Consider the following 104,818-nt stretch of genomic DNA (forward strand, 5'->3'; position numbering starts at 1 on the left):
CAGGACCTGGTTAGAGTCGAACTTAGCTGGACTGAAGCCAACTGAGAAAGGAAGCAGTGGTCTGGTGGCTTCCCATGTAATGAAAGCAAGTGCTAGTTAGTATTTCTTTATAATTTCCCATTTTGATAATCCTTTAAATTTTCCTGCCCAAGAGCAAAGTGTTGGTCACCACATCCTAGTTATAGTTCTAAAAATCTATGAATCTATGAGAAATTAAGAAAGACATTTCTATTTTAAAAATTAAAATTAAAAAAAACTAATTTACCCCACAGTCCTTCCATTTTACTTTAAGGATTCTTAAACCAAAGGGTAAAGGAAGGGATGAGAAATACTTATCAGTTAAAGGGAAATTATGAATGAACCCAGTAGGTTTCAGGTACCAAAGGAAGGACCCTGGTTCTCTTCATGCCCAGGAGCCAGAGGTTTCTTATCATTTTCCTCATCTCTAAAGCAAAAGAATTGAATTTGACTTTCTCTGTGGGCCTCTGGTACTCTCAAATGTTTTGGTCTTAGGGTAGGTTAAGTGTAGTCACTTTTGGTTTTCTCTTTATCTCCTATGGTCATGAAGTTACTAATAATGCTCCAAATGGAGCATTCTTGTTGAAAAACATCCGTTCTTAGCAGCTGCCATTTTCTTTCTTCTTTCTTTTTTTTTTTTCTTCCAATTGTTAAACATGTTTATTTAGAATTTTGAGTCCCCCTTTCCCCCTTCCCTGAGACAGCAAGCAATCAAATACAGGTTATAGTTGTGCAATTATGTTAAACATTTCCATAGTAGTCATTTTGTACAAGAAAACTAGAATAGGAAAAAATAAGAGAAAAATAGCATGTTTCAGTCTGTAGTCAATCAATCTCAGTTCTTTCTGTGGAGGCAGATAATATGCATCATCACAAGTCCTTTGGGATAGGGTTGGATCACTGTATTGCTGAGAACAGCTAAGTCCTTCACAATTCTTTATCAAACAATATCGATGCTACTGTATACAATGCTGGTTCTGTTCACTTCGCTGTGCATCAGTTCATGGAAGTCTTTCCAGGTTTTTCTGAAATCATCCTCCTAGTCATTTCTCATAGCACAGTAATACTCCTTTACAAACACACACCCCAGTTTGTCCAGCCCTTCCCCAATTGATGGAGAATTGATTTCCAATTCTTAGCCAACACAAAAAGAAGCTGCCATTTTCTTGAGCAGGTCAAGTTTCCTAAGCTTACTTTGATGTTTCCAGCATAAAAACATGGCCTCCTCAAGGGCAGATTCGTTGTTTTTCCCTTTCTTTGTGTCCTGGATACTTAGCACCCTATTAAATAAATACAATTAAATTATACTGGACAGCTGCGGTCTCTCCCCACGGGGTGCACCTCATGATAATGGGAAAGAAACCAAGGGGAAGAGGTTTAAAGAGTTCTAGAAAAACTGCCAGTCTCAGAAAAGGTGGAGAGCCTCCCGGAGGGAGTCAAGGGCAGCCCTACCCCCAACAGAGGGGCTTTAAATCTCGTTTTAGGTTTTAGCCAAACCCCAGTTTGGGACTTGCCCAATCCTCAAGGCCGAATCTGTGGACTGTAGCCGGCCTCTCCAGGCTCTCGGATATCAGGGGATACCCAGAGTATGAGGCCTGAGACCCAGACCAGCTTTGGCCAGAAGTTCTAGGGAGCATGTAGGGCTACCGCAGCAGGACGGCGGGATCACGGTCCGGCACTCAGCCTCTATGGGGAGAGGAATCAGAGTAGGGCTCTGGGTTCAAGTCTTGAACACCAGGAAGCCGCCCAGAGCCGTCCCACTGGGATTCTTCCTGGCCAGGGAGCCTTTGGTGAGCTCGAACCAAACCCTTTCCCCCTTCTGCAGCTCGGTCACCGCGAAGGTGGCCGCGGTGGTTGTTCCGGCGGCCGTGGGCTCCTCTGAGCCGCTAGAGACCGACGTCCTGAGTCGGCCCCCGAGCACCAGCTGACCCTCGCCCAGCCCCGGGCCGAACTCGGCGCTCACGGCAATCAGGTAGACTCCGCGCTCCGGCACTCGGAAGAAGCCGTGCTCCGGGACGTAGCAGTCCCCGAGGTTCAGTTGAGTGACGTTGAACTTCACTGGCTGTCGAAGGTCGTGGGTCCCTTGGGGAAAGGCGGCGTAAAAGGCCACGGAGGGTCCTGGAAAGCAGACAGGAAGAACAGGGACGCATGAGAGGATGAGAGGGAGCTGAATTCGAAATCTCACATTACTTGTGTCCCTTCACTTGCCTCAGTTTCCTCATCTGAAATTTAAGAGGTGGGGAGGAACTGGTCGGGGAGGAACTGGATGAACCTCTAAAGGTCTCTGAGCCTGTTTTAGGTCAAAATGGCTTTTGTCAGCCCCCCCCCCCCCCCGAGGGAGAGAATTGCAAGGATTATGCCAGTTTTACAGATGAGGAAACTGAGGCAGGCAGGTTAAGTGACTTGCGCAGAGACACACAACTAGTGAGTGTCTGAGGCCAGATTTTTACTCAGGTCTGCCTAATTCTAGACCCATCTCGTCATCACCCACTCAGTGTGGGTGATATCCAGAGTGTGATGCTGGGTTCCATTCCTTTCTATTCCACTTCAATTTTAGCAAATATTTGGGCAGGTGGACAGCTAGACATTAAAAAATAATTTTCTCCCGAAGCATGCGCTAAGCAGCACAAAACTGGGCTGGGAGTGATGCTGTTTGCTCTGTCCACTTACGGTGCAATTATTATTCTATGAAGAGAAGATACTTTATGCTTTTATCCTTTCCATTGACAAAAGTAATTTATTCAGAGCAAAAATAAATCCGCAAGACGTTTTTATTTTTTATTATTATTTTTTAAAGCATCTGTCATACGTCCCAGTTAGGGGCACAGTGGACAGAGCTCTGGGCTGGAGTCAGGAAGACAAGGTTCAAACCCTGCCTCAGATACTAGCTGTAGCACCTGGGCAAGTCACTCCACCGTGTTTGCCTCAGTTTCCTTATCTGTAAAATAAACCGGAGAAGGAACTGACCGACCACTCCACCATCTTGGCCCCCAAAAAACCTCAAATGAGGTCCCAGAGAATGGGATGTGGCTGAAGATGCCTGAACAACGTCCGCCCAATTGGGATGCTCCGGGTATACAGAGGAGACTCCTCGCAGATGGAACCCAAACTCCTCCTTCTACAAATGCAGGAAGAAGAAACTTGCCCCGGAGATCCCAAAGGGGGCAAATAGCAAAGCTGAGATTTGAATCCAGCTCCTCCCTCTCCACAGCCCCCCCGCCCCCGCCCCGTATTATTTTAATGTGGTGATCGCCTGCAATTTGAGAGGTTCTTGGGGTGGTAAGATGAGAATGAACTCTAAAACTATTGTTCTTGCTCCTGCTCCGGAGAACTCAGTAGGGGAGGGAGGTGTAGACGAGCCGATCCAGTGTCTCCCCGCCTGGAGTTTCCGGCCTCCTTCCTCCCCACTGGAGTTCCCAGAGCTCTTCGAAATTCACCTAACCGGCTGATCTGATCCTCCCCCCCCCCCCCCATCAGCCTTTAACAGAACTCCATTCGCTCCCAAGCCCTCCTTTGATCTCCTTCCTTATCTGTTTTTAGCACTTTGTTTCTGAAGGAAGCGGAAAACACCTCTGAGATTAACTGCGGCAACAGTTCACACCTCGAGCTTTTTCCAAGTTTACCGAGGGCCCCCCCGCCCCCCGCGCAGCCCTGGGCCCCCAGCGTTACCCTCATTCCTCCCTTGAGGAAACTTCCTCTCCCCCAGGCCGAGCCCCTTGTCCGGGCGCCAGGGCCGCACAGTGCGAGGCAATGAGCTCCTTGTTACATTCTTTATCCAAGTTCTAAGGAAAATCTGCTCCTCCCGCTCCCCTCCCCCAATGCCAGGGCACTGGAAAGAGGTTTGAGACCCAAGGTCCTGCTGCGTCCCATCCCCGCTCCGCCACCGACGGTGACTGTGCATAAGTCACCGGGGCCTGCTTCCCTCATCGGCACAGTTCGGAGGAGTCTGGCCAGATGAGCTTCTGGGTGTCACCCAGATCTAAATCTTCGCTTTCCTATCCACAGGGGTGGAACCTGCCACCTTTCCTCTCCCCAGTGTTCTAGTGGGTGAGAAATGGGTCCTAGAGCTTGAGGGGCAGCGAGGGCCCTTGTGGACCGATCTCTGGCCCTGGGCTTTGTTCCCCCCTCAGACATTTCTGGCGAGGTTTTGCCTCAGCCCGGATTCGGTCCCTGCAAAATGGGGCTAATCCAAGCACCTCCCCAAAGGACTGTTGGGAGATGCTACTGAAGGCTAGTGATAAGTATTCACTTGGCCCCTCTCCTGGTTTCCCTCGGCGCCTTAAAAATCTAGAGCGGGAAGTGGATTTCTGGAGCACTTAATCCAGTCCCTTCATTTTATAGATGAGGAAATTGTGTGTGCGTGTGTGTGTGTGATTGTGAATGTGTGCGTGTGTGAGTGTGTGTGTGAGTGTGTGTGTGTGTGTGAGTGTGTGTGTGTATGGGTGTGATTGTGAATGTGTGTGTGTGTGTGTGATTGTGAATGTGTGTGTGTATGGGTGTGTGTGTGTGTGATTGTGAATGTGTGCGTGTGAGTGTGTGTGTGTGTGAGTGAATGTGTCTGTGTGAGTGTGTATGGGTGTGATTGTGAATGTGTGCGTGTGAGTGTGTGTGTGTGTGAGTGAATGTGTCTGTGTGAGTGTGTATGGGTGTGATTGTGAATGTGTGTGTGTGAGTGTGTGTGTGTGTGATTGTGAATGTGTGTGTATGGGTGTGTGTGTGTGTGTGATTGTGAATGTGTGTCTGTGTGTGTATGGGTGTGATTGTGAATGTGTGTGTGTGTGAGTGTGTGAATGTGTGTGATTGTGAATATGTGTGTGAGTGTGTGTGTGTGTGATTGTGAATGTGTGTGTGTATGGGTGTGTGTGTGATTGTGAATGTGTGTGAGAATGTGTGAATGTGTGTGTGCCGCCACGTCTGATTCATGACCCCGTTTGGGGTTCTCTTGGGAAAGATACTGGGAGATTTGCCGCTTCCTTCCAAGCACGTTTTACAGATGGGGAAACTGAGGCAAAGACAGACGAGGGTTTTTCCCACCATCCCCAGCCAGTGAGCGTCCCCGGCCACCTTTGAGTCTAGCGCTGCATCGTGCGCACTTTGGCGCCACCGCGTGGCCACGCGAGAGTAGATAACCTGCCCAGGTAGGCTTTCAGTCCGGAGCCCCCGGTGATCCCGGCAACGAGCGGGCGCAGCAAGGGCACGAGACGTTATCGTGGTTCCGAGCAAAGGAAGCGGAAGCGCGTGATGGGCGAACTGTCCCAGGGCAGTTGTACCAACGTGGGAATCTCGCCTGCCACCCCCCATCACCGCCCCCATCAGCGAGCCCCTTGAAGGCTTTTTTAGCGCTGCTTGGTGGTTAGCGCTGGGCTGGGTATACATTAAGTGCTTAATAAAAGCTGTTTCCTGTGATGGAAGCCTGCTGACTGGGAGGGAGTAAACGTTAGGCTCTAAGGATGGCGGAGGGACGAGGACACACAGACACACACACACTCACACACTCACACTCACACAACACACACTCACATACACACACACTCACACACACACAGACACATACACACACACTCACACAACACACACACACTCACATACACACACACACTCACACACTCACATACACACACACTCACACTCACATACACACACACACTCACACACTCACATACACACACACTCACACACACACACTCACACTCACACAACACACACTCATACACACACACACACACTCACACACAGACACATACACACACACTCACACAACACACACACTCACACACTCACATACACACACACTCACATACACACACACACTCACATACACACACACACACTCACACACTCACATACACACACACACTCACACACACACATACACTCACACTCACACAACACACACTCACATACACACACACTCACATACACACACACACACTCACACACTCACACTCACACAACACACACTCATACACACACACACTCACATACACACACACAGACACATACACACACACACACAACACACACACTCACACACACACACACTCACACTCACACAACACACTCACATACACACACACATACACACACACACAGACACATACACACACACTCACACAACACACACACACTCACACACTCACATACACACATACACTCACACTCACATACACACACACACTCACATACACACACACTCACACACACACACTCACACTCACACAACACACACTCACATACACACACACACTCACACACACAGACACACACACACACACACTCACACAACACACACACACTCACACACTCACATACACACACACACACACTCACATACACACACACTCACACACTCACATACACACACACACTCACACACTCACATACACACACACACACTCACACACACTCACACACTCACACTCACACAACACACACTCACACACACTCACACACTCACACACTCACACTCACACAACACACACTCACATACACACACACACTCACATACACACACTCACACACACACACACTCACACTCACACAACACACACTCACATACACACACACTCACATACACACACACACTCACACACAGACACATACACACACACTCACACAACACACACACACTCACACACACACACACACTCACATACACACACACACTCACATACACACACACACTCACACACACACAGACACATACACACACACTCACACAACACACACACACTCACACACACACACTCACACACACACTCACATACACACACACACTCACACACACTCACACACTCACACTCACACAACACACACTCACACACACACATACACACACACACAGACACATACACACACACACTCACACAACACACACACACTCACATACACACACACTCACATACACACACACACTCACACACACAGACACATACACACACACACTCACACAACACACACACTCACACACACACACTCACACACTCACATACACACACACACTCACATACACACACACACAGACACATACACACACACACTCACACACACACACACACACTCACACACTCACATACACACACACACTCACACACACACTCACACACTCACATACACACACACTCACACACACAGAACATCTGGCTCCAGCTCCGGCCCGCCGGGATCCGGAGCAAGCACTTAGCTCTCGGAGGCCCGAGATTCCAGCTGTAGGGAAGTGGATGGGGCTGGGTCTCCAAAGATGAAATCCTGCTCAGACCTAGGAGAGTGACCCCCCCCCCCCCTTGCATTCCTTAGAAACCCAACGGCAGTCACGCACTCTCCACTATGGGGATGGCCTTCTCTCCTCCGCCCGCACGGCCTCTTACTGAAGGGCCGCAGTGATAACCCCACCTGCGAACTTTACAAACATCTCATGTGCTCCTCACAACCCCCCTGGGGGAGGCGCTCTTATTATGCTCCCGTTGTACAGATGGACAAACCGAGGCACCAGAGTTGAAATGAGCTGCTCGGAGCACTCGGCGAGTAAAGGAGCTGGGTTTGGACACTGGTCTTCAGAGCTCCGTGGAACCAGCCGGCGGCCCGCGGCCACTCGGGAGGCGAGTGGGAGCCTTGGTGGGCGGGGCGGCCAGCCCTCTCCTTCCTTTCCTGCTCAGAGACACCTTCAGCAGCCCCCGAGGGTGCCTTTGGCCAGGCTGCCATTCCACTTGCTGCCAGGAGGTGGGGGTGTCACACAGCAGATCTGGGACCAGGCTTTGATGTGGTCCTCCCAGGCCCTGAATCTCAGGATTGCCCAGATCTGCACAGGAAGGAGGCCCTCACTCCGCTGGCCCAAGTCTTCTCTGGGGACCAGGGCTCCCGCCTCCGTAAAGGAGGAAGCCCACGCCAGTGTCCCCCGTGGAAAGGAACTGGCGGGGGCCAGCGGGCCGGAGCCCACAAGTAGTCATTGCTGCCGGCCCAGGGATCGGTGGGGGTGGGATAGGTACCTGCATCTGCGGGACACGGCGCTGTATTATAATCTGTAAAATGGGATTAATAACAGAACCTAACTGTAAGCCTTGAAGTGCTTGATAAATGTGGGCTCCCGTTGTTGGAAGGAAAAGGAGAATGCTTAAGCAGCAGCAGCCTCTGAACCCCCAAATGGAGCAGTGGCGGGAAGTGCGGCCCACCCTGATTCAGGAGGACAAGAAGCCGTGGCAGCAAGAGCCTCCTGGAGGGGCAGCCCCTCCATGATCCTTTCCCTTGCTGGGCTGTCAGGGTCATAGGGAACTAGCCTATCAGACACCCAGAGGAGCGGTTCCAAGCCTTTCCTTCCTCCTCCAGCCTTGCAAACCCCTTCCTCTCAGAAGAGGCCATCGCCTCCTACTTTGGGCAGAAGCTCCTCCTCTCCCGGTTCTGCTTCTCCCTTAACTTTCGCCCCATTCTCGGCTCCTTTTCTCTAGTTTCTGATAAGGGGTGGGGGGACTTTCCCATCAGGCCATAAAGGATGGCCAGGTGGTAACTAGACACCCAGGCAGCACAGTGGGGAGACCGCTGGAGTCAAGAAAATGCGAGTTCAAAGCTGAGCTTAGTAGCTATGGAACTCTGGGTAAGTCACTTCTGCCTGCCTCCATTTCCTCAACTGTAAAACGAGAAGAATAATAGTACTTCCTTCCAGGGCTGTTGGGAGGATCAGATGAAAAGTTTGTAAAGTGCTCTCCCGATTTTAAAAAGCTATATAATAATTATTATCATCATTATCATCATCATGTTAATTATTATTGTGATTATTACCATAATCATGGCCATTATTATTATCATTAACCACACTACAGAGGGATAGTCAGTTTGTCTAGGTGTTTTCTGATCTCATAGTCCTTTCCCCGGGCAGTTCTCTGTCTCTGTCTCTATCTCTCTGTGCGTCTCTGTTTCTCTTTCTCTCTCTGTCTCTCCCTGTGACTTTTTCTAAGTTTCTCTGTCTCAGTAATAATGACAAAGAGGGCCCCCTCAGCAATAACAGGGAAGCCAGGCAGAAGAGAGGTTGCAAGGGGAAAGATGGTGCATTGAGTTCAAGATGACCGTGAGACATTCCGCTTCAGATGTCTAAAAGGCAGTTGGAGATGAGAGACTAAGATGGGGAGAAAGGTTAGGGCTGAACAAGCAAATCTGAGAGTTCTCTGCAGAGACATGTTAGGTAGTTGAAACCATGAGAGCTGATGAGATCACCAAGTGAAATAATAGAGAGGGAGAAGAGAAGGGGGCTCCTTGGGGAGCCCCACTGTGGGTGGATGTAGCCTGGACAAAGATCTAGTGGAGGAGACAGAAACATCGACGCAGACAGCGATACCATAGAAACCAGACAGCAGAATATTTGAGGAGGAAGAGTGATCCACAGTGGCAAAGGAGAGAGAGAGATCAGGGAGGATGAGCCATTCAAAGATCATTGGTGACTGGAGAGCACAGGTTTGGTTAAATAATAAGCCTGGAAGCCAAGACGATAGAGTTAAGAAAAAAGTGAGAAAGAAGCAGCAGAAACATCTCTTGTAGATGGTCTTCTCAAAAAGTGTAGCCACAAAAGGGAGAAGAAACAGGGGATGATATCTCAGGAATGGGCAGATGCAGAGTGTGTACAAGAGCATGCAGCTCAAGGCTCTGGGATGGGATTTTTTCCATATTTTCTCTCAGTGACCTATCTCATCCATTCCCACTGGTTCAATGATCATCCCAATACAGAAGGCTCCCAGATCAATATATCCAGCACAGTCTTTCCTGAACTCTAGCCCTATATTACCAGCTGTCTTTTGGCATTTCTAACCCCGTGTCCCATGGCCATCTCAAACTCTTCTTATCCAAAACTTGTGATGACTTTGCATGCCCCTTCTCCACCCTCCAATATCCTTTCTTCTTGATACCCCTATTTCTGTCAAGGCCATGGCCATCCTTCCCGTCATCCAGGTTCTCAACTTCAGTCATTTCCCATTCTTTCCTTTCCTCAACCTCCATTTCCAAGTGACGACAAGTCTTGTTGCTTCTGCCTCTACAATGTCTATTCTAATTCTCTCTGCTCAAACAACCACTCCCTCATCCAGTCACAAATGTCTCCTAATTGGTTTCCCTTCCTTTAATATCTCTATTCTTTACACAACTGCTATAATGATGATCCTAAAACAAAGATCTGGCCTCCTCTCTCAGCTCCTCCACCGGAAAAGTTGCTAGGATTCCCTTCTAGCTTGAGGATAAAATGCAAATTCCTCATTTGGACTTTTAAGGCCTTCCACAGATTGTCCCCAGATGACATTTCCAGGATAATTAAACCACTCTCATTCACTCTATGTGTTAGCCAGACCAGCCTGCAATTGTTCCCAGAATATGACACGATATCCCCTCTCTCTGTGTATTTGTTTACATCGTCATTCCAGCCTTGAAAGTGTTTCTGCTCCACTTCTCACTCTTAAAATCTGCATTTTCTCCAGGTCATCGTCTCTATGAGACCTATCTCTAAGCCCCACCAGGTGTCACCTACATTCGTGAATTAATTTCTCGGCTTTCGTGTCTTGTCTCTTCCCATTTAGAAGGTAAGTCCCTTGAGTGCTGCTGGGCAAGTTTCAGTTTTGTGTTTGCATCCCAAGTGCCTGGCACGCAATAGGCATTAAACAATTAAACAAAGGCTTATTGACTGAATGAATGATGCTTTGTGGGACAGCTCGGAGGTCTGAACCCTGAGTGACATTCTTGGCAGAAACAGGGAAGCTCCAGAGAGGGAGAGATTTAGGGACAGCATTTCAGACACACTGTATTTGAGATGCCTGGCAGATCTAAGACTGGTGATCTATCTAAGATCTATCTGGGATTGGAGCTTAGGAGTGACTAGACCTGGATAAATAGATTTGGGAATTATCTCCTTGGAAGTGGTAATGAATTGGACAGAAAAGGGGCCTGGTGCAGAGAGACGGGTGACACTTATGTGTGGGGGACAGAACGTGAATGACGGATGAACCAGCAATGGAGAATTCTAAGGAAAAGTCTGACAGGTTACGTGCAGCTCAGGGGTGGAGTGGATAGAGCACCAGGTGCCTGGAATCAGGATCCAGCTTCAGATGGTTACTAGCTGTGTAATAATGCTGAGCAAATCACTTAATCCCTGTTTGCCATAGTTTCCTCATCTGCAAAATGGAGGTAATAATAGTTCCTTCCTTCTAGGATTGTTGTGATGATCAAATTAGAGAGTTTCTGTAAAGGTTAGCCCATAGTAAGTGCAATGTCAGCTAGTAGTAATAATAATAGCAGCAGTAGAAGCAACAGCAGCAGTAGCAAGAGAAAAATCAGGAGAGAGAAGTGTCGTAGAATCCAGTAAGAAGAGCATCTTTAGGAGGGGACCATCCAGCTCAGGAACTAGATCATTGCTTTTTTCATTTTAGATATTTTCAGTTGAGTGGATTTCTGCCTAGCCCCCATCAAAGGAAGAATCTCAGCAGATATCCTTTTCATGTGGCTGCCTCATATTTACCTTCCCAAAGTTATCCAAATATCTGACAGAAATGATGTTTATTCTAGGGAAGCGATTTACTTGATTGAATGATGTCAGGCAAAATCCCCTTCACTCTGAGTGTGTTTTGAAGTGTGTTTTGAAGTGTTGGGCAGTAAAAAGACTGTGGTTAAAAGCAAACCTGTCAGACATCCTTTGGAACTGAAAAATGCTAATGAGTTCAACCTCCTCATGACTCAAGTAGGTACTTGTTCTCTTGAAGTGAACGCCTGGTGTTAACCATTGAATCTGAGTTATTTCCAGTTATTTCACTGAATTAAAGGAAATGGTAGGTCATTCCATATGTAGCTAATCAGTAATTACTGATTAAGGAATTGTGAATGTGAGTGTTGTGAGTGTTGGCTAATTTGGGGAATAACTTTGTTTGTGATCCTATTGCATTAGGTTTGGATTCAATCAAGAATCCAAAGGGCTCAAGTAGTTCTTGCTACTGAATAAAATTACATTCCTATTTTTCATTTAGTATTTAAATCAAGTGGCCTTGTATGAATGTTTGTTCACATAAACTAAAGTTGGAGAAATGTTTAGTCAAGTATAATAGACCATGGAAAGTGTTCGGGTCTGAGCACGTCCCTCCCTTCTTCAGGAAAAAATCACTGACTCCCTATGACCTCCAGGACCAAAGAAAACTCTTTACAGCTTGACTCCTTCTTCGCTTTCCAGTTTTCTTGCTGCTTTGTCTACACTGTTCTTCTTCCTTGTACACAAAACTCTTTCATTTCTGTATCTTTGCAGCAAACTGCCCTCTACTCTTAGAAGCTCTCCATCCTTACTTTTGTTTCCTGCTTTCTCTGGCTTTTTTCAAGACTCGAATTAAGTCCTACCTTTTACTGGGGGCCTTTCCCAGTGGACTCCCAACCCAGTCAATGTCTTCCCTCTGAGGTTACCATAGGTATCCTGTGTGTGTGTGTGTGTGTGTGTGTGTGTGTGTGTGTCTGTGTGTGATTTTTTTTTGCAAGTTGTCTCCCCCATTAGAATAGGAGCTCTTTGAGGTAATGGATGGGATTTTTGCCCTTCTTTGTATTCCTAGTGCTTGCCACATCATAAGTGCCTAATAAATGCTTGTGGATTGACTACCACCACAACTAAAATGACACAATTCCAGTTGTATCTGACCCTTTGTGATCCTATTTGGGATTTTCTTGGCAGAGACACTATTGGTCATTTTCTACTCTACTTACTTTACAGATGAGAAAACTGAGACAAACAGGGTGAGGTGACCTGCCCAGGGTCCCACGGCTAATGAGTGTCTGAGGCTGGATTTGAACTCAAAAGACGAGCCTTCCTGACTGCACTGTACCACCTAGCTGCCCCCCAAATGACCATTACTGCACCTAAGTCTATCTTTGGTGAATGTATTGTGGTGTGTTCACTCTCGTCTTAAAATTATGCTGTTATTTTAGACTCATGTATTTTATGGAAACATCATCGTTATTTGGAAAATAGGAGTGCATGTATATAGTAGAAATGAGATAATATATTTAAAATTCTTCAAACATCTAAAAGTGTTATGTAAATGTTAGCTATTGTTATTATTTTTACAATTAGGGATCCCAGGATCATTGAACTAGGGGGAGAAGGACCTCAGTTGTCATCTAACACACCTCAATTCACACAGATAGTAAATAGAATTCAGGTCCAAATTCACTGCTCTTTGCAAAGTATTTCATTTAAAATGAATTTTTTAAAACTTCAATTAATCAGGACCTCCTCACTTAAATTTCCCAGTTAGGCAAACAACTTCTCTTAGTTACTCTAGGCCCCAGTTTCCCCATCTGTCAAATGAGGGGTTTGGACTTGACTTGTGGGATCCTCTTTCCGAGCAGTCAAAAAGGATTAAAAACTTGAGAGAAAGAACCACTGGCTTTAGCAGTTGAGACATCCTTGGTGACCTGGGAGGAGACAAACTGTGGGGTTGGAAACTAGATTGTAAGGGGCTAAACGTGAGTGAAGGGTGAAAGCACCTGGTGTAGTACCATAGGTAAATTAATTAATGACTTTTTGGGGCTCAGTCACCCATCTTTTGTGCTATAGTAGAAATACCACTAAGTTTGGATTCAATCAAGAAATATTGACAAAGCCTACCTACTATGTGCCCGGAGGTTTTGGTTCAAATTCTGGCTACTAATGTGAGACTTCTCTTCAATGTGTAAATATTATGTAAACACAGGGTGTTAAAATGGATTAAAAAGCCCTCTCAGGCTACCTTTATGTAGAAACTAAACTTCCACTTTCTACAGGGAGCTTTTCTCACCCACTCTTAATTCCAGTGCATTTGGGCATAGAGGAAGCACTGCGCCAGGAGTCAGGAAAACTTGAGTTCAAAATTGTCCTCAAACACTTCCTAGCTGTATGATTCTGGCCAAGTCACCTCACCCTGTTTGCCTCAGTTTCCTCATTTGTACAATGGGCTGGAGAAGGAAATGGCAAACCAGTCCGGTTTCTTTGCCAGATTATCTGCAAGTTATCTCCCATACTAGAGGAATGGAAGCTCCTTGAGGGCAGGAACTGTCTTTTGCCTGGCACATAGTAGGTACTTAATAAATATTGATTGATGCATGAATTGGCTACCTCTGAATTTAGACCCATTCCTTAACTTTTTTGGCCCTTACTTCATCTGTAAATTTGACCTCTAAGGATCCACTTTGTGGAGACTTCCCCCATCCCAGCATGAACACTTTCCAATTCTTACCTTCCCTAAGGAGCTTGGGGGCCTGGTCACTCCTCCCGTTCTCGGGGAATGGCTGCTCTCCCCATTTCTCTACCTGCTTCTTGTCCCTCTTTCGATGGGACCCCTCCTCTCTCCGTTGCTTCTTTCCCTTTTTGTCAAGGATGGTCAGAAGCTTTGCCAGGTCCACGCTGATGTTTGTGGCTACCAGCTCTCCGTAGTTGCCAAACAGGCCCTGGAACAGCTGGAGATGCTGGCCCAGGTCCTGCTTCACAGCCCTGACGTCCCTCTGGAGGCTCTCCAGGGATGGATGGAGGGGTGGTGCCCCGGCAGGATGGCAGCACCCTTGGCTATGGCTCATCTGGGACTCCAGCTTCTCTATCTGAGTGCCCAGGAGTGTGATCTCGCTCTTCATGTTGGCCAGGTCATTTTCCTGAAGGCCGGCTCCATCGGAGGCTTCCTGGTTGGGTTCCGGGTGTTCCTCCCTGCTCCGGACTTCTGCCTCAGGCTGCCCAGAGTCCTGGGGCTCAGCTTGGCCAGCACTCTCCAGTAAGTCCACTCTCTCCCCGAGGGCCTTCAGGTCCCTGGTGTGTTCTCTCAGCTTGCTCGATGTATAATCCAGGGCATCCTCCACCTGAAGGTAGGTCAAAGACAGCCTGGCGTCCTCCTCGGTCATCTCCTCCAGCATCTCCTCTCCAAACAGAGTGACCAGCACGAGCTGGTGCCTCAGGGCGTCTTCCAGAAGGGAGCTGAAGGAGTTGTTGAGGTAGCGGATCTCCCTGAAGACGTGTCTGTCCACCCGCCTCAGCACGTCCACCTCCCCCGCCAGGGCCTGGACCTGCCCCTTGAGCAGGGCCATGCTCCCCTTGGCCCGGGCCAGCTCCTCCTTCTGGGCGTCCACGGACAGGGCGAGGTCCTCGGCGGCGTTGCGCAGGGCCTTGATGGAAGAGCTCTCCAGCATCTTCTGGTCCTCCAGGGTCAAGTGGGTCTCTTCCAGAAACCGAGTGGCATTCCTCTGATCCTCGCGCAGGAGGCTCAGGTCAAAGGAGAGTTTCTGACAATTGCAGTCCTTCACATATTTCATGAGGTCCGACTGGCTCCCTTGCAGGTGGTGGAGCGTGTAGTTCAGGTCAAGGATCTGCCTCTCAAAGTCTTCCTTCATCTCCTCCATGATGAGGGACTTCTCCATCAGGATGACCCTGAGCTCCTCCATCATGGCTTTGCTGCTCCTCTCGGTGCTCATCATCTGCCCCTCCAGCCTGGTGCCCAGCTCAAAGTTCTCATCGGAATCGATGAAGAGCTCCTTGATGTCTTCCTCCTGCTTGGCCAAGGTCTCGTTGAGCTGCCGGAGGGCACTCAGGAGCTCCTCCTCTCTCCGGCCTGAGGCCCCCCACAGCTTGGACAGGTTGCTCTGCAGCAGCCCCAGCTTCACCTGGACGTCCTCCTGTTCCTCCTTTGATTCTGCCGTGCTGGCGTTGCTCAGGAGCAGTTGAACTTCTTGGGCCTTCTGGATCTTCTTCACCTTCAGATCAGTGTCTGCCCTGACCGCGGACAGGTTGTGGGTGAGGGCGAGCTGCTGGTCGCGCAGCCGGCCCTCCACGTCCTGCCGCAGCTGGCTGACTCTGGCGGCGTTTTCCTGGACTTTGGATTCAAACTTGGTGCCCAGCTCCTGGAGGTCCGCCTTGGGCACAGCGGTCTCCCGGAGTTTCTCGATGTCTCGGCGATTGGTCTCCACGGCCAGCGACAGGTTCGTCACCGTCTGAGAGAGCCTGAGGAGGCTGTCGTTGAAGCTTCTCCAGACGGGGCTGAAGTGACTTTTCAGGAAGGTCTCCAGCTGGGATGGGAGGACCTGCTGAAGGGATGGATCTGCAGACCCTGTAAGCAACAGAAGGGAGGCTTTCACATTGGGCCCAGCTCCCCTTCTCCGAAATGGAAAGCCAGGCCTTGATGGCATACTCAGGCCCAAAGAGAGAAGATCCTTCCTCCTCCCACCACGGCTTGTCAGCCTACATGGGGTCACTGAGGACCGTCTGGATAGCAACCATCCTCTCCCTGGTCCCTGGCGTGAGAAGCCAGGCCTCCAGACCGTGAGAAGGGACATCAGTGCATTCTGCCCTGGAGCCTAGGGAGCGTCCAGCCTGTAGCCACATTCTGGGGAGTCTTTTACCAGCTGGAAGTGCTTTATGGGATGCCCCGAGAGGATGGAGTAAAGTGGGTTTGTATTATATATAATTATAGGGCCCAGCTCTATAATTCTGTGGTTCTGCCACCTTTCCCCACACTTCTCACCCAAATACGTGCTCAGTTATGATCTAGCACTCAGTTCTCTTCATATCAAGTTATCGGAGCATCTTCCTTATCGATCAATCAAACAATCAACATTAAATGCCTGCTATACGACAAGCAATGTGCTGAGGCCTAGACCTCGGACAAATTTACACCAGTGACTACGGTTTCCTTGACTTGGAATTAAAACTCACTTACCGAGCTCGGTTAGATTTGCCTCCATCTCTTCAGCTGTATAGTTACTTTCCAGGGACTTCTGCAGGTCTAGAAGGTTGCCGGTTGCCTGGTGGATGTCATTCTGAAGGTCTTCCAATAGACCCTCCTGTTGTTCAATTGCTCTCCGGAACTCCATGGGCTCACTGGGAGGAGGGACTGATCACAAGACAGAGACTGATTAATATACTGGTGCTTGGGGGGGGGGGGAGAAACATATCCCTCTTTCTTACCCAGAACTTCTTTTATGAGGGATCATTAGAATAGAGGACTTGGGCATTGCAGTGGCTAATTCAAGGTCCTCCTCTAGCATTCTGGGAGGTACCAAGAAATACCTTCTTGTCTCCTACCAGGTCTGGGTCACTTTTTGAAAGGGAACCAAATTTTTCCATTCTATAAGAATGTGTCCGGAGAAGAGAACAGACATAGCTTTTTATCTCGTACTTGATGAGAAATGGTAACCACAAGGAAAGGCAGAAAAGATTGTTTCTGAACTATGGCCTCAGCTTTCAGTGGTTGGAAGTCTCCATCGGGCAGCTAAGAGAAATGATTATTAATAACCAATGACTTGGGGAGATCCGGAATCTCCCCTTTTTGTAAAGTCCTCATGTTGCTGATAATGAGATTGGATTCATTTTTTTTTTTTAACAATCTTATTCAGATCCCACTCAAGTGGGGAAGCCATTAGGCTTTTTTCAGGTGGGGGAGAGAGGCGATAAACTCTTTGAATAGATTACCAGAGGCTGGACATAGGGTATAGTTGTCTAGATATAGGGATGGTCTTTCTATGACATGATGTCACTCTCAGCCCTCATTGTAATACTCATTCTATTATTATTATTATTATTATTACTATTATCCAATCAGAGTTGATCAACACCTTCAGAAATACCCTTTCCCAAGGGCATAAAAGCCTGAATGCAGACCTCCTTTTATTAAAATGCTGGCATTTAGGGCATTTAGTGTTATGATTAATTACCTAGAAATTATGTCCCTTGGACCTTTTAAAAGTCACAAAGCCAAGGGATTATTTGGATTAGATCTTGGGGTGAGCGGATGTGAAATCTCTCATAAAAATGCATAACATATGTATATGTACCCCCACATATATGTGTCTTCTTGTACATAGTTATTGATGCGTAGTTTCTTCTATTGGATGATATGATCGTTAAGGGCAAAAACTTATTTTTACCTTTGTGTCCCCAGCACCTGACACATAGCAAGTACCTACTAGATATTTGTTGACTTGTTGACTGAAATGTCCAAGCCACAGCCATGGACAAAAGCTTCTAGAGAAGGTCAGATAGATGCTGTTCTTCACCCCCTGGAATATACAGCAGCCAATCCCCACAGACCTCAGTTTCCCCGAGCAGAAAAGCAGCAAACCTGTTTCGTATCTCAAGGCTTCTTCCCCAGGGTCCTGCTTCTCTTTACTCTGGTCGTCCACTTCTGAGATCCCTGAAGGGTCTGCCAAAGAGAGGTGGCAGAGGGGCTCAAGTAGAATCATGGAGAGGGAGCACTCACAGAATCGGGGGGGGGGGTGGTCAGGATGGTACTTTCTACCCAGTTGGCTATCAGAATCTCTCCCATGGTCAGGAAAAGGGAGGAAATCTGAGTGAGATAAAGCATTGGATGGGGGAAGAAGGAATAAGCAGGAATGGGAAGAGGATCATTGAATTTAATCCTAGATGGCCTCTCTGTGATCATATCTTCTGATTACATCATTTTACAGGTGAGGAAACTGAGGCTGAGAAGGAACACACTTAAAACACTGTTCAGTTGCCAACCTGAGTGCATTACCAAACAGTAATGGCTGACATCCACAAGGTGGTTAGAGATAGCTTTGCATAGTAGAGTTGGGTGGTAGGGTTTGTGAGAGGGGGAGATACAGAGGGAGATTGAGCGTACTAAGTGATGTAGTGGGTCTGGAGTCAGGAAAACCTGAGTTCCAATCTTGTCTTGCATACTTGCTAGCTGTGTGACTCCGGGAAGTCATTTTACTGATGGTTTCCTCAGTTTCCTCAATGGTAAAAGGGGGATAGTAATAACAGCACCTACTTCTAAGGGTTGTTGTGAGGATCAAATGAGATAATATCTGTGAGAAGCGTAGGACACGGGGCTTGGCCCCTGTAGGGTCTGTAGGGATGTTGTTTCTGTTCCTCATCCCCCCTGCCCTGAGTTTGAAGGAGGCTAGGGCAGACAGGAAGTCACAAGGAGGTGGGCGGGGTGGGGATTCCCTTTTGTCATCTTAAAGACTCTCCCCAGGAACTCCACACCCAAGCCGCCGCCCCCTCCTGACTTTCCATCCGCTGGGAAATGGAAACTACTTACCGTAGTGTTTGCAGTCAGCACCACTGTGCCCCGGACAGCACTTCCAGACCACAGACGTGTGTACTTTCTGCTTCACCTGGTAAACGGGCTTCTGGGAGACTCGGTACCTGGAAGGGCAGGAAACCGTGGGAACCCCGTGCTGACTCAGCCCTGGAGAAAAGCTGCGGGGCTGGAGAGTCACCCTCCCCTCCTTCTTCCCAGCCTGCCCCATCTTAGCAGTCCACTCTCTCCTGCTGCTTCCCGCTGCCCAAAGCCTTCTGGTCCCTCCCAAACCAGGGCCAGACACCTGAAGGTTTCCCTTGGTGCTGGGTGAGGAGGAGGAAGAGAAGAAGGAGGAGGAGGAAGAGAAGGAGGAGGAGGAGGAGGAGGAGGAGTAGAAGGAGGAGGAGAAGGAGGAGGAGGAGGAGGAGGAGGAGGAGGAGGAGGAGGAGGAGGAGGAGGAGGAGAAGGAGGAGGAGAAGGAGGAGGAGGAGGAGGAGTAGAAGGAGGAGGAGAAGGAGGAGGAGGAGGAAGAAAAGACAGAGAGATACAGGGACAGAGACAGAGACAAAAAGAGGGAGGGAGGGAAAAAAGGAGGAAAATGAGAGAGAGAAAAAGAGGCTGGGATGGAGATAGAGACAGTTAAATAAATATATAGATATAGATACACACACACACACACACACACACACACACACACACACACACACACACACAGCAGCCTGGCAGACACAGAGAGAGACAGAGACAGAGATAGGGAGAGACAGAGAGAAACAGAGAGCCAGAAAAGGCAAACGACTAGGAAAAGTGATCCAATCATTACATGGAGTCTGTGGAAGCCTGTTGCTACCAAAAACGTGAAGCCATAGATACCATCTGAGATAGTGAATGGTGCTTTATAGTATTCTATGGCCTGAAGACTGGTGAAATACAGAAACAGAGGTACAGAGACAGATACAGAGAGACACAGAGACAGTAAATCAGAGATAGACACACAAAGAGAGACAGAAGCAGAAACAGAAACAGAGAAAAAGAAGACAGATACACAAAGACAAAGAGAGACACAGATATAGAGAGACAGAGACAGAGATGGACACAGAGACATGCTCTCTCTCAACTATGATAGTCAAGAAAGAGAATAAAAAGAGACAGAGACACAGAGAGACAGAGACAGATACACAGAGACAGAGACAGAGACACATGTACAGAGAAGGACACACACATAGAGACAGACAGACAGAGACACACACAGAGACAGATATAGACAGAGAGAAACGGAGAGACAGAGGTACAGAGACAAGAGACAGACACAAAGAGAAAGACAGAGACACAGAGGGAGAGAAAGACAGAGACAGAAACAGAGAGAGAAACAGACACATACACACAGAGACAGAGAGAGAGAGAGAGAGAGAGAGAGAGAGAGAGAGAGAGAGAGAGAGACAGAGAGAGACAGAGAGAGAGACAGAGAGACAGAGAGAGAGAGAGAAAGAGAGAGAGAGACAGAGACAGAGAGAGAGAGAGACAGAGAGAGACAGAGAGAGAGAGAGAGAGAGAGAGAGAGAGAGAGAGAGAGAGAGAGAGAGGAGAGAGACAGAGAGACAGAGACAGAGAGACAGAGAGAGAGAGAGAGAGAGACAGAGAGAGACAGAGAGAGACAGAGAGAGAGAGAGACAGAGAGAGACAGAGAGAGACAGAGAGAGACAGAGAGAGAGAGAGAGACAGAGACAGAGAGAGACAGAGACAGAGAGAGACAGAGACAGAGAGAGAGAGAGACAGAGACAGAGACAGAGAGACAGAGAGAGAGGAGAGGGAGACAAGAGAAAGGGGGGGGAGACAGACAGATCCACCCCCCAGATCTCACTCACATGACTTTGACCTTCTGACAATCAGGAGTTCTGGGAGGGCAAGGCTGCTGAGAATGGACAAGGAATTTCTCGGTTTTGCAGGAGGCTACAAAGGTGACCAGCTTGGACTGTTGGTAGGGACACCAATTCCTAGAGAAAAAAAATGGGGAATAGGATCACAGAATTGCTCTTTATTATTATTATTATTATTATTTTAGAATTACTCTTTAATGTTCATTTTATAGACCCATTTCAATGTTCACCATTGAAAGAGACTGAAGGCCCACTTCTCTGACCCATCCATGAAGGGAATGCCTTCTACAATATTTCCAACCAATGACCATCCAGCCTGTCCATTAATGACCTCTAGGGACAGGGAGTGCATTGCCTCCAGTGGGAGCTCATTCCATTTGGGGGCAGTTCTGATGGTGAGGTTTTCCTCTGGTAAAGCTAAAATCTTCCTTTCTTCAGCGTCCATTCATTAATCCTTGTTGTGACCTTTGAGACTAGGCTTTAGATCTCTAGACCTTACTCACAGAACCAGCCCATCGGGTGCTTGAGTACAGTCTTCAATTCCTTCCCACCCCCATGATAGCGGATGCTCATAGTTCTTATCCACATGTGCCAGAAGCCCCTTCCTTTCTGTGACATTTGTGAGGATCTACTAATACCTTCAGCCCCACCCATCCACAAAGGGCCTAGTCTAGTGTGGCTTTCTGGGGATCCATTAGCACTTAACCTAAAGTTCCCTCTCCAGAGAGAGACCCTGCATTATTAATCCCTGTTCCCCACCCACCTCCATTTGAATTAATGCTGGTTTGGAAGTTCCCACTGCTTCCCAATGCAGGGTTCTTTGTTTTTTTGGGGTGTCATGGACCCCATGGCCAGTGTTTGGACTAGCAGAGGGACCCTTCTCAGAATAAAGTTTTAAATTCATAAAAATAAAATAATAAAATCAGAAAGGAAATTAATTATATTGAAACATAATGATCCAAAATGTTTTAAATGACAAGCTTACAGATGCCAGGTAAGAATCCCTGCTCTAGCATTGTTTCCAGTTTCCATTCTGAATGTTTTTTGGAACTTGCCAGTCTCAATCTCATCAGCTGAAAGGCTGGAGTACTTGAGGGCTGCTTCCAGAGGAAGTAGAACAATAAGAGTCATGGAGAATAATGAACAAGGAACACACCTCTCTCCTCCCTTCTTCCTCCACCTCCCGGCTTTCTACACTGTTCTGGGGGTAGAAGATACATGGCAACAAAGCCTGGAGGCTGAGTGGCCTGGACTCAACAACAATGAGAAAAAACTGGCAGCAGAACCAGGATTAGAAGCTTTTAGAGGGAGAGCTGTCTCGTTCGTTCTCCAAAAGATCTGCCTCAGCAGGTGATGGATGTGAGGATTAGGAGGAAACAGGGGCAGTGGGTGAGGTGAGCTGCCAATCCTGGGGTTCTTGGGCCTCTCTGGGAACTAGGAAGTTGTCAAGCTCTAGGTCTTAACGATCTTCATACTTTAATAAAAAAAATGAACATAAAAAAGAACTTAGAGCTTTTTAATTAACTTTTGAATTTAATTTTGAAGTCTCTATCTCCCCTAATTAATAAAAAAGAAGACAAAACCATTGCAATATAAGAAATCTGTCTGTCTCTGTCTCTTTGTCTCTTCCTCTGTCTCTCTGTCTCTGTCTCTGACTGTCTCTCTCCACTCCCCACCCCCCTTTCTCTTCGTTTCTGTCTCTGTCCCTGAGTCTGTCTGTCTCGGTCTGTCTCTCTGCTTCTTTCTCTCTGTCTGTCTGTGTCTGTGTCTGTCTTTCCCTTCCCTCTCCCTTCTTCTCTCTTATCTGTCTCTGTCTCTGTCCCTGTCCCTGGGTCTCTCTATCTTAGTCTCTATCTGCCTCTTTCTCTCTGTCTGTCTCTGTCCCCCCTTCCTTTCTCTTCTCTGTCAGTCTCTGTCTTTCTCTGTTTTCTGTCTCTCTTTTTAATTTTAATATTTAATTTTTTTTAATTTTAAAAATTATTTTAAAAAATAATAAAATTAAAATAAATTTAAATTAAATTAATCTCAGCTCTCTTTTTAATTCCCCGTCACCCCAGCAGTGGAAAGCACGCAGTCTCTGGAGTGAGCCCCTTCTTGCAGCTGCCCCCCCATCTTGCGAAGGGGGTCCCCGCAGCTCTGCAGAACAGCCTGTGCTCTTGCCCCCTCAGTCCGAGTACCTCCTTTCCGCAGCCCCCCCCCCCAGCCTCGCATTCCCCGTCAGAGCGAGCCCCTTCCTCGGGACAGCGGCCGGGCTGGGGGGGGGGGGGGGAGGGCGGGAGTCTCGGCCTTCCCTTTGCGGATGAGGTGTGTCCGCAGGGGACCAGGAGCCTTCCCACTGCCTCGTTTTATCCACATTTTACAGATGGGGAAACTGAGGCCCAGAGAGACAAAGTGACATTGCCCGGCTCCGAGCAGGATCCAAACCCGGCTCTTTGGCTCCCGCTCCGTGCCAAGCCCTCATACAAAGCCGCACACAACTTCAGGAGTGGGGGTGGGTGGGTGGAAATCGGGAAGGAAACCAAATACTTTTCCAAATGCCAGACTGAGTGGGGGGGTCTGGAAATGTCAGGGCCCAGTCACGGAGGGCCCCATTGTTGTAAGGAATGGGCGCGGACAAGGGCCCTTCTGAGAAAGCCTTTTTGAACTCAGGGTGTGTGTGTGTGCGAGCACGCGCGGGCATTCGGGTGGAAACACAGGAACCAAAGCACCGAGAAATCCCATTTCCAAGGAAATGTGGCCTTGGGAACAATGGTCCGCGTCATAAATCACGGGGGCGGAGGAGAAGAAATCTGAGGGTTCGGAAGGGACGCGTTCAGTTCTAGAGGGGTGGGAGGGGATGGCAAGGAAGCGCAGCCAGCCGCGGTGTCGGGGAAGCTCGGCTGACCACCCGGGCCGGGCAGCCTTGGAAGCGGCGGCTCCCTCTCCCTGCGGCCACGCCTAGCGGACGCCCTGGTGTAGGTGGAGGGGATTCTTGCTCGGCGGGGCCTGAGATCGAGGTCCCGGAGCTGGAGATCGCCCCGTGTCACGGATCCAGAGATGGGGCTTCGGTCACCAGGCCGTGAGAGGCCCAGGAGCGGCCTGGTCTGGGAGGCTTCCTGAGATTCTCTGGTTCTGAGAAAGGTCCGGCTGGGAAGGGGAGGGGGAGGCGGGGGCGGTGGGCAGCCAGGGCACTAACAGGACCTGGGGCATCTGGGTAAGGGAGAGTTGTCAGATCCAGCGGGAAGAGGCGGCTCGTGATCTCTCCAGGGGAAGGCCAGAAGGCCGGTTAGAGCCCGCGAGCATGGCAGTGGGAGCCCGGCAGTATGAGCCCGGCAGTGTGAGCCCGGCTCCACGGAGCTCCAGAAACGCCTCTGCTTTGGGGGGATCACCCCCTGGCTTCTGCAGCCAGCACTGAGGCCCCGTGGTCAGGTAGCACTGGCTGAGCACAGCCAAGGGAGAGGCGGCTGCCTGAAAACAGGCCCAGAGCCTGGCATTGACCCTCCCAGGCCTCTTCCTCCAGGGCAGGGAGAGCACCCTTCCTCCCAGGTGCCCAGATTCTAAGTCTCTTTTTTTCCCCCTAGAACTTTTTATTTTCATGCACGGATAATTTGACAACATTGACCCTGGCATAGCCTTGCGTTTCAGATTTTCCCCTCCTTCCCACCCCGGCCCTAGATGGCAAGCAATCCAATATACGTTAAACATGTTAAAATAGGTCAAATCCAATATGTATAAACACATTTGCTTATACTTCTCTTGCTGCACAAGACAGATCCAAAAAAGAAAGAAAATAAGAAAACTAAATACAAGCGAACAACATCAAATAGGGTGAAAATGCTCTCTTGTCATCCACACTCAGTTCCCACAGTCCTCTCTCTGGGGGTGGATGGTCTCTTCATCACAAGATCACTGGGACTGGCAGATCACCAGATTCTAAATCTCAAAGACAGCTGAGACTCATCTTTCTCTCTCTTACCTCCTCTATCTGATCAGTTTCCAAATCCTTCCTCCCCAATATCTTCCCCACTCCTCCCTCTCATTCCCACCCTAGTTATAATGGCTCCCACGCTGCTCTCTAGCTTTTCTTCTCCAAGCTAAATTCATCTTCCTAATACGCAGGCCTGACCACATAACTCCCCTGTACAAAAACATTCATTCTATAGCTCCCACTGCCACCAGTGCTTAGTTTGGCTTTCGGGAGTACAGGGCAGGCCGTCCACACTTTGGTTCCCATGGACCTCTAAAGCCTACTTTCATGGTGCTGGCCTTCCTGTACTATAGGACTCCTCCTAGACAACGGAGCTCCTTTCCCCTAAGTCAATCTAACCTCTATGCCAGACAGACCCTGCAAGTCAGGCCCTTCTCATCTCTGATTATGGAAGCTTTCCCTTCCTTGAAGGCCCAGTCAGGTGCCAGCGCTTCCACTAAGCCTTCTCTGATTGACTCAACTAGAAGCACTCTCTCCCTCATGTTTCTTTAAGGCCTTAGCCCAGAAGCCCTCCTTTGCTCTTGTCTCAGTTTCTCTTAAATTGTACTGAAATGTGTGCAGATCTAAGTTGCCTGGTGAGCACCTAGGAGGTACAGGGAAAGTAGTGCTGGACTTGGAGTCGCATGAGATGCTTCCTGGTGGGGTGATCCTGGACAAGGCACTTAACCGCCTGTAAAATGGGGTAATAGTAGCACTTACTCCCAGGGTTATTGTGAGGATCAGAGGAGATAATATTTGTAAAAGACTTAGCACAGTTTCTGGCACATCAGGGATGCCGTATAAACACTTATTCTCTTTCTGCTCCCTTAAAGGAGCTCCTTTTGACTACTGCCGTCTCATAGCATGATGACCCTCCCGGGGGACACTGTCATTAGCATATAGGAAGAAGCATGACAGGAAGCCTGGGAGCCTGGGAGGAAGAAGAGGATCATGGCCAAGACTAGCTCTGGAGATGGGGGGTTAAGCTTCAGAGTTGGATTTCCCATTCAAGGGCACATTTCCTGGGGTTCTCAACTAGAGATGCCATGTTTGTAAGCTTGATACCTTGATACCCATCATGCCCCAAGTCTCTGAGAGCTGCATCAAGGCCCCCTGTCCACCCAAGCTCTTCTGCTATTGAGCAAAGGGGCAAAGAGAACGAAGGGACATTGAGCTGGAGCCCTGAATCACACAGCATTTGTAAAGCTCTTTCTGCGTCCCAGACCCTCAGAGCTCTCTACAATGATTATCTTATGTGGTCCTCAACAACCCTAGGGATGGGGTTATTATTATAGTTACCTGCTTTCCTCCTGCATTTCTGTTTTAAATCATCCTTTTTCCTACTGCTATAATGTTGTGTTATATAATTGACATGGCTACGGGCCAGGAGGAAGAAATCCAGAGGGAACAAGGAATGGGGGCAGTAGAGCCCGATCCCTGCGATCCTCAGGGGCTCCTTCCTGAGACTCTGAGCTTGGGGGATCTTCTTGATGCCCCTGAGCATGACCTCTACACCCATTTGTCATTTACTATACGTTTGCTGGATGGAAAAGAAATAAAACGAGAAGTTGCCCAGTCCTTCCTGCTTTAATGAAGATGAGGAGGATGATGACAACAATGAATGATGCAGTGGAACTGTTTTCTCTCTAGTGATAGTGAGAGATTGTGAGCCAGAAGGACCTTCACTGGCTTTCCAAATCCCTCTCCCTCATTTAATAAAGGAAGATGGGAAAAAGCAAAGCAGTATGGGAAGAGTGATGAAGTGGACAGCAGCGAGTCCTTACTGTGTGTGTGTGTGACCTTCAGGGAGTCAGTTAATGTCCCCAAGCCTCAGTTTCCTCATCTGTAAAGTGACGGGTTTGGATTAGGGGGTCCTTGGTCTATGATCCTATGAGCCAGAGAAGTGAGGAACTTGTCCAGTGTTTTGCGACTCTCTGTTGACCAGGGCCTCTAAGTGGGCTGGCATTTAGTGCAGGTGTCCAGGATGTTGGCACATGACCAGTCTAGTTGGAAGCTGGGAGCAAGGCGCTAGAAGTTTGGGTGGAATACTGTAGTCTAAGTGGTGCGAGGAGGGAGGTGGAGGCAGGAGAGGGAGAAAGAAAGGGGTGCAAAAGTTTATTTTTACCCTTTTCTTCTGGTCCTTGGGTGTGGAGCTGGTCATGGATTCAATGGGAAGGTGACTCAACTGATAAAAAGTTAAGCCAGCTAGGCGGTGTGAGTGGAAACAATGGCTGACGTCCAATCCAAACAGCGGCCTGTTCACCTTCCTGCCTTGGGTCTCCCAGAAGGGCAAGGCTTGGGAGGCAGCCTCTCAGGAGGCCCATTGCCAACAGAAAGCCTTGGACCCTTGAGTGAATGGTTCACCGCTGAACAGAGAAAGCCAGCTTGTCCAGCCGCCTATGGGGCTCAGGGGTTATGGCTTAGGATAAGCATGTGTCCTCCAGGCTAGGTCATGAGATGTGAAGGGAATGCAGCATTTGGAGCTGGGAAGGATTGCAGAGGTTATCTAGTTTAACTCTCCCATTTATAAATCAGGAAACTTAAGTCTAGACACATGAAATGCTTTCCCAAGGCCAAACAGGTGGTAAGTGGCAAAATTAGGGCTCAAAGCTCAGTTTTCTGATTACAGATCCTGTATTCTTTCCAAGGAGTCTGCAAAACCAAGGAATGGGAAACCCCGACAGAACCACTGTACCTCCCAAACCCAATTGTCTCTGGTCCTTAATTCAATTCACTCTCACTAACCAACTTGTGATCATCAAGAAGCTCTTATTAAACAGTTACTAAGTGCCAAGAAAGGGGCCATCCGGATGTTGTGGTGGAAGAACTCCAGGTCTGGAATCAGTAAAACCTGACTTCAAATCTTAGCTATGCGACCCTGGTCAAGTCACTTCACCCTGTGTGCCTCAGTCTCCTTATCTGTAAAATGAACTGGAGAAGGAAATGGCAAACCATGCCAGTATCCCTGCCAAGAAAATCCCAAATAGGGTCATGGAGAATCAGACATGAACAATAACAACAACATGTGCCAGGAACCAGTGCTTTCCACTTTCCTGAATACTCAAGTTCAAGGGTATTTTAACTCTTTAATTGTCCAGACCCCTTTGGGTGGTTTGGTGAATCCTGGCTTTCCAAATCCTTCTCTCTCATTTAATAAAGGAAGAAGGAAAAAAAGCAAAGTACTATGGGAAGAGTGATGGAGTTGAATCCTCTGTTCCTCTTCACAGAATGAAGCATAAAATAAAACTCATGGGGTTATGAAGGAAGCCAATAATACTGAAATGTAGCCAGTCAAGTATTTTTCCAACTACTTCATGGATCCCGGCCTGAGAACCGGGGACCTAGCAGAAAGGCCAATGTAAGGGCTTCCCCAAACAGCAAAGGAGGCCCTGTGCTGACCTTGTACCTGTAAGTCACTTCTACTTGGGCTTCATCTTCTCCCCAGGAAAAGAAAGGCCCTGGGCCCCCTCCCAGGGTCTCTCCATTTCTGAAGCTCAATGAGAACCAATCTGCTCCATGTTCCCCTTCCCCTTGGGTCAGGTAGGATGGGATGGTTATGTCCTCCAGGGTTTCCAAAGCTCTGCAGTGAACGTGTATAATGGCTGCTCCATCTCGGTGATGGTCTTGAGTGGAAAATTAAAGCCATCATTTTGGACGGGCTCTGGCCTGGTTGGTCTGCTACTCCCAGCCTTTGGGAGCCCTAGTTCTTGTAAGGGAGAAGCAGGGCGGCCCAATGGATAGAGAGCGGCTTTGGAGACAAATGCTTGAGTTAAAATTCCTGCTTCTGATACATCCCGGCTCTATGACCCTCCAAAAATCTCAGAACCTAAGGAAAATCTGCAAGGCTATAAAATACTGAGCAAGTGCCAACCTATACCAGCAGAGGGAGCTTCCTCATCTGATAGGTCCCTAGATCAATGAAGTCACAGATCTAATCCAAAGGAAACTCAACTCAATCCCATATTGGGGCCCAGGACTCAAACCCCCTTTCTTTCCAGCCAATGCTACGGATCACCAGACACAGAATAATGAAATCTAGAGCCAGAAACTGGCTGAGGGGCCAGTTATACTCAAGGCTATCTAGTAAGTGACTATAATGTTTGGCCCTTTGCTAGGCTAGGGATACAAATCAACCAACAAGCATTTATTAAGTACTTACTGTGTACAAGGCACTGTGTTAGGCAAAAAAAAAAATACAAAAGCAAAAAAACCATTGGATCCTGTCCTCAGGGAGCTTCTATTCTGCTGGCAAAAGAAAAAGGATCGGCTAGAGATCCAACGTGGACATTGATTAGCAAATACAAAATCATTCCAGAAGGGAGAGGGCAGTGTGGAATAATGGAGAGAGTGCTGTGGTAAGAATAGGGAGCTGATTCCTGCTTCAGTTCTTGCTGTCTGACCTTGGGCAGTGACTTATATCCTTCTGAGCTTCACTTATCTCAAAAGCGCAGGTGGACTTAGTGACCTTCAAGGTCCGTTCCAGACCTGAATCTAGGATCCTGAGGTCTTTGGGAAGAATACAAGCAAGAGGGGATAACGGGGGGAGACGAGACCCAGAAAGAGCCTCCCAAAGGACATGACATCATGCCTGAGCTGAGCTTCAAAGGAAGGTCTCCCTACAGGTATATGGAGATGCAGAAGGAGTACTTTCTGGGGTGGGGGCAGGCCATCGACGTGCACGGAGGCTGGAGATGGAAGTCAAGGTAGAAGAATCTCAAGTAGTCCAATTTAGCTGCACAAATTGCACATGAAGAGGAATAACATAAAAAAAATCCAGGAAGGAAGGAGACAGAAGTCAATTTGAGAGAGGTTTTAACTGTCAGACTGAGGATTTTAAATTTTAACTAAGAGGCAAGAGGGAGCTACTGAAGGTTTTTGAGCAAGGCAACAACAGTAAGAAGATTTTTTTGGCAGCTGTGGGGAGGATAAATGGGAAGAGGAAGAGGATGGAGACAGGGAGACCAATCAGGAGGTTATCACAAGAGTCCAGGAAAGTGGTGATGAAGGCCTTAAATCAGTTGTTGGCCATGGGAGGAAGAGAAAGAAACAACTATGACAGGTGTTATGGACACGGAATCAATAGGATTTGATTGACTAAGGGGGATGAAGAAGAGGAAAGAGTTAAGTGTGAATGAGTCTCGGAAAGAAATAATGGAGTTTGGAGGAGGGATGGATGGGACAGAGGTGGGGATGGTGGGTTCCATTTTAGACTTGTTGGGTTGGAGAATGATGATGGAACATCCAAGTGGAGATGTCCAGCGGGCCATCGGTGATAGAGACTTGGAGGGCAGGAGAGAGATTAAGACAAAAAAGGTAGACCTGGGAGTCATTTGCATGGAGATGATAGTTAGGACTCTGAGCTAGAGGACCCGGAGACATTATTTAGTTGAAGTCTTGTCATTTGACCAACAAGGAAACTGGCTCAGAGCCAGTCCTTGGTCTTGAGGTCACAAAGTAAGATCCACAGAGTTGTGGTCCAGAGCTGGAAGAGAAGTATTTCCAGCAAGCCTCAATATTATAGCTGTCCCCACCAAGCTCCATTCCTGAAAAAGAAGGGAAAAGTGTATTTTCTCATCTCTTCTTCCTAGAATCATGAATTTAGAGAGGGTTGAGAGTTCAGGGGTGTCCAGTCTGGCCCTTATATCTGGGAGTCAGGCTAGATGAGGAAACAGGCCCAGGGAGGTCCCAGGTCCCGCAGACAGCATTAGGGCATTCAGATTTTGGAAGGAAGGAAAGAAACATTTATGAAGTACTAGTGTATACCAGTCACTTTGTGACTTCTTATCGGATCCTTTTACAGGTGGGGAAACTGAGGCAGGCAGCAGGTAAATGGATTTTGGGAGGCTGGATTGAACTCGGATCTTCCCAGTGCTCTGCCTACTGCACTAGCCAAGCAGCTCTCTGCCTGCTACTTTTAAAGCCTTGCTCTTTCTAGTGGAAACTTAGTCTGTATTTGATTGAATGTGGGCTGGCAGCAAAGGTCAGCGGGGCCTTGAGAACATGCCCGTTCCCGGTTATTTCTTTTTCCGTCTTGTTCTTGGCTGTAGCTCCAACAGCCCTCACTCAGAGCTATCCGAACGGCCGCTTTCCTGGAGAAGTGGCAAAGGCCAGTCCTGTGGGGGGGGCCCTCATTGTTCTCACTTCCCTGTGGGGCCCGGCTTTCTCCCAGGCCAAGGATAGTGGGATTTTTCCTCTCCTGGCAGCCCTGCTTCCCTCCCCTGCCCAACTTTTATCTGTTCCGAACACCCTGGCGGGCTGGCGGGCGTGCCCTTCTCTTCCTATAAGAACTCCACCCACTGCCCCACTTGTCATGGGCACAGCATTAGTGTGGCATGGAGGGGAGAGCACACTGGCTAACTTTACTGGCAGCAGCTGGTGGGCAAAGGGCAGTGGGCCTGGGGACTGTGTGGAAGTCAGCAGCCAGCCAGCTGTGCTCTAGACGGGATCCAGGGATCCAGGAATTCATGGGCAAGCAGCAGAAGCCTGGGAATGGTTAATGACCCAGCAGAGTACATAGAGGGGCAGCTCTGGGGGGCTGGGTTACAATCCCGCCTCTACCATCCTGGGCACCTTAATTCTGTTTCCTTATCTGTGAAATGTGGGGGATCCACTAAGTGACCTTAACCTCCCAGCTCTGGAGCTGTGACCCCATGAAGAACTGAAGAGAAAATGTTTCCCCTCCATTATTTTATAGAGGTGCAGGGAATCTATGGGTGTAGAGTGGGCAAGCTTAGTGGTGCCATGGATGGAGTGCTAGGCCTGGAGTCAGGAGGATCTGAGCTCACCTTGGCTTGCTAGCTCTGTTACCTGAGCCAATCTCCTCACTCTGGTGCCTCAGTTTCCTCATCTGAAAATGAGCCAGAGAAGGAAATGGAAAAACACTCCAGTATATCTGCTGAGACAGATGAGGTCAGGAAGAATCAGACAAGACTGAACAACAGCAATATATACTGTTAGATATGGTGGTTATTCGTCATTGTTGGCTTTCCTGAACTGCCTTTCCTTCCCCTTTTCGATGATTTATCTTCTGTTACAAGGGGAAGTGGAGACATAAAAACAAGATACATCAAAAATTAAAAAGAGAAAGGGCGGTAAGCAGTCAGAACAGTCACCTGATGGGCCTAAGAGCGCACTTTCATCATGTGGCTTTATTGAATGAGGGAATGCAAGGCTAATGGGGATAGGTTTTTTTTTTTTTTTTTTTTTTTTTAATAGTATCTAGTAAGTTGATATCACTTTAGGGACTGCAAAGAGCTTTACAAATGTGATTTCCTTTGACAATGACTCTGGGAAGTAAACACTGCTATTATCTGCACTTTACAGATGAAAAATGGAGGCAGATGGAGACTAGTAACTTGTACAGGAGCACACAGGAAGTGTCCAATTCTAGAGCTGAACTCAGCTTTTTCAGGCCCTAGGCCCAAGGCACTAACCATTATGCAGCTTCTCTGCCTTTTTTCTTTTGGGGGGTGAATATGTTTATTTCACCTATTTAGGGGGCTCCTTGTGAGGAAACACCAACCACCAATGTCTGTCAACACCTGCTCTACACCTTTGAGTTTTAGAGTTAAATGACATCATCTTCATCATCAATGTCATCATCATCATCCTCATTATCATCATCACAGCTGGCACGTTGGAGGCCTTAAGGTTTGCAAAGCACTTCACCTGTGCGCTCCCCGTGGATGCTCCCACCAGCCCTGAGAGGAGTGTCCCTGTCTTACCCTGAGAGATTGAAATGGCCCCCGGGATCACCCACAGCTAGCAAGATGATAATACTTTTATTCCCATTTTCTAGATGAGGAAAGTAGGACTGACTAAATACTTTTCCAGCTTCCAGGAATCCGCAGCTCCCTTATTTTGGACATATGCATATATACTTCCTTCCCTCCCTCCATATACTCATACATGTATACACACACACATAAACACCCATCCACACATATATATACTTACAGATACACAACACACATGTATATACATATACCCATATACACATATACAATACACATATATGCACTGCCCACATTCAAGTACACACATATGTACACGCATGCATAAATATATAATACACATTACTATGAACATACTATATATAAATATATATATATATATACACGTATGTGTGCACCTACACATAGATACACATGTGTCCACAGCTTGGAGAGATATATGCATATATATATATATATATGTATGTGCATGTATACACAATATATGCAAACTCAACATACATCACATATAGACATGCATGTACACATACATGAATGCACGCACCTCTCCCCCAGGCCAGGAAGCTGTCGATACACACGTGCACGTATGTCTGTATAATGTCTGTGTGCACCCGCGTTCTCTCCCCTCTGTAGAGTCAAGATACCGTTTCCATGGTTTGTCTTCCTGTCTGCAGCACTGGCTAGCCCATAGCAGGTGCTTAACAAGGCCTTGTTCATTAACGATCAGAACTGGGACACGTGCTGGAGGCTAATGTACTGGCTGCTGACTCGGGGAGACCAGGGATGACTCAGGGTTCCCGGCCTGCCCCCTAATCTGACCATGGAGGGCAGCCTCCTGGAGTGGGAGACTTCCCAGTGTAGACTCTGAGTGACTTTGGAAAGACATCTTGCCTCTATCTTGGGGAAATGGAGTTGTCCGGGGCCCTCCCCCAAAGAATCTTCAGGATCTTGTTTGAAGGAGCTCCCTGAGTAGGGAGGGAAAGTCAAAGAAAGGCCTGATGGACTCCTCCTCATTCTTGTGGGCGCTCTCCATGATTGATCACTCCTGGAGAGCCTCCTTTGAATGTCAACGATACTATCACCAAATCTACAGTTCTCTGGCTGGCTGAATAGAGAGGTTTTCAACATCATCTGCTTTTGATCTCATTGGGTGTTTTGGTTTATATCTTGTGAAAGGTAGCTTGTAACACAGTGAGACAGTCAAAGAGCACTAACAATGCCTGAATTCCTCTGAAAGGGCATTCCACATGGGGAACCCCCTCTATTTTAAAAAACAGATATTGATTTTTTTTTCCTTTCCACCCTCCACACCAGTTTTTTGTAACTTGCTTTTAAAGGCTCCCATCTCCCACAGGGAGAGAATCCTCCTCGGCTTTCCTGCATCTGAAGTTGGACATTTGTCCCAACTCAAGTGAATATTGGGAAATGTGGATAGAGCTGAGGGGAGGGAAGGAGGGGACACCTCTCAAGAGACTGCCCTGTCAGAGACGGATCTCTATTTCACCAGAAGCTCAGACTTAACCCAGTACTCCATCTCCAATAGATGAGTTATTTCCTTTTTTTGTTAGGGCCCAAGCCCCCACCTTGTTTCTGTTCACTATGTACCACATCCAGATTTCTAGCTCCCCCTTTTTGAATTATCTTCCCCTATTCGAGTATAAATTACTTGAGAACATAGACTGTCTTGTTTGTGAAACCTGCCTTGTATTTGTATGTCTAGCACTTAGCAGATTGCCTGGAGTACAGTAAGTGCTTAATAAACACTCTACTCTCTTTTCTCTCTTTGTGTCTCTGTTTCTCTGTCTCTGTCCTCTATCTCCCTGTGTCTCTGCCTGTTTGTCTTTCTGTCTCTGTCTTGGTCTCTGTTTATCTCTGTCTCTGTCTGTCTCTGTCTTGGTCTCTGTTTATCTCTGTCTCTGTCTGTCTGTCTGTCTCTGTCTTGGTCTCTGTTTCTATCTCTCTGTCTCTCATTGTATCACCCTGGAGAAAACAATAGCAACTACCTCCAAGATTTGTTATGAGGATAAAATGATATAATAATATTTGTAAAGCACTATAGTGGTGCTAGTGATTATTATTATCAATAATAAATCTTGTCACTTGTTGCTGGGGTAAGTCACATAATCTCTCTTCCCCTCGATTTCTCCATCTGTAAAACCAGATCCCTTCTTGGCCAGGACTTAGGGCAGGAATGATTTTTCCTTTTTCCTGGCATCTCATCCCCTTTCTCGATTTCCAGCATGGAGTGAACACATCCTAAGTCCCCGTTCCTTTGGCTTGGGTTGGTTGGCCTCCAAGGCACCGCCTCAGTCTGCTGTCCTGTCTCTGGGTAAGAAGCTAAGCGCTCTGGAGATACTCAGAGTCACTTGGGTGACTCAAAGGGTGGGGAGACCTCTCAGCAAGTGAGGAGATTTAAGAGGGAAGATAATGTGCACAGACACGTTTTATTTGGAATTCTTGCGGAACATCTGGTAGAGAGGTGGGACCGTTAGTGAAGAGGACTTGGAGCTCAGGGGAGAGCTGACTAGGGGGGCAATAGGTAGCCCCCTTTCAAGGCCGTTTTTGCTATTTCTGGCCATGTCTTTCCCTTTAGCTTCCTGCTTGCAAGGAATAATCATGAAAGCCTCTTTGACCTTGAGCCAACAGGGAGCTTTGGCTTCCTGTACTAATAGTGGCCGTTACCTACTACACCCTTCTGCGGGGCTGAAGGTTCTGGCTCTTGACCTGTCCTTGTTAATTTTCCTAAAGGAAACTTACCTCCTGTGAATCTCAGGGTCCTTTTCATATCTAAGTCCTGTGATAGGTAAAAGACAGAAGGAGGAATGGACACATAGATGGAATGATGGATAGATAAGTGGGTAGATAGATAACGGATAGATGATGGATAGGTCGATGATAGATTAATAGATACATAGATGATAGATGAGAAACTAGCTGAGTAAAGAGATTATAGGTAAATGGGTAGGCAGATGACAAAAAGAGAGAGGAATGATAGGGAGATAGATGGATAGCTGGGTAGACAAATGGATAGTAGGGCATTGATTAAGCTCTTACTGTCAGGCACTTTGCTAAGCCTTAGGGACATCCACACAAGCAGACATTCTCCTGCAGGAGGACGAAGGCAGAGGAGGCGGTTGGGGGACAGTGGGGTCCCTGCCTGGGGCCTGGGAGCCCTGAGAGTGACACAGCTAAGAATGAAGGGAGTTTGGCTGTGGTGGTCCGGATTATGGACCGGCCAATCAGGGGAGCAGGCCCCCAGATGGAGACTGATGAGTAGAGTGAGTAAAACCAGGAAAATAAACCGAATTCAGGTCTTTTCCCACTGCATCCAGCTTTAATTCTGTTGCTCACTAACCCAGGGACTGTGGAGCCCTCACTTTCCCTCTCTCTGTGACTCAATTTCTCCTCTCTGATACAAAAGGGTTGGGCCCTAAGTCCTATGATCCATACTAGTGACCAGTTCAGACTTTCCTGGTCACCTCTGCAGTCTTGGAGCATCTTTGCGGAACCTGCTGGTCTTGGAGACCCCGACATCTGAACGCAGCTGGCCCTCCAAGTGCCTGAGCTGCTCCATCGTTGTCCCCAGTGGAGTTCTGTCTCCAGGACTCCGTGGTTCCCAGCTCATTGGCAGAGCTGAGATAGCACCACCCTGGGAGGCCAATAAACAGTGGACACTTTTCTGGGCCTGGCTCCTCGCTCCACCCTCCTCCCTGTGTAGAGATTGCTGACTCATCCTTAAGTGCTCCCGCTTCTTCCCCGGGGATGAGGGAGATGACCTTGACTTCAAAATGAATAATACAAAATAAAACAAAGTCCCTTGCACACAGGCACTTAAAGAATCAGAGAGCATGTGAGCAGAAGCCCAGAAGCCCTCTGGGGCAGTCTGACGTCTAGGCCGGTGACCAGCAGAGACAGGGGGATCACTCCCTCCAAAGCCAGTGCCTCGACTTTTGGACAGATCTCTGTGTCAGGCACTGTGGGGCAGTGGGTGGAAGCCCTCGATTTAATCACTCCACAAGCATTTATGAAGCACCTACTGTGTGCTCTGGAAATAAAACAGGTCCCTGCTCTTGAGAAACTTAGAATTTAATGGGGACGGGGAATAAGGTACAAACAACCACACATGAGTAAGATTTCCACAGAATCATTAGGAGAGGATCCATGGAGACAAAGCCTTAAGATTAAGGGGGATTGGGAAAGGCTCTTCCTGGGAGATGAGATTTTATCTGGGACTTGGTGGGAGCCCAGGAAACCAGGGCAGAGATGAGGAAGAGAGCACCCCATGCCAGAGGGAAGGCCAGAGAAATGCCCAAGCCGGACACAGGAGACTCTGGCATTGTCCCCGAATTGCAGAGGGTGTGTGTACCTGTGTGTATACACGTGTATATGTGTGTGTGCACGGCTGTGTGTGAGAGGAGCAGGACAGAAGGTCAGGGCAGGAGCTCAGGCTGTAAAGGGCTTTGAATGACAAAGATTTTATTATATTTTATTTTTTATTTATATATTTATTTATTATGTATTATGTCCTGGAGGTGACAGGAAGTCAATCCAGTAGGTGAGTCATCTGGTCAGAGTTGCCCTTAAGGAAGCTTAATTTCCTAGCTGAATGGAGGAGGGATTGGAGGAGAGGTGGGATCTGAAGCAGGCAGCCCCTCCACTCCCAGCAGCTACTACAATCCTGCATGCCTGAAATGATGAGGGCCTGGGGTGAGGTGAAGGAGGGGCCACTGAGATACAAGAAAGAAGGGGTGCATTCAAGACATTCCTAAGGAAACCGAGATTGATTCCGGGGTATGAAGAGGGAAAAGTCAAAGATGAGACTTTGAGTTCCAACCTGGGGGACTAGGAGTGTTGTGATGTCCTCAACAGTCATGACAGAGTCACTTACTACCAGAGTGACCTTGAACAAATAAATGCCTGGACCTCTGGAAGTTTCTGGAGTGGATGACCCTGAAGGTCCTGTCCAATTCAAACCCTGCAATCCACCAAAAATTAGGGCGTCAGCTAGTTGGGGCAGTGGATAGAGCAGCATCCCTGCAGTCAGGAGGACCTGAATTCAAATCTAACCTCAGACACTTGATACTTCCTGTGTGACCCTGGGCAAGTCACTTAACCTCAATTGCCTCACAAACAAAAAAACAAAACAAAACAAAACAAAAAAAACCCCGATGATCCTGTGCAGATTTCCCTCTGTATTGAGCCCAAATATGCCTTTTTTTCAACCTGCCTTCATTGCTCCCCAGGTTTTTTTTTCCTAGGGCTAGGCCCGAACTTTGTTTATTTATCTTGCCACAGGATATTACAACTCTAGCATCAGTCACAGTCCGAGCAGCCAGAGCAGAGCAGACTTGAGGGACAATGTGCCCCGTTAGGGAGGAGGGCCCTGTTTTGCTCAGCTGGGGTCTGACCACATTGGGAGTACTTATCTCACATTCTGGGTGCCACTTTTTTAGCCAAAAAATGAACAAGCTGCTAAGTGTCCAGAGGAGACCAATCGGGACAATGAAGGACCTTGAGTCCCCAATGGAAAAAGTCTGGCAATGCTTGAAACGGAGATTTAGGGGACACGACCAAGCTTCACGTATTTGAAAGCCCATCAAGTAGAAAATGGATTAACTTTCCTCTGCTCCAGAGTCCAGAGGTAGGGACAATAAAGAAGAGAAAACTGAGGCTTGATTGAGGGAGAACTTAGTGACAATTAGAGCTGCCCAAATGTAGACTGAGAGGAGTCAAAACTGGGAGTGGACTCTTTGCTGGAAGTCCCCCCCGATCAGGCTGGATAACACATTGGTTCTTTACAACAACACCTATCTAATGCTCTAAGATACACGAAACACTTTACAAAGATCTCATTTTATCCTTATGGAAACCCTGGGAAGTAGAGGCTGATTTTCCATTTTATAGATGAGCAAACTGAAGCAGACTGAGAGTTTAAGTGACTTGCCTAAGATCACTCTGCTAGTAAGTGTCGGTGATCAGATTTTAACTTGCTGATTTCAGGCTCAGTTCTCCACCCCCTGGGTACCTGGAGAGGATTATTTTGGGCTGGGGTTGGACGAGAGAGCTTCTAAAATCCCTTTTAGTTGGGTGATCAGTAACTGACTGGTCAATGAGCTCCAAATAAATACTTCAGGCCAAGGAGCAAGGGTTCGGGAACAGGGGAACTAGTCTGAGCGCCATTTTTGCCCTTTATTTGCTTGTGAGCCACTTCCTTCTCTCACTTTTGGTTTTCTCATTTGAAAAATGTATGTATGTATGTTTTACCTTTATTTAGCCCTTTAAGGATAGCAACACCCTTTGAAACTTATTTCATTTTCCACTTCCCATCATCCCCATGGAATATAAGTTCCTGGATTGTAGCCTCTGGCTCTTTGCTGCTCCACAGTATTTGGCACATGGTGGGTATCTGAGGAATGGTTACATGCTTAATTAAAGGGACCGGCTAATTCAGCCACCTCATTGCAGAAGGCACCTGCCCTGCATGGACCTAGGAGGGCATGGGTGGAACTACTCTGGGGTCACATGTTTTCTTCCCTTCTGGTCAGTCATGGCTCCAGGCCGGAGGAATGACATCCCTCCCTTTTACCAATTTTTTTTTTTGCATCTTTTTAAAAAAGCTTTTTATTTTCAAAACACATGCATAAGCAAGATAATTGTATAAATGTGTATGCATATATTAGATTTAACATATATTTTTACCATGTTTAACATATATTGGATAACTTGCCTCTAGGGGAGGAAGTGGAGGAAAATTGGAACACAATATTTTGCAAGGGTTGAAAAATTATCCATGCATATGTTGTTGGGGTTTTTTTTTTGTTTGTTTGTTTGTTTTGTTTTGTTTTTTGGCTGAGGCAATTGGAATTAAGTGACTTGTCCAAGGTCACACAGCTAGGACGTATTAAGTGTCTGAAGCCAAATTTGAACTCTGGTCCTCCTGACTTCAGGGCTGGAGCTCTATCCACTGCACCACCTAGCTGCCCCCATGCATATGTTTTGAAAATAAAAAGCTTCAATAAAACATCTGCATAGTTTTCAACATTTACCCTTGCAAAAACTTGTGTTCCAAATTTTTCTCCCTCCCTTCCTCCTTCCCCCATGGCAAGTAATCCAATTTGTATGAATCATGTGCAATTCCTCTACACATATTTCCACATTTATCATACTGCACAAGAAATATCAGATCAAAAAGGGAAAAAAAAACGAGAAAGAAAAAAAGTAAGCAAACAACAACAAAAAAAAGGTGAAAATATTATGTTGTGATCTACACCCGGTTCCCATAGTTCTCTCTCTGGGTCCTACCTTTTACCTTTTAAGGGAAGCTGAGGAAGCAATCAAAGCAGAAGGAAGTGAGGAGGCTTCCTTCCTTTCTCACGCCAACCAGAGTGAGTCACAGGATGATAGATGGAGAACTGGACAAGTCATCTAGTTCAACCCCTTAATTTCAATGAGAAGGAAACTGAGTCCCAGAGACATTAAACACATTTCTTAAGGTGTGTAATTGGTTGGTGGATCCCCAAAGCTTCTGCTTCATTTTAATTCCAGCCCTATAGCGCTTTTTCAGAACCAGGATCAGGAAACTCAGAGCTGGATATTCATTAATAACAGTGCAGCTGATGCTCTGGACTTTTGAGCCCCCATGGGCCAAGTTTATGTGGCCTAAAGTTGGGGGGACATAGGCTTACCTTGGAACTTCCTGAACTGGGAAAATGGGCTGTGAAGGAGCAGACCTTGGGTCTTATTAAAGTGGACAGGTCAGAATCCTGGGCAAATCCAACTCCTCCTTGAAAAGGGTTCAGGGAAATCTATGATTTTGGTCTCAGGACTCTCAGAATTCACATATTTTTCCTCCCCCTGACCTTGACCAGGGACCTCCCAGTTTTCCTGCTTTGAAACAATGAATCAGAGGAATCTCTTCAGCTGCCAGGACTCTGAGATTGACCACATCGGCCCTTGCCCCACAGCAACCCCAGGTTCCTTTCCCCTTCTCCTGCTATTTGTCCCGCGGTTAGTTGAGGGAGGAGGACCCCAACAGCCTCCTTTCCCTCCATCTCACCTTGGCCTGCCACTTATTCCAGATGCCTAGAGTGGATATCCTTAGAATTATCCATATCCTTTATTAACCTTCTAGCGCAGTGGCTACAGTACTGAACTTGGACATAGGGAGTCAGGTTTAAGACATTTATTAGCTGAGTGTAAGTAGACTTGGGTAAGTGGAACTCAGTTTCCTCATTTGTAAAAAAGGGATAATAATATCATCTGGTTGTGTGAGCATTGAATAATGTAACATTTACAAATCTAATAATCATAAATGCTAGTTATTATTATTACATAATTATATAATACATGTTTTATTATGTTATACATCACATTATAATATAATGTTATATAGAGCCAGGAAATCGTTGTTCACTCATTTCAGTTGTGTCCTATTTGGATTTTCTTAGCAGAGACACTGCAGTGATTAGCCATTTTCTTCTCCAGCTCATTTTATAAATAAGGAAACTACTTCCAACAGAAATAAGTGCCTTGCCCAGGGTCCCACAGTAATAAGTGTCTGAAGCTGGATTCGAATTCATGTTTTTCTCACTCCAGGCCCAGCACTCTATCCACTGTGCCACTTAGGAGCCAAGTTCAAATTTTATCTCAGACATTTACCAGCTGTTAGACCTGTCTGCCTCAGTTTCTTTAACTGCAAAATGGAAATCATAATACCATCTACCTCCAGGGTCAATGTAAAATCAAATGAGATGATATTTATAAAGTATTTAGCATAGCACCTGGCACATAGTAGGCATTTTCAAAATGTTTGTTTCTATCTTTATCATGGTGATGATACTGATGCTGTCTCACTGTGGTACAGAGTGGTTTTTTAATATTTTATTTAAATTAGGAGAATTCATTCTTGTGGAAAGAACTAATACAATCACATATTTGAAATAAAAAACAATAGGTATTGTAACAGAGAGAAAGAATGAGATAATGGCCTGGTAATTCCATGATTGTAGTTTTCCACCCAAGTAAAAATCGTATTCAAAAATCACATATAAATAGGTTGCACACTTCTGTCTATGATCTGCTCTTCCAAATATCTGCTCTACAAGAAAGGAAAGGCAAAAAAATCTCTCCAAACAAAATCTTTTACAAAAAGAGCATGAGGTTCTTGAAGGATTTTCAGTAGAACCTGAGGGACTCCTGGACCTATTTCCTGAGCCGTCGGTAACTGTAGGATATTATTCTTCAAGAATAGTTCAAGAATAGACCAAGAATATGGTCTTCAAGTTGATGGAGTAGAAGGATTGTAACCTATGTCAAGGGACTGGGTATCCATCTCAAGGAATTCATGGAACCATTGATTCATGGAGGTGCTAGAGGATTTACAAGGGGCATGGAAATAGATTTGGAATCAGAAATGGTGAAAGCTTTGAATGTATTAGTGTGATTGGCTGAGACTATTTCTCCTTGAGTGGAAGACCAATGCACCTGTTTCTAGGAGAATGGTGGGGCTGGCTAGTGGAGAGGCTTGGGAGCATCCATAAATATTCTGTAATTGGTTCAGGTTGGCTAACCACACAGAAAAGGTCATACTTTTGTCCTGGCTACAAAGGCACCCAGAAGACCTGACTCAGCCTCATACTCTTTAACATCCTGTAAGACTGCTTGATTATTTCACTTATGGAATCCAAGAGGACACAAATCTTTCCTCTTTAGGGCCTTCCCTACTTTATGACCCTGTGAATATAGGTCTGGGTTCCTTCCTGCCTCATCACCTATTTTTTCCATTTTGGATGAAGGAAAAGCAGCATCCCGACATTATCACCCAGCTTTTTTACAGGCTGCTTAGCATCTAGGAGAAAGCCCTGAAATAGTTAAGACCAGGATGCATCTGGTATTGATACTGAATTTGGATGTGATCTCAGTGGTCCTAATGATGGGTAGAAACTGAGCTATGTTCAAGACTGAACTGGGAGAGGAGAGAGCATATTCCAGAGATATTGGGGAGGGATATTTATTGTTTTGTTTTTGTTAAGTTTTTTAAGGGAATGTCCTTTTGAAAAAGCTTCTTGATATTAAGGGATTAAATGGAATTTTAAAAGTGTGTAAAAGGGATCCAGTTAGATCCTGTGGCATGAGAGAGTAAATCCTCCAGAGTTCTTCAGGGTACCCCTAAAGTCTCAAGGGGGCAAATATAGCTGACCTGGCTCTGGAATTGTAGACCCAGAACATACTTGCTATAGAGACAGTCAGAAATACTACATCAGGGGAAGGTCATGAGAGATTGTACAAAATAACATCACCTAGTCCCAGACTGTGTGTATATGTTTGATGGGAGGGTAGAGGTGGTAACTAATACCTTTAAGGGATTCTCTCTAACTTGGTCCATGATATTATAGGATCACAGCAGATTTGGAAGGTTACTTTGAGACCAACCAATCCAACTCCCTCATTTTCAAAATGAGGAAACAGGTTCAGGAATATTAAATGACCTGCCCAAGTTCTAAGTGGGAGCACAGGTAACTGTAATTCCACATTCATTGTTCTTTCTGTCATAACAGAAAGATGTTCACTGAGGCCAGAAGAGCTAATTCCCATCCCTCCAAGAGAATACTGACAGCCGGGCTGCTCCCATGCTGATTTGGATGTGCCGAGGGGTTCTCTAGATTAAGCAAAATCTCACTCACCTGTTCCTATAACCCCCGAGCTCAGTGTCATTCAGTGGGAATCTGCCAATAGTTTGTAGCTTTATTGCTTTTGCCCAAGTTTTATGCAATCCCTTAGGTAATTGGATGCTTCCTCTCCCTCCACCCAAAGGGAATGGGAGAGAGGAAATTCCAGTTAACTTAATGACGTGACCAAGGACAATTCCTGGACAGGCTCAGCAAAGTGGCCAATTTTTTGAATAACCAGTGCCAGATTGGTAACTGGCAACGTCTTCACCCTCACACTGCTCTTAACTAGGTGGTACGATAGATTGAGTGCGGTATTAGGGGCCTGGAAAAACCAGGTTTAAGTCCTGCCATAGACATTTGAAAGCTGTGTGACCCTGGGCAAATTATTGCATCTCAGCCTCAGTTCACTTCTCTGCAAAATGGGAATATAGCATCTACCCTGCTTTTTTTTTTTATTTTTTGAGTAACAACAATGAGGTAACATCTGTAAAGTGCTTTGTAAATTTTAAAGTATTATAACTATAATACTAACTATAATTATTATAATGAATGATATTATATATAATACTATTATAATGCTAATATTATATACTAATACTAATATATGTTATATATTAGTATGCACACACACACACACACACACACACACACACATATATATATATATATATATATAATACTAACTATAATTATTATTATTTTTACTCCCAAGAAGGAAGTCTCCATCACCCAAAGACTGTTACTGTCTTCCCACTCCCTTTCCAGCATGGAAATCCTTTCTGCCTGCTCTTCCAAGGGCATCTCACCCTGTCATTCTGGTTTTCTGTTTTCCAGTCATTCTCTTACTTCATCAAACGGGTCTGGTCTTCTGCAGCACTGTGATGTCAATTAAGTTTCAATCAAGTTTCTCTCCTATCGTGGACCCTTTGCCCATGGGGTAAGTTTTATCATTGCACTGTTTAATTCTTATTATGAGTCTCTTTTTTCTGGTAAGGAGAATAGGTTTTATATTGGAAGATGCTTAACAAGGAATGGTTCACTGGGAGCCGATGTCCAGGAGCAGTACGGAGATGGTCAGGGAATACCTAGCTCCCAAGTCACTAGACCTGTATGAACTTCGGAAAGAGCAGGCAGGGCTGACTGATTGATGAGCCAATGCCAGTGACTTTTACAGGAGCATGAAAAACAGGAAAGATTCTATAGGCTGGAGAAAGGTAAATATGTCTTACTTTATTTTTAAAACTAAAACAGGGAAGAGAATGGGTTCAGCAAGCTAGACACTGATGAGTTTGAAGTTAGCAAAGATGTAATAATATTCACTGACATTTATAATATACTTTGAAGCACTTTGAAGTTTTTGAAGCACTTTAGTAGAGTATCTTATTTGATCTCCACAATAATCCTGGGAGGTAAGTGCAATTATGTCTATTTAAAAGGTAAGGAAAATGAGATTGAAAGAAATAAAGTGATCTGCGTATTGTCACACAATTAATAAGTATCTGAGGCAGAATTTGAACTCAGACTTTCCTGATTCAAAATCTGATGATCTGTGTAGTCTGCCACCTAGAAAAGCAACAGGGAGCATGGGCTCATCAATAAAAGTTACACTAGAATCATTCTTTTTGTAGACGAAGTTATTAAGTTGGGAGTTCAGAGGAAGGATGAGGATAGAGTTTTCTAAGATTTCATAGAGTAGCTCATTCTTATAGAAAAGAGGGAAAGAAGCTACTTACATGATAATGCAATTATATAGATTCAGAAGTGGTTAGATTTAAAGAAAGATCATTAATGGTGTTCAGTGTCAACTCAGAAGAAAGTCTCTAGTAGAGTGCCAAAGGGATCTGTGCTGGGCCCTCCGCATTTAATAGTTTCAGCAGTCACTTGACTAAAGGCAAAATCAGCACGCTCATTAAATCCACAGATGACAGACACAACGTTTGGAGGGATAGTTAACGCATTGGATGTCACGATCCAAAATATTCTGGGAAAGTGAAAGCATTGGGCTGAAATTTTAGATATGAGAACCTCTCAGATGCGGAAATGTCTTTCATGCCTCTTCCCTGTCACTTGGAAAGTTTCCCAGAGTGACTAAAAAGCCCAACAATTTGTCCAAGATCACTCAGCCAATTATGTTAGAGGAATCCATATCTTCTGGGCTCTCCATTACCTTGTTTCTCCCCTTCTAAGATGAAATTTAGTTACGGGGAAATGTGATTATTTACATTTTAGTCTAAGAAATGTCAGCAGAAAAAGCTTCTATAAATAAATATAAATATAAATAAATAAAGTCCTATAGTGGAACAGCCCCTTTTCCCTGCAGGTCTGCAAGCCAAGACTGGAGGATTCCTTGTTGGGGATTTGTAGGGAGGCTGCTAAAGTTCCTTTTACCTTCTGTGATTCTGTTATAGTTTCCAACTTAAAACCAAAGATTTTTGTAAAATGTATTTTATGTTCTTGAAATCAGGATTTCTCTGAGGAAAAATATCTGTGATGAACAATGACGGTACTTCCGGGGAGCCCAGGGCCCTTAAGGGCAGACACTTACTCCCTTCCTCTTTAGTCTATGACAGCTCTCAATTTCTGGTCTGGGGCCGCCGATTTGCTTTTGGTTCAGGACTGGGGAAATTTAAGGTAAATCTTTTCCAGTCCCAAGTTGCAAAGTAGATCTGTTCTAGACATGCTACCTCCACAGTCATCCCTTTAATCTATCCCTGCCATCTTCCTTCTGTCCCCTAGCTGTTGTCCTTAGGACCCAAACAGAATAATGTTTTAGGTAGTCTTGTTGCCCAAATGAATAGAATAGTTTAGAATCAGGAAGATCTTAGTTTTACTCCAGCCTTAGAAACTATCAGTACCGTCCTGGGTCTGCCTCAGTTTTTTCAACTGTAAAATGGGAATAATAATAGCATCTACCCTTCAGTGAGAAAATATAAGCACTTAATAAATGCTTATTTCTTCCTATCCATTCTTTATCCATCCAATTTTGACAATGCAATTCCCTTGAGTGACTGCCCATTTCCCAGAGGATAATATACAGCCTGTCCTTTCAAACCTTCCATAATCGGCCTCAAGGCTACTTTTCTAGCCAGATCCTCTGAGAATCTCCTTCATAGCCTCTGCTCTAGACAATCTATCTTTCGGAATGTGTTATGACTTCTTCCTGCCTTGGTGCATTCAAGTAGCTGGAATACTCCATCCCTAGCTGTCAACAGAGCCATTCTTGCCTTAAAAGTCCATCCTAGGAGCTCCTCCATGAAACTTTCCCCATCCTTCCTTTTCAAATTTCCTGTGGAACATTTTGTGGATTCCTCCTTTGTCCTTGTCACATTCTGTCTTGTATCTTAATTATATGATTAAGTGTCATCTCCCCTCTAGGATGGCAAGCTCCTTGAGATCAGGGGACTGTGGATTTCTTTCTTTCTTTCTTTCTTTCTTTCTTTCTTTCTTTCTTTCTTTCTTTCTTTCTTTCTTTCTTTCTTTCTTTCTTTCTTTCTTTCTTTCTTTCTTTCTTTCTTTCTTTCTTTCTTTCTTCCTTCCTTCCTTCCTTCCTTCCTTCCTTCCTTCCTTCCTTCCTTCCTTCCTTCCTTCCTTCCTTCCTTCCTTCCTTCCTTCCTTCCTTCCTTCCACCCTTTTATTCGTAATTCCAAGCCAAGGCCTTTGTGTTTAATAAACACAAATTTGTGCCCAAATTAAACTGGTCGGTTGAAACAGCATGGGATGGGCACTCAGCCCCAGAGTTGCCTTATCTTACAAAGCTTCAGCTAAAGGCTTTTCTTTCACATTCAGGCCAAATCCTTTCCCCTGCTCCCTCCCCCCTCTTTCTTGGCTTGAGTTGGCTTTTCAGAATTGATTTCCTTCAAGGAAAAACTCTCAAGCTGTTAGGAACTGACCTGGGTCACAACCACCATCCCTCTTTGATTATTAATAGAAGGTTTCCATCCTTGCCCACTCCAGCCCCCAAACAGTGCTCAGGACAGGGGGGGCGCCTGGGACCTCTGGGTTCTCTTGGCTCCCCTCCTTTGGGAGGATGTTGTCATCCTTGCACCTCATCCCCTACCCACAAGCATCTGGATTTGGAGTTTGGAGGGTCTCAAAGGCCCTGATCCTTTCCCATTGAGGATGGTCTTTTGCCTCTCTTTGCAATCCTGGTCCTTAGCACACTGCCAGCTACTTAGTAGCTAATTAATACAATGTTTGCTGACTGCCTGAACCTACCCTGTCTAGCTAGTGGGCAACTTCTCTGCTTCTATGGACAGCTCCCATCTTCAGCTGGGGCAGGGTGAGGGTAGGGTGCCCCAAGTTCCCAGAAAACAGAGGAGCAAAGTAGAACAGGAAAAAGCTTTGGATCTGGATCCAAATCCTAACCGTCACTCATTGAACATATCTGTGAGCCTCAGTTTCCTCACTTGTTAAATGAAGAGATTGGACTAAATATGCTCCAAGATCTTTCGTGAGCTTGAATCTATGATCCTCCGATCTAATAGATTTGTTGCTCTGTAAAACCTTTTATTTGATAAATAATTTTATCCTTAAAAAGCATCCCTATCTCATGGATGAAGAAACTGAGTCTTGGAGATAAAGTGACTTTCCAGTAGCCACACCGTGACGAATAGAGATTCTAAACTAAACTAATTTTCCTGATTCATAGAATCTCCACTTTGGATAGGACCTAACCCCATTTCTAGCCTGTGATTCCGATGATCATAGTCCTCCTCCCCCTAAATCCCACAGTCCAGTGGCCCAAATAGGTCTGGAGCAAGGTAGAGGAGAGGAAATAGCCACCTTACCTTCTCCAGGGATCCTTAGGTCCATCTTCAGCCTGCTGGGGGGGGAATCAGAGGCAAGGGAGAAGGGACCCCAGCCTCCTGCTCCCCAGGCCTGGGGCTCCTGGATGGGTAAGGGCTGGTGCTATAATCCTCTTTTGGGGAGCCCCCAAGGTGTCTGGGATCTGTATACCAGGCTGCCCCTATTCCCCTCCCAAGGAGCCCCCAGAGGCACAAGAGGAGTGGTCCCATCATGTCTTGTTCCTTGCTGTGAAGCACCTGCCTTCAGACTCCCGCTTAGCAGTATTTTCAAGTTAAACCTCAGAAGAAAAAAAATAATAAAACCCCTGAATTCTTGCAACAAAGGGCGGAAGAGGCTGTCCCTGGCCCAGCCGCCTGGAAATGTCAGAGGCCACCTAACAATGCCTGGGGAGTTCCTGTGAAGGGGCTCTGAGAGGCAGTCTGGGGGGCTGGGACTTAGGGAGAGGGAGGAAGAAAGCAGTCCTGGACTTGGGTCACAGTTTATTCAGGGCTGCCTCTGTCTCTGGATGGGCCCTTTAAAATGATCTGTCAACAGGAACTGGGGGCTCTAGCCCCTTATCCCTACGAGACAGGAAGAGGATGTTAACTTTACAGTGGCTCCTTCAGGCACCTCTGGAGCTGTCACTTCCCAGAGAGGGGATCTGGGTCTGGGATCAGATGAGATCTGCAGAGAGACACAGTGCATCTGCAGGGAGAGGACCTGAGTTTGAATCCTAGCCCTTCTGGCAAAGGTTCTGGGGTGGAGCTGGAATATCCTCGATGGAGATGGCAAAGAGAACTGATTTGACTGGAATGTAGGATGTGTGAACAGGGGGGGGGGGGGGGATGAAAAATAACCCAAAATCAGATGCTGAAGGACCTTAAATGTCACAGAGTTTGGGTTTAGCCTTGGAGATAAGAAGGCACACAGAAACTTCTGAGACAGAAGGTGCTCTGGGTAGATTTGGGCTTTGAGAATAGCAGCACAGATATAACTTAAATCAAATTGCCTACCTTCTAAATGAGGGGGAGAATTTTGAACTCAAAATTCTTTTTAAAAGAATGTTTTTACATGCAATTGGAAAAAATAAAATGTTATTGAGTATTTAAAAAAAGAATATCACCAGATTGGTTAAAATGATAAAAGGGGAGAGTGACAAAGGTTGGAAGGGATGTGGAAAAATTGGAACATTGATTCATTGTTGGTGGAATTTTGAGCTGATACAACCATTTTGGAGTGCAATCTGGAATTATACTCAGAGTTATTAACTATCTGTACCCTTTGGCCCAGCAACACCACCCACTTGGTCTATTTCTGAAGCTAATTAGGGGAAAGGAAACCCATATCTAAAATGTTAATAGCAGCTCTCTTTGTGGTAGAAAAGAACTGGAAATTACAGAGATGTCCATCACTTGGAGAATGGCTGAATAAGTTGTAAGATATGATTGTGATGGAATACTACCATGCTGTAAGAAATGATGAGCTCAATGATTTTAGAAAAACATGGAAAGACTTGCATGAAATAATAAAGAGCAAAATGAGCAGAATTAAGAGAACATTGCATATAGTAACAGCAATGTTGGCTTTTTTTTCTTTTTAAAATTTTCAATAATATTTTATTTTTTCAAATATATGTAAAGATAGTTTTCAACATTTTTGTAAGACTTTGTGTTCCAAATTTTCTTTCCTCCCTTTCTTATCTCCCCTCTTACCAAGACATCAAGTATTCTGAGATAGGTTAAATACATGCAATTCTTTTAAACATATTTCTATGTTTGCATGTTGAGCAAAAAAAAAAAGCAGATTAAAAGAGAAAGAACCATGAGAAAGAAAACATACAAACAAAGCAAAACAAAAAAGATGGAAATACTATGCTTCAATCTATATTCAATCTCCATAGTTCTCTCTTTGGATGGGAATGTTATTTTCCATTTCAAGTTTATTAAAATTGCCTTGAATCATCGCATTGTTGAGAAGAGCCAAGTCCCTCACATTGATGACCGCATAATCTTGTTTTTACCGTGTACAATGTTCTCTTGGATCTGCTCACTTCTTTCAGCATTAATTCATATAAGTCTTTCTGAAATCAGCCTACTCATCATGTCTTACAGAACAATATATTCCATTACATTCATATACCATAACTTATTCAGCCATTCTCCAAGTGATGGGCATCTACTCAGTTTCCAGTTCCTTGCCACTACAAAAAAGGCTGCCACAAACATTTTTTGCACATATAAGTTCTTTTTGCTTTTTTGAAATGCGAGACTGCTGGATCAAAAGATATGTGCAGTTAGTGATATTGTTTTAAGAACAACTTTGAGTGAAAAAATTATTTTGACTATTATAAATAACCAAAGTAATTATAAAGGCCATATGAAGAATGAACTGTCTGCATCCAGAGAAAGAACTGATAATTATAAATATGTATAGAATAATTTTAAATACATAATATTATATAGATGTGTATATGTATATACATACATATTATATATATCTATACATGTATATACTTATCTGTGCCAAATGGAAGGCATCATTAGGGTCTGGGTTTGGGGAAGGAATGGAGAGAAGAAAAAAAAGAAATTTACATGATAATTTTGCTTCATATTTGAAAGAAATAGCATATTTTGCACATTAGATTTGCAGTTTCATGGGCAATCATCTTTTTTTTTTTATTGTATTATGTTGTGGAAATGCTTATTTTATTCCATGAATTAAAAATCAAAATTTAAAAGAAAAAGAATATCAGTTTGGCAGATGTAAGGATGGATTGTAATGGAGAAAGATGAGACAGGAAGACAGGGAGTTGCTGCAATAGTCCACAGGGGATGAGGGCCTGTACCCAGGAGATGGCTTTGTGAGCAGAGACAAGGGAATTCTCACAATGGGTCAGTTGATAGAACCATTAATATTTAGTAATCCATTGGATATATGGAGTGAGGGAGAATGTGGAGTAGACAATTATAAGGCAGCCATCAGGGGTGAGTACAAAGATGGCGGTGTTCTCAACAGAGGTAGGGAAATTCTAGAGGGATGGATTGCAGGAGGAAGCGAATGGGTTCTATTTTCGACCTGTTGGGTTTGAGAGGCCTACAGGACATCTATGTACAGATAATCAACAGGCAATCGATATTATAATGGAGCTAAGGAGAGAGATGCGGGTTTGAACATGTAGATCTGGGAAGCATCTGCTTAGCAATGATAGCTGAATCCTTGCTGGGAGACGAGATCAGAGAGATGAGATGAAGGTGTAATTTAGAGCTGGGCACATCTGCTCTTAGAGGGAAGGGTTGTTTTTCTAGCCTTAGTTAATATTTAAGACCAGGAGACGCCATCCACTGGGGAGGAAAGCAGGGGAAGGATCCTCCACTCCAGTACTACCCTTGTACCTACACCTGAGATGGATGGCTCTAGGAGCCCTGAACATCCGGCTAAAGACTAAAGGAAGAAAGAATCTTGCTGTCTTGGTTGCAGTGTAGTGGATAAAATGGATGAAGGACTAGGCCGAGTCCATCTGGCCTTTGTCCAAACTTTTTTCTCTGACTCACCATGGGGCCTTCGGTCCCACCCTGTATTATCTCACAGCATTTTCTAGGAGAGGGCCCACTGCATCTGGATGGGTTGTTCATGCCTTTGATGGGACCGACTGTGGGACCCAAGTGTCTGGGCCCCTTGCTGGCAGCTGTGGTGCACTTAGCTAGCAGCCTTCCTTTCTATACCATCAGAAGTGTGGGGGGAGACCTTGCCTCTCTCCTCCCCGCACCCCAAGAGCTGATCGGACGCATCCCCTCCAAGAGCAGGCCAGAGACCATTCAGTGAGGGCAGAGTTGCTGGACCATTTGGATTGGAACTTTGTGAATCATCACCTCGCTTTCCTGTTCTGTAAATTGAGAGGGCCAAATGGGCTCTGAGTTTGCTTCCAGCCCTAGACTGACGATCCCAGACAAACCTACTCAGTAAGGTTGCCATTCTCCGGACCAGGATCCCCCCAGGCACACGTTCTATTGGATCCCTGGTGTCCCATCCCACGAATAGGATCTGCTCCTAAATCATCGATCCATGCTCAAGGGGGTCATTTGAGAAAGTCCGTGTATTTGAGGAGGCGATGTTGGGCAGGGAACATCACAGGTGGTCTCCGTTTGTCAGGGGTCCCGCATGGGGACAGTTGGGCTGAATGATCCCCGAGGTCCCCACCCTTGAGCTCAAGGACAAGTCAGGCTCTTCTGAGGTGGGTCAGAACAGAGCGGAGCCCTGGGAAGGAATGGAGGACGGGGTCTGGCTCCCCTGGGCAGTGGAAGCAGGGGCCCTGGGATCTGGGCTGCAGGAGGGAGTCCTAAGGTGGGGGCAGGGGGGCCCAGGAACACGAAGGCAGCGGCTGGCTGAGGCAGGGGCTGAGAGCGGGGCTGGCTGCTCCCAGAGGCCCCTTCTCCTTCCAGGAGGCGCTTGCCCTTGGAGGAGTTGATGAGAGCATTGCAGCTTCCCGGGGCTGGCGGGGGGCCAGCCGGGCTCCTCTCTTCAGCTCTGCGCCGCTGCCGGCCACGCCACGGCATTAATATTTCAGCGCCGCCCGGCCGCCGGCATTGGCTCCTCCGCAGTGCACTTTATCAATAAGAGGCGGGCGGGCGGGGAGGGAGCGGCCAGCAGCGGGCCCGACGGCGGCAGGACAAGCTCTCCCTCGCGCTGCACGAGCAGGGGCCGCTGCTGTCCCCCGCGCCCAGCCCGCCCGGAGCCCTCCCGGAGCCCGCCCGGAGCCCGCCCGGAGCCCGCCCGGAGCCCGCGCCCAGCCCGCCCGGAGCCCGCCGCACTCAGCTGCCATGGACGTCTTTAAGAAAGGGTTCTCCATCGCGAAGGAGGGCGTGGTGGGGGCCGTGGAGAAGACCAAGCAGGGAGTCACCGAGGCTGCCGAGAAGACCAAGGAGGGGGTCCTGTACGTGGGTGAGTCAGGGGAGGAAGTAACCCCGCGGGGGAGGGGCGCTCAGCATCCTCAGCCAGCCCAGCCGGGGTAGGGGGGACCCAGACAAGTAGAAAGCCTGGGAACCACCCCCCGTTCGGGCAGGTCCCCATCATCACCGTGAGGTCCTTAAGCATACTCCTGGGGGGCAGTTCCACAGCTGCTGGGGGTTCTGCAGTGCAGTCCATGAAAGTCCAAATAAGTGCTAGTTTTTCACGTACAAACGTGCTCCTCGATTACCAGAGGTCCTTGAAAGACCCCCGATGCTGTGTAATTGATAAGGGGGTAGGGCTGATGCTGCCAGAACTCTGACCTCACCGGCCTGGAAGCCTGAGACTGTCTGGGACGACAGGGGTCCTTCCCTGGGCATCGTAATTGGGGGTCCCGCCCCCCTAACTTTGCTTCAATCAAGGCTTCTGTTCCCTGTTGGGATTTCCCTGTAGGTCAGACGTTCCGTGGGGAAGGATCAGAGAAACTGGGCCAGGCTTGGGGGTGGGGTGGGGATGTGTGCAGGCTACTGAGAGAGCCGGAGAAAGCCGGGCCTTTTGCCATCAGGACCACGCCCTAGGGCCGCTCCGGCTGCCGGAGCATCTCTGAATGGAGGCTCATGGAGTCAAGGTCGCCCCCTTGCCCAGAGCCCAGCAGGCCGCCCACCAGCCACACACATGGAGCTTGTGTGCAGGGTCCACAAATGTACTGGTGGGGAGGAAGGGGGAGAAGCTGGGGGGGGGGGCTCTTGTGACAAACCCAATGCCAAAGTCCTTGCAAACTCTGCTCCCTCCCTAGGTGAGGTCCCCCTTGGCTTTGGCTTTGCTGGGGGTCCCTCTGCTCCGTGGCTGGAGGAGAAATGGGGGCGTTAAAGAGACCATAAAGGGGAGACCTTTGGGACACAATCTCAATTTCCTCATGTATAAGACAGAGCTATTGATTCTTGGGCTCTCTTACTCCCTACTTGCTGTTCTCATGATCTTTGCTGCGTCTTTTCCTGTGAAGCTCTCCGTGGGGGCAGCCACTTTGCACCTGGCTTTGTCTGGAGGAACGAGACATGGCTGTGTCCTAGCAGACTGGCCCGTGACTCAGGGGGCCTCGAAAGGCTGAGACTGATGCAGACACGTGCAGACGTGCCCTCCCCCACATCCTGCCTCACAACAGGCACCTGCTGCTTCCCCTGGGGAAGCAAACCTGGCTTTCCGGTCACTTTGGGACTCATCCGCAGCTTTGGGGGCCTGGGCGGCCTGCAGGAGGGGGGGATGGTCATCAGGTATGGTCAGAGCTGGAGATGAAGAAGAGACAGGGGAGGGAAAGGCTGCCCCCAATCCCACCATCCCCCTCCCTTAATTATCCAATTCCAAGGTGTCTCCTCCAGCCTGCCATCGAAATCTCAACTCCCCATGCTTCTGAGATGAAAACTGACTTTATGACTCAGCTCTTCTTTTATTCTCTAGTTCTGGTTAGCCCAGAAGTCTTCAGAAACTGGTTTCTTAATGTCTATTCACTGTATCCAGAGTTCATTTAGTCCAGGGCTCTGTTTCAAGCCATGCTATTGGGCACGATCTGGAAGAACCGTTAGTCAGAGATAAATTTATAGATTCCGATTATCAGACCTGGTGAAGGACCCCCTCTAGGACCTCAGAGTCAGAATGGGGAAATGATCTTCCCCAAACTGCACAGCCTGTGAATGAGACAGGTAGGACTCGAAGTCAGACCTTCTGGGTTCCACTTTGCTCATGCTCTCTGGTGGCTCCAAGAAGTAGGAGGAGAAGACAGGGCTTCTGAGCTCAGGAGACCAGACTGTGATAGGTAGCAGGTCCCAAGGCAGAGCCCAGAACGATCATGGGGAGGGGGACATGAAATTGTAGGCAGACAACTTGTGGGGGGGGCGATGGAGGAAGTTGTACCTTGAACCGGTTATCCTGCCCTTCTCTGTCTTCAGACCCTTCCATCCTGCCCATCCTCTCCTATTGGGTTCTTCCAGACACGGAAGGAAAGAGCCCTTTGATGTGGACTGTGCTTTCCCTAATGAATGCACCACTTATAATAACACATCAGACCCCAGGAGAGAGCTAGACTTGGTCGTTCCCTCCCTGAATGATCTCTGGGGGGCAAAAGAGGAAGGGCCAGACTTGGGGTGGAAGGATCCTCCCTCTATAGCTCTGCCATCTCCTTTCATTACCGATGCCTTCCATCTTGGTCACTCCATTCACTGTCCCCACCCCATCCCTCCATCTCTTATTCTTCTCTTCCATTTTCTGCTCACTTCCATTTTCCGTTTCCATCCCCTTTGGATTCTTCCCCAATATGTTGTCTCATTTTTTCATTCTCAGTCCATAGTTCACCTCTCCATTACTTGCTCCTTTATCCCATTGATTCTGCCCCCCCTTCTCACCCCTATCTCTGCCCCTTTCCATTATTTTGCCACCGCCCATCTCTTTAGTTTCCATTTCCCAATTCCTCTAATCTCTGCCCTGAATTGCTCTGATCTGTTTCCATCTTGCCTATTTTTCCATCTATCTCTTTTTGGGTCTTTCCTTCCCTTTACTACCTAAACCTGAGCAAGCGGCTCACTCCTTCCATCAGAAGACCCTTCATTCTCCTGTATTATATTTTCTTTTCCTATCCTGTGGACACAGAACATGCTTTGGAGTAATGGGAGGAAAAATCCAAGCCAAGGGCTCATCGCATGGCTGAGCTGTTCAGGGAATTGATCTGATCTTTGTTTCCTTCACAGGGACGAAAACTAAAGAGGGCGTGGTACAGAGTGTGACCTCAGGTAAGGAGGGGGGACTCTCTGATACTAGGAGTGAAGAGTCACTGGAACTCTCTCTACAAAAATGTTTCCCTAGAATCCAAATTCCCCAGAATCCCCCAGATAACAGGTGCCCAAACGACGGTCTGACATGCCTTTCTGCACTCTCCTTCCCATCACATTCACTATCATTCTGACTGGACTGTGACCACTCTCCATGATTTTATTGTTTTTTGAAGGCTAATATTCCTGGAACCCTCCCCTTAAAAATCAGTCCTGTGTCTGGGGTTGTGTAAGGCACATCCCCATTTGTGTGGACTCTTCCCCCACAAATGGAATGAAAAATGCTGAAAATCAGCATTTTCCTCCCTCTCTCCTTCCCTCCCCTTCCTTCTCTCCCTCTCTCTCCCTCCCTCTCCTTCCCTACCTTACCCTCTCTCTTTCTCTCCTCTATCTCTTTCTCTTCCACCCCCTCTCCTCTTTCTCTCTGTCTCTTTCTCCTTCCCTCTCTTTCCCTCCCTCTCTTTCCTCCCTCCTTTTCTTCTCTCTCTCCCTCCCTCTTTCCCTCTCCCTCCTCCCCCTTCTCTCTCCTCTTTCTTTCCTCCCTTCCTCCCCCTTTCTATTTCTCTCCCACCTCCTCTCTGTCTCTTTCTCCTTCCCTCTTTTTCCCTCCCTCTCTTCCCCCTTTCTTCCCCCTCTCTGTCTCTCTCTTCTATCTAAATCTCTCTTTGTCTCTCTCTGTATCTGTCTCTTTAGTCCCATTTCAAATGGGCCCCTTACTCCTGGGAATACCTTGGGAGGGTACCCAGAACCATTAGAGCCTGGGAGCAGGGGAAAAGACGTGTAAATGAGTAGGGGGAAAGCCATATTTGTGGATCTAAATCCTGGAATCTCTTTCTACACCTTCCTCCCTGGGGACTGAGCTCAAAATTCAATGTTGGAGTAACCCGAACAAAGCATATTTACTGTATGTGGGAAGGGACCTTTGGGAGGCACAGAACAATCTCACTCTGAAGGAGGGAGGGCTCAGACAGGAATAACCAAAGCCAGAGAAAAAATGCTTTCTGTTCTCCCCCAAGTTGCGGAAAAGACCAAAGAACAGGCTAACATGGTGAGCGATGCCATGGTGGCCAGCGTGAATACTGTGGCCAACAAGACTGTGGAGGAAGCTGAAAACATTGTGGTGACCACCGGCATTGTTCGGAAGGTGAGTTGTCCCTGCTCAGAATTCCAGGGAAATCCTCAGCCCCTGAGGTGCCCAGCCAACTCCAAAGGGCTCTGGCCAGAAGCTGGGGGTGGTCCCATCTCAAATGGCCCTCAAGGATGATGGAAACACTTTCCATCTGTTCACTGCTCTCAGGCCCACAAAGCCCTTTTCTTCACAGCAACCCTGCTAAGTAGATAACATAAGGAGGCTTTATTCCCATTTTATAGGTGAGGAAATTGAGCTTCAGAGAAGGGAAGTAGCTTTGCCCTGGGCTACATGGCTGAGCAGTTTAGGAATGTATTGCCTTTTTGAAAGTCCTTTCCAAAACATTAGTTCCAGCCCAACATAACTGTGTGACCCAGGACTATGGAGCTCTGATTCTTTTGAGCCTCCCAACTGATCTCCTTGGGAGCAAGGATGGTGATCGTCATCCTCTTTGTGGTTCTGGGGAAACTGAGGCAGTTTGTCAGTTTCGGGGCAGGAGCAGAACCCAGGTATGCTAAATCTCAGTCACAGGATCATGAATTTGGAGTTGGAAGGGATTTCTGAGGTCACTGAGTCCAATCTCTTTGAGGCCCAGGGACATTAAACGGTAACACGAATAGTGAGTCTAGATTCATTGCCTGTGAAGCAGTGGGTTAACTCTCTTAATCCTTAAGAGCAAAGATCATTATTTTTTTTTAATTTTTGGACTTTTATTTTCAAGATACATGCAAAGATAGTTTTCAGCATTCACTCTTGAGAAACCTTGTGTTCCAATTTTTTTCTCTCTCCTTTCTCTCCCCCCTTTCTTAGGCAGCAAATAATCCCAATATAAGTTAAACATGATCACTACATTTATTAGGCTATAAAAATAAAATCTTGGAAAGAATTTTTCACAGAAAATTGGAGCAGAAGGGACCTCTTGCAGCAGGAATCCTTTCTATGATATCCCCAAAAGTGGCTACTCCATTGCAGACTTCTAGAGATGGGCAATCCCACCAAGCATGGCTTCTTTTTCTCTAGCCTAATCATTTCAACTTCATTCAACTAATATTTCTATGCCTCTTCCCCCCATTCTGGTCCCCCCACCTTTGAAGGGTTCTAGCTAGTTCCTTCAAAAAATGGGGGATCCAAGATTGAACCCAATATCCTAGGAGATTAAAATATTCTATGGCTATTATCTCCCTTCTGAGCACCGTGCTTGTGTAACATACCCTAAGATTTCATTAGAGAGGAGTTTGTTATTGGGGATAGTTTGTTGGGCTTAGAGTCAGGAACCTGAGTACAATTCTCATCCCAAACACTTACCACCTATGTAAGGCTAGGAAAACCACTTATCCTCTCTGTACCTCAAAATCCTCACCTGAAAAAGGATGGGGCTGTCCATTATGGCCTTGAAGATCCCTTCTACCTTTTAACCGATGGTCCTGTGTATGAATCCCTCTGAGTTTCAAATCTAAAACGATGTTACTCTAGTATTATGTGACAAACAGTAGTTGCTTAATAAATGCATATTCCCTTCCCTTCCCTGCCACACCCAAAGAAGGGAGAGCTTTGCTGAAGTCTTTGATCTAATTAATACCCCATTTGGTGTATTTTAGGAGGAAAATCAAATAGTATTTAATTCTAGCAATGGGCCCTTTCGTAAGATATTTTAGAGGCAATTTTCCCTTGGGAAAAGGAACGTAGGGTCAGATAAAATAGTTACGAGCTCCCATTTCTACAGGTTGTTAGCATTTTTTTAAAGTACTTTCCCTAACACAACTCATTGAGGTAGCTAGTGAATATATTCTTACCCCCATTTTACTGATGGGTAACCTGAAACTCACAGAAGTTGATTTGAGTGGAGTCTCTTCAGCTAGTGAATGTCCCTTCTGGGCTTGGACTGGATCCTTGTTTTCTTCCCAGTGCCTCTGTACCCGCACATCCAATGTGTTTACCATTATTGTTTTCTTGTCCCTGGGATGGGATGGGGCTGACTCAAGAGCTAAGACCTTGTGACTCTCCACCCACACCATCTATCACACTAGCCTGCTGTTTGGATCCTGTGCTCTGAGGCTGTGGGAGCCTGGGGAAGTTTGGACCCATCTGAACCTCGGTTTCTTCATCTGTAAAATGGATTCTATGAGGCATGAAGGACATAATGAAGGAAAATCTCTTTGTTAGTTTTAGAGTATGATGAAAATGTTGACATTCAAGTTGACACCATTCATCTGTGCCTTAAACGCCTTTTTTATTTCAATTTTCTCTCACTGTGGCCATCTGTTACAGACCCACATGAGTAGGTGGCTGGAGTAAGGGAAGCCCCCTGGGCTGGGAATCAGGGGCTCCTTGGCTCCAGGACTGGTGAGGAAAGCTGGGGTTACACGGCAGTGGAGCAGGAGAGAGCTCCTTGTGCACAGTCTCCCTCGGCTCTGTGTTTGAGCATCAGGGAGCCACCAAGGACACGGAGAGCATCCCATTCCAAGATATCAGTGCCCCAATTATAGACGCAGACAGTCCTGCCCAAGGGAAACCTTCCTGGCTGTGCTGCCTGGCTGGAGACGCTGGCAGGCTGAGAGTGAGTCTCAGGTGGGAACTCCAGGACAAGAGCCTGGACTAATGAGCACCCAGAGGAGACAACTAGCTCGGGACCAAGTGTCCCTTTTGTAGGAATGAAATGACCTCCGCTATTTGCCTGAAGACATAAACTTGGGTTGGGAGGAGGTCAGGGTCAGAGGCCCCCCCCCTTCCTTGTCACCTGTTGGACCAGTAACAGGGTTAGCAGCTACAGAGAATCATCTAAGAGTAACTCAAACTTCCATGTGACTAAGCTTGCCAGGCACTTTAGAAATATTCTCTCAATTGATCAGACATCAATCCTGGGAGGTAAGTGCTATTATTAGCTCCATTTTTCAGATGGGTAAACTGTGCCTGAGAGAGTTGAAATAACTTGCCCTGTGGCTAGTAAGTTTCTGAAGCAGGACTGGGATGCAGGTCTTGCTGGATTCCAAATCCAATACTATTTATTGGGCTGCTTAGTTGGCTGTCTCCAAACCACCAGTTCATTTGCACTATATTTGCTGCAGTTGTCCCAAGTCCTCCTAAGGTTGGCTCCTCCCATTGCCTTAGTTTCCTTATCTGGAAAATGGGTCTGATGCCAGAACAATCAGTCCTAGGATAGGAAGACTGAAAGTATGAAACAGAAAGTTCAGGACTTGGAAGAACAAAGAGTTTTAGTTCTAGAGAACAAAGGATTCCAAGGGGCCATTTCCCATCCTTCATACACACACACACACACACACACACACACACACACACACACACACACACACACACATATTCATGCATCAACCCTCAGGAAATAGAAATATTATCTGGAGCCAACAAACCCGAATCTTCCACTGGAATTAGGAGAATTGTTGGGTGGTGATTTTAGGGAGGAGGGTTTGGACTTGATATCAGGGAAGCTTGCTGAAAAACAGTATTCCAAAATGCCACCGGCTCCATTGGGTGGGTTGGCCATCACTGGACAGCTTCCTAAGTGGGGGGTCTATTTGTCAGGGATACTACAGAGGGCTTGCTTAATGAGGGGTCTTGGATTAGTCCTTGGCAGTTCTACAGTTCTCTTGGCTGCTTCAGGGATATGTGAACTGGGGAGATTCCATTTAATTTAATTCTATTTGCATTTAAGAAGTGAATGCCTCAAGTGGTAGGCTGGAGATCATTTCTGTCCCAGAGATAAATCTATGTGCCTCTCTGCCCTCTTTTCTTATCTCCTTTTCTCCCTCTCTTATTTCTTCACTCCCACTGTTTCTCCTGCTCTGCCTTCTTCCCTCCCTTTAACTCTGCATACCTCATTTTCTCCTTCCTCTCTGCTTTCCTTCCTTCCTTCCTTCCTCTTTCCTCTCCTCTCTCTCCTGTCTCCCTCCTTCTCTCCCTGCCTCTCTATCTTCATCTTTCCTTCTTGCCCAATCCTTCTGCCTTCCTTTCTTCTTCCTTCCCTCCCTTCCTCTCTCCTTGTGTCTCCCTCCTTCTCTCCCTGCTCCTCTGTCTCCCTCCTTCCCTCTTTACTTCCCTTCCTCTCTCCTTGTGTTTCCCTCCTCTCCCTGTTCCTCTGTTTTCTTCCCTTCCTTTTTCCTTCCTTTCCTCTCTCCTTTTGTCTCCCTCCTCCTCCTCTCTCTGTCCTGTTTCCTTCATCTTTCCTCCTCTCCTTGTCTCTACCTCTGCCTGCCTCCCTTCTTCCCTCTAGAATTTCCATTCTGTCCACTTCTCCTTCCCTCTCCTCCTCCAGCCTCCCTCTCTTATTCTCTGTCATGCTTACAACCCCCCTCAGTGTCCCCTAGTTTCTGCCCTAAGCCCTCTAACCAGCCACGTGTTTTTCTGCTTTCATAGGAGGATTTGGTGCACCCAGCCCAGCCTGAGCACGCAGCCCCAGAAGACCAGCCAGCAGAGGCTGCAGAAGTTACTGAGGAGGTAGAGTTCCGATGCTCCCTTCCCCTCTCTTTGGGACTCCAAGGTTTTCTGCCTGGAGCCCTCCAGGATTTTCCAATTTTCAGCTTCCTGGACTTGGGGAAACCTATTTAATGACAGCAGCCATTTTCTCTCCCTGGACCTGCCCACCCTACTCCCCAGTCTTTCCCCAGGTCATTCTCCTGCTACATGACTCCTTACCCCTAGAGCATCTTTCTCTAGGGGGACTCTGCTGTTATTGTTGCTCATTCACTTCAGTCCTGTCGGACTCTCTGTGATCCCATTTGCAGTTTTCTTGGTAAAGATTCTGGAGTGTTTGGCCATTTCTTTCTCTCACTCATTTTACAGATGAGGAAACTGAGGCAGACAGGTTTGAGTGACTTGCCCAGGCTTTCATAGCTAGCTATGAAGCCAAATTTGAACTCAGGAGGATGAGCCTATCTGACTTGAGCCCCAGAGCTCCATGCATGATTCTTCCATCTCCTTTTCTACCCCTGATTGTCCTACCAACTGCCTCAGTTGTCCTCTAAAGTCTCCCCACCCTAGAGCTAGGGCTGGGGTGATGGCCTTCAGAGGCTCTTGCACAAATGGAATAAAGACTGACCCAAACTGGTCCTTTATTGACCTCTTGACTTCATACCCAGAATGAGCCTTCTCATAATGAGCCCCAATGCCAGTCATGCCGGCCATAATCTGACCTTCTAATCCTGGCTGACAGTGGAGCCTTTTTTTCTGGTCAAGGACTGACCCCTAAACCTGGTCACAAACTGATCTCTGACTTTTGCCCCATACTGCAGCCCAGTGCTAGCCACAGACCAACTCCTAAGGTTACCAGTTACCTCTAAAACAACCTGTGCCTTGAGTCCCCAGAGGGAATGGGCAAGAAGAACGATTTGGACTCATCCCCATCGCTGAAATGATCAGAGTGTGTCCTACCAGTGGCGGACCTGACACCCTGCCATGTTTGCATAGGAGTCCGTACTTGGCATTATGTCTGGGGCAGTGAGACGGGGCGGGTTATTACAGCGTGCTTGTGTGTTTACTTTGTGTTTTAATTGTTGTCTCTTTGAGGTTGAGGGCAGTGGAAACTAGCCAGAGAATCCTGGACCAAGCGGAGGATCGTGGAGCCATTAGCTGACCCTCCCCATCACCTCCCTGTCCCAGAGCAGACGCTTTCTTCCAAATCCCTTCCTTCTCCCCTATCCCCGATTGGATGAACACCTCATGCTGCATGTGAATATCAGGTTCTGGAGCATATGTGTTGAGTAGCCATGTGCTGGGTATCTTCCTTTCCCTCCTAATTGTGGCTTAAGCCTCCCCCCCCCAAGCCCATCTGTCCTTCCATTTGAGAATCCTTGTTGTTGTCCCCTCCCTCACTCCTTCTTGTTTCCCTCTGTTCAAGTGGACTCTGTAGATGCTGAGTGTGCTTTATTTATTTATTTATTTACAAATGATACCAAATAAAACTGTGTTTGAACTATGCTTCCGGACGGCTCCCTATGGTTCTTTCCTTTTCCTTTGAAAAAAAGCAGACTACCCCGAGAAAGCATCAAGGGAAGGAAGAAGGGGCTCCTTTATTGAATAAGGAGTTTGGGTTGGCTATTATTCCTCCCAACTGGTTTAAAACCCACAGACCGACTTCCCAATGTAGCCACAGATTGACTCCCCAGTGTGGTCACCAACTGACCCTCAATGTGACCACAGATTAATTCTTATTTTATTTTATTTTTTTTTTGCTGAGGCAACTGGGGTAAAGTGACTTGCCCAGGGTCACACAGCTAAGGAGTATTAAGTGTCTTTGACTTGAACTCAGGTCCTCCTGACTTCAGGGCTGGTGCTCTATCCCATACGAGCTGCCCCCACAGATTAATTCCTAATGAGGCTAGTGCTGCAGTGTGTGGGCTGGGAAGGTGGATCTGAGAGTCAGAGACAGAATAGGAGGTAATAATCATTTGCATTTGTCTCTTAAGGTTTTCAAATCACTTTCCATACCTTCTTCGCTCTTTTGCTCCTGATTGCAACTTTATGTATGGGTAACATAAACATATTATCTCTTTTCTTTTTAGAGGACAGGGAGAAGTCCACTGCTCTGCCTCCAAAGCTAGTATTCTTCACGATGTAGCCAACAGATCTTTTCCATTCCAAGAAAAAGAAGCTTCTCAAAAAACTCCCATATGTCATGGTCCTCTTCCAGATCAAAGGACCAATAGCAACCACCTGAACAGGAGTCTTCTCATTAGCTCAGACAGGTGGTCTCCCAAATTTCTTTTTTTTTTTTATTGTACCTTTTTATTGACAAAACATACACATGGATAAGTTTTCTACATTGACCCTTGCAAAAACTTCTGCTCCAACTTTTCTCCTCCTTCCCTTCCTTCCCCTCCTTCCCTAGATGGCAGGTAGTCCCATACATGTTAAACATGTTAAAGTACATATTAAATACAATATATGTGTGCATATTTATACAATTATTTTGTTGCACAAGAAAAATCAGATTTAGAAACGAGATTAAAAATAACCTGGGAAGAAAAACAAAAATGCAAGTGGACAAAACCAGGAGTGGAAATGCTATGTAGTGGTCCACACTCATTTCCTAGTGTTCTTTCTCTGGGTGCTGCTGGTTCTGTTCATCACTGATCAATTAAAACTGATTTGGATCCTCTCATTGTTGAAGAGGTCCACGTCCGTCAGGATTGATCCTCATACAGTATTGTTGTTGAAATGTATAATGATCTCCTGGTCCTGCTCATTTCACTCAGCATCAGTTGATATAAGTCTCTTCAAGCCTCTCTGTATTCCTCCTGCTGTTCATTTCTTACAGAGCAATAATATTCCATAACCTTCATATACCACAATTTATTCAGCCATTCTCCAGTAGATGGGCATCCACGTAGTTTCCAGTTTCTGGCCACTACAAAGAGGGCTGCCACAAATATTCTTGCACATACAGGTCCCTTTCCCTCCTTTAATATCTCTTTGGGATATAAGCCCAGTAGTAGTACTGCTGGATCAAAGGGTATGCACATTTTGATAACTTTTTGGGCATAATTCCAGATTCCTCTCCAGAATGGTTGGATTCATTCACAACTCCACCAACAATGCATCAGTGACCCAGTTTTCCCACATCTCCTCCAACATTTGTCATTATTTGTTCCTGTCATCTTAGCCAATCTGACAGGTGTGTAGTGGTATCTCAGAGTTGTCTTAATTTGCATTTCTCTGATCAATAGTGATTTGGAACACTCTTTCATATGAGTGGATACAGTTTCAATTTCATCATCTGAAAATTGTTCATATCTTTTGATCATTTGTTAATTGGTCTCCCAACTTTCTAGCTACAAGTGGAGGGACTCATCACCAGTAGGTCAGCTCCCTAGATGATGAGTGTCTACGGTAATCCACGATCACGCGTGGATTCTATTCCTTAAGTCTTTGGTAGCCATCTCATTGCCTAAAGTGTAAACTCCTTTCCTTGACATTTGAGGTTTTCTATGATCCAGCCCTCCTATCTCTAAATTATTTTATCTTGTACTATTGTCTGTCATGGACTCTGCTATTAGCTAAAGTGCAAATTCCAGCTGTTAAGTAAGTAAATATAAGTAAGTTATTATAAGTGTTAGCAAAAATTACAAGAGTAGGCTTAGAGTTCAGATGATTTGGGTTCAAGTCCTTCCTCCCTCCCTCACTTAAGAGCTATATGATCCTGGGTCAGTCACTTAACTCTATGAGTTTCTATTTCCTCATCTATAAGCTTCTAATCTACCTCACAGGAAGATTCAAGGGGATATTGTATATAAAGCATTTTACAAATCTTAAAATGATATATAAATGTCAGGTATTATTATCTATTTATTGTGATCCATTTTGGTGAGGAACTTCACACTGAGGGCACTCTCCACACAGATGAAACCACAAGTCACTTCCATACTAATAGTGTGAATAATAATTTTAGTATTTTTGTTTTTTTGACTCTTACTATTTCAATCCACTCAGTGAAATTGTGAAATCCTTTGCATATCAAGAGAGAAGGATCTTAGACAATAGATTCTGAAATAGAAGGAGCCTGAGAAATGATTTCTTATTATGTAATGTTCCCATTGTATCCAAACCCAGAACTAATTAGACCCCAATACCCAGGTCATTGCCAGAGATCTTTTCCTCCCCATCCTCATCCATAGTCCTAGATAGCCCAGAGTTCCACTATTATAATCATCCTAATGTGAGGCAGTCTGTTCAGGAGCGTATTATACATCAAGACAAGATGGAACTGGGTTCAAGGGATGACCACTGGGTCCTGATTTGCCTCAGTCCCAGACTAAAATTACCTTTTTCTGCCTTAATGAAGAAGAAAGCTGAGCTTGTAATATAGTGAGAGATGGAGAACTCCCAACAGCAAGAGGAGTAGGGTCAATTTCCTTTGGATCCATAAGAGCCTTAAAGTGGGTTAAAAATAGCATTAACTGCCCCTGAGCCAGGTCTTCTCCCAAGTAGATCTTGAGAGGAGCCAAGATTATGCCTAGAGATCTACTCTGGATAGAAGCGATCTCTGTAGCTTGGTTCAGGTTCTTTCCTCCTGTGATTTATGCCCTACCAGCTATAGGTCTACTCCTTCCTATGGTTGGGGAAATGGGACAGGGAAGGAGCTGGGATATGAAGGGAGTCTGGATTCTCCTGGTCCCTTGAAACTGCTCTCTGAAGCACTTCTGACCTCATGTGATACTGTTTGCCTCAGTTTCCTCAAATGTAAAATGGGGACTGTAATAGCACCTATCTTCTAGGGCTGTTGCAGTAGCCCTGCCTGGCACGTTGTAAGTACTATATAAACATTAGCTATATTCTCTCTCTCTCTCTCTCTCTCTCTCTCTCTCTCTCTCTCTCTCTCTCTCTCTCTCTCTCTCTCTCTCTCTCTCTGTCTCTCTCTCTCTCTCTGTCTCTCTCTCTCTGTCTCTGTCTCTGTCTCTCTCTCTCTCTGTCTCTCTCTCTCTCTCTGTCTCTGTCTCTGTCTCTCTCTCTCTCTCTCTCTGTCTCTCTCTCTCTCTGTCTCTCTCTCTCTGTTCTCTCTCTCTCTCTCTCTGTCTCTCTCTCTCTCTCTCTCTGTCTCTGTCTCTGTCTCTGTCTCTCTCTCTCTGTCTCTGTCTCTCTCTCTGTCTCTCTCTCTCTCTCTCTCTCTCTCTCTCTCTCTCTCTCTGTATTATGATTGCATAATACAATAGTGATTACATAACTATTTAGACTTTTTGACCCATGGATCCATTTCTGGAACCATACACTAAGGATGTTATTGACAGGGGGGAAAAGAATTATCGGTATAAAATTAGCCATAGGAGTATTATGAATGAAAGCAAAGAAAACCTGGAAACAATCCATGCATCCAACGATTGGTGAATGACTAAACAAATTGTGGCACGTGAACCTAATGGACTATTATGGGCCCATGAGAAATGTATATTAGAAGGCTAGTATACAATTTACATTTATTACTTCCTTTAATTCTCATAACAATGGCTGAGCCAGTAACGCAAGTTCCTATCCCAATTTTATAAAAGAGATTGAAGGCACAGAAAGGCTAACCTAGTTCCTATTGTGCACACTCAGGTAGTGAGCTTAGGGTTGAACCCAGGTCCCTCCTGTCTGGGAGTTCAGCCAATTCCTCAGGGCTAGAGAGGATTGTTAAAGCTTTGGTGTGAGGATTTAAAATGGGAAAATTGTCAAATGTTATGGATCAAAGTTTGATGTATTATGGTGTATTATTTTGTTGAATAGACTTAAGTAAGCTATGAAGATGTTAATAATACGGGTTAAATTTAAAAAAATATATCTCATGTGCATTCCAAGACCTGGTTGTTAAACTACAAGACTAGGCTTAAAGTTTAGATGATCTGGGTTCAAGTCCTTCCTCCCGTCCCTATTTAAGGGCCATATGATCCTGGGTCAGTCACTTAACCCTGTGAATTTCTGTTTCCTCATCTATAAGCGTCTAATCTATCTCACAGGAAGATTCAAGGAGATATTGTTTAGAAAGCATTTTACAAATCTTAAAATGACATAAATGTCAGGTATTATTATTATCTTGCCAGCACATTTCTATCTCCACCATACTACCTTGTCGTTATATACAAATTAATTCAGAGTGAAAAAAAAGCATAATTAAAGGAATAAACATACTAACTACAATCATGAAATAATAATAATAACAACAACAAAAAACTTGTTTTTGAGAAATGTATTTGGGAAATACACAGAAAAGAAAGAGTTTTAAGGGGAATACTGAGGCAAACAGGATGCCCATATCATTATCTTATTAAAGTGAATATACACAAATTTAAGACAAACTAGAGCTAGCGGAAGTCTCCGGTGGCTTTTAGGGGAAAACCTTTTGTACATATGTTTGTGTGGCTGGTTGCTAAGTTTATGAAAAGAAATAGAGGAAGGCACCATGGTGTGTAGACAGTCTATTTACGGAAAGGCAAAGGCCGTCGGAGCACCTGCACTGATGAGGTTATGGAGCAATTAATGTATAATTGTGATATGGATTATTTGCACCATGACCTTGTTCTGCCAATTCTCTGCTCAAAAATTCAATTGCTCCCTATTGATAACTGAGTGAATTTAAAATTCTTCTGCCTATCATTTAAGACTTTCGATAATCTGGGGAATTCTGGGAACAAGTTTTTCACTTTTTAGTTTTTCACTACTCTGCACTTCAGATTTCTCCCCATCTTCTCTGCCAAACTTGCCATTTTTTTGGCTTTGTAAGTGCAAAAATCAGTGAGAAAGGCCCATGCTCTTGAGTTGGAGGGCTCAGGTGGACTCAAGTCTTCCTCCTGATGCTAACATTCATGTGGCTTTGAACAAATCAGCAATCCTTCTTGGTCCTCAGTTCTTTTAGTAAAATGAGGTGGTTGAAGATCCATGGTCCTGTAAGCCTTCAGTGACAAGGGACACACAACTGGTCAGGGAGTGGGGCCTAAACTGGATCAACTCTTTGCTGAGAAAGTGCTTAGAAAGCTGAGACTGTGTTCTGTTAAGGAAGCAGTCGATGTGGCCTCCAAGGTTGGCAGGGCCCAACATTTCTTGAGGATCCTGTACGAACTGTTTAATTTGATGACATATTTTTTTTTTTTATCAAACTCTTTTGTTCTTCAGAAATACACCTCATGAATGACTGAAAAATATAGAACTGCAAAAGAAAAACAAAAACGAAAGAGAAAATGTCTCTCCCAAAAGAGATTAACAAAGAGAAGACCATTAGCCTTTCACATTTCTGGTTTCCTTTCTTTGGATCCTTTCCCGATTTTTAGCATCATGAAATTTTACCAAAACACTTATCTTATTTTCTTATTTTTTCATCTAACAAGTATTTCTTTTTCTCTCCCTCCTACTTCCTCCACTGGGAATAAAAGGATAAGTAAGACCCTTATAATAAATGATGTTTATTTAAAAATGTCAGAAAATCACAGTTCTACAAGGCCTGCAGGAACTTATTCTGTGCTCATTAAAGTTTCAGATATTCCATTGAAAGCTTAAAGCCCTTTTAGTAGACTAACGCATTGTAGCAAGGAAGCCACACAGGCCTTATTGTGGATGCTCATTATGTTCACATCCTCCCCGTATCACATTCCATTTATGGGATTCTGGCCAAATCACTCGCCTTTTGTGGGATTATGTTTTCTCACTCGCAAAATAAGGAATTGCTCTTTGAGATTCCTTCTATTTCCAGATCTCTGGTCTTATGAAATTTTTATTTCACTGGGTCAGAGGACTTTGTTCTACTCATCTCCTCCTGGATTTTCTGCCCCAGATCCATTTGCCATATAATGACTTGACTTTGGTTCCTAAGTCCAGTCATTTCATAATATTCTCCTGTTTGAAGTTTCATTCTAGACAACAGGTGTGCTGGCTCTTCTTTGTCTCAACATTCTGTCATCCCACTTTTGACTGCACGGTGGTTCCCCATAGGGCGCTCTGTTCTCATCTCTGTCTCTTAGAATCCCTTACAAACTTCTAGTTATAGCTCAAGGGACTCCTCTAGTGATGACTTTGCTTAAGTGCTCTCCAGTGCTTAGCACCCTCTCCTTCTTGAAATGACTCCATATCATTTGGCACCTATTTTGTAGTTGCTCATTTGGGCTGGTTTTGTTTCTGACTCTCTGTTCTAGAAGTAAGCACCTTGAGGAATAAGGACTGTATCACTTTTGTGTCTGTATCCCCAACAGCTGGCTCTTAGAGCCTAGTACATGGTAAATGTTTGAGAAATGTTGAATTGATTAAACTTGCACAGGTTCTTGTGATGTCCAACTATAGAACCACCATCTAGATTTGGGGAAAAAAATGATTTTGAGACTTTCCCAAGTAGATGAAAGGGAGTTGTCTGCTACTCAGAGGAAAATGGGCTCTCTGGTTTTTTTTTTTTGTTTGTTTTTTTGTCTTTTTGTTTGTTTGTTTTTGGCCACATTTCTTAACTTTAGAGCTAATTTACTTTGTAATGGATTTGAATTAGCAAAATCCTTTTAGATACTTTTGTTAGCCACTGGAGGGCAGCAGACACTGTTCTGCCATGGATCCTTTTGAAATCATCAGTATCTTATGGAATCAAAAGTCTTAATATTCAAAGGGACTTTAGGAATCTTCTAATCTGATCTCTTATCCAGTATAGGTAGACCCCTCTATAGCATCCCCTACAGGGAGTCTTCAGCAACTTCTTGTCATGGATACCAGAGATGCTCTAGCTTAAAATCTCAGTCAAGTTGTGCCTTCTCATTCTTAGCTACCAACATCTTGTCTTTCAAGTCTGGATCTCCCAGCATCCAATCTGGCTCAAAGGTAAATTCATAGGCTTATCTCTTCCCCATATCATTGGTGCTATTAGGGATTTCACTAATATATGCTATGGGAAAAAATTTACAGAAGTTATAACACCAGTGAAAGGGGAGGGAATGTTAGAGAATTTTCAGAAGTCTTATCCTTGAGATAACCACTCAGGAGACAAAGTATTTTTCCCCTGAGGCAATTGGAGTTAAAAGACTTGCCCAGGGTCACACAGTTAGGACGTGTTAAGTGATTGAGATCACATTTGAACTCAAGTCCTCCTGACTTCAGGGCTGGTGCTCTATCCACTGCACCACCTGGCTGCCCAGGAGATAAAATATTAACATATTTCCATTTTTTCTCTTATTTTTTCAGGATAACTTTGTATTTATTATGTTCAGTTTTGCTCTTTGAATCAACCAGCTCAGTCCTTTTGGGCTTTATCCCAAACTAGATCACAGTGACATCCTTCTGAGGATGGGGATGACCTCAGAGGGCAATCATTCGATACACAATTTCTTTTATTGAGATTGAGCATGCAGATTCATCAATTTCCTCATAGACATGGCTATGCTGGGGATCTTATGCAATCAGCCATATGAAATGAAATATCCATATATATATATATATATATATATATATATATATATATATATAATTATTTATATATCCAAGGAAAGAATGAATGCTTCTGCATGTTTTCTGGGAATGAGCTGAATATTCAAGAACAAATGGGTGTCCATGGGAGGGAAATTATGCAAGAAATCCAAATTGCCATATGATGCTAACTCATCAAAATCAAGAATCCAACCTGGCTCCTTTTCCCATTCTTACAGTATCTACATCTCCACCCTGAAAGAAACTAGTTCAAAATGTGAAAGCAATAAATGGTTTCTTTATCTTTTCTGCTTAACAAAATACACTGGCTAAGTGTTATCTTAGTCTCAATACGGGTAAAATGCTGATTTTCATTTTTAAGAAGACCAAGTCTCTTCCTCTCACCTAGGTAGAAAGTGCTCTGTTTCTGACATGGATCAGTTCAACCTTTCTTTAGCCTATTCAGTACCCTATTACCATGTTTGATGCTAAACTTAGTACGGATTCCCTTTCAGCATTACCCACTACAAATTAGAAATCCTGTGCCTCAGGAGATCAGTCTTCCTCTGACTCAATCTCCCCCCTCACCTCCTGCCCACCACCCAGAATTGCAGGTGCCTGATCCGGTGTACTTTTCCACTATAGGGTCATATCTGCTGCTTTCTTGGTCAGGCTCAGCAACCACACACTATTTCCCCATTGTGATAAAAGATTTGATGGATGTTAGTTCTTGATTATCAATCTGTGAATTCAATTTCAAAAAATCAGATTTTTTGCCCTTGTTTAAATGTGTCTTTAACTCTAGCTATGGGTATTGTGTGCTACCATGATCAAAGAGGCAGGGAAGAAGAAGAAAAAGAAGAATCACAACAGGAAGAGCAACAACAACAGGGAGAAGAAGAAAAAGAAGACAAAGAACAAGAATGAGAACAAGAAGAAGAGTAAGAACAAGAAGGACATGGAAGAAAAGAACAAGAACAAGATTGAGAATGAGAACAAGAAGAGCAAGAACAAAAAACCCCCAAAGAATAAAAAAACAAGAAGAATAAGAACAAGAATGAGAACAACAAGAAGAGCAAGAAGAATGGGAAGAACAAGAAAGGGAAAAACAAGAACAAGAATAACAACAACAACAACAACAACAAGAGTAAGAACAAGAACAAGAATGAAAAGAACAAGAAGAATAAAAGAAGAACAAGAACAAGGAGGAAGAAGAAAAAGAAATCTTTGCTGTCATACAAAACTGGGAAGAGCACTGGGAAGATGGTCATACACTAGACACAGGGTTCTCAAACTACGGCCTGGGAGCCAGATGTGGCCCACTGAGGACGTTTATGTGGCCCCTGAGTTATGGCAAATGGGCTGAGGGGCGGAGACAGAGTGTGAGTTTTTGTTTTTACTATAGTCCGGCCCTCCCACAGTCTGAGGGACAGTGAACTGTCCCCTTACTGTGACTAGAGGAAAGAAATTCCAGGGGGAATCAGTTGTCATCATTAATGTCCTTGGGATGCCAGTCTCAAGAACCTCCAGGTAGTTCCTATTGTCTCTAGGATAATGTGCACTGACATGTTTACCTTTTAGATCTCTGGCTCCACCCAGCCATTCCAGACTGATATCACCATTATTGTCTCCATCATGCATTCCTTGGGGTTCCAGGAAAACTGGACCAATTAGTGTTCTCCATCTTTGATGTACCTCTCTGATCTTTGTGCCTTTATGCTAGAAATCCTAGGAATATTATTCATATGTCCCATAACTGAAAGGCTTGCTCATTTTAGCATGTTAGAAACCCTCACTTCTTTCTTTTTCTTTTCTTTTTCTTTTTTTCCCCCCCTGAGGCTGGGGTTAAGTTCTTGCCCAGGGTCACACAGCTAAGAAGTGTGAAGTGTCTGAGAGAAGATTTGAACTCGAGTCCTCCTGAATTCAGGGCTGGTGCTCTATCCACTGCGCCACCTAGCTGCCCCAACCCTCGCTTCTTTCAAAGTTCCACTTAGGAATTACCTCTACCGGGAGCCTTGGCTGAAGCCCCAAATTCTTTGTGCTCCCCACTGTCTCAATTTGTCAGTCTACATTTACCATGCTGCCTGTGTGACCCTGGGTAGGACACAACCCTGCTCAGTGCCCCAGGGAACTCCCAAAGGGGAGACCAGGAATACACATACACTGAGAAATCGGGGTGCTGATCAGATCACAGTTATTTTTTAACTGATGCCATGGATGAACTTTTCTGGCTCCAAGAACATCCAAAGTTCTGAAATCTGAAGTTCTTTTCCATTCTTACAGTAGAGCTTAAAGAAGCCTTTTTTATTTGAATTGAACGATGTGCTGAATGGTACACCTTAAATATCATGAAGCATTAGACTAGATTCTTCCTTTCTCTCACTTTGGAGAGCAGTTCTACTGAGATTTCAAGACTTCAATTCCATTCCATTTCATTCATTAAATACCTTTGGAAAATAGCACTTCAGAGTTTGAAAATCTAGGATCCAGTTTCAGCTCCACCATTTTTACTTAAATCATTTTGGACAAGTCATTTGACCCTTCTGAGATTCAATGTTTGCATCTGTACAATGGAACAGACAATCAGATTTAGACTATACCCTTCAATGACTAATAATCAAAAAAAGTTAATTGTATAATCTCACTCTGCTATTTTCCCTGTACATATTCTTTCTGAAAAGGTGCTGGGATGAATAAGAGGCAGGTAGAATAGAGAGAAGTGTATACTTAATTCTCACTCTTCCTTCAGCATCACATCCAAGTTAGATGTATGTGATAGAACAGTACTAAATCCCATAGCCCATAACTGTTGACCTTGGGGAGGACAAATTGTTGAAAGTAGATGTCCCAGGTTACTATGGGGCTGAGAAATGAAAGCTCATGAATCTTTGTTCCTCATATACTACAGTATCCATACAGAGCATGGTCTATCTGTCCTCACTGAGAGGAGCTCAGTTTTGTCCAACCAATCAATTTCTTTATGAATGTTTGCTGCAGGGATGATAATAAGGATAACCACTGAACTTCCTGGTGTCCTCAGAATACCAATAGAGCCTGTGTGGAGAATCTGTCCAATGATATAATCTAAGATGATTCTCAGATGGGCTCAGTATCCTCCTTCTACTTAATCAAGGATACAAAGGTTTTTGCAGCAGAAATGGGATAATTTTTTGTGGCTTAGTAATTAGGAATTAGGAAGAACTTGTCCACATCCTATTTTGGACATAATTTATGAACATAAACAAATCTTTTAACCTTTATTAATTTCAGTTTTCTCAATTGTAAAATGAGGATCTTTAAACTAGACATTACCTGAGGTCCCTTTAACCTTTAAATTTATTATCCTTTGGTTTATAAAGTGAAGATAATAACTGATCCTTCTTTAAAGGACACTAAATGAAATAATATGTGAAGTGATTTGCAAATCTTACATTCTTTATTTTTGTGTTAGTTGTCTATTGTCAAAGAAAATTTTTTTCATTTGAATGTGAAATTACCAATGGTGACATTATCATGTTACTGTAAATGATTCCTGCCTCAATATCCCTAAGTTGCTGAGGCACAGAATCTCAGAATTAGAAACGACCCCTGTTTTCACAAAAGACCATCCATAATTGTACAAGAATCCTGTTTCCAATATGCTAAAAATAGTCATTCAGCCATTAGTTGAGAACCTCCAGTAAGGGAGAGCCCACCTTTACTTGGACAGAAATGAAGCTACCTTTGATAAGAAGGTTGAGAGACAAATTTTAGGTAGAAGCTCTTCTTTTACTTGAACCAACTGTCAGTTAAACTCAAGAAGAGGAAAAAAATAATCTCAAACAGGATACAATACAATGAATATGTTGTTTTTTTCAATTTTATTCAAATCTTCATGATCCCATTTGAGCGTTTCTGGGCAAAGATACCGGAGTGTATTCCTTCCCGGGCTCATTTTACAAATGAGGAAACTGAGGCAAATAGGGTTAAGGGACTTGTCTATGGTCACATAACTAGCAAGTGTCTGGGACCAGATTTAAATTCAGAAAAAGGAGTTTTTTCTGACTCCAGACCAGCACTCTATTCACTCTGGCGCCACATAGTGGCCACATAATGAATATAGAACTCATGTTTGAAAAGCTTTGATATTTGAGTGGCAAACTGCCTTGTGAGTGAGAGCGGATGGACCAATGTGCAAAATCTGTCCATCACCTCTCTGTCAGGAGATGGGTGGCACATTTCACCAGGGTCCTTAGGAATTAACATTGGTCATTGCATTGATGTAATTAAAAGTAATTGAGGCTTTCAAAAATTTTTGGTTTTGTTTTTACTCTGTTTTTATATAATTTATATATATATATTTTCTTTATTTTCTTCATTTCATTTGGCATCAATCATTACAATTCTTCCCATTTCCTCTGAATACATTCCTTTCCTTATTTCTTTCAGCAAATTAGTATTCCATTATATTTCTATAACATTTTTAAGCCATCCCCAAATAGATAGATATTCCCTCCTTTTTGAGTTCTTTGCTATTGGAAAAAAAAAAAAAAAAGCTATGATAAAATGTAGTATATATGAATGTTTTCCTTTTAGCTTTGATTTCTTGGGGACTAAGATTGAGAGAGAAATTGAAAGGATATGCACTCTTTAGTGACTCTTGAGATACTTCCAAATAACTTTCCACAATGATTCCACTAACATTATATTAATGTGCCAGTTTTTATGAAATTCCACTAACATTTGCTATTTCCTTTTTAAAATCATTTTTTGTCAATCTAATAAAAATGAGATGTTCTTTAGATGTTCAATTTTCTAATTATTAGTGCTTTACAACAATTTTTCATATTGCTATTTGTAACTTGGATCTTTTCTTTTGAGAAATGCTTACTCATACCTTTTGTCCATTTATAAGTTGGTAAATAGCTCTCAGAACATTCAATCAATTCCTTATAAATCTTGTTGATCTTTATCAGAGCAGCATTTTCTTCACACCCCATGTAACTGTTTTCTTTTTAATTGTAGTTTCAATTTTATATTATTAAATTTTTCTTTTATCTTCTGTGATTGTCTCAATTGCTTTCTCATGAATTCTATTTATATATCTAAAAAGTCAATTTCTACTTGATATCTCCAAATGATATTTGACCTTTTACATCTGTCATATATCAATTTGAAGCCAATCTTAGTGTATCATATGAGGTGCTAGTTAATTGAATTTTTGCCAAAATACTTTCTAGTTTTTCTAGCACTTTTTAATCAAATAGTGGATTCTTACCCTGGTAGCTGATGTTTTTTATGTTTACTGGGCATTTGACTACTAGGTTAGCTTATTACTTGTATTTTTAAATTTTATTTGTTTAAATGAGGTGATTCAAGCCAATTCCAATAGAACTGTGATAGAGAGAGCCATCTGCATCCAGAAAGAGGATTAGAGGGACTGAATGGGCATCATAACATAGTATTTTCACTTTTCTGTTGTTGCTTGCTTGCTTTTTTTTCTTTCCCATTTTTCTTCTTTTTCTTCTTCTCCTTCCCCTCCTTCTCTTCTCTTCCCCTCATTTTTCTTTTTCTTTTCTCTCTCTCTTTCATCATGTTAGTTGTCATTAAACTTATTTTATTGTAGTATAAATAGTACATAAACACTATTTAACCTTGGAATTTTGAGTTGAATTAATTAAGAAACATTTTCAAGTGTGCAACAAAAGCTAAGTCTTTGCAAGCTAGAGCAAGAGTCAGTCAATTTTTTCTTTGCTTTTATTTTTATTTTTTTTCTCAGTAGCATTTTATTTTTCCAAATAATGAAAAGATAGTTTTCTGTAGAGACCGTGTTAGTACCCTGATATCTTAGAATCAGCCAAAGTCAGGATAAGCAAAAGTCTTTATTCTTGGTCTTTTGGGGTCGCTGTCAGAGGATTAGATATAGAAATCTCCACACTTCCTTTCTCTTTCTCCACCTCCAAAGAATGATCCTGCTTGTCCTACTCCACCCGCTGATCTCTCTTCCCTTTTTCTGTCCACACCCACAGATGGAGCCAGCACACAGTTGAGTAGGGTCATCCTCCAAACATGTTAATAGAAAATTGTCCAATTGGTAATTAGCCTCAAGTGCTAGGTTATCTTGCATTAAGTGCATCTGCTCAGTTCTAGCCCTTTACAGTTTTCAACATTCATTTTGTGAGACTTTGTGTTCCAATTTTTTCTTCATCCTTCTCTTACCTCTCCCTCTCCAAGACAACAAGTAATCATATATAGGTTAAAAAAAATATATATATATATAATTTAAAAGAATTACATATTTTCATATTTATCATGTTATACAAAAGAAATCAAAATAAAAATATATAAAAGAAAAAAAGAAAAAAAAAAGAGAAATAAACAAACAAAAAGGTGAAAATATTATGTTTTGATCCACATTCAGTCTCCATAGTTCTGTCTTTGGATGTGTGTAGGGATCATTTTATGTGTTAGGGAATCCAATGTTCCCCACAAGTTTTTGAAGTCCCGCTACAGATATGGATGGTATTTTGCATTCCAAGTCTTTTGGAATTGCCTTGAATCATCATATTGGTAAACTTTTTACATAAAGAACAAGGAGCTCCTTTATAACTCAAATCCCACTGTTAGAAATACACTCTTGACACTGAAAATTAGATATTGAGGAAATTTTATTAAAGAAGAATCTTAGGGAATTAAGATGTTTAATTAACATTTCTGGTCAGAAGTAGACTCCACTTCTTTTTGGGAAGAGGGAGCTCCAACTCAAGAATGGGAGAATTTTTTTTTTTTTTTGCTTCATATTTGCTAATTTGGCACAGTCCTTCCCCTCTGAGAACAGATTGGTTCATTTCTTCCAGGTTAAAATCTTTCTGATATGCTCACTACATGTTTCCCCTAAATATGTGTAGATATTCCCCCCCTCCCTCATCATACATTCCATGTTCAAAAATGGCAGAAATCTTTTCCTCTGGGATGTATTGTTTAATGTTTAGTTAGTCTATTAAGCAGGTGCAATAGTGATCTGGTCAAGTCAGGTCATTGACCCCAACTATTTTGGGCTGGATCAGCATTATCTTAAGTTTGTGTTTTTCTCAAAACTGAGAATTTGTTGACTCCACCTGTGTGAATCCGATTAGTTCCTTGTTTGTTCAAGGCTTCTATTGATCACTTAATTGTTTCCTTAACTTCCTTATCTTCTCATATTTTGAAAACCTCTTGGTCAGTGGTACTCAGTATCCCACAAGTATACCCACTACCTCGAAGCTTGCAACACTGTGGAAACTCAACTTTTCAGCATTTCCCACACCACCTTAACTGTTCTCCTATTTTTTTTTTTCTGTAGGGTCAACCAGTCTAACATTTTCAGGGCTCAATGCTAATTTAGTTTTTGTAGATAAAGGGATTTATTTTTTAAGGGATATAGCCATCTTATCCCATCATATATGTAGCATTTCATAGTCATGAAGGGAAATCCCTTCTTTCTATAATCTTCTTCTCTACCTACCTGAATTTATTACAATATGGGATTCTAGACTTGTGGACTAACCTTTTGATCGTGGGTCTTAGGAAACTCTTTATTGATCCTTAAAATTGTGAATGAAGGCACTTTTAAGTATCCCTAGGTGCTAGAGAGGGTATCAAGAATGTTGGGGTCACAGCAGCGCTACTACTGGGATTATATCCCAAAGAAATACTAAAGAGCGGAAAGAGACATATATGTGCCAAAATGTTTGTGGCAGCTCTTTTTGTTGTAGCTAGAAACTGGAAGATGAATGGATGTCCATCAGTTGGAGAATGGTTGGGTAAATTGTGGTATATGAAGGTTATGGAATATTATTGCTCGGTAAGAAATGACCAGCAGGAGGAATATAGAGAGGCCTGGAGAGACTTAAATCAACTGATGCTGAGTGAAATGAGCAGAACCAGAAGATCACTGTACACTTCAACAACAATGCTGTATGAGGATGTATTCTGATGGAAGTGGAAATCTTCAACATAAAGAAGATCCAACTCACTTCCAGTTGATCAATGATGGACAGAGGTAGCTACACCCAGAGAAGAAACACTGGGAGGGGAATGAAAATTGTTAGCACTAATATCTGTCTGCCCAGGTTGCATGTACCTTCGGAATCTAATGTTTATTGTGCAACAAGAAAGTGATATTCGCACACATGTATTGTACCTAGACTATATTGTAACACATGTAAAATGTATGGTATTGCCTGTCGTCGGGGGGAGGGAATAGAGGGAGGGGGGGTAAATTGGAAAAATGAATACAAGGGATAATATTATAAAATATATATATATATATATATAATAAAAAAAAAAAAAAAAAAAAAAAAAAAAAAAAAAAAAAAAGAATGTTGGGGTCAGAAAAGCCTGGAAATGCTTACATGAACTGATGCTGAGTAAAGTGAGCAGAACCAAGAGAATATTGTAGATAATAACAACAAGATTATATGAAAATTGACTGTGATGGACTTAGCTCTTTTCAACATTGAGGTGATTCAATTAGACTTGGAATGGTAAATGTCATCCACCTCTAGAGAGAGAATTATGGAGACTGAATGTGGATCAAAGCATAGTATTTTCACCTTTTTATTATTGTTTGTTTGCTGTTTTTGTTCTTTCTTATGTTTTTCCCCCCTTTGATCTGAATTTTCTTGTACAGCATGAGAAATATGAAATATGTGCAAAAGAATTGTACATATTTAACCTATATCAGATTGCTTGATGTCTTGGGGAAGGGGGAGAGGGAGAAAAATTTGGAGAATAAGATTTTGCAAAGGTGATTATTGACAACTATTTTTGCAGGTATTTGGAAAAATAAAACACTATTTAAATAAAGAATGTTGGAGTCATTTCTTCAGCAACTTTCCTCCTTAGATAAACATAATCTGGATTTACACGTAACCTTAAAAAATGCACTAAGTATAATGAACTGAACCAGCTACATCCAGCAAAAGAACTCTAGGAAATGACTATGAACCAATACATAGAATTCCCAATCCCTCTAATTTTATCCACCTGCATTTTGGATTTCCTTCACAGGCTAATTGTACACTATTTCAAAGTCCAATCCTTTTTTTACAGCAAAACAACTGTTTGGACATGTATACATATATTGTATTTAATATATACTTTAACATATTTAACATGCATTGGTCAACCTGCCATCTGGGGGAGGGGGAAGGAGAGGAAAAAATAGAACAAAAGGTTTGGCAATTGTCAATGTTGTAAAATTACCCATGAATATCTCTAGTAAATAAAAACTATTAAAATAAAAAAAAATGCACTAAGTAAGTAAGTAAGTAAGTTTGGTCAGTTTGGCTTCCTTATAGTAGGGTCCTAAAGTCAATTTGAAGTCCTTTCTTACCTAAAGACCTTGTAGCCACAAGACTTAAATATTTCGGGTACTTTGATTCTTTTTCCCTGACCCTACATATGTAAAAATGTTTTCAGCAGCTCTTTTTGTAGTGATAAGGAATTGGAAAATGAGTAGATATCCATCAACTGGGGAATGGCTGAATAAGTTACAGTATATAAATGTAATTAAATATTATTGTTCTATAAGAAATGATGAGCCAACTGATTTCAGAAAAGTCTGAAAAGGCTTGAATGAACTGATGCTGAATGAAGTGAGTAGAGCCAAGGGAACATTGTTCACAGCAACAGTAAGATTATGTGATAACCAACTGTGATTTTTGTTACATAACATCCATCCTCTTCCAAATTCTGTTTTAACTCATGCCTTCTGACATTTCTTCTGCCCCCAATTTTTGTTTTTAATGTGTCTTTGCTCTCAAATCTACCCATGGAATGGTAATGCCTGACATATCAAGGAGGCCATTATACAAAGGACACATTTTTTTTTTCATTTAAAAAAAATTAATATTATTTTTTCAAATACATGTAAAGAAAGTTTTCTGCATTCATTTTTATAAGACTTTATGTTCTAAATTTCTCTACCCCTTCCATTATTTCCCCAAGACAGCAAATATTCTGATATAGATTAAAATGTACTATTCTTTTAAACATACTTCCATATTTGTCATATTACGCAAAAAACCATCAAATCAAAAATCAGAATATGGAAAAAATGTGAGAAACAAACAAAAAAGGTTAAACTGCTATGCTTCAATCCATATTCAATATCCACACTTTTTTTTCCTCTGGATGTAATTTGCATTTACCATCCCAAATCTATTGGAATGGCCTTGAATCACTGTATTATAGAAAAGAGCCAAGTTCATCACAGTTGGTTATCACATAATCTTATTGTTGCTGTGAACAATGTTCCCTTGGCTCTACTCACTTCATTCAACATCAGTTCATTCAAGTCTTTTCAGACTTTTCTGAAATCAGTTGGCTCATCATTTCTTATAGAACAATAATATTTAATTACATTTATATACTGTAACTTATTCAGCCATTCCCTAGTTGATGGACATCTACTCATTTTCCAATTCCTTATCACTACAAAAAGAGCTGCTGAAAACATTTTTACATATGTAGTAGGTCCTTTTCCCTTTTTAATGATCTCTTTGGGATACAGATGCAATAGCGACATTGCTGAATCAAAGGGTATGCACAGTTTTATAGCTCACAAAGGACACTTATTTCTGGCTCTTCTCATTCCATCATAATTCTTTAGTCCAATATTTCTGAGTCATTTCTCATGCATTATCATCATATGAATATATATTTACATATGTATGGGTGTATTTCCCTTTTTTCTTCCTACTTTCCACCCTCTTATCAATGAGTCAAATGACACTAGCAGTTTCCTTGATGTCCTTTAAAATTTCCCACCACGAAGTTGTTGGTCATATGTTTCCATCTGCTTCAAATGCCCTTCTTTCTCTAAAATTTTCCCAGAGAAATCTTTCTTCAAAACTTTTGGTACTTTGGTGAGTATTTAGTTGGAATTTCAATAAATCAATCACATTTGATAAGGAGAAATTAGACAAATAAAAGGGAGGGAGGAAAATGGAGGGGAGAAAGACAGAGCCAAAGAGACAGAAACCCATACAGAGAGACAGAGAAACATGGAGACAGAGGGAGACAGGGGGAGGAGAGGGAAAGGTGAGGAAGAGAGGGGAAAGGAAGGAGAGAAATAAGGAGGGATAAGAGGGAGATAAAAAGAAAGGGGGGAGAGAAAAGGAGCAAGGAAGGTAGGGAGAGAGAGAAGGAGGGAAGAGAAGAAGGGAGGAAGGGACAGAGAGAGGGAGGAAAGGAGAGAAAGTAGGGAGGAACAAAGGGAAGAAGGGAGGGAGAGAGTGAGGGAAAGGAGAAAAATGAAAGAAGGGAGGGAAGAAGGAAGGGAGAAAGAGAAAGAATAGGGAGAAAGGAAGAGAGAGAAGGAAGGAGAGAGAATGAGAGAGAGAGTAGGTAGGAAAAAAAAGTAGTTAATATTGCCAAATGATGTAAAAAGAACTAGAGAATGTGGATTGAGATATGGCCATCAGATTTGACTATTTAGACACTATTGATAACTGGAGAGATCAGTTGGAGATGAGTGCTGATGAATAAAGAATTACTGAAAATATTTCAGAAATGAGAGGAGAGGCAACAAGAGTATTTAGTTTTCGTTAGATGGCAATCCCTTTTTCATTCTGAGTAACTTTTATCTGTGTCCTTTTATGCACTTTCCATCAGTCATCTATCCAACATTGACCCCAGGCCCTTTTCACGAGCTCTTTACACTAGATAAGTACCAGTGGAGCACACCGGGAAACCATCTGAGAAAGATTCTATGCTGTATAATGTCAGATTCCCAAGGAGCAATCTAAAAAGAAAGAGAACACAACTTTGTTATCCCACAACTTATGCCTTTGTGTCCTCAGAATCCATTAACAATACATACATGTAGAGGTATATATATATATATATATATATATATATATATATATATATATATATATATATATATATATATATATGTATGTATGTATGAATATGGAATGTTATAAGGTAGTTGTGGGGGTAAATTCCAACTTTTTAAAATGTGCACACTGAAAATTTTCCTATTTCTTGGCATTCTCTTCACAGTTAGCTGAAAAATATGGCCCCATCTGTACTCTTTATTTTGGAAGTCAGCTTGTTGTAGTGCTACATGATTATAACATTTTGAAAGAAGTTCTAATTGATCAAGGAGATTATTTTACAGATAGAGGTTATACCAATATTTGAAAATATAATCAAAGGACAAGATAGCCCTACTACGTGCCAAATGTTTGTTGCTGCTTTTCTTACTGAAACTATATGCAAGTTATAGTTTCTTAGTGTTTCTATGGTCTTTTGTAGACATGCTTCTAACAATAAGCCTCTCTAATTTTCTATAAGAGTAAAGGAAAATGTCCTTTCTATAACATTCTATATAGAATAACATTCTAATAGCCATAGAGAAATTAAACCTCTGCTCTTAAACACACACAAAATACTAAGAACATGTGCTAGCTTCTCTTGTCTTTCCACAGTAATAAGAGTTTTCAGATCCTTTGCAGGATCACCAGGACTAGTCAGAATAGGAGAACTTTAGAGGAAACATCAATGATTGCTTAACCTAAAACTGGCTTTTCAGTTAGTAAATTTAATATCTCTGTAAGTTATCAATAAAAGAGAAAAGGGAGTGTTAGAAAGAGTACTTGCATAAAAATGTGTAGAATATATAAAATACTTGGGAATCAACTTACCAACACACACACACATACACACACACGAACTATACAATACTCTATGGAATTAAGACTGATCTAAATAATTAAAGAAATCTTAATTGCTCATAGTTGTTGATTAATACCATAGAAACCCAAGAATTAACTGATAGTGAAAAAAATTGATAATGAAACTCATCTAGAGGACAAAATATTTAAAATCTCAAGGAAAGTCATGGCAAAATGGAAGAATGGGGTTCAATATTAAGATTATTTGTTACTAATTTAGAAATAGAAATGAAGGTCAGTGAAATAAATGAGACACAATACAACTAGAAACCAGCTAACCTGGTAGCTTAATGCTTGCAAAAAACAAACAAACAAAACGAGCTATTGAAATAAGTACTCAGTATTTTGAAAAAGGTGTTGGAAAAACTAAAAATTATTCTGGCAATACTGATAGAATTCAGAGGCTATCCAAGAGAAAGCAACATCAAGTTTAATACATCAAGAATTTTAATTCTAGATCTTTAAATATTTAACATTAAATAAGTATTTTTGGTCATAGAAAGTCCCTTGCCAATCAAATAAAATAAATTTGAATAGGTCAGGACTACTCTTAATCAATATGTCAAAAAGAGCAAAAAAAAAAAAATCAAAATCAAAGAATATTGGATTATGTAGCTAAATAAGTTATCCTGAAAATTTGAGCTTAATCATGTATGAAATAAGTTGAATGATAGCCATCATTTTCCTAATGAACACTTTTGTAAGATTAATGAATGCATATCAATTCAGATACACGAGTGCAGAGGACCAGTGATAAAGAATGTAACCTGCCTTCTGAGAGAAAAAATTGATGGCCCAATATGCAGAATGAGACATATGTTTTTGGATATGGTCAATATGGAAATTAATTTTTCTTGATTATGCTTATGTGTTAACAAGGATTTTGTTTATCTTTCTTCACTGAGTGGGAGGAAATAAATATTTGATAAAATAAGAGAGACATAGAAAAGAAGGTGGCTTTCAGCCATTTATTAAAAATAATTTCAAAGTGAGTCAGAGTATTTGACCTGGAAATCTTCAAGCCAGAAAAGTATAATGTAAGTAAATTAATGTGAAAAGATTAAGTAATGGAATCAAGACCATTGTGGTTTTTATGTCAATTCAGCATTTATTTCAATGTATTTTAAAAAACTCTCTGGCTCAGGTCTATCAAAAGAAAGGTAAAAAATATAGAGACAAAAAGAAGAAAGTGATATATCTTGGGAGGGGGTTAAAGAAATTTTGGAATCAACCTGGAAGAACATTTCATTGACATATGTTTAGTTCTGTGATGTTTAACATTTTTATCTGTATGACTTAGACTTCATGAGCCAGTTTATTTTAAAAACACACACACAAAAAAAAGATAGTTTCAGACTATCCTGTCTTTGCAGGATATAGGATATAGAGGATACAGAGACCAAAATTCTTATATTGGGCCCCTATTGTGCTGAGGAAATGAGTCAATGACATTTCATCCACTTCCTTTTTCCCCCATCTTCTCTGAAGACTTAACTATTTAGTATCTCCATACAATCCTTGTACCTCAATCAGCCTCTCTGGTCTCAATGCCACTTCCTTGTTCCAGGTCCCCTTTGAAGACTGACTACTTAGCATCTTCAAGCAACACAGAGTGTTCTGTTAAAAATACACATCTTTTATCTTCCCAACTCTTCTCTGATATTTCTTCTTCTCCCATGGCCTATATAATCTCTTCTTCCCTAATGCATATTGCAAAAGTCATCCTTAGATTTTGTCAGTGGGCCTTTTCTCATCAATAAAGATACTTTTTGGCTGGGAGAGCTCCTCATTGTTATTTTTTTCCCACAACTTCTGTGCCTCATCTTTGTTCTTCCAAAGTTCATGGACCAACCACAGCAATTATATTAAATCATCCAATCAAAAAAAATTTTTTTTTCTTTTTCAGGGGCTAGGGTTAAGTGACTTGCCCAGAGTCACACAGCTAGGAAGTGTTAAGTGTCTGAGACCAGATTTGAACTCGGGTCCTCCTGACTTCAAGGCTGGTGCTCTATTCACTGCGCCACCTAGCTGCCCCCAATCAAAAAATATTAAGAAAACTATATCTATGCCAAACAGAGTACTAGGTAGTGGTGATGTAAAGGCAAAGAATATAAATAAGACAGCTTCTACTTTCAGGAGTGTACATTCTACTGGGAGTAGAGAACTAAAGATAAGTATAAATGGGATATATACAAAATAAAAGAGATTTCTGTTCTGGGATAGTAACAACAGGAATAATAAGGAAAGACTGCTTGAAGGAGGTAGCACCTAAACCTGGAAGTGAAATGAGGGAATTTCAGACATGGGGGCCTGACTGTATAAAGGCAAAGAGGCAAAAAGAGAATACATTATATTGGAAACAAGTGGACCAGTTTGATTGAAGCATAAAGGCTGTGTGTGTGTGTGTGTGTGTGTGTGTGTGTGTGTGTGTGTTTAAATGCATAACCAATCTAGGAAGAGAAGCCCCCAGAGAGTAAAGATGAATAATCAGATGAATTTGTATTATATCTGAGGAGCCTGAAAACTTCTTGCTTATGGGAAGGAGTCAGTGGATCTCATACTACATGTTAAATTTGCAGATGTGGAAGAATGGACTGAGTCTTAATGTTTGGAGAGCTGTGAAAAGAGAATTGTTATTGTCCAGGTAAGATATGATGTTGAAATGAAATAGGACGGCTGTGGGGATGAATAGAGGGGAAAATAGAGTTAAGGATTACTGCCATGGGGAAGGGGGAAGTGACATTTACTTTATACTCTTCCCTGTTATGCTCCTCTTCCCCACTGATATGAGTTATTTGAACAGCTCACTTCCAGTGGGAAAGAACATTGCCTGCTCAGCATTCCCAAAATGACTGTTCCTTCTAGAAGAAATTTAATGCACTGGATCAGGTTATGAAGGAATAAAGGAAATAAGCATTTATCAATCATTTAACATGTGACGGGCCCTGTACTATGCACCCTACAAATATTTCGTTTGATCTTTACAATGACTGTGGGAGATAGTAGGTATTATTATCTTTATTTTACAGTTGAGGAAATAGAGGTAAATACATATTAAGTGACTTGGTCAGGATTATACTGCTATAAACTGTCTGACTCCATATTTGAATATACATCTCCTGATTCCAGGCTCAGTATTCTATCCATGATACCCTCTAGCTTCCTCTGTCAGTCTGGGTGGAACCATGTTGGATGGGAATATAGTTAAGGATTAACTGGAATGTTGAATTGATGGCTTGATGGCAACTCTGAGTAAATTTTCATTGTCAGTGGACATGATGGGATACTATAAGTGCTGAATTGGTTTATGAGTTTCTGGGAAGCTTTTATATCTTTTTCATTTTTCTGTGAAGCAAAATAAAGGCTACCCTTTTCCTGAAAAGAATTAAAACTGACAGCTGGTTATAACTAACATTTATAATAATGGCTAGCATTTATATAATGCTTTCAGGTTTGTTTTCTGTTGCAATTCAGTCATATATGGTCCTTCCTGAACCCATTTCATCTCTTCTAGGTCTTTACTTCTCCAGTGGATTCATTTTCAGGCAATCGATTTATATGACTTGTATGGTCGTATGATTAAGAAGTGTCTGAGACTGGGTTTGAACTCACATCTTGCTGAATATAAGCCCAATGTTCAATACACTGAGCCATCTGCTATTACTTTAAAGTTAATAGCATCCTTCATAAACATATTTTATCCTTATCATCACTCTGGAAGATAAATGCTATTATCTCCACTTTACAAATGAGAAAACTAAGGCATTTGGTGGTGATATGATTTACTCAAGTTTACACAGCTAGGAAGTGTCTGAAGTTGATTTTGAACTCAAGATTTCCCGACTCCAAGTTTTGCTCTGCATCATATTCAGAGCTTTCTTTATATGTATTTTTTTTTGCATATTATCTTATCCATTAAGATTATAAGCTCCTTGAGGGCAGGGACTAGCTTTTGTCAGTATACATTGTATTTGTGTGTATTCAGACTTAGTATCTGGCATATAGTAGGCTCTTAGTAAATGTTTATTAATTGATTAAGCAGAACCCTTTCAATCTCATTTCCCATACTGAGTTCAGATAAGGAACAGGGTAGGACCAAACAAAGCTCAATTACTAAAAAGTCGATAGCATCCCCAGGGAACTGGGATATCTTGAGACTCTTTAATATCCCTTCCTGTAATGAAGAGTGTGACCTGTAAGAATTCTTGGAATATCAGCTTTATTCAATGAACAAGTGCTTTCTCCATTCATCCTATTTGTGGCATTTTTGGGGAGGTAGCAGTCAATGTAGTCTTGAGGATTAGTGGGGTCCAGTATTTTTTGATGCTCCTTTAATTTTTCCAAAATGAAATGTGTCATTTTCTTCAAATCTGAAAATTCTTTTATGCTTTCTAGGGAGGCATATTATGAATGCTGGTAAAAAAAATTGTAGAGCTATACCCTCCAAAACCCAAACACATGAATTTACTGTCATAAAGAGACAATTTTAAATCTTTATTTATAACCTATTAACTATTTAAAGGCATTCTACTTTTAAAGTTTAATTAAATTTTTATTAGTAGAAACTGTTTTTATTCTCATCTTCTCCAAACATTGGGGAAAAAAGAAAAACAAAACCCTTGATACATCCAAGTAAAATAAATTCCCACCTTGGCAATAGCAGTGAATTAGAGACATCAGAATGTTATGCCAGAGAAACTGAGGCAAGATAGAGATTAGGTTTTTAATATTTTAATAGTGGAGAATTTGCGCTAGCAAAAAGTAGACAGCTGAATGAGACTCTTGTCTCAAAGAATCCAGCAGCAAGCAAGTAATTCCAGAGATTTTATAGGGCTCTAGCTATCAGGGAAACAAAGGCAAGGGGGGGCAGAACACTGGGTAAGTCATATTTTCAGGAAAGGATCACAACTTATTCCTGACAGATTGGGGAGTCAAGATAAGGAGGTTGAGGGCAAAAATCAGCAAGTCTGGGGCAAAAGATACCCAGACATTGAAGATAAGCCATCTGGAGTTTTATGACTCACTGGAATGTGAGAATGACCAGAGCTTAATGAGATAAGGAATCATATTTTATTCAGGATGTAGCATAATAATTCAGGGAAACGGAGGCATTACATTTCACGCTCTCTTAAGTGGGTATTCAAATCATTGAATTGTCTTCCCCCAGATACCTGGAGGGTCTTATGACCATGATTTTGATCGACTCTACCTGGGAGCACATAAGGTGAACAAGATTAGAAAAGATGCAAGGACCTATGGTGAGGATAAGGAGAAGGAGAAACAATGGCCCCAAAAGGGATGTAATAAAGGATGTAATAGCCATGGTGAGGAATTAAAGAGAGACTGGTACTAATCCATCCCCTGATCCTGCTCTGGTTGTCTACACTCAAGATTCTTATGGACAAGAGCCAGACTTTCCCTGTTTATCCCAGGGATAGCATAAAAGCAGGATTCCTCATTTAGGGTGGCACAGAGGCCTTCCTGTTGCAAGCAGGTCAAGTCCTCTGCAGTTCTGGAGCACCATCTCAGCCAGGAAATCCAGTTTGAGATGGACAATTAATGTGAGTTAGGTCTGCAGTCATTTGTGCACTTAACTCTCAGCCTCTGCTTGTAGAGGGAGCAGCAGTGCTCAAGCAGTTGTGCTAGCTCTTCTGGAAAGGGCACTGCACTGCTGTCCAAGAGATTTCAGAGGGAAGGGTGGGACCTGAAATTGCTACACCTGTCCCTGCCCAGAAGAACAGACAGGTGCTGCTGCCAGGATGCAGAAAGGGTCCAGATTACTGAGCAGAGTGTGGGAGTATGCACACTTTAGTCAGACTATCAAGGTATGCAAAACCATGAACTTTCAGAGGCCTGATATCAAACTGCAACATTTGGCTGCATCCTTAGAGGATATTGAAATACTAATTAAGGAACTGGGGTTATAGGACTGGATCAGAAAGACTCTTGGAAGCAGTCACAAGACAGGTGCTGATACCTTGGGGATTTCCAAGGATGATTACTGGTTTTTTCCAAGAACAGATAATCAAAAAATGGTCCCAGAAACTGAATCTGCCAGGGCGATTACAACAAAATAAGGGCTTCAAAGTCAAAGCAGAACCAGCAATCACAGCCCAGCTGGGGTTACAAATAATAAACCAAGCAAGAAATAAAGATGAAAAAAGGACTGCTGAGAGGGCTTCTAATTTGAACTGGTGGGTTAGGAGGGGCAGTAGTGCCTAGGGCAAAATGAACAGAAATTAGTGGTACTAGGGATGGTATGGGCTGAGCAGGGATAGGTAGGACCAAGGTTGTGGAAACAATTACTATGGTGACCAGAGAAATACCTGTAATCTACTGCCTGAAGTTTTAACTTTTGTCAAATCCACTTCTCACCTCTCTCCTAGCTGCTATCCCTTCAACCTAATCCATAAGTGAATTGTTTGATGAAGGTGTTTTTCCCATTCTTTCAAGTGCTTTTGGGAAAATCCATCAGCTTTCCTGGTCCCTTATCTCTTATCTTCCCCTTTTATTTTATTGAAAGAATCATCCAAGGGAGAATAAATAGGGCTTCAATTATTAATTGAATATGTCTCACTTATGAGCCCTGAAAATATATTAAAGTTCCTATATATAACAGACTAGTACAGTATGGGTTTTCTACCCTGGAACTTATCCAAAGATCCCTCAAATAATTACATGTTCTGAAGGGAACATTGTGTTCAATTAGATAATGTAGATACATGCTATAAGTATCCTTTACAGCAACAGTTATCCAAATGTAGTCTAATATTTTTCATCCTAAATCCTAAATACATTGTAATAGGAGACTAAGTCAGAATTTGGCATTCATTCATCAACCACTTTCAGTTCCCCCCAAATCAATGAGGCTCAATGTTCATTGGGGGCAGGGGCAACAGTCTCATCTTCTGCAACTGCTTTCTGTTGAGAAGGGGTGAAGTACTGAATCCTATTCCAAGGAGTTTTCTCTTTCTTATCTCATGATGAGACAGCTCATCCTCCGGAGGTTTTAATAAACAACCTTTCTGCTTTCTGCTGAGTGATCTCTGAGTAGTCATTTTGGGTAAGGGTCTTCTACATCCCACACAATATCTAAGTAGATGTTTTATAAGGTCAACATTACACAAATCATTTTGCTTTAGAATGCCCAATACATAGAAAAATTCTAAATTGCATATTGTCCGTAACAGAAACTTGTTCAAAAGGACAAAGGCAAAAACTATTATTCTCAGAGTTCCTTTAAATAATAGGCACACCCTTAGATGGCTCAATATAATCAATTAAAATTCATACTGAATATCCTAATTTCACATAAAAAGAACCTTTCAGATTTAACATTAATAATGTTCTTTAAACCAAGAGGCCATTATACACCAAAATAAACAAACATTTAGTAATTAACACCATGTAAAAATAGGTTGTTCCTTTAATCAATAAAATGCTTTCTGCAGTAGAGAGCCAGCTGAGTTTTTCTTCACTTTTAAAAAAGCAGCCATAATTAAGGAGGAAGAAGGTGAGCTAAATTTTTACCTTTGAAGACAAAAAATCCCTTCCTATTTCTCCCTCCCCCACTCTACCTCTCTTTATAATTAACTTTTAGGGTGCCAAATCCTTCTCAGGATTTAGCCAGCTGTAGTGTTCTTATTTGGTTTTCTGGAGGTCTTTGGAGCAGCCTTTCTTTCAGTTCAGTAATCACCATGAGAATAGCCAGTGTTAAAGTTCAAAGTCCAAATTCTTTTACTGTCTCCTTGTCTGGGGCTGGGCAGCTTTCTGGAGAGCCTTTCAGACCAGTTTTGTTCTCTTTGGGAAAAGTGCAGGTGGTCAGCCACCAGGAGCCTGATGGAATTGACTCTGGCTGAGTTTATCCCAGTTTATATGCTCTACACTGAGTATAAACCAATCATTATATCACTAGGAAACCATTATTTGTTGTAAGAGTAAATCAATCATTCTGAATTTAGAGAATTATTTATCACCATGCTGAACTAGATAACCATTTTATCCTCAATTCCACTGACTTAACACCTTGTAAGAATCCTTGTTTTAAGTAAAGAATTCTGGCCCATAACAGCTAGTGTATTTCTTTCTCCAAACAAATGGCAAGTTCCTTCCATTAAAAGACTTGCCTCTTTTTTTCCCCAACATAACTCTTTCCTTCTGTGACATGTTTCCTCCCTTTCTGTAACAACCTATCAAGTAAATAATTTTTAATCTAAAATTATTTTTAGATTACAATATTATGATAACCCTTACTTATCATTTTTTCCATCAAATTATCTATATTCAACAAATGATAGCAAAATAAACATAACATAAACTATCATAAAGTAGATAGGAATCTCATATAATGTATAGTCATTTCAAATTGTAACATATACACCAACTAAAATTATCTAAATAAAATCAATACATTTCCATGTGATATTCTAACCAGATGTTTTAAACAATGTGAATTGTTTCTTCAAATCAATCCTTATCACATGTATGTTCTGTTATATCTTTTCTCCTTTCCTTTCTTTCCTTTTCCTTCAAAACTCTTAAGATTCATGATCAAAGAATTGTATGAAGATGATCAAATAATATGGTGGTAGTATGCAAGATGGATTTGTAGGGAGAAGTTGGAGTCAGGATGGTTTATAGCGCGAGGAAGTAGAATACTTTTAGCTTCCAAACATTGTTATAGTGCATTATTTGTCCCTCATGACACCTGCAAAAGTTTTCAGGTTTTTTTTTTTTTGGCCTTAAAGGCTCCTGAAGTTGCTTAGAAAATCGACATTTTACCAAAGCCATTGGCTAAGTTAAAAGTTCACAGATCATTTGGCCATTATGTATGTTAATATGTCTCTCCAAGAAAGAACTTAGCAAAATTGTTGAAATGATTTTATGCTCTTAATGTTAATATAAGTGACCGGATTAGGTTCAGGTTAAAAACTAACTATTTAGTCTGCCATTAATGGAAAATTTAAGAGCCAATATATTTCAAGTGCTTAATTAAAAAAAAACAGAAATAACTTGATTTTGTAAAAGTGGTGTTCTCCTTTATTCCCTCTATCTGATGGCTTTACCTGTAAGCATATCCTTGGCATACTTATCTCTTCTGAGGTTTTGTTTTTAATTGATGCCTTTTGCTTCAACATTATATTTATGAATATATCTTTTATCTTATTCATCAAAGTGTAGTTTTGTAACATAGACTAAAAAAGAAAAGAGGGAGGGGTTGAAGTTGAACAGAACCACTCAAGCAATACATTGACCTTATCTAACAGTAATAGGCAGAGTTCAGCATCCTTAGCAATCCCCACCACTACCTGTGCAATGAAAGCAAGAAAAAGGTACATTTTCTCTAATGTTCTTGAGGGACCAAGTTTGGTTATATCAGCATTCAGCTTCATTGTTTATTTTTGTTTACATTGTTTTCTTGGTTTTTCTTCATTTTGTTTCGGTTCATGTATGTGTTTCTTTGAATAGCTCATATTTGTTGTGGTGGTGCAACAACATATCCATTGAATTTATGTTGCAGTTTTGCTTAGTAGTTTCCAGATGGCTACACATCTTTGTTTCCAGTCCTTTGCCACCACAAAAATGTGGCTTTGAATATTTTACTACATGTGGAACCTTTCTATCTTTAACTTAAGTGATGTGTATCTAGTAGAAATATAGTTAACAGCTAAATAATTTCATAAAGCTTATACACAGGTTCAAAAGGGCTGACAAAATTTATTTTTATTTTTTATAACTTTTTATTGACAGAACATATGCATGGGTAATTTTTTTTACAACATTATCCTTTGTGCTCTTCTGTTCTGATTTTTCCCTTCCCTCTCTCCCCCCTCCCCTAGATATGGCTGGCACTCTTATACATGTTAAATATGTTATAGTATATTCTAGACACAATATATGTGTGCAGAACCGTACAGTTCTCTTGTTGCACAAGAAGAATTGGATTCAGAAGGTAAAAACAACCTGGGAAGAAAAACAAAAATGCAAATAGACCACATTCATTTCCCAGTGTTCCTTTTCTGGGTGTAGCTGATTCTGTCCATCACTGATCAGTTGGAACTGAATTAGATCTTCTCTTTGTCAAAGATATCCACTTCCATCAGAATACATTCTCATACAGTATTGCTGTCGAAGTGCATAATGATATCCTGGTTCTGCTCATTTCACTCAGCATCAGTTCATCAAGCCTCTCTGTATTCATCCTGTTATGTAAGAAATGACAGAACAATAATATTCCATAACATTCATATACCACATTTTACCCAACCATTCTCCAATTGATGGGCATCCATTCATTTTCCAGTTTCTAGCCACTACAAAAAGGGCTGCCACAAACATTTTGGCACATACAGGTCCCTTTCCCTTCTTTAAGATCTCTTTGGGATATAAGCCCAGTAATAACACTGCTGGATCAAAGGGTATGCACAGTTTGATGACTTTTGGGGCATAATTCCAGATTGCTCTTCAGAATGGTTGGATTCATTCACAACTCCACCAACAATGCATCAGTGTCCCAGTTTTCCCACATCCCCTCCAACATTCATCATTATTTTTTCCTGTCATCTTAGCCAATCTGACAGGTGTGTCATGGTATCTCAGAGTTATCTTAATTTGCATTTCTCTGACCAATAGTGATTTAGAACACCCTTTCATATAAGTAAAAATAGTTTCAATTTCATCATCTGTCTGTTCATATCCTTTGACCATTTATCAATCAGAGAATGGCTTGATTTCTTATAAATTAGAGTCAATACTCTATATGTTTTGGAAATGAGGCTTTTATCAGAACCTTTAACTCTAAAAATGTTTTCCCAGTTTATTGCTTCCCCTCTAATCTTGTTTGTATTAGTTTTGTTTGTACAAAGACTTTTTAATTTGATATAATAAAATTTTCTATTTTGTGATCAATAATGATCTCTAGTTCTTCTTTAGTCACAAATTCTTTCCTCCTCCACAAGTCTGACAGGTAAACTATCCTATATTACTCTAATTTATTTATAACCTCGTTCTTTATGTCTAAATCATAGACTCATTATGATCTTATCTTGGTGTATGGTATTAAGTGTGGGTCTATGCCTAGTTTCTGCCATACTAATTCCCAGTTTTCCCAGCAATTTTTGTCAAATAGTGAGTTCTTATCCCAAAAGTTGGGGTCTTTGGGTTTGTCAAACACTAGATTGCTAAAATTATTGACAATTTTGTCCTGTGAACCTAACCTATTCCACTGATCAACTAATCTATTTCTTAGCCAATACCAAATGGTTTTGGTGACTGCTGCTTTATAATATAGTTTTAGATCAAGAACAGCTAGGCCACCTTCATCTGATTTTTTTTTCCATTAATTCACTTGAAATTCTTGATCTTTTGTTCTTCCATATGAATTTTATTATTATTTTTTCTAGATCATTAAAATAGTTTCTTGGGAGTCTGATTGGTATAGCACTAAATAAATAGATTAGTTTAGGGAGTTTTGTCATCTTTATTATATTCGCTCGGACTATCCAAGAGCACTTAATGTTTTTCCAGTTATTTAAATCTGACTTTATTTTTGTGGCAAGTATTTTGTAATTTTGCTCATATACTTCCTAAGTTTCTTTTGGTAGATAGATTCCCAAACATTTCATACTATCAACAGTTATTTTGAATGGAATTTCTCTTTGTATCTCTTGCTGTTGGATTTTGTTAGTGATGTATAAAAATGCTGAGGATTTATGTGGATTTATTTTGTGTCCTGCAACTTTGCAAAAATCATAAATTATTTCTAATAGCTTTTTAGTAGAATCTCTGGGGTTCTCTAAGTATACCATCATATCATCTGCAAAGAGTGATAGTTTAGTTTCCTCATTACCTACTCTAATTCCTTTAATCTCTTTCTGGACTCATTGCCGAGGCTAGTGTTTCTAATACAATATTGAATAGTAATGGTGATAGTGGGCAACCTTGTTTCACTCCTGATCTTACTGGGAAAGGTTCCAGTTTATGCCCATTACATATGATGTTTACTGACAGTTTTAAATATATGCTCCTGACTATTTTAAGGAAAAGTCCATTTATTCCTACACTCTCAAGTGTTTTTATTAGAAATGGATGTTGGATTTTGTCAAATGCTTTTTCTGCATCTATTGAGATGATCATATGGTTTTTGTTAATTTGGTTATTGATATAGTTGATTATGCTAACAGTTTTTCTAATATTGAACCAGCCCTGCATCCCTGGTATAAATCCCACTTGGTCATAGTGTATTATTCTGGGGATGATTTTCTGTAATTTTTTTGCTAATATTTTATTTAAGATTTTAGCATTAATATTCATTAGGGAGATTGGTCTACAATTTTCTTTCTCAATTTTCAGCCATTTTTAGGTATCAGTACTATGTCTGTGTCATAAAAGGAATTTGGTAGGACCCCTTCAATCCCTATTTTTTCAAATCGTTTATATAATATTGGAATTAATTGTTCTTTGAATGTTTGGTAAAATTCCCTTGTAAATCCATCTGGTCCTGGGGATTTTTTCTTAGGGAGTTGATTAATAGCTTGCTCTATTTCTTTTTCTAAGATGGGATTGTTTAACCAATTTACTTCTTCCTCTGTTAATCTGGGCAAGCTATATTTTTGTAGGTATTCTTCCATTTAATTTAAGTTATCGAATTTATTGGCATAAAGTTGGGCAAAATAACTCCTGATTATTGCTCTAATTTCCTTTTCAGTAGTGGGAGTTCTCCCTTTTCATTTTTAAGCCTAACAATTTTCCTCTTTCATTTTTTAAAAATCAGATTTACTAAGGGTTTGTTTATTTTGTTGGTTTTTTCATAGAACCAACTCTTAGTTTTATTAATTAATTCAAATTAATTTTTACTTTCAATTTTATTTCTCTCTCCTTTTATTTTTAGAATTTCAAGTTTAGTGTTTGTCTGTGGGTTTTTAATTTGTTCCTTTTCTATCATTTTTAGTTGGAAGCTCATTCATTGATCTTCTCTTTCTCTATTTTATGCAAGTAGGCTTCTAGAGATATAAAATTTCCCCTTATTACTGCTTTGGCTGCAACCCACACATTTTGATATGATATCTCATTATTGTCATCTTTTTGGGTGAAGTTATTAATTATGTCTATGACTTGCTGTTTCACCCAATCATTCTTTAGCATGAGATTATTTAGTTTCCAATTATTTCGTGGTCTATTTTCCCCTGGCTTTTTATTGAATGTAATTTTCATGGCATCATGGTCTGAAAAGGATGCATTTACTATTTCTGCCTTACTGCATTTGAGTTTGAGGTTTTTATGTCCTACTATATGGTCAATTTTTGTATAGGTTCCATGAACTGCTGAGAAGAAGGTGTACTCTTTTCTGTCTCCATTTAGTTTTCTCTAAAGATCTATCGTATCTAACTATTTTAGTATACTATTTACTTCTTTGACTTCTTTCTTATTTATTTTGTGGTTTGATTTATCAATTTTGAGAGTGTAAGGTTGAGATCTCCCACTATTATAGTTTTGCTATAGTTTTTTTCTTGCAGCTCTCTTAATTTGTCTTTTAAGAATTTAGAAGCTACATCACTTGGTGCATATATGTTTAACATTGATATTGCTTCATTATCTTTGCTACCCTTTAGCAAGATATACTGCCCTTCCTTATCTCTTTTAATTATATGAATTTTTGCTTTTGCTTGATCTGAGATGAGAATGGCTACCCCTGCTTTTTTGGCTTTGCCTGAAGCATAGTAGATTCTGCTCCAACCTTTTACCTTTATTCTGTATGTATCACTCTGCTTCAGGTATAATCACAGAACACTTTGCTAAAAAGCTTCATGAGCTCTGTCTCTTTTAATGCTCACAGCCACCCATCTAATTAGGTGCTATTATTATCTCAATTTAATAGCTATGAAAACTGAACCAAATGGTGGTTAAGTAATTTGAGAATAATAACAGAGATTTCATCCTGGTTCTCTCCCCTGTTAGTATTCTGATATCAGTCAAGTTGCTTCTTATCCCCTAGAACTCATTTGCCTTCTCTGATTACTGACAGTGTTGAAATAAAAGATGTTGTTCTCAAATGGGGAACTCCAGTATCCTGTGAATTCTTTCACCCTCTAAAAATTGTCCCCACCCATTTCAAAGATTTGGACATTTGAGCAGAGAACAGAAGGTATTTACACCCTTGAATAGCAAGCAGAGCTGAAATCCTGCCTGAACTATGGACTCACTCAAACTGAAATAAATTTCTTTCTTTGTTTATAGAAGACATGAACCCTGATTATTTCTCTTTTGAAGTTGGCATGAATTTCTGAGCAAATTTGAATTTTGGAGAAGTATACTTGAAACAAGTATATTTGAAACAAGGTGTTGACTCAGTGGAATTGATGACATGATTGTTCTCTAGTTCACATAGATACTTAGTACTTAGCATGGTGATGTAATGGTTCTCTAACTTCACACATAATGCTGTAATGATGTAATTACAATGGGGTATATAAGGGCAAAGAAGGATTTGAAGATAGACATTCTATCTTTGATTATCCTTGTGGTGGCTTTTCTACTTCTTGAACTAAGATCAGACTGGCAGACCTGCAGAATGCTGGTAGAGGAGACTGGGTCAGATTATGACAAACAAAGACTATGAAGGGTACAATAAAGACTTTGAACTTTATTCCTGACTGTTGTAGTGGGGATTATTCTGCAGAGATCAAGACTGGTCCCAAGACCCCTCAGAAAGCTAGCCTGGACATTACACCTCTCTGAAATCACCCTGATGGTGATGTCTTACAGAACAATAGTATTCCATAGCATTTATATACCATAATTTATTCAACTATTCTCCAACTGATGGACATGCACTCAGTTTCCAGTTTCTTGCCACTACAAAGAGGGATGCCAAAAACAATTTTGCATTTTTCTCTTTTAAGATCTCTTTGGGATATAATCCCAGTAGAAACACTGCTGGATCAAAGAATATGCACAGTTTGATAACCTTTGAGCATAGTTCAAAACTGCTCTTCAGAATGGTTTAATCTGTTCACAGTTCCAAAAACAATATATCAGTGTCCCAGTTTTCCCACATTCCCTCTAATATTTGTCATTATCTTTTCCTGTCATTTTAGCCAATTTGACAGTTGTGTAATGATATCTCAGAATTGCCTTAATTTTCATTTCTCTGATCAATAGTGATTTGGAGCAACTTTCCATGTGGCTACAATAGTTTCAATTTTTTTCATTTGAAAATTATCTATTCATATCCTTTGACCATTTATCAATTGGAGAATGGCTTGAACTATTATACATTTGAGTGAATTCTCTATATAGTTTAGAAATGAAGTTTTTATTAGATCCTTTGGATGTAAAAATGTTTTCCCAATTCATTATTTCCCTTCTACTCTTGTCTGCATTAGCTTTGTTTGCACAAAACTTTTTTAACTTAATGTGATCAAAATTATTTATTTTATGATCAATAATGATCTCTAGTTCTTCTTTGGTCACAAATTCCTTCCTCCTTCATAAATCTGAGAGGAAAATTATCCTATGTTTTTCTAATTTGTTTAAAGTATCATTTTTTATGTCTAGATCATGAATCCATTTCTACCTTATCTTGGTCCAGGACAATGTGTAGTTTCTGCCATAATAGTTTCCAATTTTCCCAGCAGTTTTTTGTCAAATAGTGAATTCTTATCCCCCAAGGTGGGGCCTAGATTATTATAGTCATTGGCTATTTTGTCCTGTGAGCCTCACCTATTCAACTGATCAGCTAGTCTATTTCTTAGACAATACCAAATGATTTTGATGACCATTGCTTATAATATAGTTTTAGATCTGGTACAGCTAGGCCATTTCAATTTATTTTTTCCCATTAGTTTCCTTGAAATTCTTGATCTTTTGTTCTTCCAAGATGAATTTTGTTATTATTTTTTCTAGGTCATTAAAATAGTTTTTTTGGGAGGCTGATTGGTATAGCACTAAATAAATAGATTAGTTTAGGTAGTATTGTCATCTTGATTATATTTGTTCGACCTATCCAAGAGCACCTAATATTTTTCCAATTGGTTAGATCTGACTTTATTTGTGTGGAAATTGTTTTGTAGTTTTGCTCATACAGTTCCTGACTTTCCCTTGGCAGATAGATTCACAAATATTTTATACTATTTGCAGTTATTTTAAGAGGAATTTCTCTTTGTATCTCTTGCTGTTGGATTTTGTTAGTGATGTATAAGAAAGCTGATGATTTGTGTGGATTTATTTTATATCCTGCAATTTTGCTTTCTTGTAGATGAAATTATTGTTTCTATGATTTTTGACTTGACCCACTCATTTTTTTAGGATTGGATTATTTAGTTTCAAATTAATTTTGGTCTATTTTTTATGGTTCTTTACTACACATGATTTTTATTTCATATGATCTGAAAAGATTGTATTTAATGTTTCTGGCTTTCTGCATTTGATTGTGAGGTTTTTATGCCCTAATAGATATTCAATTTTTTGTGTAGCTGCTATGTGCCAATGACAATGAGAAAAAGGCATATTCTTTTTTATCCAATTCAATTTTCTCCAGAGAAATATCATATTGACTTTTTCCAAAATTCTATTCATTTTCTTAACTTCTTTTTTTGTTTATTTTGTGATTATGTTCATCTAATTTTGAGAGAGGGAGATTGAGATCCATCACTACTATACTAGTGGAAAACCTACTATAGTTTTTCTATCTATTTCTTCTTGCAACTCACTTAACTTCTCTAAGAATTTGAATGTTTATACCACTTGATTCATATATGTTTAGAATTGATATGACTTCATTTTTTATGTTATCCTTTAGCAAGATATTGTATCCTTCCTTATCTCTTTTAATTAGATCTATTTTCTATTTTTGCTTAGACTTATAGCAGAATGAATTTCCCTGCTTTGCTTTTTTGTTTTATTTTGTTTTGTTTTTGTTTTTTTGTTTGTTTGTTTTTTTACTTCAACTGAAGCCTAACAGATTCTGCTCCAGCCTTTTACCTTTAAGCTGTTATGTACCTACCTGCTTCAAATATGTTTCTTGGAAACAACATATTATAGGATTCTGTCTTTTAATTCACTTTGCTATCTGCTTATGCTTTATGGGAAAGTTCATCCCATTCACACTCACAGTTAAGAATACTAACTCTGTATTTCCCACAGTCCTATTTTTCCTTATTTATGCTTTTCTCTCTCCTTTCACTCTTTCCTTCCTGACCACCACTATTTTGGTTATGATCTCAACATGCCCTTCTTTCTATCAGCCCCTCCCTTTTCTTATAGCTTTCCCATTATATTTATGTCCTTTCTTCCATTAGCCTCTATTTTTCTTTTTCTTTCCTCTTTCCCCTCTTATAAGGTGAGACAAATTTTTATACCAAATTAAGCATATATAGTGTTCCCTCCTTGAGCCAAATCCAGTAAGCTTAAGGCTCAAACAATACTTATCACACCCCTTTCCCCCCTCCTATTATAAAAGGTTTTTTTTAATGCCTTTTCTTGTGATGTAATTTACCTCTCCTCTTTTCTTCTCCCAGTACAATCCTTTTTCTACCCCTTAAATTTTTTATATCATTACATTAAATTCAACTTATGCCTTTGCCTTTTGGAACATTATATTATAGTCCCTCTGATCCTTTAATGTGTAAGCTCCTAGGTCCTGGGTAATCCTGATTGTGGCTCCTCAATATTTGATTTTTTTTTTTTGGTTGCTTGCAGTATTTTTTCCTTGATCTGATAATTCTGGAATTTAGCTACAATATTCCTTGAAGTTTTCATTTTGGGGTCTCTTCTAGAAGGTGATGAGTGGATTCTTTCAATGACCAATTTATCTTCTAGTTCTAGGCTATCAGAACAGATTTCCTTCATGATTTCTTGAAAGATACTGTTGAGTTTCTGTTTTTAATCATGGCTTTCAGAAAGTCCAATAATTCTTTTTTTTTAAGGTCCAATAATTCTTAAATTATCTCTTCTTAATTTATTTTTCAGGTCAATTGTTTTTCCAAAGAGATATTTCACATTTTCTTGTATTTTTTTATTTTTCAAAATGTGTTGATCAGGCATTCACTTTCATTTTCCAATTCTAATTTTTATTGAGTTATTGTCTTCAGTTAACCTTTTTTATTACTCTCCTTTTGCATGCTACCGATTACACTTTAGGGCAGAGTATCCAATGCTACTGTACTTTGCTAAGAGTCTCCAGCTAGATTCCCCATCCTAGGCCTCCCAGCAGAAGACCATTGCACCTGCATTCAGCCAAATTTCTTCCTGCCCAATAAGACACATCTCTTCTGAACTCCTTCCAAAGTGTCTTAAAATGGAAAATTATAATCCTCCAAATGTTTGTGTATTATATATCACTCTGAAATTTTTTACAGAATTCATCTATCACTGATTGTGAAGAAAATTGTAGAGAGCTCAGGTAATGTCCTGCATTCTCTCCACCCCCTTGGCTCTGCTTACTTGTTCTATCATATCTCCATTGCATAGGAGAATTTTGGGGGTAGATAGTTGCTTTTATACTTTTTAAGGGACTTTGCCTAAATTCTGCAGAAATTTTAGCATAAAAGACTAATGTACTTTGTCAGAGGTTAATTTTCCATTATTGAGGTGATCATGTGGTTTGGGATGGTTAGGATTTTAAGTAACATAAATATCTTGGAGCCATAGTCAGGATAACAAAAGATTAAGCAGCTTTTATATTAAAGTTATATTAAAGTATCAGAAGCCTGGGAATATGATATTATGAAGGGGAAAGACACCTACCCAGAAAAATTGAGTATAATCCTTCAGGAGGAAATGAACATTAAATGAAATAGAGAACTTAACAATGTTTAAAATATCTATAGAAAAAGATTGTTTCTTAGAAGTATTGGGAAAAGCAAGTGGTAACAGTCTTGGTTTTTAGAAGCTATGTGACTATGGCTTCTTGAATGAGATAGATATGAAGAGTGGTAATGTTATAGCTAAAGTGAGTCAAAGAGGTTTTATTTCAAGACTCCAAAATTGAGAGAGTAAGAACATGTGAATTCTTTCAGCAAATGGAAGTAATGGATCTTAGAGATTAGTTCTCAAAACCAAATGAATAATTGGGTAGCTAGGAGCTGCCATCTGTCTCTTGACAAAATGACTCCAGCACACTGGAGCTCCTTTTAGGTTTGATCTCTATCTTTTCCTTACTCCAGTTATGTCTTTTGCAGTTTCCCAAGGACTCTGTGTTTTCATTAAAAATACAGTTTCCTGGTCAATTCAAAGTGTCTTTGAAGACACTTGGCACTTCTCTCTCTTATATCAGAATTGTGAATGATAGTTTTGAGTATTTCTATGAGATAACTAACACAGCTAAAATAGTATTTTTGTGGCTACTTGTCCCACACATCTCCCACCATTGTTGATCATGAAATTCTAAACTTGTTCCTAGAGCATAGACTTCTGTTTCAAGTGATCTTCACCACGGGAAGGTAGGGGTGAGGATGAAGAGATCTAGAAGAGAGGTAGAGTACCAAGAAAATCCAGAGAGAATTACTGAGTCAGAAGGAGAGTATGGCCAATAATATCAAATATTTCAGAGAAATCAAAAGAAAAAAGACAGATTAAAGGCAACAGAATTTTTTTTTTACTAAAAGACACTTTAATGTCAGTGAGAACAGTTACTTTTGAAATAATCTTAATTTTTTCAGTGAAATAATGAGTTCAGTTTTCCGGTAAGAAGACTGGGGATGATGTGAGAGGTATCAGTAGAAAAAAGACATCTTAGAATAGATGCTGAAGAGAGAGAGGCTGAGAGTAAGAAAAGGATTCTGTTCTCAGTAGTAAGAATATAGAAACAGAGAAAGCAAGTGGCAGGAGTAATACATGTCTCCATAAGGCAAGGGAACAAGGAAAGTTGGCATGGAGGTCAATTTAAGATGGAACAGCTTCTCTCTTGGATCAAGAAGCTGAAAGAAAAAGATCAAAGAGATGGAATGAGGATCTGGGAAAACGTGGAGGTATGAAATCAAGAGAAAAGTGTGGATGCAGAAAGTGTGAGCCATAGGAACAGATGCCAATGAGTTATAGTGGATACAATACTGAACTCAGAGTCTCAGAAATATAGGTCTGGATTCTGCTTAGCATGTTGTAAAGCTGTGTGACAACAGGCAATTCACATGATGCCCAAGAAGATTAGGTAAGTATCTCAGATTTTTCAATTGAATTATGGTTAGTTGCATTCTGATCAGCTGTGGGATTTCATGAATACAATCATAATTCCTTGGCAGATTGATGTATTATGTTGAGTTGTAGAAGGAAGGCAATTTTGGTTGGTTGGGCCCTAAATTGCAGAAGATTCTACAAAACTAGAAATTTATGGATCCATCAATATACAGTCACCTAGTGACCATCCTAGCCATAGAAGTCTATCACTAGTGTGTTCTCCTTTAAATATCATCCTTGAAATTGGTCCACTAAGCACAGCTAGTTGGTGGGAGACATCTAAATTGATGGGACAAGAATTAATATGAGAATGTTATCATTGATAAATTACATACATGCAAGTAAGCTGTCTTTGGGAAGAGGAGCCAAGAAATCATGAACCTGAACTTTGAACTGATTATGATCAGACTGAACAAAGAGCCTAAATGCATAAAAGGTTATATAGGATCTTGCTTGATATCTCAAGAATGAGGTGGATTTTGTTCCACTTTATGACCGTGAAGAAATAGGATGAACTAGCTGTCCTTGATGAATTGTCTTTGGCCAATAATTGAAAGACCCATGAGGAAATTTCTGATTGGATGAGAGTCTGTTATTAAGGACAAACAGAAGATTGGGTTAGGGTATAAGAATAGATGGTAACAAAGAAATGGGTTCCTTCTTTTTCTATCTTGCATATCATGTAACTTTCTATTCTTTAAATAGGTCTTTTTACTTTTGTACCTCTGGCTGACTCTTCCTTGAATTGAATAGTGATGGTTCATTATCTGGGGACTCCCAAAGACCAGAGAATAGGTAAGACCCTTTTATCCTTGTGAGGAAAAAGACCGCAACATAAAAAGACCACAACAGATGGTTGCACTGATTATCTCCACTAGTCATGGATGGGAAATCAGTAGGGAACTCTGAGCCTATGTGAAGTGACTTGCTCAAAGTCACTCAAGTTGTTAATATTAGAGACAGGATAGGACCCCAGGTCCTCTGCCCCCAAAATTAGGTCACTTTTCACATTTCCAAGCTGCTTTTGAAGTCATGAGTCTACAATCTATACAAGTGCTGGCACACATTTTCATATCAAGGATTATTAGCAACACAACTATGTTTATTGTACCCAAAATTCACAAAGAAAAGCTGTATGATACAGAATAAGGTTATCTTGAGGTTAT

General features: G+C 42.4%; 2 protein-coding genes across 2 annotated transcripts; one reads left to right on the forward strand and one right to left on the reverse strand.

Annotated features, from left to right (window-relative positions):
• Nucleotides 1–642: 642 nt before the first annotated feature.
• Nucleotides 643–48,555, reverse strand: MMRN2 (multimerin 2). Its single transcript, XM_074296414.1, is given in 8 exon segments — nt 643–2,136; nt 14,235–16,085; nt 16,695–16,868; nt 18,096–18,176; nt 19,041–19,147; nt 20,885–21,013; nt 48,033–48,076; nt 48,078–48,555. Coding segments are annotated over 8 exon segments (2,970 nt in total). The 5' UTR covers nt 48,264–48,555; the 3' UTR covers nt 643–1,738.
• A 4,065-nt stretch (nt 48,556–52,620) lies between these two features.
• SNCG (synuclein gamma) lies at nt 52,621–62,853 on the forward strand. Its single transcript, XM_074296420.1, has 5 exons — nt 52,621–52,968; nt 55,713–55,754; nt 56,810–56,937; nt 61,294–61,374; nt 62,443–62,853. The coding sequence occupies exons 1-5, from the start codon at nt 52,848–52,850 to the stop codon at nt 62,461–62,463; spliced, it is 393 nt and encodes a 130-aa protein (XP_074152521.1). The 5' UTR covers nt 52,621–52,847; the 3' UTR covers nt 62,464–62,853.
• The last annotated feature ends 41,965 nt before the right edge of the window (nt 62,854–104,818 follow it).

This window comes from Sminthopsis crassicaudata, chromosome 2 (assembly GCF_048593235.1).
Source record: "Sminthopsis crassicaudata isolate SCR6 chromosome 2, ASM4859323v1, whole genome shotgun sequence".
NCBI lineage: Eukaryota > Metazoa > Chordata > Mammalia > Dasyuromorphia > Dasyuridae > Sminthopsis > Sminthopsis crassicaudata.

Coding starts and splice junctions, on each gene's coding strand:
- SNCG (XM_074296420.1), top strand. CDS start 52,848: ATGGACGTCTTTAAGAAAGGGTTCTCCATCGCGAAGGAGGGCGTGGTG. Junction 55,755..56,809: donor GGTACAGAGTGTGACCTCAG/GTAAGGAGGGGG, acceptor TTCTCCCCCAAG/TTGCGGAAAAGACCAAAGAA. Junction 61,375..62,442: donor CTGCAGAAGTTACTGAGGAG/GTAGAGTTCCGA, acceptor TGTCTCTTTGAG/GTTGAGGGCAGTGGAAACTA.